The following is a 144,179-nucleotide window of genomic DNA, read 5'->3' on the forward strand; positions in this document are numbered from 1 at the left end:
AGAGCCTGCAATCCTTACCTACTATGGATGAGCTGAAGAAAGTTGTATTTTCTATGAGCCCTACATCAGCTGCTGGACCAAATGGAATGAATGGGAAATTCTTTCATTCATGCTGGGATATCATCTGTGAAGACCTACTGAGATTAGTCCAGTATTTCTTCAATGGACATGGTATTCCCAAGTTTATTTCTCATGCATGCTTGGCTCTACTTCCTAAGAATGAGCATCCTAACAGCCTTTCAGAATACAGGCCTATTTCTCTCAGCAACTTCACTAACAAGATCATTTCTAAGCTGATAAGCCTTAGAATTGCTCCAATACTGCCTCAGCTAATCTCAGATAATCAATCTGGATTTGTTAAAGGTAGGAGTATTTCTGAGAACATAATGTTAGCTCAAGAAATCATCCATAATATTAAGAGACCAAAGGCTGGGGATAATGTGGTGATAAAGCTGGATATGGCCAAGGCCTATGATAGGGTCTCTTGGTCATTCATTTGTATGGTCATGAGGAAAATGGGGTTTGGATAAGTGTTGATTGATATGGTTTGGAGGATTATGTCAAACAATTGGTACTCAGTCATCATTAATGGTGCAAGGCATGTCTTCTTCCACTCTATAAGAGGACTCAAGCAAGGAGACCCCCTATCCCCTACTTTATTCATCATTGGAGCTGAAGTTCTGTCTAGACTTCTCAATAATCTTCAGCACCATTATTTATATACAGGATTCCAGATGGAAAGAAGAGGTCCTCAAGTAAATCACTTGAGCTTTGCAGATGATGTGATCATTTTCACATCTACCAGCAACTTCTCACTTACACTGATTACCAAAACTCTTAAACTGTATGAAGCTATTTCAGGACAACTTATCAATAAAGATAAGAGTCAAACTATGATGCCACTGAATACTCCCTCTGGTGTGGTGGAAAGGGTCAGCATGATCACAGGATACAAATGCACTCATGGCCCAATCACTTACCTAGGCTGTCCCCTATATATAGGAAGACAAAGGATCATATATTTCTCTAGTATGGTTTCTAAGGTTCTAAGCAGGATCAGGGGATGGCAGACTAAAATGTTAAGCTATGGAGGTAGAGTCACCTTGGTGAAATCAGTACTGCAATCCATTCCTATACACCTGTTGTCAGCTATCAGTCCTACCAAGACCACCATGAATCTCATCAAAAGACTAATTGCTGACTTCTTTTAGAGATGGGATACTGAAAGAAGAAAATATCACTGGGCCTCTTGGGATACTCTCAGTTATCCTTATGATGGGGGTGGTATAGGTGTTAAATAATTAGAGGATGTGTGCTTATCCTTTCAATATAAACAGTGGTGGACTTTCAGATCAAAGAAGACACTATGGGGGGAATTCCTTAAAGCAAAATACTGCCAAAGGGCTCATCCAGTCATAAAAAAATGGGCCACAGGACAGTCCCTCATGTGGAAGCACATGATGATCAATAAAAAAGATATTGAGCCTCATATACAATGGAGAATCAAGTCTGGAACAAGCAGCTTGTGGTGGGATGATTGGTTAGGGGTAGGTCCATTAGCTTACCACAATGAAAGTCTCCCTAGATTGAATAACACTACTGTCTCTGAACTAATGGAGAATGGAGGATGGAAGGCAGAGGAAGTAAGGAAACATGCACCCCCTCAGCTGGTGTGCAAAATTCTCAGCACTCCCATTAGCTATATTCCAAATATGCAGGATCAAGCCATCTGGAAGCCTAACTCTCATGGTAATTTCACTTGTTCATCAGCATGGGAGTTGGTAAGGAAGAAAAAGACAAGATCACTCACTAACAGCAACATATGGCACAATAGTATTCCTTTCAAGGCCTCTTTTCTGCTTTGGAGAGCTTTCAGACTTAAACTCCCCACAAATGATAGAATAGTATCCTTTGGACAGGATCCTGCTGCATGCTCTTGTTGTTATAGAGCAGGTCTTGATAATATAGACCATATCTTTGTATCAGGTTACTTTGCATAACACATATGGAAGCACTTCTCAGGATCATGGGGACTTCAACACAGCACCACACCATTAAAAAACCTTTTAATGAGGTGGTGGCTAATCAAAACCAACAGTGATCTGCACAAGCTAGTACTGCAAGCCATACCTATTTTTGTGTGTTGGAATCTATGGAAGAATAGATGTGCATGCAAGTATGGAGGCAAGAAGTCTAATGCAACTAGAGTAATCTTCTCAGTAACCAAAGATCTATATATGTTTATATCTACTGTGTATCCATATATTGATTTGCCAAGTAAGTGGGCAGACTTGGTTACCATGGTTGGAAAAAGCCAGCAGGATTTGAGAGTAACCAAGGTATGCTGGACTAAACCACAACCTACAAATGTCAAGCTAAACACAGATGGGAGTGCTCTTAACAATCTAGGGAAGATAGGGGCAGGGGGCATTCTTAGGGACCATAATGGAGTGCTGATATATGCCTTTGCATCTCCACTAGGCTTTGGTTCTAATAACCAAGCTGAAGTACAAGCAGCTCTTATTGGTATTCAATGGTGTCTACAACATGGCCACAGTAGGGTAGCCCTGGAAGTAGACTCTTAGCTACTGATCAAGTGGCTCAAACAAGAGATGAAACCACCATGGAATATTCACACCTATCTTACTGAACTGCAGAAATTGGTTAGCAAACTGGAAACTTTCTAGTGCAAGCATATCTTTAGGGAAGCTAATTACACTGCAGATTCACTATCAAAGGAAAGCCACATGAAAAGCTATACACAATACTACTACATCTTTCAACAGCTTCCAAGAAAGACCAAGGGACACTACAAAATGGACAAAGCTGGCATGGCTAGCTTCAGGATAACTAAGATGAAGAAGATCAATCAACCAACTTGAAGGAACTTCTTCATACCTTGTAATATTAGCTGATATAAATAATGATAATCAGGATCATTGTAAAAGGGAGAGTCTCCCTAACTTACTGCTTTTATAGAATAATCTCCATACCATTAGATTTAGGGGTTAGAGTAGTTATCTCTTCCTTTCTTTTCCTTTTGCATATGCAGATAGTTGCAGGTCTGGAAAATTTCAGGGTGAGCAGCAGCATGTGGACCTGTACAAATCTTTGCAGGGTTTCAAAAAATACTATATTGACAAGGCCCAAGAAGTTTCAGCCCAAACGGATAATTGGAGACGTTAGGCGAGCGACATTGAAAAATTCAGCTGCCTTAACTTTAGTAATTTGGATCCTCCAACTTGGGAAACAAGCCTTCAAACTTTGCATAGCTAAATAAAAGGATATATATGCAAACCTCATGAAGTTTTAGCCCAAACGGATAATTAGAGACGTTAGGCGAGCGACATTGAAAAATTCAGCTGCCTTAAGCCTAAAGAGAGGGACTTTAGTAATTTGGATCCTCCAACTTGGGAAACAAGCCTTCAAACTTTGTATGGCTAAATAAAAGGATATATATGCAAACCTCATGAAGTTTTAGCTCAAAAGGATAATTGTAGACGTTAGTCGAGCGACTTGGAAAAAGATAACAGTCTCCAAAGCTCTTACTGAGGCTAAGATGTGCAGGGTGTGTTGCAGCATGAGGACATGCACCAAGGCATCCAAACTTTGCAGGATTGTAGCAATTACTATTATGACTAGGCCCAAGAAGTTTTAGCTCAAACGGATAATTAGAGACGTTAGGCGAGCGACCTTGAAACAATCAGCTGTCTTAAGCCTAAAGAGAGAGAAATTTGCTATATGGAGGCTTCAACTTGGGCAAAAAGCCTTCAAATCTTACAAGGCTAAAGAAAAGGCTATATGTTCATACCTCATGAAGTTTCAACTCAAACGGATAAGTGGAGATATTAGTCGAGCGACCTTGAAAATGATAATAGGCACTCTCTTTGAGATCCTTTCCTTTGTGTTAGCTGTTGCTGTTGCAAGTTCTTTCTTGCCTTTGGTTGTTTGTTGTATTGTTGCAGGTTGCTCCAGGGACTCATCAACATGCACTAACAACAACTACATAGAGGACATCAAAGATACAACCACCAAATCAAACATCTCCACTAAGAGGACTTCATAGGGCCCTTTTTGGTTATTTTGCTTGGTTGAATACCTCTACTTTCTTGATGGTCTATGTGCAGGCACAATACCATCTAGGGCACCTTGGCAAATGGAAGGCAATAACATGGAAACATCAGCCTGCCCTACTAAGATTTCACAAACACATCAGCCCTCCAACCAGGCCAATTTCTTTCCTGAAATACCAGCAGCACCAATTCTGCACCATAAAACTCCTGCAGCTCTTTGTTATTTTTGTTTGTCTATCTTGTGCAGGTACCATGCAGCTTTTAACATAGCATTGGAGTTGCAGCAGCTGATAGTGGAATTCTTGGATAAGCATCTTAGCAACATCACCTGCATATCTTACATTATAGCAGCAGCAGTGAATACAACTGAGTTACAGCAGTAGATACATTGCAGAGAAGGCAACAATATGGAACTCCAGCAGAACAAGTTGGAGCTACTCACCAGGAACAATTACTCCAGAAGTCACACCACAACACCAACAGCTACACTGCAGAGATGCAGCAAGTTGTATGCACTGCAAGTAACAACACCATTGGAGACCTTTGCTTGTTTACTTGTTAGTGCAAAACTACACCAACAACATGGGATACCTGGGATGCAGAACTAAAGAAGATTGGAGTCTTACAGGGGAACTACAACAGCTGACCTTGGAACTCCTCCAAAGTGCAACAACAACTACAACAACAACACCTACAGCAAATTAGCTGAGATGCAACAAGTGCAGCCTTGCACTTTCACACCTCAGACCTACAACATACAACAACTCTCAACAACAACTTCCAACAATAACAACTTCAGAAATACAATCCAAACTATAGGGCTGATCTGCATCTTGGCATCTATTGGGCCAACATGTGGAATGGCCTATAGTTATTTCTTTGAGCAGAGTAAAAGAACAACAACAATTGGAGCGGTTTCTTCCAACAATCCATGGAGTCACAACTTGAAACAGAGGCTACAGCAGATGGTTTCATACTTGTCTTTTGGTGCAACTGAATGTATTTGGAGCAGCAACAGTCCAATAGCAGCAATAACTAAACACCCACATATGTTTGTTACTTTGGTTACTTATCTATGCAGACCCACAAAACTTCAAAAGAAGGGAGACAGCAGCCTGGCATGCAGGAAGCTCATCAACACTCCATCCATGCCAATTACCATGCAGCAGCAATCACAACATCAAGCTACACAATCTACCAACAACAACAGCTTCAGAAAGACTTTTGGTGCAGCTGGATGGTTAGCTCAACAACAACTATTGGGCCTTCTCAATTGTTTAAGTCGTGCAGGTTGTATGCAGATCTTCAAATGCCTGATGCAATCAACAAAAATCCAGACCAGTAACACAACACCCAATACTTGGAGCCGCACTCAACGGCTATAAAAAATGAAGCTAGTTTTCAATTTTGGTCACCATTGTGTATCTCCTGGTTTAGTTGTACTGACCTTGAGCCTTGTGTTGGAGTTGTGAGGATGATTCTGGATTTAGGGAAAATCGATCCTCTCTCAGTTATGTTTTTTCTTCTTAGTCGCATTGTACCGAGAGGAGTCCTCTCATAGATTTAACGCTTTTCTAGTACATAGATAGCACCTTTGTACCAGGGATAAGTATGCCGACCTTAAAGCCGGCTTCTCATCCATCTTATTTTTGGAGGTAAGGCTTTTCATGTCCCCCTCCTTGTACTTGTTCTTTCGTTCTGCTTTATATAATGAGGAAAATTTCGATTAAAAAAAAATCAAGTAAACATATGTAAACTTAGAAAAATCATCAATAAAAGGGATAAAACATTTATTTCCTCCATGGGTTAAAACTTCTCCAAGTTCACAAATATCAGTGTGAATTAATTCTAATAAATCAGTTTTTCTTTCAACTTGAAAATAAGGCCTTTTAGTGATTTTTACTTTACTACAAGCTTTACACTTTTTAAAATTCTTTTTAATCATTGGGATTAATCCTAAACTACTCATGATTCCAACATAATGATCATTAATATGACACAAACGAGTATGCCAAAAATTAGTAGAAGAAAACATGTAAATAAAAGTAGAAACTTTATTTATTTTAGCATTTAGTTTAAACATCCCATCACTAGTATACCCCTTTCCCACAAAATATCCTTTTTTCACAATTATATATTGATCAGATTCAATAATTTGTTTAACGTCTACTTTATTAAGAAGAAAACTAGACATCAAGTTTTTTTCTCATGAAAGGAGTATAAAGGACATCTTTCAAAGTTAGCACCATTCCAGAGGTAAAACACAATTCGACATCTTCCGTTTCAAGCACTTGAGTAGTATGAGAATCACCAAGCATGATGGTTTTGGGCTCTCCAAAAGGAGTATATTTTTTAAACCAATCTTTGTCATAACAGACAAGATGATTTGCACCAGAATCAGCCCACCATCCATCAACATTCGCAATCATGTTTATGTCTGTTATTATTGCCACAAAAGGCTCTTCGATAACGTTTACCTGAGGTGTAGGACCAAGATTTTGAAATCTGTAAAATTGAGCAATATGCCCACTCTTGCTACAGACAAAGCACGGTCCCTTATCATAAACTTGTTGATTTATTATTTGGTTATTTTCACCATTATTTTTCTTGGGAGTTCTACAATTATTTTTCTTGAACTTTTTCTTCTTAGGCTTCAAAGAGATATTTTTGTTAGATTCAGGAGTAGTATTATTTGAAGTAACTAAATTTACCTTTGTTGTGATATTGCTCTCTTCTTTTTGTAAAAGTGCATCTTCGCTCATTGCCTCCCCTTCCATGCGGCTTTTCATTATCAAAGTCTCAAGAGAGGTTACCTTTTGTTTGTGGCGCATAATTTTTTGAAACTCCTTCCATGAAGTTGAAAGTTTATCTATTATGCCAAAAAAATAAGGTTATCTCCACTTTTGACTTTCTTGGACCTGAGCTCTCCAATGATCATCATAAAGTCTTGACCTTGGTCTATCACCGATTTGTCATCCACCATTTGGAAACGAAAAATCAACTAGCAGCATATTTGTTTCGCTCCAGCTTCTTCGGTATCATATTTACTTTGCAATGCTTTCCAAATTTTCTTTGCACTAGAGTAAGTTATATCATAATAATCATAAAAATTATAGATAGACAATTAAGAATATAATATCGACACTTGTAGGAATTATCATTATCCATTTTCACTTTCTCTTGATGAGAAATAAGTTTATCATTATTCATGGAGATGATGTCAACTTTATTAGGATTCTTCTCAATTAAGACATATGAAACATTGAGAAGGCTCAAGTAGAAAAGTAATTTATCCTTCCATCTCTTGAAATTATTACCATTGAATCGAAATGGCTTGTTAAGATCTCTCATCTTGATATCCGCAGATTTTTCAATTGTAGCCATATAGAATCTCTTTAAAAATTATTGGTGAAATTACAAGATTACAAATTACAATTGAAAAATAAATTTACTTCTTGGCTGAAGCGCAGATATCTCGCTCTCTTTAAGGAGATTCAAGCCCACTGCAGCAAATTTTTTCACCAGATCAGCAGTAATCCTCTTGACTTGTCCCCTCCAGGATATAACAGTTTTATCACAAAGTGTAGCTCAACAAACTCTGGGCAAGAGTTGAGTTTACAGCTCCACAAAAAAAAACACCTCCCTTCAACTAATAAGAACTCTTTTTTTTGACAAAATTAATGCACTCAATGTTTTCTTAAAGAAGATCTCTCTATTTATAGGAGAGGAAAACATTCAAAAGATGAAAAAATAATGAAATGTCATCATTAACATTTAGTGCACCACTTAATAGTGATAATTTTGTTAAAAGAAATTATCATTTAGTGCACCACTTACTAGTGATTATTATGTTAAAAAACATAATGGATTGAGTAATATATGCACTAATGCAAAATAAAATAAAGATGAGATTAGATGTCATCAATGGACAATTGCTAAGGCAATTACTTCCACTGCCAATGGCTAGAAACAAAAGAAAATGTGGCAATGTAAAATTGTAATTTAATAAAATATTAAAATATCACACTAACACATCTGAATAGAACACACCATTGAATCGTTGTATCGATTATGTGATAGACAAAAAAGTACACTTGACTTACGGTTGTTATTAAGCACAATTGAATATCACCTTGGTGACCAACATTGGTTGCGGTCAGATGGTTTAAGATCCCTTAACCAGATGTCTCGGATTCAACTCATGAGAATGGAAGCAATCTTGTTGGTGTCGTTGCCACCGGCCCCAAATTTAGTCAGGCCCCTATGCAGATACCAAAAATCGGGTGGAAGATCATATATATATATATCACCTTGATGAGGACGTTTCCAGCTGCTCTTTCCTCTTTGCTTAGCACCATATCTCTGTTGGAGAGCCTACGAGAAACATACATAAAAGCAGTGATGGAGGTAAGATTTAAATGAGAGATTAAAAATACATAAGTAAACATACAAAAAAGCCAATAAGATTCAACATTTACTACATATTGTAATTTTTCTACGAAGGGATTTCGGATGAATCTTTATGGCACCCTAAATCCGCACATGCTTGAAAGCACTCCTGACTGCCATCTCAATTTTTGTCTCCAGAGTCTTCCTGAAACTGAAACAATCATCAAATTAAATGATCTGATATAGATTGATGTTCAGATTAAGAATTCAAAGTTTTTGTTATGTTTTTTGAGAAAGAAGAGTTCAGAGAATTGAGTAAAGGTATCCTTTTTCCTCTTCCTTGTTTAGTTTCATTCCAATATCATATCTGCTTCCATAGTCAGAAATTTCTATAATTGCTAATTCACAACTTGCAACAAACATACGTATATCAGTTTTCATTGGATACAATAGCAAGAGAGCAAAGGTGCTTCCCATAAAGACAGAGACGATTTTACATATTAACTAGGAAAGGAATCACACAGTTACATGTTAGTGGTAAATCAATATCGTCCTCATTATCATAAAGGTATACATTATCAAAAAAAAAAAAAACATGTATATACTTTAGACTTCATATTGGCATTGGATTTTGAATGTACACCATAGCCATAGATATAAACACATATGATGGGCGAATTTCTAATTTTACTTTTTACAAGCATACTAAACGCGTTGATTAATGATGCTAAAAGCCATCGCGTTGCTTCAAACGATGACACACAAAATAATCACAAGAAGAAAAAACCACTGCTTTTAACTAAAAACACTCAAAATTCAAATTAATAGCATAGAAAAAAAATGAAAATAATAAATAAAATATATCGTGTTTCTATGATACAATACTATCATAAATCTGAACAAATAATTTTACCTCTTGTGCGACCAAGAGTACGAACTAGTAGTCAATAAATCTATTAAATCCTAGCAAAGACAAAATAAATTTAGGGAAACTTACATAAATATATAATATTAAGAAAATATTTACCATCTATAGCAATAAAAAAATAATTCACTGAACACTTATAATACATTTATAATACAGTTTTAATACATATTGCAGAGAACTATTTATAAAACATATATAATACAAGTTTTATAGATGGATAATACATTTATCACATACTTTAATAGACTTATAATACATTATGTCAGTTTCTTACTATACAAACATAATATATATTTTAAAACATTTATAATACATTTATATTATATGCATAATTCACTTTTAATACAAGTGTAGATTTATCATAATATTGCTATGTATTGCTATAAACGGTAATAAATAAAAAATATCGCTAAAATCAGTAATTAATTTTTAAAAAGCACTCAATCAAATATTTTTTTCCCATAAATTTATTTCCATCTATTTGACTTAGTGGACAAAGTGACCTTATACTTGTTGCCATCTGCAGGTGGGAGGTGACAAGTATGTTAGGATAAATATTATTAACCATGGAATATATACTATAACCATGAGTTTGGATATAGTATTTATTATAGAATAATTGTTTATTCAATTTTAATAAAAATTTTAATAGATCATATATTCGTTTATGTGTCCATTTACTTACATAGTAGATGATTTAGTGTATAGAGTTTTAGCTTATACACAGAGGATTAAATCATCGGTTCTTATAAGTATAAAATATTTTTGTTCACAATCTAAAATGGAAATTGAACAAGTCATCGGTATGATTGTAGCACAAGATTATATATAATTTATCTTGATTATGGGAGCGGTGTAGTTTCAACTTCTTTTGCTAGTGCATTTCGTGCGTATTGAATGGGACTAAGTAGAGATAGTTGTTTTAGACTAACTGACAAAAACATATTCTCTAAACTGTTAAATGTAGTTATATTCTTAATCTTAATCATTTTGATTTATTAAAAGATGAGAATCTGAGATGGGTCAATATGCTTGATAGATTGGAATTTAATAATATATATTGGTGAAATAATAAGTTAGTTGATGGAATTCATGTGTCGATATAGAGATTGATGATATGTTTTTTTGAGAAGCTTATAAGTTTTCATCGTGTCAAACCTTGCAAGTGGATTTATGAATCCGACACATGAAATAAGTTAAGTAGTGCTCTAAAGAAAATTAATCTTTAAGTTAAATTTGTCAGTAATTTAATTTATTAGTTAGTATCTGTAATCTTAACATGGAGAATTACATAAGTGTTTAATGGGAAATTTTAAAATATAAATGGAGTGCAATTACGAATTTCTAGTGGAATGATTTATAATTTATTATGGTAAGAATAATTCAAATTAATTATTTTGAATTATTTCCACAATAAGGAGTCTCATTAATTAATTTTGTGGTCCGTACAGTGTCCATATTTAACTAGAACTCAGAATTCTATTTTTTTCTCCTTTTTGGACCGGGAAAAGGTTCGGTTGTGAACTTGGGATCACTGTAGAAGACCGCAGAACTGCAGTCTAACTTGTGGATTCGCTTGAAGGTATTTGTTCATGTTTCAAGAGGTATTTATCGAATTAAATTTCTAAAAATTTATGTGTTCTAGCATGATCGTATGTGTTAATTGTGATTTATTTGTGAACAATGAAAAGATGAAATAAATAAATACATGAATAAGAAGTCCTCCAAAAGTTACATTTTTCAGCTATTTTGGTCGTTTAAATAGCAAGATGATAGTGTTGTGACTTTTTAGTTTAAGAAACAAAATAAAAATTATAATCTTAAGATTAACAATGTGTTTAACTTAAACTCAAATTCATTACCTACCAACTTGATTTTTAATAAATGAAATCAACAATGTATGCTATAACTATAACTAAAGACGAATTCAATATATAGTATTAGTAAATTCGTTATTGTGATAATTTTTATCATACATACTAAATATAAGAGTTCCTGTCAGCACAAGCCTATATGGTACTTCCTCTGTTTCATTTATATGACACAAATGAAATTTTGAGAGTCAATCAGTTATTTTTATTTTTTGGAATATTTGAAGTTGTTAATTAGTGTAATTTATAGTATTTTTACATTATTTTTAAATAGTATGTGTAACTTCCCGTGTTTCAATTTATGTGGCACGGATGAAATTTAAATAGTCAAACAAAATGTTTATATGATTTATATATATGTGTAATTATTTATTATCGTAATTTATAGCATTTTTTATGTAATTTCTAAATAATATATGTTATTCTTCATGTCCATGTGATACTAATAGAATTTTCATAATCAATCAAATTTTTATATGTTTTAAAATATTTTAAATTGTTAATTATTAAAATTTATAATATATTCAATATAAATTTCAAATATATAACAGATTAAAAATGAAAGTGACACGAGTAATTTGAAACGGATAGAATACTAATTTTTTCAAAAATAACATGAACTAGAAGAATGCATATCACCACACAACTATCTGTTTCTAGCTGAAGTTGGCCACACATTTCGAACAAATCACCTTTGACACACATCGTTCAAAAAGCTATGTGTTTGTAGACTCTTACTAGATAAATAGATATAGAAGCCGTTTGGTTGGGCTTAAAAAAGTAATTTTTATGTATGAAGTGTTTTTAGAACTTTGAAGTGCTGAAAGTTATTTTTATAAATAAGCAGTTGAGTGTTTGGATAAAAGTGTTTAAATGAGGAAAATGATGTGAATTTTACGGTTAAAAGAATAAAAAGGATAGTTTGGAAATTTAGTTAAAATATAAGGGATATAAAAGTAATTTCTATGGTCAAAGAAAATGACTTTAAGCATTTAGAAAAAAAGAGTTAGGAATCCTAACTTTTCATTTTTGACTGACTTTAAGAACTTTATATCTTAAAGTTAGCATTAGGCAAACACGTCCAAAAACCAAAAAGAAGATTTAAATTGGTTCCAAACGGGCTCATAGACATATTATTGCTCGAATTGAAAGTAATTTTAAATGTTTTAGTTGAACTTATAAAATTCGATCTAAATTGACCTTTGATATTAAATAACGGCTTTTCGTCATCGTAATGTAACGTATAGTAGTTGTTTTCAATTTCTTCAAGAAATTGTCAGCTTATTTATGCCAATAAACAAATCTGTGTTCAACATTTTATTATAATTAATTATTATAAAATATCAAAGTCCAAATTGTACCTCATGCAGAAAATAATTACTTGTAGGATAAGGATTTGACAAAAATAAAGTTGACTGCCGTTAATTAATCATTTAAAAAAAAAGGAGGAGGAGAGGTTGATTATTTTTGGTTCAATAATTATTAATAAATTTTAATTTAATTAAAACACAGATTGTTTTAATGTAAATATTCATAAATTTTATCATACTTATCGAGTATTGTACTGATAATTATTCACATATTTATTAGATTCGTATTGTCATTCCATATTTAATTTTAACATAATTATAAATAGAATGAATAACGACTCGTCTAATTCACTATATGATGAGATCAAATATATGTTTTTCAAGACCTTGTTTTAAACTTTTTTGAATATTTAAAATTATCAAGTGTCGTAATTTTTTGTAAGCGATATTGACAATATTAACTTTTCGAACAAACAATTTATTCAATCGTGATACTTGATCAAAGATAAAATAGATAATACAAAGTAATAAATACATGTAAGTGTGATATCATTCTTAATTAGAGATTTTTTATTTGAGCTATGAAAAAACGAAGTCATCTTTGATTAAAAAAAAATCACTCTTAAGGTTAGATTTTTCGATGTAGTCCAAATTTATTAAATATCAAAATAGATTTCAAACATTGATTTTTTTATTTTTTACTTTAAAAATAAAAATAAAATTTGAGGTTGGCAAAATGTGTGTGCACTCTTTACCTTGAAATTTTAAGAGCTAGTATAGCAATCCAAAGTTGATCATTTATTTGTTTCTATTAATAATAAAAAAAATGGAAAATAAAATTGAACAAGAAAAGAGAAGACAATGTAATAAAAGGAAACTTGACCATTGATTATCCCATTATATATGTTCTCTATAATTGAGACAACAGTATAATAGTAGTTTGACTTGTGGAATGTAATTAATTGGAGTTTAAGTTTGGTAATATAAAATCTTTTATATATATATTATTAAATTTAAATTTATTTTAGAATAATAAATAAAGTTCGATACTAAATTTGGTATTATCATTTGAAAAATATAACAGTGAGTGGCAACATAATGATATAACTTCTTCTTTTTTTCGATATTTTTCGATGTATAATTTGAATGAAAAAAATTATATTTCGAACGAGGTTAAATTATATACACATTCAATATATAAAAATAAAAATTACACCATGAAGTTATGATACGTACTAAAACCATATATCAGTTGTTCAATATTCTATATTCATATCAAAGAAGTCTGACTTTCTTGCTCCTTTTTTTTAAAAAATAATATTATTATTACAGTGCAAAATCGAAAAAAAAAATATTGCAAAAAAGAAAAAAGTAAGAGAAGATATTGTTTTAAAGAGTTGGCAATGTAGGTGTGCCCATGCTCGTGTATTTATGCCGATTTTTTTTATTTTACAATCACTATTTATTCATAGAGGCGATAAAATTAGCTTATAAAAATATGACATATTTAATATGTTTAATTATTAAGTTGTCCATTATTAATCTTGTTTATTTTGATGTTAGCTCGTTTAAAAGTTTGAAATAATTTGAGTTAAATATGTAATCCAAATTGATTAATAAAAATCTTGTCAAATTATTTAAATAACAAAATGTCTTTTTCATCAGATATATTATATAAAGCTATAATAAAAAATAATTTTCTTTAGCTTTTCGCTAAGGAAACAAATTATAAAAAAAAATAAACTAAGAAAACAAATTAAGATTTGGGATATAATTCATATATTCAGTCCATTTTCAATACGATTTGGACGATAATCATTTTGATTCAATTCATTTTAATCTGTTTAAATTCAGCTCACATCACAAGGATTTTCTTTATTAGAAAAGATTGGAATCTGTGACATTTTTGCTAGAACGGTGCCCACTTTATCTTTGAAGTTTGAACAGCTAATTAATATAGTATGGCAGTCCAAATTTGACCATTTATTTCCAAAGTGAGAAAGTGAAGCTTGTTTAAACTCTTTTTGGCTTGTATTTAAAGGATGTTGCTCTATGTATATAACATATATAATAACAAAAGACTAAGAAGAAAAAATCAATTAGTGGGAAATTTTGATTTTGCATGCAAAAATTAAAGATGTCTGGTTTTTCAAGATTGATATCAACAATCTCCAAGAAAGTTGTGAAACCTTTTTCTCCCACCCTACCAACTCAAAGAATTCACAAACTTTCACTTCTTGATCAATGCATGGGTAATTTTTATATGCCCCTTGTCTTATTTTACCCAAAACACAAACTAGAACAAGGTCCAAAACAACTATCTAAGCTTCTTGAAAACTCATTTTCAAAAGCAATGACTTATCATCAACCATGGGTTGGAAGTCTAAGAGACAATGCCACCATTCAATGTGATGATATTGGGGCTGAGTTTATTGAAGTTGAAGTTAATTGTCCGATGAATCAAGTTGTTCATCGTCCTGACTTAGCATTTCCTCCAGGGTTATCCTGGAGAAATGTTCCTCCTAGTGGCCGACTTAGCGTAGCTCAACTTAGCCACTTTGATTGTGGAGGAATGGCAATCAGTGTATGTCTCTCACATAAGGTGGGTGACGCACGAAGTGCCTTCTCTTTTTTGAAGGATTGGGCTGCATTAACTAGACAATATCCAAATGGGGAATTAACATGTCCTTCGTATTATGTCCAAGATTCATTAATGCCATCACTACCCGATGGTCCTCTAGAGTATTCAGTTGTGGTTGAGCCAAATGCACAAGAAAGTATCGAATTTGAAAAGAGGTTTTTCTTATCTGAATCCAATATAAAAGCCCTCAAAGCATTGATCGTTAATGATCCATCATCGATTGTGCAAAACCCAACGACGACTGAGGTTGTTAGTGCAATTGTTTACAAATCTGCAGCAATTGCTAGTGCAAACTTATCAAGTCGTAATGATTCTTCGTCTCAAATGGTCTTGGTATCTGATTTACGAAAAACAATTCCACCTCCAATACCATCAACCTCCACAATTGGGAATATTCTCACCGCCTTCTCCACACCAATATATAACCTCGGAGACCTTAGGTTATCAAAATTAGTAGCCGATATAAGAAAGTCCAAACACGAGCTTTCCACCAGAGACAATTTCAAAGAAAACATATGGGTCTCAGAGATGTTAGAATACGCAAATAAAATTAATACAGGAATAGAGGATGACCAGTCGTATCGCCAAAAGAGTTCATGTCACGATGTGTACCGATGTAGTAGCATATGTAACATTCCATTCCAAGATTTGGATTTTGGATGGGGAAGACCTACAAGAGCAAGCATGGCAAGTACACCATTTAGCAATATGATTTACTTGATGAACACACAAGATCAAAATAGAGGAATTGAAGTGTTTATTAACTTGAATCAACAACAAATGTCCATTTTTGAACAAGACAAGGACTTTCTCCAATTTGCTAGTCCTGTTGATGATCATGTTCATGAGGACAAAGAGAAATTTTATTGCATGGAAGCTTTCTAACAATATTATATTGCAAGTTAAGAAATTATTCTTACATTGTATTTGCTATGTGTTTCTAAATTTCTATTTTATTTATGATATGTTGTTTATTTCTTGTAGAACCTCTTTTGAATCTATCTACCATAATATATAAAAAAAAATATTACTTGTAGAGAATAAGTATTATCATTTTTGTTTCACGATTCAATTTTGATAGGTTTTATTTACAAGAATACAAATCAATTATGTTTTCTTTATATTAATTTAACTCAAATCAAATATATTACAAAGATTATCGACTAAAAACTAGGACAATGATAGGCACATAATATATCGATTTCTATTAATTCTTTCTTAGTTTACTCTTCCGAGCATAACTGAAAAATAAACTAAATAATCTCCAAAAATTAATTACAGTGGTTTATCCCTAAACTCAATACATTAAAGCAACTAAGTTTGATTCCTCAAATAGTTGATTAGGTTTGAAAATATTGGTAAATCACCATTTGTCGCGAAATTGGTTTGTTAGATATTATGATGTTCTGAAAAACTTGATGATTGAGTTTGATCTTTCCGATAACTGGAATTTATGTTTTATATGTGAGCTTATCTTGAATAGATTTTGGCGTTAAATTTTGTTGAAACTCAAATTACAAGCTTTTTTTGAAAAAAAAATATTCACATCAACTTCAATCATACGTTTCTTATGCTCCTTAAAAATGCATGAACTTCATCTATTTGTACACAAAGTTCAAGCAAAAAATCTTTTAGTACTTGAAGTTTAGATAAGACTTTACATCTTTAGATCCATATCTAAAAATAGCTAAACTTGCAAATTCTTATACGCTGTTAGTATAATTTAAATGGTGATTCAAAAAATAGTTATATATACACTTTACCCTCTTTAATTACCTTTAAAGTGACGTAATAATGTAAAAACATTTATACTACTACTATATACATAAGTTAAAACGCTTACTCTTGTATCTCCAAAATAAATAAATAATTTTTTTTGCAGAAATAGCCAATTCACCATTTACTTTTCCTAGTCGATATACATAAAATATATATTAATTATACACAATTATTTATACATATGTCATTGAACTTGAAATCATAGATTCATTTTGTGATCCACGCGATTCAGACAAGAATTCTATATCTTACCCACTCAGTGTTTTTCTGATTGAATTTCAAAAATCTCGCTCGCTGTCAGCATTTTGTTAAGTGTTCTCTTGCCCCTGTCACCTGATATAAAATCAACTGAAAATCGTAATCGGAGTCATGATTTAAAGATTCATTCGATAGAAAAGGGTGTCTTGGTTGCTGATACCGAGGTTGAATGAATCATTCCACCTGACAACAACAAATAATATGTTATACATCCCTCAGTTTTTTTTTAAAAAATTATTTAAGTAATTTAGTAAACAACTATTTACCTTAATTTTTCAAGAAAACAAAAGAGAGACTAAAGCGACGTTTGATAATCAAATTTTGAAAAAATCTATAAAAAAAAACTAGTTCATGAAAATTCAAAAATGATTCTAATTTATTTCACGGTCAAACACAACTTCAATTTATAAATATCAATTTTCAATCAAAAAATAAAAACAATTTTTTTTTTCAATTTCTCCAAATAAAACATGGCCAATCACCATCAAATAATAGCATCAAACTCCATATTGAAGTTCACCCACAAAAGAAGCATTAAAAGGCAAAATGGTCCATTACCTTTTAGAAATATCCTCAAACACCCTTTGTCTTTCAACCCTTTTCCCTTTTCTCCTTTCAAAATTCCCCAATCGTCTTCAATTCCCCCAAAATTACTTCAAATTCAGAGCAATTTTTAGTAAAAAATCAAAATCTGGTCTGCGATGAATCGGCGTATGAACCCATTTTTTCCCTTTATCTTATTGTGTTGCATCTGTTTGTTGAGTTCGATATACATCGCTAAAGCTGAAGTTATTACCCTCACAGGCGATACGTTTAATGATAAGGTAAATAAAACTTATTTTTGTTGCTTTTACGGCATTCAAACTCTCTAAAAATACTGTCGCGGCATTCGTGTCGGGTTCTCAAAAAATATATTATTTTTGACATTTTTGAAGAGTTAAAGCAATATAGATTTTAGTTTTTTTTTTTTTTAGATCAGAGACTAGTTTTGCCTTGTAGAAAATTGCTAGGGTTTATACGATCTGTAACATGTGTGTTCCACTTTTGGAGTAATTGTTGCTCTGATTTTGCTGTTTTTTTTTAAAAGAATAAAATTTGAGATGATATTTTGTTAGTAATTGAGTGATGATGTCTGAATTTGATCTGGGTATCCGCTGATTTGATGTGTGTTGGATCGTTCAAAAGTAGTAGATTTTTATGGTTACGACAAGGGGTGGAACGACATTTTTTGTTTGATGACTTTTCAAGTAATTATTGTTCTTGTTTTGGTATTGTTTTTTTTAATTTTTTAAGATGATATTTTGATTAGTTATGGAGTGATGATGTCTAAACACGATCTGGGTGTCTGTTAATTTGATCGTTTGCTCGACTTTTTTTTTGTTGGCCAAAGTAAGAAATGAGTGTTTCCATACTCTATATTGCACGAGCTATTCAAAAATGTCAACGGATGTGTGTCAGATCGTCCGAAAGTAGTATATACGACACACGTGGGGCAACATTTTCTTTTAGTTCGAACTACATGGTCCATAATGGAAACCGTTACCTGTCATTTTAGGCTGGAATTATAGCATGAGATGCAAGTGTCCTTACAATGCTCCTAATTGTTTCACGGATATGTTTTCCTGTGTAATGTGATTAGGAGCTAGCCACAACAACAATCTACGCCTCAATGCCAAGCTAGTTGGGTCAGTTGTATTCAGTTAAAATAAGTGGTTCGTCTGGTCTATAATATTTTTGATACTCGATTTAAGGATTATCTAACACTAGGAGTTCTCTAATATACTATAGTGGTTAAACTCTAATGTACTAATAGTTTTCTGGTAAGCACTAGACCATGTTTGACACAACTGTTTTAAAGTAGTGGATAAGCATTAAGGGCCCGTTTGATGATGTATAAGCATTATAATACCTGCATAAAAACCAAATAAATTGTGGAAGAATTTGACGTCTGCAGGTGGGATTAGATTTGATTTTTGGTGGTTTCTAGAGCATTTAATAGGGCTAAGAACAAAAAAGAAAGTGAATTATTAAACTTTTTGTAAAGAAAGAAAATTTCAGTACGGGCTTTCTTCTGGTTATGGTAGTGGCAATGGTGGCGGGATAGAAGAGGAATGTGGTTGATGGTGGTGGGCGAGAGAATAGGAGGAAATTGAAAAAAAAAAGATGTTCCACTTATGCTAAAAATAAGTGTAATACACGCCCTATGCCACCTCGTCAAATTGTATCTAAGCACATTTTGGCTCGAGTTCAAGTGTTCAGTAGATACTAGTCCCCGTTCAGGTGTCAAAATGAAAGTGTCGAACAAGTTTAGGAGGCCCGCTTATGTATTTGGCCTTAAATTATACACCGTTTGGTTGCTTATCTCTTAATAGTTATACCATATTTGGTTGCTTTATTCTATGTTTCCATTAATAGTACCTGTATAAGTTATGCAGGAATTTTGTTTTATGCGGTAAAACGTGGAATAAGAATACATGGATTGAAACAACTAAAAAGACAAAAAAGCTCTCAAGTTTTCTCTTGTATACCAAAAAAAAACAAGACATTGGCTGATGGCTGATTTTATAACAAACACGATTGTCTAGACATTCAGAAACTACTTCAATTACACATCGCATAGTTTAAAAGTAAATTAACTTTTTTATCTTATTTTAAAATTACACATTGCATATTTGAAACAAATCAAACTTACAACAAAAATAATCTCCACATTACAATCCATATCTTATTAATCCTTGCATTACCATCCCTACATTACTAATCTCTGCAATACCAATGTCTGCCTAATTCGTTTATGAGCCAGACGACCCCCAAGTATTTAGACCAATTTACTATCAGCAGTTGACGTGTTTAGTAAAATGTTTAAGTTCTCTTTATGGTTTTTTATGACTTGTTTTACCATCAATTAGTGGTCAACATTGAACCAGATAATACTTGCAGTATTGAATTCGCTGGTGGTTTTTTTTGCAATTCTTTGAATGGCTTCCATACCATACTCATGTTGTTCTTTTGGGTTTCATTTAGATAAACGAGAAGGACACGGCATGGTTTGTCAAATTTTGTGTTCCGTGGTGCAAGCACTGGTAAGTTTTTTAAAATTAGTCTGCAGCTTAGTGTTTTATATACATGCTAATTACCATTATTAGCATATTGCACACTTTCTTTTGTCCAGACTACAATGTAGAAGATGATCCACATCCTCACCCGCTTCCTTGTATAGGTAACAACAACTAATGCAAACAACTTTACATTTCCTAAGGTTTAGGTTTTCCGCCATCAAAATCACCCCTCCTAGTAGCTGACTATGTGAAAAAAACACCTTCCTTGGCACCATAGGGATCCAAATCATGTTCCAATGGGGAACAATCCTCCTCCCTAAACAAAAGTTTTTCATAAGAGGCCTTCGCAGAGAAAACTTTGTTATTATTATTATTTTTTGATAGGTAAGGTAGATAACTTTGTTATTCCCCAACTCCCAACACAACGCATCAGGTCTACCAGCTGGCTCTCCATGCTTATGAAGTAAAGCAAGCAATCTTTAAAACTCATTCATCTCCCAATCTTGGAAATCCCTCCTGTTACTCAAATATCAAAATGTCCCTCCCCCTAGACTTCCCCTGATTTGCTGCACAGGTAGGTCCCTTTGGCATGAAACCCCATGCATATAGTGAAACTCATCCTTTAACACAAAGTCCCCACACTACTTATGGCTCCAAAAATTTACTCTACTCCCATCTCCAACTATAAAAGAAATGTTACAATAAAAATCTCTCTACCCCTTCATAATATTCCTCCACACTCAAACGTCACAGTGACATCATTTCTTCTCCGCATATGAATTCTATATCCCACTTGATCCAGGCATACTGCCAATAAGTAGATAAAGTCGTTATATCATCAAATGATTGCTATAATAAATGGAGAGTATGATGACTGTTTTACCTCTGATTTCTATTCATGTACATCAGAATTTGAGTCATTTATATGTTCATTGCTATATTTTCCTCGCAAGGATCTTCTGTTTTGCTAATTCTGAAACCTTTTTTCAGCAAGAACCTGGGAACACTTTGGGATGATTTAGGAAAAACAATGGAAGGGGAGGATGAAATAGAGGTGGGACAAGTTGATTGTGGTACAGATAAGCCAGTGTGTAACAAAGTTGATATCCATTCATACCCTACATTCAAACTCTTCTACAATGGAGAAGAAGTCGCAAAGTACCAAGGTAGGAGGTTTTTCTTTGAAATTTATCTTAACTATCTCATAGTCAATTTAAAATATCGTTTTTCTTGTTTCAAAATACAGGGATATGTAATTTGGATTTGGTTTTCTACTCAACCCATCTGTATCTGCTTTTCTGAATTGTCCTGTGATTATATCAGCTTGTGTAGAAGAAAATATTGAAGTTAGTGCGATAGTTTAAGCGTTACATATCATGCTTTAAATTTGTCCTTTTTTAAGTGAAGTGAATTCTTGAACAAGATAATAGTGTAAAACTGTGTCAAACATATTTGGTACATTCATAACTAGAAAGTTTATCACATGAATTTTGTGGAGGCAGATTTTAGCCATTTCTTGCTTAGTGCAAGGGGTATTTAGTTATCAAACATATTTGGACATCTAGTAATGGAGCTTGTGGGCCATGTCAAATTACTTTTAGAACGGTTGTGATGAGTTTATGAAGCTGAATACTTTGCTGTAAAGTCAGCCACATGAAGAATTCTAAAAGAAAGTGGATAAGTAGCTGAAATGTTTGGTTATATAGCAGCCACATTTAGGGATTTATGTGGTTAGAGTGATGTTTTTAAAAGGAAAATTGATCAGATTGTTTGTAGATAATATTTGACGTGTGGTCTAAGTCCGTAATTTCAAAGCATTTTACTCTTGCATTTCTTTCAAACTGTTCTGAATACCGATTTTCTCAAGGCAAGGATCTATCAAAAGCAACCTCTCTACCCCACGAAAGCAGTGGTAAGGTCTGCGTACACCCCACCCTCCCCAGACCCCACTTGTGGGACTTTACTGAGCATGTTGTTGTCTAAGTCCGTAATTGAATATTTAACTTGGTTGTTTAGCTTCTATTCATGCTAAAATTCAAGGTACCATGTGTCGTCTTTCACTATTTTTATTTGGGTGTTAGCTCACGGCTCCCCATTTATGTGCTTGCTTCACCAAGTGTTGAAAATTTATAGGAAGCTGGTCTCACCACTCCATTAACTTTTATTTGACTGGGAATCCTGTATTTTACATCTGTTGCCGTAGGACCGAGGGATATTGAATCTCTGAAAGCTTTTGCACTAGAAGAAGCAGAGAAAGCAGCAACAAAAGCTGAAGCAGGTGATGATAAAGAGTTATAACTTACTGTCAGGTAAACACTAAATGCCTCGGAGTTTTGCATTTCGATCTAAAATCATTTCATACAAAGTTGAAAACCACTGCATTAAACCCCCTTTTTTTCGTCCAAATTCTCAAGTGTCCCACTGAAATGTGGTTTGACGATGACAGGTAACAGATGCATTTTTGCTATGTTTCAGGGGAGGGAGTGTTTCCTAAGCAAAATACTGAGAAAATTAGAACGAACGGATGAAGACTGCCCCCGAGTCTTCTTTTACAGTGACACTGTACCGGTGATGGCTTCTTTTCTCTTTCTTGTCTAGGATTTTGTTAAATCCGAGTAGGCTGACATTGGCAAACGATGAAGGGAAAGGTGATAACACAGAGATGTTAGACATGAAATTTGTTACTATTCTTTTTGGCTAAGAGTAAAGATGCCATATTTAGCTAATGCAGCTGTATTGACAAGACCAAAATATAATGCTTGAAAATATGATCAGAACGTACTTCTTTTTTCATCAATTTGGTAATTTTTTCAAAAGGAAGAAAAATGATGAAGTGAGTATTTTTGAGAAATTCTTTTTGAAAATTTCATAGTAACTTCTATTTTTGTATATGTCACGACCCAATTCCTTAGGTCATGATGACACCTACTATAACCCTCTAGTAGGTAAGTCAACCCGTTAATCCGGAACTTCAAGTAATGGGTTTGAGGGCAGAAACTAAATAAGAGTATCGAATTATAAAAGTAACCAGAATGAATAAGCGAAAGTAAGCTAAAACATGTTTTAAACAACTAAAGATCCCTCCCAGAATCTGGAAGTCACAAATACAGAGCTGCTACAAAATAAAATACGAGTACAAGTTTCGAAAGTGGGCCGAAAATATATATAACAACTGGCTAGTCTCAGAAGGCAAAAGACGGGTCATCCATGCTGAAGGAGACAGGAATGATCTAAAAACACCAAGTACTCACCCTAGTCTCCGAAGTTGACTGCAACAGGCTCGATTTATTCATGGCGATAGCTGGTGCTTGGTCCTGCATCACGAAAGTAGATGCAGAGTGTAGTGTATGAGTACCAAGACAACAGGTACCCAGTAGGCATCATAGGCCGACTGAGCAGAAAAGGTAAAAACAATATGAAAAAGAAGAATAGCCTAAATATGAGTTAACATAAGCATCAAAAGGAAAAAGAGTACTACCTATGAGAACTACAGCTAACTATACCCAACTGGGCCCCCATAAGCCCAACCGGGACACTCGTGCGCAAGTTAAATAAAAACTCGGACGAACCCCCATAAGCCCGCCGAGTACACAGAATAGCTACAACTACCAAGGCTAGGAACCAAGAATCTGCGATGTTAAGAGACGAAGTACTATATCATTTTCAAACTCATAATCTCTAAGAGTCAATCGATCTATTGGTGACTTAGGGGTCGAGGCCGGGACTGGGACCCAGATGCTCACCCGAATGTTCAATGTGCCCAAGGCAGGGACTGGGCACTCGGATGCTTACCATAATATATAATTGCGGTCGAGGTCGGGACTGGGTACCCGGATGCTCGCCGTAATACATAAGTATGATCGAGGCCGAGACTGGGTACCCGAATGTTCGTCATACTAGCAAGTCGGTAGAGGCCGGGGCTGAGTACCCGGATGCTCCAAGATAATTCAGAACGGAGGCCGGGACTTGATACCTGGATGCTCACAAATAATTTATCCCATGATACCAAATATTCTACTTCCCAACTAGAATACAACAGTACCAAAAATCTTTTCCCAAATGAGTCAACCGATATGCTGCCAAAAATGGAATAGGAGCCAAATTCAACGATTATGAAATCTAATATTGCCGACGCATCACGAAAGTCACGATTGTATCGATTTATGGATGAAGATATTTTTAAGAGCAAGGATAACGCCTAACTAAGGCCAAACTACCAAGCACTAGCCCGCTACACAATTTTATAAGGATCTAAGTCCATCGGAACGACGCCGAAATATCTAAAGCAAGTTTATATCCTATATTAAGGCCAACATACCCCACAGTATCAACAACATGCTCATTTAACTCTCCTTATAATACTAACAAATAACGACAAGATACACATGCTTCTAAATATCTGAAAACTCAATAATAAGCCTAAAGCATGATTTCTACCACCTAAGATATACAATCAAAATACCCAACCCAAATTCCAACTATTTCAACATGCTTTCACACATTCCAGCTCAATCTAAAGATAAGGTAAACCGTAGCCTACTTGTAGGCTAAACACGCGGGCTCCAAATCACTGTGCCGAAGCTTTTTCCTTCTGAACTACCTCGAAATGTTTTCAAGCTGTCAAAAATAAAACCACGACGTCAATACGGTCGTTTAGACACTAATTTCATAATTTTTGGAGACGGACCAATTTTGGAGTCTAAAACGGAAAATATGGGACCCATATACGAAATTTCGGATTTGACCCCCAAAACAGGTTCTAAACGTCACCCCAAGCTCACAAATCAGATTTATAACACAATTCGGGGTGGAAAATTACGTAAGACGATCAAACAATCAATTCCCACATTTTCAAACTAAGAAAACAATATAAGGCAGCCTCTTTACACGTCGATTTCTCAAAAAGTAAAATCTTTCAATCAAAACAAATTACGCCACAACGTTCCTTGCGAAAAACCCCACAATCTAGCCTCAAGAATCACTCAAAACGGAGTTATATTGACCAAGATACACTCTTCCAAAATTCCACAAAATTTCATTCCGAAAATGACTAAATCAGTAACTAAAAATGTATTTTTACCTCAAACGAAGCTTCTCCTCGCGTTTCTGAGATTACCAAAAGATTCCTCACGAAATGCTCTTGAATTTAGGCCCTTGAATCACCAAAATCGGGTTTATATAGGTCAAGAAACAATTACTCAAAGTTCTTCAAAAACTCAATCCGAAAATGGACACAGCTGCACTTAAAATCGCGATTTTTACCTGAATCGAATGCTCCAAATCAGTTCTCAATCTCTCCAATGCGTTCTCCACGAAAAACCTCACAATTTTTCCTTTTGAATCACCCAATTTGGAGCCCTAATGCTCAAGTTATGGGGCTTTAAAGTTGGAGGAAATATCCCAAAACAAGGGGGGCTGCTGCTGTCTTTTTGCAGATTTTGGAAAATTCCAAAATCTCCGACGGGGTGCTCGGGATTCGTTCGGATTCCGATAAAAATAAAACTAATATGCTACCCCACTAAATTCAACGTTCCGGACTCAATGGCGAATTCATAATTCCCATACGAGATCATTTTAATAAAAAGTAGGGCCCACATCCAAGAGCCCTTTTAAGCCATATTCCACAACGGGCCTCAATATTAGTCCGGAAGCCTTGAAAAGCGAACGAAGGGTCTTTCTAGATCAAAATCAACATTTCGAAACTAACCGCGCTGTCAGAATTTTCATTCGAGCGTGTTTTCCAAGAATGCTGACCAAAGTCAACCATAGTCTAACTTTCAAAGTCAAAAGCGCCAAATGGCCCCAAACTCGTATTGATTGCCTCGATAGTCATTCCGATAGAGCTACTAGGCTAATTTGTTCATTCCGGAGCTGATGAAACCATCAGAATTTGAATTCGAGATCTCGTTGACCCAAAACTCGAAAAGTCACAACAAAACCAACTTAGGCCTTCAAAATACCAAAACGGACTCGGGACCTCTAAAAATTCAACCAACACTTCTTATAGACCAAAAACCATCTCCCGAATCCAACGGAGTAGTCGTAATTCCATTCCGAGCATCGGAACTCCAAAAGTTGACCAAAGTCAAACCTTGGCTTAAAGTTCCTCAAATTCTCAACTCAAGGCCTCAAATCTTCGTTACAACTCCAAAACTGATTCCGTAAAGTCTCATAAGCCTATTTCGACATTTCGGAGCTGCTCGAATCGACGGAATTCCATTCCGAGACCCATAGCTCCAATTGACCTCAAATACCACTTTTTAATACTTAAAGCTTATGAAAACTCAAAATTTCCAAGGACTTAATTTTTCATGGTAACAATTAAAAACGACTCGGGGGCATCTAAAGGGAGAGGTAAAATAGTTATTTTACAAAAATTCCAAAAAAATGACCTTTAGGTCATAACAACAAAGGTGAGAGGTAGTGTTTATTTTCATCAGGCCTTTTCTCATGGATGGTGCCCTAATTGTTACACTTTTTGTGCGGGTAGAAACTTATCCAACAAGAAATTTTGCTAGCTTAGGACGTTATAGTTACGATTGACCTTCATCGCAACTTTGGTCATCGATTTTGTTTGTCATTAAATCACCAACTTCTTTGACCTTTTGCCACGAAGCAGGAGTCATATTGTTTTCTAAATTGCACACAAAATATTACTAGGAAATACCTGTTAAAATGCCAAAAATGTTTTGGTTTTTGATTGCTTAACTTTTACGTTTGATTAATTATAACATTAACAAGTGTCAAAAGACTAGGGAAACAAGCAGAGCAAAAAAAAGATGTACAAATTATTCAACGATAACAAAGCTCAAGATTTTACGTAAGATAATTTAATCTAATGCAAATATTGGTGGATTTGATTATTATGCAATTATATAAGTTACTTTGATGGGAGACATGTTGCCTTCCACTTAAGATTCCAGGTCCTCCATTTCATAAATAAAAAAAATTGATATTTGATGATAATGTAAAGCACTCTTCAAAGACCAATCTTTTAGTTACACATATCATTTTTTTTATGTTTATATTCGTAGGATCATACGATAACTAAATTTCAATATATATGCTTAAGAATGCTTCTTTTTATTATTTGCAATGTTTTCTCTTTTTACGTCTACTTTGATATGTACAGGAGCGGTTTAATACTATTGATGGCTTAAAGCAAAATTTTAAAATGAGGCCTTAATTTAAAATACGTTTTTTGAACTTTTTGAAATGCAAATGAATAATTAGTTTATAATTGAGTTCTCCTAATGATTCCTTTTCAATTGATAGTATATCAAGTCAATTCAATTTCTCTTGATACATTGTTAAAAAAAGAAATGACAAGATAAATTAGATATCTATAAAAAAACTAACGATGTAAAGGACGACTGAAAAGAAGCCTTGACCCTTTAGTGGCTTCACATTGAAGCCGGCCCTAGATATGTGTTATCGAAGGTCTTTTAAAAATAGTATTATCTACTTTCACGAAATAGTGATAAGATGTACGTACACTCTATCTTTTTTAAATTTCACATGTAAGACTGGTATGTTGTTATTGTTGTTATATTATACTTTTATAATACTAATAAAAAATTTATTAAAAAAATATTATTTATGAGATTACATTAAATCTGTTATTATTATTAATATTATAATAATGATCTTTTAAAAAGTGTGTTGGAATATGTCAACATCATAATGGCATAAAAAGAAAAAATGTGGACAGATAATGTAATGCATAGACTTGGAGGCCAAGTAAATTTGATCAATTGTATTTATTTATTTTTTTAAAAAAAAAAAAACGTAAACCGACTTAAGCTCGTTCATTCCCCTCTATATATAGACCCAATAACGTTGTAAAAACCTCAATTCTCCTTCATTTTTCACTTATTAGTATCTGTGCTGTTCTTCTCAAGGTTAGATATATATGATATTCCATCACACATTTCTGCTTAGTTTATACTTTTCATGCAAATTTGGTCTATGTTTCCTTAGTTTTTTTTATATATATATGATACTAGCTTAGTGTAAATTGATGTAAATTTGGTTATAATTTTTCGATTCAGTTTGATTATTTTTGCGGTTTATTTGTAGTAAAATCAAAACCAAACCAAATAGTATCGGTTTTCAAATTTTAAAATCAAATCTAACCAAATCAAATCATATATTGTTTTTCTTTTATCAATTTGGTTTGGAGTGCGGTTCTGTTTGGTTTTTTAACCATAATCATAACCATGAACAACCCTTAATTGTCATATTGTTGTGGACATAGACTACAAATTTTCTGGATGCTTTTGACATATGTTAGACCTGTTTTCTTGTTTGTTGGTATGTTAACTAGGAGAGTTTTTGTTTCTATTGTTGACAGTCTTTTAGTTGATCAACATGGGTAAAGAGAAGGTTCATATCAACATTGTGGTTATTGGCCATGTTGATTCTGGAAAATCGACCACCACTGGTCACTTGATCTACAAGCTAGGTGGTATCGATAAGCGTGTCATTGAGAGGTTTGAGAAAGAAGCTGCTGAGATGAACAAGAGGTCATTTAAGTATGCCTGGGTGCTTGACAAGCTCAAGGCTGAGCGTGAACGTGGTATCACAATCGATATTGCCTTGTGGAAGTTTGAGACCACAAAGTACTACTGTACTGTTATTGATGCTCCTGGTCATAGGGATTTCATCAAGAACATGATTACTGGTACCTCTCAAGCTGATTGTGCTGTCCTGATTATCGACTCCACCACTGGTGGTTTTGAAGCTGGTATCTCTAAGGATGGACAGACTCGTGAGCATGCGTTGCTTGCTTTCACCCTTGGTGTTAAGCAAATGATTTGCTGCTGCAACAAGGTTTGCTCTTTTTTCTAGTGTAAAGATATGGCACGTGAACTTAACTCAATCTCAAAAATTAGCTCATGAGGGAGGATTGTCCAAGTCTATATTAGACTACCACCTGTCTATTTTCAAACTAATGTGGACCCACTCTAACACCCCTTCACGCCCAGATGCCCAACTGGAGCGCGGACTGAGAGCTTAAACGGGGATGGATGGCATTTAGACCTTGAGGGAGGATTGTCCAAGTTCATATTAGCAGACCACCAGTTCATTGTCCAACCAATTTGGGACTTTAACCCGCTCTTAACAAATGTTAACTGAAGAATGGTGTTTCATGTTTTGCTAATATGTTTTATTCCTTGTGCAGATGGATGCTACCACACCTAAGTACTCCAAGTCTAGGTACGATGAAATCGTGAAGGAAGTGTCTTCCTACCTCAAGAAGGTTGGTTACAACCCTGAGAAGATACCCTTCGTCCCCATTTCTGGTTTCGAGGGGGATAATATGATTGAGAGATCGACTAACCTGGACTGGTACAAGGGTCCAACCCTTCTTGAGGCTCTTGACCAGATTAATGAGCCTAAGAGGCCCTCGGACAAACCCCTGCGTCTCCCACTTCAGGATGTCTATAAGATTGGTGGTATTGGAACTGTCCCTGTTGGTCGTGTTGAAACTGGTGTCATCAAGCCTGGTATGGTTGTGACTTTTGGTCCTACTGGTCTGACTACTGAAGTTAAGTCTGTTGAGATGCATCATGAAGCTCTTCAGGAGGCACTTCCTGGTGACAATGTTGGTTTCAACGTCAAGAATGTTGCGGTCAAGGATCTTAAGCGTGGATATGTTGCTTCCAACTCCAAGGATGACCCAGCTAAGGGGGCTGCCAGCTTTACCTCCCAGGTTATAATCATGAACCATCCAGGACAGATTGGGAATGGATATGCCCCAGTGCTGGACTGTCACACCTCCCACATTGCTGTCAAGTTTGCTGAGATTTTGACTAAGATTGACAGGCGTTCTGGTAAGGAACTCGAGAAGGAGCCTAAGTTCTTGAAGAACGGTGACGCTGGTATGGTTAAGATGATTCCTACCAAGCCCATGGTTGTTGAGACATTCTCTGAGTACCCACCATTGGGACGTTTTGCTGTGAGGGACATGCGTCAAACTGTCGCTGTTGGCGTTATAAAGAGTGTTGACAAGAAGGACCCATCTGGGGCCAAGGTCACCAAGGCTGCTCAGAAGAAAAAATGAATGGTGCAGTTCAACTCTGGAGTTCCCAGAGGTATCTACTACAATAAAGTGTGTTGTGAAAACTTGTCATGTTTTACTCTTGCTGTTCGAGTTAGGTTTTTAATGTTGTTGCTGGGTTCTTTCTTTCTGCCTTGTATGTCAGGTATCCTTTCCCAGAACTGGGTGCTTGACAGACGGTGGCAGAAGGCATAGTTGAGTCGGTTGGTTTTTCTTTAGAGGTGCCTTGGTTCATCCAAGACGTCTCTGAAGATTTGTATTTGTGTTATAATATGCGTGAATCATACTTCTCTGTTTTTATGCTGATTATCTTCTCTTGCATTATCCATCCTGCTTTTCCCTTGACATAGGATAACTTGTTTGAAGTCTCTGGATTAGGTTGTGGGCAACTCAACTATTTCATTGAATACTTGCTATCTCACGTCAATATCAATACTAATTTAACTCCGCTCACAAAAGCTTAGACAAATGAGAAAAGATTACCTAGTATTATGATCATTCACTAATTATCAAGGTCACTTAGAACACATCTCTGTGATAAATATTTAGAAGCTGACTTTGAGGTTTCCCATTGTATCAGGCAACAACCTAGTAGGTAGCTGCAAAAACACAATTTTTGAGTTCTGGGGACAGCTATCTATGAAAATTCTTAATGACAGTGTAGACAAATTAGTGTTATTGTCCCCTATGTTGCTCGGACTCTCCAAATATGCTGCTGGGTGCATGTCGTGTACTCCAAAAGTAATACATTTTTAGAGACCCGACATGGGTGAGAGCAACATCGAATGTACTCCCATTGTTCCACATTGTATAAGCTATGAAACAAGAAATCGAACCAAAAGTTGCTGTAAGTATAGTATTTATCTTCAATTCTTTGTATTTTGGTTACATAGAATTAATTTAGGGACAGAGAGGTTTTTCCTGACATAAAACTTGAGCAAAACAAAAACAAGAACTCTGTATGCAACAGCCATAAGAAACAATACTAACAAATTTTTCCACTTAGAGTTGCTATCAGCAGATATGTCGTATACATTTTGCAAAGCCTGATTACCAGATATGGTCCTCACCTGACCAACTGCAAAAGAGGTCTCGATGTACTCGTTCTCCAAGAGCCCCTGAGATAAGGATGCGGATTTTAAGATAGATAAGAGAGGACAACCTAGTGATCAAGTACATGCATTTGAAAGAATTAATAGCCAATTGTTTTAACCATTTTCGAACTTGCCTGGATAGAGTAAGTATGAAAAGCTATATAAGAAATGGGGTACATCCATATTGGTCCTGGCAAAGTACTTCTGATTCTTAAAAAGCCAGCGGAAAGCATCATTATCACCTGAAATATAGAAGACCACAGCCGTTGAATGGAAGAAGAAAGATGACAAATCAAATAAATCGTAGACAAGGAAAGAACTCAAGTGTAACAACCCTATACATCAGTAAAATTGCCAAGCAACAAATATCTGAGATCCAATTCTCCCGGTTGCTTTGTCAGGACATTGGACCATCACATTAGAAACTCACATAACCTCTATCATTGAAATATGTGAACTTCGTTCTTGGTAAATAATATCTTCAATATTTAAGATTTAACACGAAACTCACTTGTATGGAGAACAAAATTAAGATGCTCCAAAAGATGTCTTGCCAAATGGAAGTAACGGTGAGCACCAATCCTTCATTTACCAATAGACATGCAAAGAAATTCAGCACGAAATACATCAGCATGCTGAACTCATCCCGCAGCCCAACAAGAAAATAGAAGACGAGACTTGACGAAATGGAGATGAGAAACAAGAAAGGTATGCTGGCAAAGAGTTGCCCTAGTAGGAAAATAAATGCCCCAGAATGCTGGTTTGATTCTTCACAGGCGTGTATCTGCATGTAATAGAAACAGCCTGATTAGTCTTTGTTTTTTTCCCTTTTTTTTTTCTTTTGAGCTGGATGACCAAAGAACAAACTGGCCTACATCGCGTTCAATAATGAAAATCTAACTTTTGCAAAAGAAAGTAAAAGATGAATAATAATCAGTGACAGATTATATAGTTACCTTATCTACATTGAAGGAAAGGTTGGATACATACTATACTAATTTTCCTATTTCCTGGGAGAACAGTCTTTTAAGACCTTAAGGATCGTTTGGTTGGAATACAAGTTATGATGTGATAAATTATGCTAGAATAAATTATGATGGAATTAGTTATCCTGAGAATAGTTTTTATTGCTTGTTTGGTTTGTCATATTCAAAATTATATTCATTGCATAAATCTACGAATAAGTTGTTTGTTTACAAAAATGCCCTTCACCTTTCTTTTTTTTCATTTACTTAGCAAGCTTTTAATTATTCATTCTTAAAAATAAAATTTTCATCTTATTTAACTAAATTTGGTATATGCATTTCCATGATTGTGTCGTGTGTTTTTAAAATTAAACTTTCATCTTATTTAGCTTAAAAATAAAACTTCTATCTTAATTTTCATCTTATTTAACTAAAAAATAAAACTTTCATCTTATTTAGCTTAAAAATAAAACTTCCGTCTTATTTAGTTTAAAAATAAAACTTTCATTTTAAATTTATTAAAGTAAAATAAATTTTACTATTAAAATTATCGACATTTCAAAGTTATTTACATTTTAATTGATATGTAAAATATAGTTTTTAAGTGAGTAATAAACTATTTAATTAAAATATTTAATTTAGTAGTGAAGTGAAATTTTACGAGAACTCAAATATAAATAAACATAAGAATTAGACGAATAAATTCAACTTATAATATATTCATAAATAGAATTTTATTTATAAAATGTAATTTTTTAATAGAAAAATATATTATCATAAAAACAACGATTAATTAAGTTTGTGAATATTATTATAGATGTTAAAAGTTAATGTTAATATACATGAATATAAAAAGTGGTGTATAAAAGAAAGTTTAAGGGGGTATTTTAGTTATTTATTATACTTTATCCCAAGATAAGTTATCCTGGAATTACTATTCCATCCCCAGGTTAGGATAACTTATCCCAGTACTAATTGTTAATCCTGGATAAGTTGTCTCATCCTTTGCAACCAAAGGAAGAATTAAAGGGCACTTAAAAATTATACTGAGATTAACCCCTTTTATCCATTACACCAAACGACCCCTTAATGTCACAAGGCCTTGGGCCTTACTAATTGAGGTTAGTTTCATTAGTACAAGATTAAAGGAAAAATTACTAGGAAAAACACTTTTAAATAAATAATTACTGATTTTAGTGATATTTTTTATTTATTATCATTTATAGCAATATTATGATATATCTACTATGTATTAAAAGTGAATTATGCATGCAATATAAATGTATTATAAGTGTTTTAAAATATACTATACTTGTTTGGTAAGAAATTGACACAATATATTATAAATGTATTATAAAATATGTGATAAATATATTATTCATGAATAAAACTTGTATTATATGAGTTTTATAAATTATTCTTGCTAATATGTATTAAAATTATATTATAAGTGTTCAGTGAAAAAAAAATATTATTGCTATAAATGGTAAATATTTTCTTAATGTAGTACATTTATGTAAATTTCCCGATTAAATTATTAATCCACACAACATATTTCTGTAATACAACTCACATAAAAGCAATATTTCCATATAAAAGCTGCTTTCAAGATGCAAGTTCAAAAACATTCTTGTTTGGCTTGACGAATTTGAGCCAGGAATTTGACTTAAAATGCAACATGCTGGGAAGGTTTATACTTTGTAGTTGAGTATAAGATGAATGTGAAAACATTCAACTACACATTCTGGATACTATAAACCCCAAAATTGCAATACAAGTATCACATCTAGGTCTCATAACTTCACAATTTAAGCGATCATTTAGTTTGCATAGAGATGATAGAAAGGGTGGAAAATAACCTCTAGTGATTCTGATACAGAGATTGAAACACGGGGATAACAAAAAACTATAGAATAGGTTCTCTAATACTGAGCTTGATATTCCAGGGAATTGAAGATGGAACTGGACTAAAGATTACACTAAACAACCATAAGAGTGAGTACTGTCTATAGTTTCCCTATCATGTGGGCTCTTATGTTCGAAAACACGCATCTCTTGCATTCATTTCCAACATGAAATCACTATATAAGCAATAAGTTCTATAAAATCATTCGTGTATGTTATCCAAAAGAATCACAAAAAAGCTATAGGGATCACCTTAATTTCTTTCATCTGTGCAGGTACACCGGCAATGCTCAATAGAGAGGTGAATGAAACAAATACAAAAATTGCTGCGACTCGTGTCTGCATCACAATAAAGAGGTCAATGTTTAAATCAGAAAAATAAGGAAGATTGATAGCAAAAAGTTATCATGAGCAAAACATATAACATATAGTGGAGAAACTCGGTTCATATGGAGAATACATGCATTTCTGCTATACTTAATATCCTCTTTTCAACATATAACACAAATAAAATCAAAAGTTGCCTTGGCAAACAAAATATCCCATTTTAGGTAAATAACCAAACTGCTCAGAAGATGGCATGTCCGCACATCATATAGCACACTACTTAAGTAAGAAAAATCAAAGGAGAAAATAGACATATCTAATGTCTTGATGGTTATCAGCTTACCACAACAGATGATAAGGTATGCCCCAATCCAGAAAATACAGTACCAATGCAAAGTGCGAGAAGCATATATAGAATCAACCTAAGCCAATAGTATTTCCACTCCCTTGACATAATCAATAAGGATCTCCAAGTCAACACTGCAACTCGTGTTAAGTTGCCTACCATTCCCTTGCTTTTGAGAGATGGACCTTCCTGAAAAACAATAGCAATAAATCAGGGAGTATATTGGAGTTCAGGTGCTAGCAATAATGGTTGTTTAATAAAGCTAAAATCTTACTAAGTTCAGGCACTAGCAATAATGGTTGTTTGATAAAGCTTAAATCTTACTACTAATTTAGGAAGACAAAACTTTAGTTATTTAAAACTTTGAAGAGTTCTGAAGGAAATAACAAAATTTTGAAGTGACTAGGATGAATGACCAAAGAGTGTATAACAATTGCATCCTTCAAGGGTTTTGGTCATATCTCTGGACGACCATTATTTCTTAATCATCAAACAGCAAACTACATCTTAAAGAAGTACTCCTTCTGTTCCAACCTATATAGCATAGTTGACTTGGCACGGAGTTTAAGAAAGAAAGAAAGACTTTTAAAACTTGTAGTCTTAAACTTGCATGACATTATGTGGCTAGAAAAACATGTCATCAAGCGTAAAATGAAACTATTTAAGCTAAATTATTTCCAAATACACAAAAGTGTCATTCTTTTTGGATCGGACTATAAGGAAATAGTTCCATATAAATGGAACGAAGGGACTAACCGTTTGACACAATAATTTCATCATCAACTGAATGAGTTAAGTATGTTAGATCCCAAGATATGTATTTATACTCCACAGGTAGGAGTATTCAAATTCTGTATGAAGTTAATAGTGGCAGATATCTCCTGTAAAAACAAACCTTCTCAGTGAGCTTCACTATCATAGTCTCAAGAGCAACAGCATCTGCCGACGATTTATAGGTTGCTTCAAGGGTACGTATAGCAACAGCAGTATCCATGTTCACTGCTGACAAGTCTCCGTGGTCATCCTGTCCAGAAAACAAGTTCCACAAACTTAGAGGAGAACCATAAATTCTTTTTCTTTTTCTTGGAGGGAGAGGGTTGTGAGGGAACTGTTGGACACCCTTATGATAGCTTGCCTAAACTATGACATATTCCTCTTTAGAAGAATTGACTCTAAACAATAGAACAGCAGCATGAGTGAGTCATGCAGATTGAAGTAAAATCCACAAAAGTAGACCGTAAATGTTCTATTCATATTATTAGCTAATAAACCAGCAAGAATCAGTATGATTGAGTTGCTAAGGCCACAAATTAAGGAGTTCAAATAGTTTCAGGAAAATACCTGCCAACTTTTGCACATCGCGATAATCCTGTCAAACTCTGTGTTTATGGCACGCAAGAAATGATCCGAAGGACTTTGCATGATTGGGCAAGGAAAACCAGCATTTGAAAAGTGCTTCACCATTACCAAAAAATGATATGTCAATGTCTAACAGTTATTCTTATCAAGAACAGAATACTGTATAAGAAAACACAGCTTCTAACCCACCCCCACCCCCAAATAAAAAGAATTAAATCATTTCCTTCCTTCCCCCATAACTCTGTCATTCTAAAATATTAGTCCTTGGGAAGAAGTCTTGCCCCAATAATTCAAATATATGATTTCCTCTTAGCTAAAAACTAGCAAAGTAAATGTTATGATTTCCTCCTATTGATAATGCAACTATATACTGAGATATAGAAAGCTTTAACCGGAAGAGGCTTGTACATAACCCACTTTTGAGTACTAAATCCAGAAACTCAATGTTACAAAATAAGTTTCCACAGGGACAACCTTGCATCCACATCCCAATTCTAAGAGAAGCAGGCAACAAAAAAGTAATAATCCTAACGGAGTGTAACTATGTAATTCAAAATAATTACCACCCTTAAATGAATGGTAATACATTGTTAAATTAGGTCTTAGGCCTAACTCATACCCCAAAAGCTAGCTCAAAGGGAGGAGGATTGTCCAAGCCTTATAAGGAGTCCACCCATCTCATTAACTACCAATGTGGGACTTTTGTCATCCTTCAACATACATAAACCATTTAAGCCTCAACTACAGGGGCCACTATTATCCTATAGTAGAGAGTGTCGTTTGAACTATACATTTGGCTTCTTAGTTTTCAAATAAGCCACATCCCTCAATTATCTATGAACATTACATACAAGAAAAGAGCAACCAAAGCCTTATTGCAACACCAATTTGTATCATTCAGTATATAGTTCTTCTATTTGATGCACTCCTGATTGCTGAAAAGAGACTGTACAAGAATCAAGAAGGGTATAGTGTGTGGAAGCATACTCAGATATATTACCTGCAAGCAAGCCAAAGTTTCCCCAAAAAACAACGTATTTCCATTTGAGAGGAGGCAAATGCGGTCAAAAAGGCCAAAAACTTCAGTACTGCTTTGGTAAATGGTGAATATCAGAGTGCAGCCAGTACTTGCGAGTTTCTTCAGTGTAACCATCATCAGAAGTGCAGAAACACTGAATGTGACAATTGATTAAACATCAGGTAACTAAGAGTAATGCATCAAAAAACATATATAACAGAGTGAAGAACCCAAAACAGGAAGTCTCAACCGCAATGAATCACAAGATCTTCTCTTTTTGTTGGGTGAACCACAAGTAAGATTATACTGGCGTAATAAATCTCCTTTCCCATCTAATCCATGACATATTGAGGAGGCATTTACCAACAATGAATGGCTTAGTATAAAGTTAACAGTGTTCAGTGACAATCCTTTTGATATTTAAACTTGGTGAAAGAAGTAAACCTGTCAAGTCGATAAAGGGGTTCATCCATAAATAAAATGTGTGGTCTCATAACAAGTTCCCTGGCAATACTGACACGCCTTCTCTCTCCACTTCGAAGACCTTTCATGTAGCAGTGTCCACCTATAAGTTTATTAGCGTAATCTCCCAGTGACATAGAATCAATAGCATCCTCCACCACACTCCTTTTCTGACAAAGAAAACCAGGAAGCTGAAGCAATGCTGAGTAGTAGAGGAATTCACGCACTGTCAACGTTCCAATAAGAGTAGTTTCTCTGTCAACAAATCCCTGCAGGGAAAAAAATTCCATATCAAAAGGCAGAGCTCATGATAAAGAATAGCCAAGTTCACCATCTCTTAAAATCAAATTGAATAAAGTAATATTATCCTCTCTTTCCTTAATAATACTGCAATAAATTTTCATTAAGCCACCAACTGTCACATTTACACGTAATTTTCATTAAGTTCTTGTATTTCCCCACCTTTGCTCCTCGTGGAATAATAATAATATTGATCTTCATTTTTGAGGTACAATAAAGGAATAAAGCACCCTTTTATATAGTAAGTAAAAAAAGGAGTTGGTCAAAAACAAAACTAAATAGGAATGGTATCCCTATGGCATAGAAGATGCTCACACTTTGTTCAATGCACTCAACATAAAATTAAACAAGTCTAAAGATAGATTCTGGAGACCAGGTTTAAAAAACACAAGTTTTCAGCTGTTGCACTTGCTCCTTTTCAGGGCAGATTCGGGCCCCATTCCACTTCCTCTTGGAGGTCAATTTTGACCTCTAAATAATTGTAAGACTTGGTCAAAAGATCTTCCTTGGGATGGAGATTTTTCCATCATAAGACGATTTTTTATCACTAATTGAAGTCCATTAAGCTTGTCTTAAAACTTCTTTGTTTGAGATCTTGTCCTGGTCTTCTTGGAGCTTTCAAAACTTCATCCTTGTATTTTAATGATGTTGAGTTGCCATGGATGGGGATCTTAGAGTCCCACATTAGTTGAAAGTTGGTTGTAGCCTCTTTATATGGTTTGGACAATCCCCACTTGATGAGCTAGTTTTTGAGCTCAAGTTCAGGCTTGGATCAATTTTTTCAACAAATCCAAATTGAACATGGTAGTCAGAACACCATAAAGTTGCTTAAGGGATTAGCTTCGTTGGTGATGGCTACTCTTACTGTGTGACAAGTTGCAGGATGCTAATTTTAATCACTAAATGTTTGTGGCTCCAATAGCCTCAATTGAGGTCAGATAAATATAGTATATGGGCTTGACAGGTCCCATAGAGTGAAATTAAAGACTGAATATCCCTGTTTCTCTCAATACTAATAAAATCCTGATTTTTGAGTGAAACTAAAGATTGAATATCCCTGTTTCTCTCAATGCTAATAAACTCCTGAGATCCTCTCCTTCTTTCCACCTCTTTTTCAGACGGACTCGGTAGGTTTGAGATCAATACTAGAATACGAAATATGCACCTTAACAAAACTGAGGGAGCTGAAAAATGCACCTTAAATATTTAATTTCTCAGTTTTGGATAGAGTTGCTACAAGTACAAATTTTTCTACTAGAAGTAAATAGTAATTCTACATTTTTTTCCAGTAATACCTTCTTCATTTAAGAGGTCTCATTCATGGGAGGTGAATCAAAATGGTAACTCTATAATGATATTTAGAACATGTTGTAAACCATTAAAATAATTACATTTTATTTTTTTTCCTTGAACTTCCATTTCTTGATATTTTATTATCTTCCATGCATGTTCACACTCTTAACTTTTGCACAGCAAAACAAGTAAACCGCACAAATACAATGTAAAAGTTCATGTCAGGCAGTTAGGATATTAAAGAAAAATAGCCAAGGACAACCTTTAGCCTACTGTGAACAGCAACTCAACTACAAGAGTTAAAAAGCATAGACTTACATAGGAACCATAAGGCATGCACATTTTCGTCCCATTTACAAAAACCTCACCATACATTCTGGCTGAATCAGGCAACCTTCCTAAGGAAGAGAAACAAAAATGGGTTATGAATGATTCATACAGCTTGATACAGACTGTCCAATAGATGTTTCCCAATATAACACAAACCTGCAAGGGCTCTCAAGAGCGTTGATTTCCCTGACTTGGCAGGTCCCATAATTACAGTCATTGTACCAGGTAATGCATAACCATTTGAACTCTTGACGACCTTATCAGAATATTTCCGTTTCCCCTTTATTGTGACTGTCAAATCTTTCCAGGCAATAGATGCCCCAGCAATTTTCCTTTTAATAACTGCCCCATCTGGTAAAGGTGGAGAAGGCAACGAACCACTATTAAGCTTTGACAGGGAAGGGGAGGCTGGTGTAGTTGCAGCATTGATGGAATCACCTCCTTCGTCCACTCTGACTTCGATATCCGTGTCATCCCAATCAGGTGAATCTTCAAATGAAATTGGTTGTCTAAGTGAACCAGGTTTCCTCAAGTAGAGGAAATTACTTGATGGTACCCTACTCGCCGGACTACTTGCTGAAGAAGACGAAGACCTGTAATGATCCGATTGGGACTGTATTTCTTCCATTTCTTTTCGGTTCTCTAATTCTGCTCAACTACTCTGACATGACACTCTAAACTGCAAGTTGATATGTAGGGGAGAAAAGCTACAAGTATTTTTCTGACGAGTTCTTCCAAACTTCTTTCGACCTCCTCGACAGAGCAGCAAGCAACTACTCTATAAATATCCAGTTACAAATCACTGAAAAAATGAAAAATAAAGAAGAAATTACAGCACTATTAGAAGAAGAACAACAACATACACAGTGTAGTCTCACAAAGTGGAGTTTGGGGAGGTAGAGTGTACGCAAGCCTTACCCCTACCTCTCAGAGATAGAGAGGTTGTTTCCGTTAGACACTCGGCTCAAGAAAAAACAGTCCAAAGTAATCCACAAAAAGAGTAATGGAAGTACAAGAAAGCACTAGTAGAAAACCACATTCAAACAACTTTAAGTATCAAAAGGGCCTTCATACAGACTCTTATGCATCAAATGGCACCAATAGCTGGTTGCGAAAACAAGAGCAATTTCAAATTTATATCAATCAATCCATCACCAGGAGATCCCCAATTAGCTGTCTAAGCTATTAGCTATGTGAATCCTCTATATTCATTCGGCTATATTCGGACCAATTTCATTTCAATACTTCAATTTGTTTTTTAAAGGTCAAAAGGTGTTCTTTAAACCTAGAGGTTCTCTAAATATCACATTTATCATACACTAACATACAAGTCTCTAACCCCATTATAAGAAAACTTTCAGCAAACACAAGACCTAGTGTAAGTTTAAGAAAAATATGAATCAACCTTTAATCATGAAGCATCACTTTTTTGCGAGTTTCATACCTGGGCTATCAAATGTTTGTGATTCATACCTGAACCACCACCAACTATTTATCAAACGACACCTCAAAGCTGACTAGACAAAGAGTTTCGTGACAACTTAATTTGCTCATAAAAGTTCGTCTACATGGTAGCTGACTCATTAATTTGGATGTGTGTTTTAATAAATAGTTAGTGATAGTTCATATAGGAAATTCGCAAAAAAAAGTAAAACTTTCAAGTTTATTTTTTATACATAATCTCTAAATGTTATTTAATTTTCCAATTAATTCCTTTAATTATCCGTGGGAGTGTCATTTGGCATCATATTTAAACAAAAAAAAAGTGTACACCATGAACCAATAGATACTACTGGGGGCGTGTTTTGATAAATGATGGGTTAGGTAGAAAACACAAACACATGATAGTTAAGTAGACACTCGCAAAAAAAAAGTGATATTTTATGTAAATTTTAAAAAAAAAATAATCAGGAATAGTAACTGGGTGTAGTGAATCAGATGAGCTAGAAAATGCCTATAAATCTTTTCTAGAGAAATGCTATAAACTTAATTTCATCTATTTGAATCTAACAGAAAGCACAAAACTTTTCAGCTCTAACCATTCTTGGCAAACAAAAAACTCCAACTCACATATTCCCACAAACTAACCCACAAAAATACAGCAGAAACTGAAACAAAAAATGGGGCAGGGGATTACAAAGATGAGAATCGAAACGTCACCAAAGACATCAAAATTCAGATAGCCAACCAACTAAGCCGTTAAAAGAGAAGCTACCATTAGTAAACGATAGAAAGAACACAAACCTGGATCTGAATTCTGAAACAATGAAGAGAAGAGAGAGAGAAGTGAAGAATACTTTAGAGAGAGAGAGAGAGAGAGTATAAAGGCTTGCTGCTCACTGAAACACTGAAATAGAGCAAGTGTTGTCTTTACTTGACATTGAATCATTTTAGCCCCTTTTTTCAGGGTTCAAACTTAGCATCATCTTTGTTTTTTTTCCTATTTCATATTCGATATTTTTATTGAGATTTGATTAAATTTGAATTTGTGAAGAATTTCATACTCAATTTGAACTTCAAATCTTTAATTAAAAATAGAGTAGAGTTACTACTATTATTAACAAGTGATGAATTTATTGTATTGCATTGATTACAAAGGGTAATATTGAAATAATGATACTCTTCTCTATTCCTTTTTATTCGTATTTTTTCTTTTTAAGAGTCAAACAAAATGAATTTTGATTAAAATTTTAATATATATATTTTTTATCATATTGATATGGAAAAACTTTTTGTAATTTATAGTATTTTTTCGTATAGTTTTTGAATTTCTAAATTTTTATTTTTAAAATATTAAATTAATGTAATTTAATTTAATTTTTAAAAATTAATCAAATTGACTCTCAAAAATCACAACATAACAGCTAAAAAAGAACTAAGAGAAGACTTTGATTTATATCTTTAAAGGAATAGGTAGTACTAGAATAATAACAATCCTTAACAAAATGTGTTAGAATAAGAATAACCCTATATTGTTAATATCATTAAATAAGATAATAGTTATACATAGATTGAACATTATACCAAATAAGAAACTAAATGATTTGAATTTGATTCCAAATTATTGCATTTTGCTTGACCTGTATTGGAAATGTTGATGATATAATTCTGATAATTGTGTTACGCAACTTATTTATGTAATTTCTAAAAGTATGAGTGCCAATTAAAATGGAAAATTGTTAGTTTTCTAATTAAATTGTTAATTAAAGTGTTACATTGATTAGGGGGGGAAAGAAAGTCAAGGAAAAGAGAGGAACCTTGACCTTTTTCTTTTTATTTTACCTCTGAAAAGAAAAAGATACCTCTTGAATTTGAATTAGGTTGAGTGGAATCTAAGTGTCTTTATTCATAAGATTAATGATAATTATAATTACAATCCTTAGTATATCATAATTAAAGAAATACTTAGTGGTCTATTGTCGCTACACTTTTTATTTTTCTTTGTTTTTCCAGCTTTTTTTTTTGTGTGTGTGTGTTTTTCCAGCTTGCACCATTCATTATTAGGACATGTTTAGACAAATGCCACCTTAGCATTTATAAAAGGACAATATATTATAATACTTTATTCGAGAGTTATTAATATTTATTAAATTTATTTCTATTTAACAAACTGTTATTGAATCGAAAAAAAAGATATTATTATGCAAAAATATATGTTTTTTGAGATTGAAATGAAAATTGGAACCTCCACCGCACCCACCTCTCTACCCCTACCACCCTTTCATCATTTTATTTGTGTTTTTCTTGTATTCTTTTTTTTGAATATTATGTTCGGATCAACTTACACATATTATAATTAATTTGTTGATTTTACTCTCTCCATCTTAATATGCATTTCTATATTTGAGTACGATAGTTAAGAAAAAAGAATATATTTTTGAAATTTACGATTTAAAATAAATTTTAGATATTGTACAACTATAACTTACTTCTCTTGATCAATTTTGCTTATCATGTTTCTTTTTGCAAGTCTTTGATAAAACATTAATTGAAATAATAATTTGACGAAATTATCTTCTTCTTTTTTTAATTCACTTTAATGATACTCGTCCTTTCACCCCATTAATCTCTATTCACACATTTATAAGAGTAAGTGTAAATATAAAAAATAATTAATTTTACCTTGATTTTTAAAATAATAATATTCATAACAAGTAAAATAAATTGGAGAGAGTATCTTGATAAGGTAAAACTAAAACTTTTGATAGATAAGACGAAATTAAATACTGATATTTTTATATTGGTTGAAACTTGAACTCTAACATATTGTAATTTATTTATTTCATATTTTTCACCTAATATTTGATATTCATATTAAAATTTTGACTAATTTAATTCGTACAACATAAAATTTATTTAAAAGAGAAATACTCTCTAACATGATTTTTTTCATATCCGACTTAAAATCTCATAATTTTCACTCTCTATTGGGTAAACATGATCATACCGTTCTTTATGAGCCCGTTTGGATTGGCTTTAAGTTGGTCAAAACCAACTTAAAGTCCCTTTTCAGTTTTTGGACGTGTTTGCCTAATGCTAACTTTAAGCCAGAAAGTTCTTAAAGTCAGTCAAAAATGAAAAGTTAGGATTCTTAACTTTTTTTTTTCTAAGTGCTTAAAGTCATTTTCTTTGACCATGCAAATTACTTTTATATCCCTTATATTTTAACTAAATTTCCAAACTACCCTTTTTATTCTTTTAACCTTAAAATTCACATAATTTTCCTCATTTAATCACTTTTATCCAAACACTCAACTGCTTATTTATAAAAATAACTTTCAGCACTTTAAAGTTCTAAAAGCACTTCATACATAAAAGTTACTTTTTTTAAGCCCATCCAAACGGGCTCTATATATCCTTATCTTACACATTGTAATTCCTTTTGTTTTGTACTTTTTTTTCTTTTCCTCTTTTCAGGATGTCTGGAATATATTTCCACAAAGATTTATGTCCCAAAGAGGTAAAAATGAAACTTAAAGGGAAATAGGCTGATGAATGTTAATTCCTTTTTAAAAATATATAATAGGTATATTTTGGTCTTACTTTAGAAGTTCAAAATGTCTTTAATTGGACATGAATTAAAGTGAATAAAAACCTTTATTGCAACTTATTTAGCAATATAATTAGTTCTAGAATAATAAATGTCCATCTTGCTATAAATAAACTTTATTATATCTTTTTCGAATTATATTTTAAAATATAATTTGAACATATACTGAAATTCAACTTGCAGTTGAAAAATTCGAAAAGGTTGTTTTCATAATTTTCAAGCCAAATCACTTATAAAATTTAAAAATAATTTTAATTTGTATTCATATTAGAACACAACTTCAATTTTGAAATACTATTTTCAATTTAAAAATAAATATTTTTTTTCCTTCTTTCAAATTTCACAATTTTATATCCAAATGCCTGCTTATACCTTTTGTTCCCACTCCTAGCCATTATAATTTATAGTTTATCAAAAATTAATAGTCACACTTTTTTTTTTTTGCTTTATAGGATAACATTTCTATAGTTTATTCTCCCAAAAATTGAACACTTGAAGTTAGATCCACATGAAATTTTCTCTTTTTAATTATTACTGCTTTTTCTTTTCATTTTCCTATCATGGTTAGCTTGAGTTTGAAGTTACCTTAGCTTTTACTGGTAGGGCTGTTCACGGTTTTGATTAAAACCAAAACCAAACCGAAAATTTAACCAAACCGAATAAAAAACCGACATTCAGTTTGGTTTGGTTTGGTTTGGTTTTAAATTTGAATAACCGATAATATTTGGTTTGGTTATGGTTATAGTAAAAAATAACCGAATAAATAACCGAACCAAACCGATAATTATATACATAAAAATTATAATTATTTATATGTATAATATTAGCTTTTCATAAATAATTAAAAATATTTTATACCTTTTAATTATTAATTTAATTTTAATATACTTATTATGTCCAACAATCCAAGCCCAATCCAAGCCCAACTCTCTCAACTCTCAACTCTGAAGCCCAACTATGTGAATAGCCCTAGAAAGTAAAAACCCTACTCTTTCTTTTCCTTTTACATTTTCACTTCCAACTATGTGAATAGCCCTAGAAAGTAAAAACCCTACTGTTTTGAGCATTGATTAGTTTGGAGCTTAAGCTAAGGAAGATGTACTTTTGATTATATTATGGTCTATGGATTCTCTAATATCTAGTTAGTTTAGTTTAAATATGTAATTTTTTTATTTATGGACAAAGTTGTTTGTATTTTGGAACCCCTATTTGACTTGCTCTTGTAAATATAAACTACGTTGCAAGTTTGGTGGACCTAATTTGCCATCAACATGTCTTTCCGACAATAAATCGAAAAATCGAACCAAACCGAACCAAACCGACAATAACCAAACCGTGGTTATTATTTTACTTGGTTTGGTTATGGTTTTAGACATTTAAAAACCGACTAAGTTGGTTTGATTATGGTTTTAATCAATAACCGACCCAAACCGAACCATGAACACCCCTATTTACTGGTAAAATGTAAGAAAATGATGAACCCATATGTCAATGTCAGTGAGGGATTTTATATAGGAAAAGTTTAATCCAAAAAATTATTTTAAAAAGTTTTATGTTATATATTATTGGTGTGTATATTATAAATTACAGTAAATAATAGTAGTGAGAAATAAAATTAAAAAATAAATATTCAGATTTAAGTGCGAAAATTTCGTTATTTTAAAGGAGATTGAAGTTCACTGCGATATAATCAATACTAATTTAGCAATATAATTCTTAACTTGTTTCATTCAGGATACAATAGTCATACAATGTCACATAACCCAAACAACTACGAAATAATTAAACAGTACAAAGCTCCATCATTAAAACGTCTCCCTTCAATATAAAATTTCCTTCCTCTGACGAATACATTGGAAATTTAATTTGAAGTGCTTTTAATCTAAAATTGCTTTTAAGTATTTTTGGAGTGTTTGGATAAGTTAAAAAGTACTTATAAACACTTAATTTTTAGCTAAAATGATAAAAATAAGTCAAAAATCTTAAGTTAAAATTTCTAACTTGTAAATTACTGTGACTTTTGACTTATAAGTTAAAACTGAAAAGTCAATCCAAACATGCTTTAAAAGCCGTAATTTGACTACACCAAACTTTTAGCTCTTATTTTTGTACTTTTTAGCCTAAAAATAAATATTTAAAAATACGTTTTATCTTTTTCAAACACCATAGAAAAATAGAAAAAAAAACTTAAAAGTCAAAAGTACTGAAAAATAAATCAATTCGAACATCATCTTAGAATATTTTTCTCGGCGAAATGACCCGTGAGACTTTTATATTTGGTTCGGATTGTCAATTAGACTCTTTTACTCACGACTTTGTCAACTGAACACTTAAACTCAAAAAAATACAATATTTTAAACCCCTCCGACCGTTGACCATGCCTATGTGGCAACTTATTAGCCGAGTTAGAAGAGATGCGTGTTTTCACACGTTAAAAGGAGCGTAAACAAAAATATTTAGACTAAAACTAATTAAAAGAAAAAGAAAAACAAATAAAAAGACAAATAAATAAATATAAAATTTGTCATCTCTATCTTCTTTTTCCCAATTTCTTTTCTCTTTCAACACCGCTATCGTTCTTCCCCCACCCAATTTTCATTTCTCTCTCTTTCTCCCTTTTCCCATTTTCATAATCTTTAGTATGTTAGTAAAAAAAAAATCATTTTATAGAGGCAACTGCTTCCGTCTTTGTGAGATAAAAATGTATGGAGAAAAGCTATTGAGTAATGGAGAGGGGTAAATTACAGGCAGTGAAGTGACACAAATCTGATTGTTTTAGAGAGTGAAGAATGATTGTTGTATGTCTTTGTGAAATTAGGTGGAATGTGTGCATATATTAGAACATATAAAGATATTTTAGTGTGGTTCGTTGGCATTAATGGAGGAAATGAGTTCATAGTGGTTCAAGAGGTGGATGAAGACCTTGGCAAAAAAAAATATGGCATAAAATTGTGAACGATGAAAAATTGGAGAATAATGATAATTTTTAGTTATTTAAAGTAGTGGTTATTGGTATGGATGTAAGATTGCAATGGTGTCTATGGTATAAAAAACGGAGGGATAAACATAGTGAAAAAGAAAAAAGATTGAAAAATTAAAATAAAGTAAAAAATAAGTGACGTGTCACTAAAAATTTGATGTGGATCACGACATGTCATTTTTATTGTGTGTTTGAAGTGCACACGGAGTCAAAAGGGATTAAAAGATTGTGTTTCATTGAGTTTAAATGTTTAGTTGACAAAGTCATGAGTAGAAGGATCCGGTTGACAATTTAAGTCAAATATAAAGGCCTCCCAGGTGATTTCCCCTATTTTTCTTTGTCTCAACTCTGACTTTCACTGCTCTAAATTCACTACACATTATAATATTTTCCACAATTTTAATTTTTATCATACTTTTAACATAAAGAAAAAAATCATTATTATCGATCTAGAATTTTTTTCATAAATTAAATAATAAAGTAATGTGATAGTAATATTGTAGAATATGAAATTGATGGATAGTAAGTGATACATCATGATATTAATAATTACACGAGTTAAATCAAAAAATAATGACAGTCTCGTATTAATTTATAGCCAATAACATATACATTTAATATTTTTAATTTAATATTGAAATACACGAACACCAACATATACCCCATGATTAAACCCTCTGAAAATTGCACCAAAGGGAACATAAAACACTGTTTTTTATGGGATGGGGGTTTAATTAACAAACATATTTAGATAAGAAAAAATAAACTTGTGTGTTTGCAAACATATTTTCCTCCAAGCCAAACAATAGGAGGATTTATAATTTAAAATTTATGAATTTTAAAATAATTTTAGTATAATAATATATAATTATTCATACTTAAGTATTTATATTTATTTAACAATTTTCTTAAAAATATATACAAAATTTACATAAAAATTACGAATTTCAATAAACTCATATATATTATATACTAGCTTCACCTCTAATTCGAATTACATGAAAGCTGTAGTTGCTACTTGCTAGTCCTTATAATTAGTTTTATAAATGTAATCACCCTAGTGGTATAATTTGGCTCTTGTTCTTATTTGCTCAAAAAAGTGTGTTATTGTGGTATTTAAGTACTTGCTAGATTTTGTTGGTATATCCATTATTTGATTGATTTATCTGTAAATATGCTTAACCTTCATGTTGTGCAGAGTTGTCATTAACGATTTTCAATCGAAATATTGTGTGATGTATTGTATTCCCTTTAAATAATTTAATAATAACCTTTTTATTACATCAATTTCTATTTATATGTCACTATTTTAGATTTCACATACATTAAAAAATTAAGTAAGTTTACTGTTCTATCCTTATTTATTATTTTTTTGAGGTCAAGTTTTCAATCAATGAGTATGGATTAATTTATTTTGATTAATTAATTTGATCAATAGACCTGGATTATTTACTTTAGTTTTTTTAATGTTGGTTAAATATATATTTTCAAGGCTAATAACTCATAAAATTAAAATAGAAGAATAATGTCATTTATGCATTGATTTTGTGAAAATGACAAATATTATTTTTAGTAAGGACGACAAATAAATAAGAACGGAGAGTATATAAAAAATTTCTCCTCACCAAATAGGACATTAATAAGGATAATTTACATAAATCACATAGTGTTAAAATCTAATTACATTATTTTTTTTCAAATTTACAAAAATTCCTTAAAATTTATGGGTTTCGAATGTATCACTGGACTTCCAGATACATCAGCAAACATCCGAATACATAGGGAGGAATGTATCTAAGAGAGAAGGGATGTATTAGAGAGGGGATATGACATTTGTATGCATAGGGGATGGATGTATCCGAAAAAAAAGAGAACTATCAGAGAAGAGAGGAATGTATTAGAGAGGAATTGAATGTATCCGAGAGAGGGATCAAGATGTATCATCGAGTGAAGAGTGTGTATTTGAGAGGGGATTTTTGAGTTTTTTTAAAAATGATAGGAATATTTTTGAAATTAAAATAAAATAAGATGCGTCTTTAGGTGCACCCTCCGTCCCTATTAACTTGTCAAATATTTTCTAATTTGATTTTTCTTTTTACTTGTCAATTTTGACAAATCAAGGAAGAACATTTACTTGTCATTATTAATGGAGTTAATGTTTTTAAAAAGTGCAGTGAGTAAATATGTTTAAAACTCTATCAATTAATAGGACAATAAGGGTAAAATGAAAAATGATAAACTCATATGCCAATTTTTTTTTTAATAGGTGTGTTAAGTTAAAATTTGACAATTAAAAAAAAAACTAGAAGGAATTTTTTCCATTAATAATTCAAATTCTAATCAAAATATTCCTAATCTTTAGACTAATCGAAAAATAGTCCAAATTTAAGAATATTTTGTATTCCCTTTTCCCAATCCACATAGTAAACAAATAAAGAAAAGGAAGGAAAAAACTCTCGCTTATATAAAGTCGGAAAAATAATTCTCAATAGAAAAAAATATCTACAATTTCCCAGTTCCTCTTCTCCATCTCTCTCTCTGTGCAAACATAACTTTCTAGATCGCGAACGATTCGAAAAAATGGCTCACCAGGCCGAGTCATCTGACTCGTGAGTTCTCTTCTTCTTCATCCTCTCCAGTTTTGAAATTCAGTATCGATTTGGTAAGATTGACAATTCGATTCACAATTATTTTTTTTGCAGAAAAAATGCTAAGAAGGACTTTTCTACGGCGATTTTGGAGCGGAAGAAAGCTGCGAATAGGCTTATTGTAGATGAAACGGTTAACGATGATAACTCCGTTGTCGCTTTACATCCTGCTACTATGGAGAAACTTCAGCTTTTCCGCGGAGATACAATTCTCATCAAGGTTTTTGAACTTTAGTTTTCTAGCTGATACTTACTGTTGTAGTTATTGCAGGTGTTTTGGTGAATTTATGCAGAATTTATGATGATTATTTAGTTATTTTTGGATTGATGATGATTTTCTAGGGTTTGGATTTTGAACTATCTAATCGCATAGCGTTTGAACTGTCTAATGACTTATGTGTTGCTTGTTTATGTTCTCGGTGAATGTTTTGTGTTTTTTCGGTGATTAGGAGAGTTTGGAAACCTTATTTTAGATTTGAAAGTATGACAGTAATAGTGTTTATAGATTTTGTGCTTGTTGAGGTCGTGGTATAAGGTCTGTATTCTGTATCTTTGATGGAAAAACATTGAGTAAATAAATAGTTCATGCAGTGGGAACTGTTTTGCTATTTCTCGGTGATTAGGATGGTATAGAAACCTTCTTTTAGATTCGAAAGTATGACAGTGTTGGTGTTTATATATTTTGTGCTGATGAGGTCGTGATATAAGGTCTGTATTCTATATCTTTGATGGCAACACATTGAGCATATTTATAGTTCATGCAGTGGAAACTTTTTGTTTGAAATCCTCTGTTAGACTAAATCATTAGATTCTTCTCCTTTTGACTCCAACTTCGTTTTGATGTTTTACATTGTTCATTTGGTTTTGTTGCTCATTCAGAGTTTGACAACTTAACTTGTCCCAGACAGAATTTGGATTGAGTTCTTTATAGTGTATCACGAGTCATTGATTTTCTAGTTTGTTTCTCCAACAGCCAGATAACTCTAAGCTGTTGACGACACTGTGACTTAATTACATGATTGACTCTTTACATTGGACTTCTGAATCATGGTAGATATGTATTATGTTGGAAATATTGTGATGTTTGAAGTACAGGAAACGAAGATGTATAAATATGCTTATGATTTTCTGCCTGCTTACTTTTTTCCTGCTACTTGAGTAGTTGTTGCGATTACATATATCTAAAAACGAACTTGGAATGAACGTCGGCATTTTGGATTTCTGTGAGTGTTCCTCTGCCTGCTCAAATTTTGTGTTCTGCTGTATCTTTTATCCAGGGAAAGAAGAGAAAGGATACAGTTGTCATTGCCCTTGCTGATGAAACATGTGATGAGCCAAAGATTAGGATGAACAAGGTAGTCCGTTCAAATTTGAGGGTTCGTCTCGGAGATGTTGTATCCGTGCACCAGTGTCCAGATGTCAAGTATGGGAAGCGTGTCCACATACTTCCTATTGATGATACAATAGAAGGTCTCACAGGGGATCTGTTTGATGCATTCCTGAAACGTAAGTGAACAATCTGATTGATACATTCAGTTAGTTGGAAGTTATGGTTTGCTGCAGCACAGCTTACTGTTTGACAATTGCCATTTCTTTGTTCTCCCTCAACTGTGTGCTGCAGGATCTACAATTTTGTTAAGCTTGTCTGTTGTCTCTGACCCTAGATATATTTAGAATGAAATTCATTTGTATCTTGAAAGCCAAGTTCAACAATCCCTTCACAGATTGTATATAGTGTATTTTAGGCATTTTCTCATCCACTCTCCCCTGTGAGTGTTTGAAGAGATTTGGTACATAAAGAAGAGGGTCAAATTGGGGTGGGTTCTTCCCGGAAAATGCAACCTTAATTGGTTTACAGTCTTCAACATTTACTCACTAATTTCATTAATATTATTTGTCTGTAAGATCTATTTGTGTCAGCTTTTAAAAATTTAATGCCTTTCTTGCAGCTTACTTTTTGGAGGCATATCGTCCATTGAGGAAGGGGGACAATTTTCTTGTTAGAGGAGGGATGAGAAGTGTGGAATTCAAGGTCATAGAAACTGACCCTGGGGAGTATTGTGTTGTTGCTCCAGACACTGAAATCTTTTGTGAGGGTGAGCCTGTGAAAAGGGAGGATGAGGAGAGACTTGATGAAGTTGGCTATGATGATGTGGGTGGTGTGAGAAAACAGATGGCTCAGATTCGTGAACTGGTGGAACTACCATTGAGGCATCCTCAACTTTTCAAATCTATTGGTGTGAAACCACCCAAGGGAATTTTACTTTATGGACCCCCTGGTTCTGGAAAGACACTGATAGCCAGAGCTGTTGCTAATGAAACAGGTGCATTTTTCTTTTGCATTAATGGACCTGAAATCATGTCCAAATTGGCTGGAGAGAGTGAAAGTAATCTCAGAAAGGCATTTGAAGAGGCTGAAAAGAATGCTCCTTCTATCATATTTATTGATGAAATTGATTCAATTGCTCCCAAGCGAGAGAAGACACATGGTGAAGTTGAAAGGAGAATTGTCTCACAACTCTTGACTCTGATGGATGGACTGAAATCTCGCGCTCATGTAATAGTGATGGGAGCTACCAACCGTCCAAACAGCATTGATCCAGCTCTGAGAAGGTTTGGTAGATTTGATAGAGAAATAGACATTGGTGTTCCAGACGAAGTTGGGCGTCTTGAAGTTCTTCGCATTCATACCAAGAATATGAAGCTTGCGGAAGAAGTAAGGCCCACTTGCCAAACTTGGATTCTTTGGGAGCAACTTTATATGGTAACATAATGATGATTACTCTATTTTGCAGGTTGATTTGGAAAGAATTGCGAAAGATACACATGGTTATGTTGGTGCAGATCTTGCCGCTCTTTGCACTGAAGCTGCACTTCAGTGCATTAGGGAGAAGATGGATGTCATTGATCTGGAAGATGACACTATTGATGCTGAGGTGTTGAACTCAATGGCTGTTACAAATGAACACTTCCAAACTGCTCTTGGTACAAGCAATCCGTCTGCATTGCGTGAAACAGTAAGTACCCCATCACAAGCAAGTTTGAGAGTGTCAGGATACCTTTTTAGAGTGGCAATTTCGATCGCAATTTATGGTCTCTTGTCTCATCTATGTGATTCCTGACGTAAGATGTGCATTACTATTTTTGGGGCACAAACTTATCGTCTTGTTCTGTGAAATGTTTTGCAGGTGGTTGAAGTGCCTAATGTCTCATGGCAAGACATTGGAGGCCTTGAAAATGTCAAACGAGAGCTTCAAGAGGTACGGTCATTCAATATAATGGTCTTTGATGTATACTTATGTCCTACATAAGTTACTTGTCCTGAGAGATCTTGATTATTGTTCTTGTTTCATTTTATTAGACTGTTCAATATCCAGTGGAACACCCAGAGAAGTTTGAGAAGTTCGGTATGTCACCTTCGAAAGGTGTACTTTTCTATGGTCCCCCAGGATGTGGGAAAACTTTACTTGCCAAGGCAATTGCAAATGAATGTCAAGCCAATTTCATCAGTGTCAAAGGACCTGAACTGCTCACCATGTGGTTTGGAGAGAGTGAGGCGAATGTTCGGGAAATTTTCGATAAAGCTAGACAATCTGCACCCTGCGTCCTCTTCTTTGACGAGCTTGACTCTATTGCCACTCAGGTAAGATGACTAGTTGAAAGATTTCAGTTGTACGAGAACATGCAAACATTCTAATTAGCTTACCGGATTAGAGGTCATTCACATCTTGATCTATTAATCAGATAGAGTTAAAAGTATAAAAGTATAATAGTATGTAAACAGGGTGACAAGAATAAAGTTTACCTCATACGATTACTTACAAGAAATGGTGCTCTATATCATTGCAGAGGGGAAGCAGCAGTGGAGATGCTGGAGGAGCAGCTGATCGTGTTCTGAACCAACTTCTGACTGAAATGGATGGCATGAATGCAAAGAAGACTGTTTTTATAATTGGGGCCACAAACAGGCCTGATATAATTGACCCTGCACTTCTGCGACCTGGCCGTCTTGACCAGTTAATTTATATTCCTCTGCCGGATGAAGATTCTCGCCATCAGATTTTCAAGGCATGTCTCAGAAAGTCTCCCTTATCAAAGGATATTGATTTGAGAGCACTCGCCAAACATACTCAGGGATTTAGTGGGGCTGATATCACTGAGATTTGTCAACGAGCCTGCAAATATGCCATAAGGGAGAACATAGAGAAAGTACACACTTCATCCTCTTTTTACTGCTTTAAATTTTTCTTTTTATACGTTTGAACCTCAGAAGCATATTAAGATGAACTTGTTTTACAACCGCCCGTCTGCATGCTTTTGTTTACATGGTAATTGATTGTCAAGGTCTGGTTAATTTCTGTTGTCATGCTAAGAGTTAGCGGAGATGCTATTCTGTGTGACTCTTAATTTTTCCATGGCTGTTGTTATGTTTGATTCCCTTGAGTGTCTATTGGAAACATCCTCTCTACCTCCGCTGTTGTTATGTTTGATTTCCTTGAGCAGAGGGTCTATTGGAAACATCCTCTCTACCTCTGATGGTAGGGGTAGGTCTGTGTATACTCTATCCTCCCCATACCCCATTTTGTGGGTTTATACTGGGTATGTTGTTGTTATGTTTGATTCATTAATTTTTCATGATGGCACTGCCGGCCATTGTTGTCTTCATAGTCTAGCTATCTATAAACTAAGTAGCTGAATTTCAACGAGAATTTCCTTGGGTCTTGTTGACATGAAATTTGAACAAGATTTTCTTCTGGGAATGTGACAAACTGATTGGTAGAACAAGGTTTCGAACTTTGTAGTTTAAGAAATTGTATATCTTGCTTTAAACTTCAATTTGGGTGTTTGTTATGGTCTTTAAACTCCATGTTTGCAATTGTTGCCAATCTCTGTCACCTGAATTTCGAGTTATTGGTATTCTTCATCCTAAATCCTTGTCATTTTTTCTTATTGCAGGATATAGAAAGGGAGAAGAGAAGGCAGGAGAATCCTGATTCGATGGATGAGGATGTTGATGAAGTACCAGAGATCAAGGCCGCTCATTTTGAGGAGTCTATGAAGTATGCACGCCGAAGTGTCAGTGATGCTGATATACGCAAATACCAGGCATTTGCTCAGACATTACAGCAGTCTAGAGGTTTTGGAACAGAATTTCGGTTTGCAGAGGCTAGTGGTGGCGGGACTGCTGCAGCTGATCCATTTGCAACTTCTAATGCTGCAGCTGATGAAGATGACCTATATAGCTGAAGTTCTAGATTTTCCTTGTTATTTTGCTGCAAGTCTCCTGCTTCTCGGGTTAAACTCGAATATCCAGAACTAGTACTTGATTCTGGATCTTGGGGCTAGTTTGTTTAACTTCTGGTTTCATCTGTTAACCTATAAACAATTTACCCCTAAAATGTCTGGAGTTGCTACAGGTTATTACTTTTTAGAACCTTGAGATAATTTAATTTTACAGTTTACACTTTATTTATATCCTGGTGAATAATTTTTTGAATTCGATGCGTAGATTTAAATAGCCTAGTTGGATGGTTTCATATTCTTCCTTGTGTGTACATTTAGTGCGTCCAAAAATCGAGGCATTTCTTGTTAACATGCATGAATTGCAGCTTTCTCTGAGAAGGTAAAAAGAATTTCCAAAGCAATAAATGAGTTCAATGTAAATTTTCTTTCAGAGCAAATTTGGTATTGCTATAAATCCTTTAAATAAGGGCTTTAGAGGAACAAAGCTAAGAGTTGCCTCATCAAAAACAAAAACGAAGCTAGAATATTTTGATGTGCAAATATGATGGTACGTCTTTAATTTGGATTATAGTATAAACTTGACATGGTTAATAAAACAACTTTACCGTTGTGAGAAAACATAGGCAATATATAGATAAACATTTTAATTTGGCATTTACTAGTAGTTGAACATCCAATTTTGTAGACACTTTAACTTGACATAAGTGTATCTCACGAACACCTTAACTTTAAAAATGCACATTTAGACATCTTTAAGGGGGTGCATTCGATCTTGATGTGCATTCTAAAAGTTGGAGTATTTACGTGGTCAACTTAAACCAAGTTAAGATATGTAGATGGACAGTTTCAAACTGAGTGTTTAGTTATGAGTTGATGTCAAGTTAAAATATCATACCAAAAATATTAAGTAGTTCAACTATGGGTCAATTTCAGAATAGTTAAAATAAACTATAATGAATCTTTTGATCTAGGAAAAACTTCTCTAACACAAGTCACTCTATACATATTATCCAACTAACTTGTCTGCATTAATTTCCTTTATTTGTCACCAAACTACTATTAACTTTTTTTATTTCTTACCATCCAACAGAATTAGATATGTGATTTATGGTGCCAACTTTTCCTTTGACAGTTAAAATTTCCTCTTATTTATGAGTATAATAAAGAACGACAATAAAATAGAAATTGAATAGTCTTTGTCTCCACTGGTAAATCAGTAACTCTATGGTGGTCCAATTCCATTTGTCTCGTGATTATTCATAGTAAAAAAAGAGCATTTTAAAAAAATTTATTTTCCACCCGGTGTGCTGTATTCTCCAGTGAGGATATGACTAATTTTGAATTCGCGCTGGAAGGTCTACATTGAATTTGAAGCATTCCATAATAAAGACGACTTCATATCAGGGAGAGCTCGACCCGTAGCGAGACCTCGAGATCTTCCCCTGATCCATGGTGACTATGTGAGTAACATATTAATTGTAGTGATTCTTACCATAACATTGAGAAATATTATTCTGGTTCTTAGAATTATTTTAAGTAGTTAACTTTATCTAGGTAGTCGATATTTGAGAACATGCACAAAAAAATAATAATTAAAATATGAATTGAAAATGTCTAATACGAACACTTTATCATGTATTCAGGTGCTCAATTAGAACAAATTATAGTTTGGATATATTACTGAATTCTATCAAACTCGCAACGTAAACGTTACCTCGTCCATGCATATACATCCACACTTCTCTAAAGACGAGAAGGGCAAAGGAAGAAAAGAAGCAGCAAAAAAGTGGATAATTTCATATATAATGAAATCTTCTTCTTCATCTTTATTCTTGAGAATTACAAAATATCTTGTAGTAATAAAAAACAAACTAACAACAATCATAATACTATAATATCTCTCCATTGATCAAACCAACAACAAAAAATAAAGATCTAGAGATTCAATCTTGCATGTACACACCAAATATTGATAATAATATCATCAAACGTACAAACATTTTCATATACTTTCAGACATGCTGAGCACCACATATTCTCGTATCATTCAAAAAGGATCGATTCAATGATAGATGAGATCGATAAATGACAATTCAATATCATCTCATATATTATTTCACTTTTGGACTAAGGTAATTTCTTGAAAATTTTGCCTTGTGAACATCCAATTGAACCCAAAATATGATAATTAACATACCTACTTGGTGCAGAAGCATGCCTAAATCCTTTAGGCAAACAATCCCTCACTTCTTTCCCATGAAAAATAGGACCTTTATTATGATTCCTCTGAGGTTTCATCATCACATATGACGTTCCGTCAACCGTTGATGTACTACTCGATGGCTCGATGCTGGCACTGGTACTAGATAACTCGCGAATACTCGTTACATTATTCAAATAAGATAGAAAAATAAGGTAAAAAAAAACAAGTTTTTTAAGGAATAAAATCGTAGTAATACTAGTAGTCATTTTGAGAGGTATATGTGGGAAGGGAAAAAAAGAGTTTATATTGTATTGTTTTGGACAGAGAGAGCAAATAAAATAAAATGAAGTATAAATAGGCTCGTGAGTTGTTAACAAAGGTGGCAAATTTAAGTGTTTGCACAGCTCATTTCAAAGAAGAAAAGTACTCCCTCCATCCGTCGCAATTTATATGATGATATTTGATTGAGAACGAACAATAATAACAATAACATATTCAGTATAATTTCACAAAAAAATCTAAAGAGCGTAGAATATATACCAACCTTATTCCTATCTTTGTTAGACCCTTGGCTCAAAATTGATCAGGAACAAAATTTAAGAAAATAAAAAAAGTTTTTTCAAATTGTGACTTTTTTAAAAATAAACTATTATATAATTATACACCATCTCATTATGAGTATAAAATAATTATTTTAAAATTAAATAAAGTATTACTTTTTGAGATCAACTTGAAAAGAATGTCACATAAATTGAGACGATCGAAAAGTGCAGTCCTCTTTTGAGTTCATGAGGTGGTTGTTCTTTTTGAGTGTACCATATAATATTATCAGAAATGAAGTGAAATAGTCCGTGAGTTTCTGCCATTGCTTTTAATTAAGTCAGCACCTTATTCTCTTTATCATTCAAATTCACACCTTTGCTTCATTTTTTTTTTTTTTTACTTTTTAACTAGTGGAGTACTAATATTGTATTTGGTGTGGTGGAATGAATATGAGTTTTTAAGTTTTGATAGAGTTTTTAAGTTTTGATAATGAAAAAAAACTCTTTTATACAAAACATTCTTTTCTTTAATGTGTATTACATATTGCGAATCTGAATCATTCGAAGGTAATTTACAAAAATGGCTAGAAAAATAAATAATTTTAAACTTTTAACATTGCTTGCTTCGATAGAGAAAATTTTAAGTTATACAACTTTTGACTTTTGATTTTGAAGATTTACCCTTAAGACAAGAGGAGGGGTGGGGTGGGAGTCAAAAGTTCTAAACCACCCCCTTTAAAGATCATTTGAAGTATTTCTTGCTGAAACAGATAATCGAATATCGAATAACAAAAAAGAAAAGAAACTTTTTATGATTCACTTGATTATAATGTTTGATAGATGGACTTAGTTGTATTTCATGCATACTTTGAGGTATTTTATGTTTTTATTGTAAAAAAAAAATTAGAGCTCGTTTAACTTAACTGATTGAAGTAATCAAAATAAAAAGGTAAATTCAAAATTCAAACTCAATATAAATTTAATTTTTAAATAATTTTTAATATTAAACTCATTGTATATATGAAATCATGAGTGCAAAAGTTAATATTTACTCCCTATGTTCTAATTTATAATCACACTTTTGCATGTGACTTTTATTATATATATATGTTTTTTTTTAAATTTTCTATCGGTGTACAATATCTATATTGGAGTCCGACTAAATTCGGATTTGCACCGAAAAATTCCACATTGAAGGGTAAAACGTTCCTTAACAAACGCGATTCCGCACTCAGGAAGATTCGAACTCGAGACCTATGATTAAAGATAAAAAAATATTTACGACTTCACCACAACCTTTTTTGGTTTGACTTATACAAAAAAAAGGGCAGTCCGGTGCACTAAAGCTCCCGCTATGCGCAGGATTCGGGGAAGGGCCCGACCACAAGGGTTTATTGTACGCAGTCTTATCTTGCATTTCTGCCAGAGACTATTTTCAAGGCTTGAACCCGTGACCTCCTGGTTTGACTTATATATATATATATATATATAATATAGCAAGAGATTATATAATAATTGACCCCTACCAACTTTCCTAGATTATATATATCATATCTAGTGATCTGTCGTATATTTAATTTTTCTTTCTTTAGTCATGTGTTTTTCTTCATTATACAGCTACAATCTACCCCTCTTCATTTGGCATTGCCACATATGCCATTGTGTGCGCGAGACATATTCAAGATTTAAATTTTTTGAATTTTAAGATTTTTAGCATTGATTTTTTTTTATATTTTTTTTGTTTATAGGTATGATTCATATCTAATATTTCTTTCAATATTAATAAATTCACATTTATAAATTTATACTTTGAGTCAAAAATATTGAGTTTGGATAAATTTGATATCGTCATGTTTGGATCTTCATCAATCAACTCCCCCCTTTCTAAGAAGTTTTATAAGTCGATTAAGGATTTAAGGGAAGTGAAGATCTAAGACAGAATACAAGTTCAGATAGAATACATACTTTTAAGCTCATTATGACATAGTCTAAAAAATAAATTTGTGAGACCTATTGGATCGAAATAGACAATACATGTCATGATCTTGGATGTAACAAATAAAACTCTACACTTTTTTCTCTTGTTATGCCAAATTACACCCAAATTCAATTACAAAATTACATTTCAAAAAACCTATTAATTTACTTCTTGATGTTTTCAATATATTGAATTGGTCTTGATTTGCTTAAAGTGAACATTATTATCCACCATATATCTAGTGGTTAGGATTCTATGGCTGTACCAGCAAAAACATTTAATTCATATTATTATTATTAGACATTAGTAATATCCATAAAAGATTAATGCAAGGAAAAGTGGTTGTTTAGGTTGGAATTAGTGGCGGAATCAAGATTTTCACTAAAAGAATTCAAAATACGAAAAAAAATAATCACATGAAAAAATCAAAGAGAGTTAAACACCTACTATATATACATAAAAAATAATTTTAACTATATATTAACGAATTTTAATTTTCACTAAAGTAGATTCGAATGAACCCCTCGACTCTACCCGGCTCCACCCTGGTTGTAAATGTGGTAGTTTTTGGGTACTATTAGAAGTCATTAAATTTATTAAATGATTTAGCTCCCAATTATTTAATAGGATTTGTCTATATCATATTGATTATCAATTGAAGTTTATTGTGCAATCAATGGGTTGATATTTTATAGTGAAACTACCATGCATGGAAAAGTAGTTGTAAAATTGTACCACTAAAACTAAATAAATAAAAGAATAACTTACTTATCGATTTAATTTTAGGAGATCATAGGTTTTAGCTAATAATGGTATAATCTCGTTTTCTTATAATACCTTCACTTATTATAGTGCCGATGTAAGGATCGATGGAGGTCTAAATATATGCTTTGCATACAAAGTTCTTAGTACTTTTTACGTAGAATATAAATTTATTAAAATTTTTAACAAACGATAAGTTTGAACTCAAACATATAATAAATTCAATACTAAAACTTTTAAAAATCGATTTTATAAAGTTTAAATCTTGACTCTGCCTGAATATACGATCGAGGAAGATTGACACAAGTCAGCGGTCATTAAGGGGAGGAGTTATAAGGTTAATTACTATTGTATGGTGGGGGACTGATAATAATGTTGACCCTTTTTAAAAGTGAAATAATGAGTGTTTTAATGGTCAATGAATGTTTAGGACAAAGTTGTTAATCCCTAAGCTTCATATTATTTGTCTATTTTTTTTACAGATTCTTAAAAAACTATAATTAAGAAGTATATTTTTACTTATTTATCATTCAACTCTTTTTAATATAATACGAATGCATTATGTCCGATTTAATCGGTTACATTATGTTTTATCTATGAATATCAAAATTAGTAATGGAGTAACTTTTTTGAAACTTTATACTCTCGTAATTCTTTTTTAGTTGTCATAGTTTCTTTTTGGAGAGTTAAAAATATGAACTTGACTAATATTTTATGATGTATTTTTTCATCATATTGATATGAAAATTTTTTGTAATTTATAGTACTTTTCATATAGTTTTTGAATATCAAAAATTTAATTTTTAAAATATGAAACAAATGTAATCTAATTTAACTTTGAAAGTTAGTCAAATTGACTATCGAAAAACGCAACATGACAACTAAAAAAGGAATGAAGTAATATTTATACTTTCAAAAAGAATTAATTTAATGGCAAAATGAATTTTTTTAAATGAATTCTATTTTAATTTTGTGAATCAACAAGTAACTAGTGTTAGTAATGTGGACAAGATATGAAATGATGGAAGTATCTCTTAGTACGCTTATAAATACATTTTCCATTACTTTTTCTATGCGTATTAAGAAAAATAATAAATAAAAGTATAGTTTACTAAGTTATCTTTATTTCTTAGATGCATTTTGAGAATTGAGTAATATTAAAATGAACTATTTCTTTAATATTTATGGTATATCTAAAAGTAATTGTCAATCTTGATCTTGAATTTCTAAAGTAACAATTATTTTGGAATAATTTTCTTGAGCTAAGTCAATCGTTAAAATAGGAGAAAAAAAGTATCAACTAGAGCCAGTTGGATATTATTTTTATTTTTAATTCTTTTTTTGGGAGGGGAGGGGCGGGGGGGGGGGGGGGGGGGGGGAGTTGTTGTTGTCACGAACTAGGAAACATGGAAAAAAAGGAAGCAAATTATTATGGCATTAATGAAGCATTAAAAATAACTCAGAAAATGCTCTAAGAGTAATAATGTTCGAGTCAGAATTTCCGCTAAAGAAAATTAAAATATTAGAAGTAAGCATATAAAAAAGAATCAAAGAAAACTAATATATATACCTTTTTTTCCCGTTATCTATAAGATATTTTTTTTCTTCTTTTTTTGCAAAGATGTGTCAACAGAGTACAGGAGGAGATAGCCATAGCCTATATTAGATGAGTCTTTGGATGTGAGTAGGATGTCAAATGAAAGAGTTGAATAATATTTGTGCCGATTAAAATAGGTCGAATTAATAAACAAATTATGTTATAATCGAATCAATAATTATTTGGATAAAAATGAACAAATTAATTTGAGCTAAATAATTAGTCAATAATTTAACCAGCCCAACTAAAAATTTGCTCATAATTTAATTTTTTATTCTTTTATAATCCGTTTAATTACCAAATCCAACTAATATATTTATAATTTTACCACGATTCACGACTATGTCAAACAAATCAAACAAAAAAAACTTACTTTCTATATTTTGTTACGTTCATTTACGAGTGGATTTGGGCTACATATGAAATTAGTTGGCTCAAACTTATAGATGAGTTAACTTGGCCCGTGCCCTAAATAACTTTGATGGGCTATCCAGTTATTGTAACACTAATTGCACCCGATGACCAGTTTTTATCCTACTATTTAAATTATGTTCAACTGTTTTAAAAGTTATTTAACATATAACCAGTATTGATATATTTATAGCCATTTCGTACTATATATGTTGTATTAATATGATACTTGTTGGGTTAAATACAAATATTGACGATCTGTCAAAATTTATGAATAATTCATATTAAAGTTATAATATAAGTTGACATCATCTTTATATATGTCGATTTAAGTGCATTTTATTGACTACAGGTATGGAATACATATTGCTTGAAGAGAGCACAATATAACGTACATATTAATTATTGCACACTTTATTATAAACATACAAACATCAAAATGTATCAGATCTACCGTAGCTATATTCATATTTCATTAGGGCTATGATGACATCTATTTGTAATAACATGATGGAACCTCCTTTTTATCGATCGGTATAATATTTAGATTACTATACGCTATTTCTTAAAAGAAAAATCACAACAAAACTTCTGATCATTTAATTCACGCTGGAGGGTAACTGAAAATGCTAACGATCCAAGATTCCTGGATTAGGTGGGAAAACATTATAAATACATTCATTAATAATTTTGTTACTTCAAAATAAGTCTATCCCCTTTAATTATACGCATAAGCAGAAGATATCTGGGATAGTATGATTTATTGAGACAAATGCATATAATTAATAAAACTAAATGACATATTTTATGTAGTTAACATAATAGACGAATGAGAAAAAATGAAAAACGTTGGAAAATGCTGAATTAGATTTTAAAACTAAAATTGATATATTCGAAAGCTATACACATAGTATTATAAGTTGTAATTTTTCTCATATTGTATATCAATGTGATGAACATTTATATATTTTAGAAAGTTAGTATAAGTTCATATAATTTGACTCTCGAAAACAAAACCTAATAAATATTTTGGGAAGGAAAAAATAAATAACTTGAACGAGTTTGAGATTTGGAGGTGGAAGTTTTTTCAATTTTACGATTAATATAATTAAGCAAAAAAAAATCATGAAAATGATAAAAATTTGAAAACAAAATTGGTCGAGAGAAAAAAGGAAAAATCTAACTAATCTATTAAAGATTTTTGCCTATAAATATGCTACCAATAAGGAAAGAATAAAACGCATTCATCAAATGCTAAGTACAATTTCTCTGTATTCGGATATCATCTTTGAAATTTAAGACAAAATTAGTATGTGTTTTCAACTATATCCTTATATTCTATTTACTTAGTAGTGTTTGATATTTATTAAATATGGGTAGTTTAGTAAAATATATATTGTATTTATTAATTTCTTAATAAACGTGATTTTTACTAAGGTAATACTTATTTTGGAATAGAAAATATTAAAATCCATTGCTTTACTACCGGAAGACAATTAATGGAAGACTTTTCACTATTCAAACTCATATATATAATGCATATACTATAATAATATACTCGATACAATTTAATAAGTGAGATTTGATGAGGGTAATGTATATATAGCTTTATCTTTATCTTGTGAAGATAATGAGACTGTTTTTGATAGATCTTCGGCTCAAATAACACATTGTAAAATCTATGAAAATGAAATACAATAATAAAGCAACCATCCTGATCATAATGAAAAAGAGAATAATATATAACAATAATAATAATAAGATAACCGAAGCAAAAAATACCAAATAATAATAAAAATCGAAGAATAAAATAACATAAAATACAACAACAACAACAAACTCAGTATAATCCCACAATGTGGGGTCTGGGGAGGGTAGAGTGTACGCAGACCTAACCCCTACCTTGAAAGGTAGGGCGGCTGTTTCCGAAAGACCCTCGACTTTAAGAGAGGAAAAGAAGATAAAAAATCAGATAATAAAATAACATAAAATGAAAGTGATAATAACAATATTGATAATGCAATATCTAATACTAATATAAATAATGATGATGTTAGCAAAATGCAAAACATGTCTTAAGAGAAGTAGTATCAGTAAATTTTATCTTTCCAGGAATCGAATATAAATATCAAACATAAGACGATAATAAAATATAAATAATTAAATTAATAGACGTGTTTCCAAAACTCTAAATCATCCCACTTGCTGGTGGAAGTACTTTAAACTTGTAAATAGCTGTATTCACATCTTAATTGCCAATCACTTTCTGAACACTTTGATAAATACTGTTCGTTTCTCCGTTTTCATTTGTTTGTCTTAATTACTATTTAAAAAATTATAATATATTTTCTTTGATCAGAATTCTTAAATACTTTTTAAATATTTTAAATTCTTAACTATAAAGGATGACTTATATCATTTTTTTATATAGTTCCTACGTAAATTTTATTTTAAAAAATAGAATATTTTATATTCTAATTCACACTAAATATTAGTTAATTTGACTCTCATATCTGTATGCATACTTTATCTTTATATTTGTAAGGTAGAAATGTTGTTTTCAATATATCCTCAACTCAAAATATACTAATTTTCGATAATATTTGGCTATCTAATTATAAGGAGGAGAGGGGATGAGACTACCCCCTTGCATAAAATGTGCGATAATATTTGGCTATCTACTAGCCTTCTACCCTAATTTTCGATCTTCTATCCTCGATAAGCTGAAGCCGCATCAATCTATCATATATCGATTATAATTATAATTCAAATAATAGAGCTCTTAGATTTATTTTTCCTGGTTAATAGACTCTTGGATACATTTAAAGGTTAAGTTCTCATTGTATGCTAGCAGCATCAAACGTCATCACGACGACTGAAAATTATAAAAGACTTTTCAAAAATTAAAATATATTTTAATGAGAATAATTGATCCTGTTGAGGATTTAAATTATATTTTGGTTCATTAAGTTATACATACCCCAAATTAATTATATTACTTGTAACAACAAAAATGAGTTGTATTCCCCTGAGAAATTGTTAGGAAAATAGAAACAAAACTAAAGAAAGGTTTTGTCGTGACAAATTACTGTCTTTAAAAAGATATTGTCGTCTGTTCTTTAGTCGAAATACAAGTTATTTTCTTTAAAATTCAATAAAGCTCTAATATACTGCCAAAGTGCCAATTAACTTGCCATACTTCCAGAGATGTTCTTATATTAATAGAACTTTATTCGAAAAGTTATTTTTTGAGACAAATACATATATATATATCCCAGATATTATCTTCCAAGGTCAAAGGTATGTGTACTTGCAAATTGCCGTACGTTGATTTTGTCCTTGTAGAGTAGGTAGAAAAAGACTTGCTATTAGGACCTTTAATTATTTTTTGTAATTATACCTTATATTAAACTGAAGAATATGACACTTAATCCTAATAATCATATATTGCATAAATTAAATAAAGGCAGAGTCAGAATTTCAACTTTATGAGTTTGAAATTTTTAAATAATGACTTTAAGTGGTAATGATCGGGTTCTAAATTTAATATTTATATATGTTTTTTTAATTTTATTAATACAAATATATTAATTGAGCAAAAACGATCGAATTCAGTATCTGGACATCTAGCTCTGCACTTGTCAGCATAAATCAGTTAACAAGGTCAACTCATGATCTGTAAACTTTATCATGTTTAATCATGGATCATTAATTGGTAATTAGTTGAACCAATCTGATAAGTCACTCATCATAACCATTAACAATTAAACAATTATGTTATAGCGGCAAGTAATGCTTTATTTTTAATTAGAGGTCTCGGATTTGAGTCCTGGATATGGAAAAGATCCTGATGGGAGCGCCACCCCTAATGGGCCCTGCAGTGCGCGATTCGAATTTAATCGAAATTCTATGAGCTCCGGACATCAAGTGGAAAAATAAAAAAATATTGTTTTGGACAAAATTACTATTTTATACCTATAACCTCTTCATAACTTTGTCAAGTGTTGATGATTAAGGAAAAAGGAAGGGGTAAAAAAAGAAAAGAAAAGAAGAAGAAAATATTGTTGTATGGAATAAAGTGTTGATTAGTCAATAACGTCCACGTTCACAAGACGAATGTAGTGGAGATGATGATGGTCAGATGAATGTATAGGCATATACTAGGAGAAATATGATTTGAAACAAAGTTATATGAGATAAGGTGGGAGTGACCTCCATGACGGACAATATGAAAGAAGCGAGTTGAAATAGTTCGGACTTCGGACATGTGAAGAAGAAGTGCGCGGATGTGTCAGTAAGGAGGAGTGAGAGGTTGGTTATAACAGAAGTTACGAGAGGTAGATGTAAGAGCAGGAGTTACAAGAGGTAGAGGTAAGCCGAAAAAGAATTGGAGGAAGGTGATTAGACAATACATGACACAACTTAAGCTTACTGAGGACAAGATCTCAGATAAGAACGTATATATGGAGTTTGAGAATCAACATAGAAGGCTAGTAGGTAGTTGAGTGTTGTCACACTTTATAAAGGAGAAGCAGGGGGTAGTCCCCTCTCCTCTTCCCCTCATAAAACCATTATTTAATAATCATGTACGCCGTTGCTTATTCTTCGATGCATATTATTGTCTGTTGCTTCATTTAATTTGCTTTGTAACTTGCTATTTTGCTGTCATTTTTTCTTTCAACTCTGCCTTGAAGACTTTTCCTTTGAGCCGAGAGTCGGTCTGTCCGAAACAACCTTTCTACTTCACAAGGATAAAAATAAAATCTGCATGCATCCTATTCTTTTCAGATTCCAACGAAGATTAATTACACTGAATATGCTATTGTTATTGTCGTAACAAGAAGAGAACAAAAAACCAGTTCAAAAGGTCTATTTATCAATTAGGATTAAACAAAACTGTCTCCAATTAGTTAGTGGACATTCTTTAAGATTCCTTAAAATTAGCATCCTTTGGGATATACTAAAAGGTTAACCATTTGGAATCTCCATTGGTTAACTTAAGCCTCTAAATTGTCAACTCTTTTTTACCTATATAAACACAGCCTAAATCAATGTCTCAAAATTAAAACGCCACCCTTAATCACCTTTCTTGTTTAATTAGCATTTTAACCAATCTTCCTAAAATGAGTAATATTGAAGGATCACCAGGTAGTTCTATGCACGGTGTTACTGGTAGAGAGCCGGTTCTTGCATTTTCAGTAGCTTCCCCAATTGTACCAACTGATACTTCTGCCAATTTTAAAATTCCTGTTGATTCTGAACATAAGGCTAAAGTTTTTAAATTTTATTCGTTTTCGAAACCTCATGGCCTAACGTTTCAACTCTCATGGATTTCATTTTTCACTTGTTTCGTTTCGACTTTTGCTGCTGCCCCTTTAGTCCCTGTTATTAGGGACAATCTTAATTTAACTAAAATGGATGTTGGTAATGCTGGAGTTGCCTCTGTTTCGGGTAGTATCCTGTCTAGGCTCGCGATGGGCGTGATTTGTGACATGTTAGGTCCTAGATATGGTTGCGCGTTTCTTATAATGTTATCAGCCCCTGCTGTTTTTTGTATGTCTTTTGTGTCATCGGCTGGGGGTTACGTTGCTGTGAGGTTTATGATTGGATTCTCACTCGCGACATTTGTGTCATGTCAGTATTGGATGAGTACGATGTTTAATAGTCAGATTATTGGACTTGTTAATGGGACAGCTGCAGGATGGGGGAATATGGGTGGCGGTGCTACTCAACTTATTATGCCTTTGCTCTACGATATAATACGTAGAGCGGGGGCCACTCCATTTACTGCTTGGAGAATTGCATTTTTTATTCCTGGATGGCTTCATGTTATTATGGGGATTTTGGTGTTAACTCTTGGCCAAGATTTACCTGATGGTAACCTTGCTTCTTTACAAAAGAAAGGTGACGTTTCTAAAGATAAATTCTCAAAGGTGAGTAAAATCGTTGTATTTGAGATTGGATCTAGTACATATCAACTATATATCGCTAATAGTTACGTTTATCTGTCTTTTCATAGATATTATGGTATGCTGTAACAAATTACAGGACATGGATCTTTGTCCTGCTCTACGGATACTCCATGGGAGTTGAATTGACTACAGATAACGTGATTGCTGAGTACTTCTTCGATAGGTTTGATTTTCTTCGCTAAGCTTTACGTTACGAACATCAATATTAAAGAAATTAAATCTCAATTTTTTTTTTTGTGTAGATTTGATTTGAAGCTTCACACGGCTGGAATCATCGCTGCAACGTTTGGTATGGCTAACCTATTAGCGCGACCATTTGGAGGATGGTCATCGGATGTTGCAGCCAAACATTTCGGGATGAGAGGCAGACTATGGAACCTATGGATTTTACAAACAGTTGGAGGAGTATTCTGCTTACTTCTTGGAAGGGCTAACACACTTCCCCTGGCTATTACTTGGATGATCATATTCTCAATAGGTGCACAAGCAGCATGTGGTGCAACATTTGGTGTTATTCCCTTCATTTCGCGACGATCATTAGGTATACTCTCGGGTATGACTGGAGCTGGAGGCAATTTTGGTTCGGGATTGACACAATTACTATTTTTCACGAGCACAAAGTACTCGACAGGAACAGGGCTAACGTACATGGGGATCATGATCATCGCGTGTACGCTTCCAGTATCTTTAGTTCATTTTCCACAATGGGGTAGTATGTTTTTGCCTCCATCTAAAGACCCTGTTAAAGGTACTGAAGAACATTATTTCACTTCTGAGTACACTGAGGATGAGAAGAAAAAGGGGATGCACCAAAACAGTATCAAGTTCGCCGAAAATAGCCGGTCGGAGCGTGGCAAGCGTGTGGGTTCAGCATCTACTCCGCCTAATGTAACGCCAAATCGCGTGTGATGGGGAAAAAAATTTACTCGCACTTCATGTTTGTACAACATAATAACGTGTGTGATATATGCCTTTTAATTTGAATGAGCTTTCATTACCTAAGTGTGATGTCTTTCTTTTCGAGGAATTTGAACTTTCGCATTGTTGATAAAGATTCGATTCCCACCTTGTAATCCCTTTCCCATCCCCGAATTTCAAAAAAAAAAGTATGGTTTCTTATAATATGTGCTTTTATTTTATTTTATTTTGGGAGACTCTTTAAGATTAATAGTTGATCTTGTGTAAAGATCCATCATTTATTGTTCAATTCTAGAAGGCTATTCCAATGGGCTAATACAAACGAAAAATGAGAAAGTCTTCTAATTTCACTTGTACGATTCCTAAATACTACGAATATGCCAAGGATAATGTTGAGGCTACACCTACCGCTCCCCGAGTACATAGGAGGGTCCCATAAAGGTTTCTGAAATTTTTTGACTAAAAGTCATATCACCAAATTATTCATAGCCTAACACACACGAAAAATGAGAGAATCCCCTAATTCCGCTTTTGCGGTCCAAAATGGTATGAATATGCCATGGATCGTGCTGAAGCTACACGTACTGCTCCCTCGGATACTTACGGAGGGATCCATAAAAGTTTCAAGAAAAAATTAACCAAAAGTCATGCTGAGGTTACACGTACTTCTCTCCCGGGTACTTAAGGAGAGTCCCATAAAGGTTTTGGAAAAACTTTGATCGAAAGCCATATCACTAAAATATTAATGGATAATACATGTGAAAAATGAGAAAATCGCTTAATTCTGCTTGTGCGACCCAATAATGCTATAAATATGAAGTTGATCATGCTGAGGCTACACACACTGATTCCATGAGTACTTACAGAGGGTCCCATAAATATTTTGAAAAAAATTTGAACGAAAGCATATCACCAAAATGTTCATGTGCTAACACACACGAAAAATGAGAAAATGTCATGAATATGCAATTAATCGTGTCGAGGCGACACCTAATGCTCCTCCGGGTACTTACAGAGGGCCCCATAAATAATTCGTAAAAAAATTGTCTAAAACCGTATCACCAAAATATTAATAGGCTAACACACAAGAAAAATGAGAAAATCGCCTAATTCCGCTTTTGCGATCCTTAAATGATATGAATATGCCTTAGATCGTGCCATCGTTACACCTACTGCACCCCCATATACTTACGTAGGGTCCCAAAAAGGTTTCAAAAAATTGACTGAAAGTCATATCATCAAAATATTTATGGGCTAACATGGAGGGTTCCATAAATATTTTGAAAAACATTTGACTGAAATTCATTTTACAAAAATATTTTTGGGCTAAAATGCACAAAAAATAAGAATCGCTAATTTCGTTTGTGCCGTCCCTAAATGCTATGAATGTATCGTGGATCATGCCGAAGCTATACGTATTGCTCCCCTGGTTACTTACGAAGGGTTCCATAAATGTTTTAATTTTTTTTTATCGAAAGACATATCACCAAAATATTAATGGGCTAACACACACGCGATAAATGAGTAAATCTCCTTATTCCGCTTGTGCAACGCCTAAATGCTATGAATATGCCGTTGATCGTACCGAGAATACACCTACTGCTCCCCGAGATACTTACGGAGGTTCCAAATGTCCAATATAGATTTCAAAAACAAAATCGACCAAAAATCATATCTCCAAAATATTTATGAGATAACATACACGAAAAATGAGATGTCATGAATTGTACCGAGGCTATACTTACTTCTCCCCCGGGTAATTACCGAGGATGCCATAAAAGTTTCAAAAAAAAATTGATCCAAAATCATATCACCAAAATATTAATGGTCTAACAAACACGAAAAATGAGAAAACTGCCTAATTCTACTCGTGCACCCCTAACTACTATGAATATACTGTGGATCTTTCCGAGGAAACACCTGCTGCTCCCCCGGGTTGTTACGGAGGCTCCCATAAAGGTTTTAGAAAAAAATTGACCAAAAGTAATAACACCAAAATATTAATGGGTAGCACACAAGAAAAATGAGAAATTACCTGATTTCGATTGTGCGACTCCTAAATGCTATGAATATGTCATAGATCGTACCAAGACTACACGTATTACTCTCCTGGGTACTTACGAAGGATTCTATAAATGTTTCAAAAAAAATTTGATCGAAAGTCATATCACCAAAATATTTATAGGCTAACACACACGAAAAAATGAGAAAAATCGTCTAATCCCACTTGTGCGGCCCCTAAATATTATGAATATACCATGGATAATATCGAGACTACACTTATTGCTCCTCGGATACTTATGGAGTGTGCCATAAATGTTTTGAATTTTTTTTGACCGAAAGCCATATCACCAAAATAATCATGGGCCAACACACATGAAAAATGAGAAAATCACCTTATTCTGATTGTATGGCCCCTAAATGCTATGAATATGCCGTGGATCGTGTCGAAGCTAGACGTACTGCTCCCCTGAGTACTTACAGATGGTCCCATAAAGATTTCAGAGAAAAATTAACCGTAAATCATATCATTAAAATATCATGAGCTAACACACACGAAAATTGAATATGCGGAATCATCTATAATTAAGCTTGAATATCTATATAGAAATGTGTCATTCTCTTTAAAACTGTCTGGAAAAAATGTCACATAAATTAGGACGAAAGAAGTATAAGATACGTATAAAAATTAAATTTTGAATCCATTCCAAATTCATAAAATTCAATTGGCATAAAACAAAAACATACCTTTAACTTGGCCTCAACTGACATCTGTACCCTCTAACTTTGGGAGTATACAAGTAGACATTTAAATTTGTATAAAATTAAACATATAGACACATTGATCCTACGTGGCATCCTACATGATAATTTTTTGTCTGTACTGCATGTATTATGCCATGTAAGATGTGTGTGTCTACTTATTCAATTTTATATAAGTTTAAGTGTCTACTTGTGCACACAAAAAATTAGAGGGTATAGATGCCAGCTAAAGCCAAGTTAAATGATATATTTATGTGTAATGCCAATTCAAATCTTATATTACAATGGATTCGTGGTTGTATACATTACAAATACATTTATTAATAATTGAAAAAAGACATAAATTTCCTCCTGAAGTTGTACTGAAAAGTCAGTTACACACTTAAATTATCATGGCAACCTACTATACACTTGAACTACCTAAAAGTGAATTTATTACCCCCTACAACTGACATGGCAAAAACAATAAAAAAATAAAAATAGAGCGCGTCAGAAATCCATTAAAGTAAAAAATTAAAAAAACAAAATCACCTCACCTCACATCCTTTCTTCTTCACACCCACCTACCTCTTCTTCTTCACACCACCTTCATTTACTCTTATTTTGAATATTGATTTTTTTTCTTTCAAAGTGAATTTATTACCCCCTACAACTGACATGGCAAAAACAATAAAAAAATAAAAATAGAGCGCGTCAGAAACCCATTAAAGTAAAAAATTAAAAAAACAAAATCACCTCACCTCACATCCTTTCTTCTTCACACCCACCTACCTCTTCTTCTTCACACCACCTTCATTTACTCTTATTTTGAATTTTGATTTTTTTTCTTTCAAAACCCATTAAAGTAAAAATAAAATAAAAATTAAAATCACCCCACCCCACGTCCTTTCTTTTTCACCCTCTTCTTCTACACACCCACCTCCATTTACTCCCCATTTTGAATCTTGATTTTTTTCTTTCAAAACCATTAAGAAGAAGAAGAATTCTTCTCCCCATTTTGGTGGTGAAGACGATTGGTGTTTGAGGGGGGAGGGTCGGATGAGTGGTTAATAATTAATTAGGTGTTAATTAGTATAAATATAGTTAATAAAAGAAAAGTTAATTAATAAAGAAAAGAAAAGAAAAAAAATATAAAAAATCGAATGGAATAATTAATTAGGAGTTATTAGTATAAAATATAGTCAATAAAAAAAGTTAATTAATAAAGAAAAGAAAAGAAAAAAATATAAAAAATTTATTTCTGACATGACGCTGACATAGAGCTAACGTGGTAGCGAGTGTAATACACCACATACTATGAGAGTGGTGTTGTACGTTTCAGGGGGTAATAAATTCACGTTTAGGTTGTTTAGGTGTGTAAGAGGTCGTCATTATAGTTTAAATGTGTAACTGACTTTTCAATACAATTTTGGAGAGAAATTTATGCCTTTTTCCCTTAATAATTTTGTTACTTTTCAAACATGTTCTGGAATAGTAGAGCAAGATGAGTGGTTATGGATGTAACAATCTGTTTTTGTCCACGTTCAGAGTAGCTATTTTCTGCAAACTTAACACTTGCAAGATGTAGCCCTTTTTGTTTTTCATTTTCTGTCCATTCTGATTCATACTTTATTTGCTAGCACACACAAAAAATGAGCTAGCACACACGAAATTTTTTATTTACATCCAATATCTAGACAAATCTAATAAAAAATATGACAGGTGGCTTAGCGTACACTGTTATGACTAAATGATAATCAATTTAATATGTACGTTGTATATATTCCCACCTTAATTTATAAATTTAACCATAATAAATTAGTATAGTTTGATATAAACATCGAATGTGTGAATAGCCTGTTACCAAAAAAAAGAACTTTGTTTGATTTAAGACTAAGGTTTCAAGCACTTATATAAGACTATCCCATTATTTAGTACAACATACTGTTTTGTACGTTAATGGCAATGCAAGTTGTTCTGATTAATTAGGTCTGAAACGAATTGGATTATTCATGAAGTAATTAATCTAATTAAGAAATTAATAAGGTACAGAACCTATAAGCTAATTAAGCAAAAGAACATTGTTGATACATTGACCCATGAATTCTTTATTTATAACTCAACTGCCCAGAAAAATATCATTATTATATATGTCGCGCCATCCCCATCTATATTGCGTTTTTATGAATAATGATAAAATAAATATTTTCTTGATTATATATAAAAAAGTATATTTATTTTAAACTATATAAAAATGTGATATAATATGATTCGGAGGGATTACTGTATAAATCAATCAAATAGAGAATGACTATAGTTCATGGATCGACATCCCATTTGGTGTAACAATTAAATGGTTAATTTCATGAATAGTCACTCAATTTTTATTCTTTTTATATTTAATTATTTTTTATAGCGAAAATTACTCAACTTTATTAGAGGACCATGAAAATCTATAAATTATATGATACTTTAAACGTATAGACCCAATGCATATTCAGTAAAAAATTATGATACATGTATAGGATGTATTCAATGTGTCCCAGTGCGATGAATTTATAGAAGAGAATAAAGTAGCGTGTATAGCATTTATGTCACCATTAAAATTAAAATCATTATTTTCTTATTGAAAAATGTTCAGTGGCTATACCCACTAATATTTTGATTGAATCATTTTAAAAAAAAAAGTTTCATATGAAAAAAATTAGAAAACTTTTCACTATTTCAATGAAAATCAATTTCTCACCATGTATTTTTTAGTCAGCTGATTTGGTGGAAAGTGAGTAGAAAAATCATATTTTATAACACAAATTCTCCACTGATTCATAATGAGATTTTTTTTTATTTCTCATATCGTGTCTCATGGATCGAGGCAAACCTTCATAATCAAAAGTCAAACCAATTGTTAACTTGACCCGGCGATGGGGTGACTAGCTAGTTCATCTTTGTGTTGTAATGAAGGTAATGCAACTCTAGTCCCCTTCTGTTTTGTATCTCATAAATACAACACGATTCAAATATTAACGAGAGTTGTTATAGAGAAATTCGATAGTACAACATTTGATGTAATTTGAGCAAAGGGTCGTAGCTACATTAATTTTAGGGTGGTCATTCAAACACTTTTAATATAAAAATTATATAGTAATAATATAGAACAAAAATAACTTTTTAAAAATATATACTAAAATTTTGAAGACCCTTAGCAATTAAAATTCTTAACTTCGCCATTGTTTGAGCCGAATAAAGGGGGAATTTGGCATATTCTATGGATTAAAGCATCAAAAGATATATAATAAAAAAATAGTATATTATTTGGACATTCACTTTAATTTAGGTACGAAAGATATACGGTTCCGTACCATTAGGTGCAGATTACTCTTTGATTATACGTCTACTTGGGTGTGCAATTTTGACTCATTAAAATTATTGTTTGTTATGATATTTTTAAATTGTTATAGTGAAATACTATTATAACGAACATATAATATATAGGATATAACATGAAAATTACTTTTAAAACTTGATTATAATAATAAAATATTATATCATTATAAAGTAATATATCATGTAATATTTAATTTGATTTTAACTAATATTTATGTTCTTTAATTTATGAATATGCACAAGTAAATATTTGAACATGCATAAAGTTGAACAAATAGACAAACATATCGTACGTATATGTCGATTCGCGTGAGATACACTCGAACTGATTTAGTATTACGTCATGTAAGATATGTGTACCTATTTCTACAATTTTATATATATTTACTAAAATTAAAAAACATATATAGATATTAAATAAGACTAAATTGAAAGACACATTTATATATTATGAATGACTGTTATAAAAATATTTAATTATAGTAAATGACCTACAAAATAAAAAATAAAAAAGCATTCTATTCTTCTGGATTTACCAAATACTTGCATCTAGTAGCCTAATATGACAACCAAATAAATATTTTTGTATTATATAAGCCTCCTGGTTTCTTGCTAGTTTGCATGTGAGTTCCATAATTAGTTACAAGATGCTAAGTCAAAGAAAACTGCTACTAGGTTTAAAATAGTGCATTAATTATCTAAAATAAAGTATGAAATTAATGGTGGCAAGTATTTTTGGAGAAAATATTAAAGTAGTATAAGTACGGATGATAACTCTACAAGGCTATCGCAGTTCTTACGTGTATTACAATTTTTATATGCTATTATTAATAAACAAATGAAATTGTATTCCACTTGCATATTTCTTTTAAGTTGAAAAAGTAACAGTAGCAAGTGGTGGAGTTAGAATTTTAATTAAGAGAATTTAAAATTTGAAGAAGTAGATAAACGAATTAATTAAATGAGATTCGACATATATTCTAGCTATATATAAATAAAAATTTATTTTAACTATATATAAATAAAATAATTTTATGCAGATTTACTCTGAACACAAAGTGGCTCCCCCAATAGTAGTTGCTTTCTTGAACTAGACGTGTAGGTTGACTTAAATTTAGGCGCGTAAGTGATTTACAAAAATGACCTTAGAGATGGGTATGCAATCTTAAACATGACTTCACTTGCTCCATAGGCTCGTGTTTTACTTTTTTTAAAATAAAGTTACCCAATGTATCTGGATCGTATTGTATTTATGAGATACAAAAAAGAAGGGGGACTAGAGCCTTATTACCTCCATCACAACACAAACGTAAACTAGCTAGTCACCCTTAAGTAGAAATGGCAATGGGATGGTGCGGGACGGGTATGGGGCAGGATTAGAGTTAGGTGGGGGCGGGGAAGATTTAGAGTTATGCGGGGTGGGGTGAATGCGGGGCGAATTGAAGTAATTATTATCAAAATTAATGCGGAGTGGGATGAGTTGCTGGTTTATGCGGGTTTAAGGTATCAAATAGGAACTCGAAGAAAATTAGATCTTTGTAATTAGTAGAAATCAAAGATATAAACTTTTTATATTAAACTTTGACTTTAATTTTAACTTTTTTTTTTTTAAAAAAAATTAAACTAGACAAATGTTAATTAGTTAATTAGCAATTAAGAAACAATTATTGAAATGTTAACTAGAAATAATTAATTAGTTGTTGAGATGTTAATTAGAGAAAAATGAAAAAAAATATGAATTTTATTTTTCATATTAAACTCAATCAAAAAAGAAAAAAAACATAAAAATTTATGTGGGGTGGGGCAAATTGAAAATGAAAAAAAAGTTATGCGAGGCAGGGCGGGGCGGTTTAAAAGATTTACGGGTTGAGCACAACCCGCCCCGCCCTATCGCCATCCCTACCCTTAAGGTCAAGTTAACAATTGCTTTAATAGATGACTCAGTGAGAAGGTGTGAGAGGTTGGGTATGAGGAGATGTATAGGTACACCGAAGAAATTTTGAGGAGAGGTGATTAGTCACTGAGGACACGATCCTAAATAGGAAGATATGAAAATCGTTGATTAGGATACACAGAAGGTTAGTAGATAGTCGAGCGTTTTGTAGTTCTCTCATTAGTATTGTTATTATTACTCTCCTACTATATATCTTATTCTTCAATATTTATAGTATTACCCTGTTATTTCCTTTGCATCGCTTATCATATTATTTTTTATTGCTATTGTTCTCTTCTTTAAAATTGTTTTTCAGCAAGACTTTTTCACTATCGTGTTTGCTTTACATACTTGATTTTTGATGTGTTTTACTTGAGTCGAGAGTTTATTAAAAATAGTCTCTCAACATCCACAAAATAAGAATAAAATTGTGTACATATCATCCTCCTCATACCCTTCTTGAGGAATTACATCGGATATATTATTGTTATTGTTCAGCTTGTGACTATAGAATAATTCACATGTGCACTCTTGTATATTGAGTTTTTTTTATCTAGTTTATAAAAATATCAGCTAGTAAACGCATTGAGATCTGCATTAATTTTAAACAGCCAAGCAAACCTAAGAAATTTAATTAAAAATAATAATCTTAGCTTTGTCCTATTAGACTACAAAATGGAGTACCAAGTATAATTTAAATAGCAAAAGTCCAATTTCATTGTCCCACACAAACATTTTAGTGACTTATCAATTGGTCAATTTCTCACGTCTATCCTCTTATATATCCACCATCAATTTGATGGTTAAAACGTTTGAATTTTGAAACATAGTTGGGGTTCCACATTTTAAAAAAATAATATTTTTCTTTAATTGTATTAATTTATGCACATTTCGAATATATGTTTCCTCTTATCGATAGGGTTATAGTATAACTTTATTCACTAAAGGGTTGTTTGGTTGCTGATTAGAATTGTGCCAATTGATATTATAGTAATACAAATATTAAGTATGCATTTTAAATATTCATATATTAGTTATTTCATCTTCTACTTTTCAAAAATAATAAGACATAAGTTGACTTATAATTTATATAAGTCTTAGTTATGCGATAATGTAAACTGGATAAGCAAATATCGTGCATGATATGTAAAATTTTTAGTCATAATAACTAAAATGTTATTGAACATGATACTTATTAGTTATATAATTTAATTTGATACATGACTATCCCTAAAGTTTGATAGAAGGAAAGAAGTTACATAAGTTGTCTATTATTTACTTTTTTGCTTTCTTTTGGGGCAAAGATATAAGGTATCAAAAGAAATAAAAAAGGCACCAAAGCACATGGTTGATAAGTTGACTAAATATAAAGGAGAACTTTAAAATTTAGATGTTAATAAAATGAATAAAAAAAGAAGAAGAGATGACACAGAAATCCTAGCCACCCCCACTCCACGTTCCTACTTTAAATTTTAAGTTTTTAACTCAACAATAGAGTGTCATCCTGACATAATCATCAGCTCAAATGATAGATTATATGCGTCCACCACACGAGTCAGGGGAGCAGGTCCCTTGACACAGTCAATTAACAAAATGCTTAAGAAACGAATAGCTAATGCAAGTAATGAACAAGACAAGAGTTTTATGTGGAAAAACTCCTTTCTCAAGGAAGAAATATTCACGACCTGCCCAACAGGATTTTCAGTCAATCTTCACTAGATGCAAGAGCAAAGTGATCTATTACAACCTATGTAACTAGATACAAATCCTCTTCACCCCTATACTTGCAACATCCTATCACAAGACTTCGAGACGCCCACTACCCCAACTCACTCTAGTTGATGTAGACTTCAACACTCTGATCAAGGCTAGCTCTAGCAATGACTCGGAAACTAAGCAATAAGACTATTGACCACTACACAACCACCCCTAGGTTAATGTAGACTTTTCCAACTACTTCAATGCTAACTCTAGCAAAGAAGTCACAATGACATAATACAAAGAGAAGTAATCAATATTCCTTTATATGATAAGAACCGATTTTACAATGTTTAGCACACTAGACTCAACATTACAACAAAGCAATAACCTAAAACTATTCTTCAATAGTAGTTCGATCAGGTCCCTGCTGCCTTGAGGAAGTGTTCTTTCTTTTGAGCACACACACCACTTTTCTTTTGCCTTGAAAAAATGATGTATGAAAACTGAGTTGTTTTATGTCCCAAAGATAATATTTAGCATATGGACGAAACAACCTGGTACCTTCTGATTGGCTGGACATCTCTGTCGTCCAGCTGCTGCCCACCAACAACAAGAGATGGTGGCAGCTTTTACAGCTGGACCAGGTCCCCCGATCAGGTCCCAATATGGTTTGTAGTCTCTTCTGATTTGTCCTGATCAGGTCCCATGGTTTCTTTTACAGCTGTCTCCCATTTGGTATGTGACACACACCGATCATAGGATCAGGTCCACCAATCAGGCCTCATAGTTTGTTGATGCATTAAAACTTGAAGTATAACATCAAACCTAAATATCCTTATGCGATCAAAATATGATTTTTCTAGTTGGATTTACACCTTGTTGTCGTTCAATGTGATGGGGACAAGAAACTCATGAAATTGACGTGAGTGACTAGGAATGCCTATATTCTTAGGAGCGAACTCCGGACAATAGGTGCGGGTGTATTAGAGATTGCTTCTTTTAATTTAGATGTATGATGTTCAAAATTACCATTGGTTTGACTAATATTCAAATTTTCATCGTAGAAAATTTACTAATGGGGATTTCGTATACTCTCTATCAAAAGATGAGAATGTTATTCCCTGAAATCAAATCCGATACATCTGATTAATAATGCATGAATTTTTACCATTCCATCGATCGTAACACTAGGTGGATTTATAAGCCGAATAGATAAGCTATGTTTTCCTTGATCCGTAGTTGGGCATGAGTAAAGCTTACATTGGATTCCTAAATATTATAAGTACACAGCTCTTATATTAATTAGCAGTACGTTCTTTATTTTCTTTTATTTTACCAAAAAAAAAAAACATACCATGTGATGCCAATGTGTACAATACGTGTGATTATACAATGTCAACTCATAAAAAAAAATATAAAAAAATTCCCTAAAACTCCTATAAATACCACACACTTTCTCATTTCCAAATAATCACAACACACTATCAACCTTTGTGCTTATTATATCCTCTTTAAGCCTTCAATTTTGTTTTTTGACCAAAAATGGCTAGTTTTGAAAGCCCTCTAGGCAGAGAACAAACATTTGCATTTTCAGTCACTTCCCAAAATGTTGACAATAATAGCCAATCCAACAAATTTGATTTGCCAGTTGACTCAGAGCACAAGGCAAAATCAATCAAAATCTTTTCATTTGCACAACCCCACATGAGATCTTTTCACTTAGCTTGGATTTCATTTTTCACTTGTTTTATTTCCACTTTTGCTGCTGCTCCTTTAGTTCCAATTATTAGGGACACCCTTAATTTAACGCGTGCAGATATTGGTAATGCAGGGGTTGCGTCTGTTTCCGGTAGCATTTTCTCTAGACTAGTCATGGGGGTACTATGTGACTTAATTGGTCCAAGATATGGTTGTGCATTTCTCAATCTTTTAACTGCCCCTATTGTTTTCTCTGTTGCTTTTATCTCAAATGCAGAGGGATACATAGCTATGAGATTCTTAGTTGGATTTTCGTTAGCCACATTTGTGTCGTGTCAATACTGGACAAGCGTTATGTTCAATAGCAAGATTATTGGACTCGTTAACGGTGTGGCAGGGGGGTGGGGTGACATGGGGGGTGGTGTTACTCAACTCCTCATGCCTTTTCTTTTTCATGTAATTAAATTAACTGGGGCTACTCCGTTCATTGCTTGGCGTATCGCGTTTTTTATTCCGGGATGGTTACATATTATTATTGGACTTATGGTCCTAATTCTTGGTCAAGATTTACCTGATGGAAACCTTAGTACTCTCCAAAAAAAGGGTGATGTTGCTAAAGATCAATTTTCAAAGGTTAGATTACGCCCTGTATATATACACGTACAAATAAATGTACTCGTTAGGAACATATATGGACTGATTTTCGTTTATTTTTCTCTAGGTTCTTCGAAATGCAGTGACAAATTATAGGACATGGGTATTTTTCCTCCTCTATGGGTTTTCCATGGGAGTTGAACTTTGCATCAACAATGTCATAGCAGAGTATTTTTACGACAAGTAAGCTCTTTAAATGTAACGCATCATTTCAACTTATTGCCGTAGAATTGAACTTATATACACTATTGGTATACAATGTTATTTTTATAAGTGATCTGATAGTTTGAAGTACGTTGACAGGTTCAATTTGAAGCTACACACGGCGGGAATGATAGCTGCAACATTTGGGATGGCGAATTTTGTGGCTCGTCCTTTTGGGGGATATGCATCGGATGTAGCAGCCCGAAAATTCGGGATGAGAGGAAGGTTATGGGTCCTATGGATAGTCCAGACAACAGGAGGAGCCTTCTGTATCTGGTTGGGCCAGGCTGAATCACTTCCCATCGCGATAGTTTCAATGATCCTCTTTTCAATCGGTGCCCAAGCCGCGTGTGGTGCAACCTATGGTATCATTCCTTTTGTATCGCGAAGATCATTGGGCCTGATTTCTGGGCTCACGGGTGCTGGAGGCAATTTTGGGGGCGGGTTAACACAATTATTATTTTTTTCAACTACGCAATTTTCTACAGGTATGGGGCTAACATGGATGGGGTTAATGGCGATAGTGTGTACCATACCTGTGGCATTTATACATTTTCCACAATGGGGGAGTATGTTTTTTCCAGCATCGAATGATGGAAACTATAATGAAGAGAATTATTATGAATCAGAATGGACACAAAATGAAAAACAAAAAGGGCTACATCTTGCAAGTGTTAAGTTTGCAGAAAATAGCCGATCTGAACGTGGGAAAAAACAGATTGTTACATCTGTAGCCACTTCAACTTACTCTAGTAGTCCAGAACATGTTTAACTATTAGAATAAAATTAATGAATGTATTTTGTAATGTTTAATTAGTGGAGTATGATTGGTTGTTTTAATTCACAAATACAACCATGAATCCATATATATATATATATATATATATTTTTTGTTTTGCGTTTTCTTTCATGTACTGATGTATTTTTTTTTATGTAATTAATATAATTGATGAGCAATAACATTTCTCTTTTAATTAGTATATGACTCATTTGATTGACGAACTCCAATTGACCTATATTACTTAGAAGATTTTCCTTTGGTGAACTTCCCCACAAAGTTTTGGAAAGTGCTTTTTGAAAAAATTAAGTATTTTTAGAGAGCAGAGTGTAGTTTGTGTTTGACTAATCAATTTAAAATATAGGTTCTCAATACTAGAGAAGAATTTGAGTTTGGCTAAGATCCCAAAAATGCTTCTACGAAAAAAACTATTTTTTTTAGTTTTTGAAAACCAGATTCTTTTATTTATAATTTTATATTTATGCAAGATATATAAAACGTAGAATAAAATACATGTATTTTTTACAAAACACACATAAGAGTAAGTAAAGACAAAAGGAGCCCATAAATTAAGCAACCCCACATAGTAATATTTAAACAAATTTTATTCACTACATCGCGATCGATCCCCACTTTATTTTTCACCGATTAAACAATTTCTCCATTATAATCCTACATAACTTTGTACTCGAGGGATATAACAACAATAATAATAACATATTTAATTTAATCTCACAAATAAGATTTGGGGACTTACGTTCACCTTGTGTAATGTAGAGAGACTATTTCCAAGGAATATATATACGCTAGAAAGGATAGCTTCTAGTCTTAGGAGAATCTGCAATTTTGAGAGTTTTTTCATTGAGTTTTTGAGCCTTCTTGCTCCTTATCTCCACTCTCATACTTTCACTCTTCTCAATTTTGTCATAAGGTTCCTTCTTGATCTTCATGGATGATCCTTTTAATTTCATCTTCAACCTTATCATCAACCTCTCTAACCCCATCATCCTGTAAAACACTATAGAAAAAAAAATAGGAATTAGCGACTACAGAAAAATTTTGTAGCTAAATAGCAAAAGTCTTCATAAAAAAATTGTTATCTATGATTGAATCATCGACGAAATACGAAATTCGTAGCTTATTAAATTCCTTCTTTTTTTGTGGTGAAATAAATTCAACTACAAGTTTATACAAAGAAAGGAGAAGCTAAGATATATACGTTTGTTAGATGATATATAACGAAGGAGAAACTAATTCCATATAATTATATATGCTTTGTAGCACTAGAAGATTTAATAATGTATGGACTTTGACAATTGCAAAGTAAACAAGATAGAGATAGAGCAACCTATAAGATAATAGGAATATAAATGTTTGGCTGAATATAAATCATAGTTTAAGAAGATTTTTTTTAACACTTATGGTCTAAAATAAGTCCTAAAAGTTCCTGTAACTATAAATTATCTTATTAAAAATAAAAAAGAGTGTTTAAAATTAAATTATTACTAAATATTTTAAAAGACATCATTCTTTATATAATTGTGTAAAAAGAGAAAGATTTCACATAATTGAGACAAATAACCTATATTTTTTTTTAATCTTTTAGCGAGCATCAAAATTATATAAGTTTATTTAAGTTGTCAATGAAAGTATAATATAATTAATCTATAATTGCGCAATAGGGAATTGTAAATGTTATAATAAACAAATACAGTTTAGACTTTAGAGGATATGGATATAAACAAACACGAGCGTTTGATGTCATCATCAAACGTAATATTGTGGTGGAATGATAAGTATGCTACTTAATTTTTAATCATATGTCTTAGATTTGAGTTCTAAAAATAGAATCATCTTTGAAGGATGAGCGATTTATTTTCCAAAAAAAAAAATTAATACAAATCTAAATTAATCAGACCTCAAAAAAATATCGGACACCAAATAAGAAATCGAAAATTTCTGACGTCATTTGAGCAATAAGATAAGTCAAAAGAAATTTAATTAATAAAAACATATTTAAAGTCAACTAAGGTACGGCAAATACGGTGCCGTACCCCTTCATTTTCGATAATTTAATTTAATTTAATTTAATTATAAAGAGAGACAAAAGTAGCTTTCATGACAACAAATTATTTGATTATCGTCCAATAATTAACTTTTTAAATATTCTAGGTCGTAGACCAAATGAATTAATCATACTTGTGTATATGCAATAATATGACCAACATCGCTTATTTCATTGTTTTGAGATCATAAAATACGAATTCATGAATTTGATTATTTTCATATAAATTAGTATATGTTAATTTTTTTGAATTTGATTGACGAATTTCATTTAATTGAAATTTGATGTATTCTTCAAAAATGTCTTGATGACTAATATACTCACCATATTTGCTATGACTAACATAATTTATTTTGATATTTCGTGATCATAAAATCTGAATTTATTTGATTTTTTTTGTGTGCATTATTAAAATATGTTGGTTTTCCTTACTTTGATTGACGAACTGCATATAAATAGATGCTAAAAAGGCACATAACAATTTTTGTCATTGAATTAGTGAACCTTATTACAAATTTGATCCTCAATAGTATTTGACTAAGCACTTTAATTTAAAATTAAATCGTGATGGCAAAAAATTTGACAAATATAGACCATACTTTGTAAATTAAAATCCAAAGAGTAAATACAAAAAAAGAGGGGGGAGGGGGGGTTTACATATAACCTTACTTTCACCAAAAATAAACAAATAAATAAATAAAAATAAAACACTAGGATTGCTTCAGCTTCGTTATTACTTTAATTTCCAAAAGAAAGTGTATACGTAGTTATTAAGATATCTTGGTAAATCAGAAATCATTAATTTTTATAAAAATAAATTATCGTATTGCTAAAAAATTTATTAAGTCCCTTGAAAATAACTAAATTATTTGACAATTCATATGACTTTCTCAAAGCAGCTACGTATATAATTTAATTATATGTATCTTTTCTTCTTTTATTAAAGAGTAAATAATTTAATAGTGTTATGTTGGAGTATAGTTTATCCAATATGTGCTTATAATTAGATGATCTTATATATATAATAAAGAATAATGATCGTTTAACAGAAATAACTAACAATCGATAAATATTGACAAGATGAAAAGCCAACTTACTTGGTTTGATTTAGTTCCAATAACTTAATTAGGGCGTTCACGGTTTAGGTAAAAATCGATTCAAACCAAAAAACTAAATCAAATCAATCAAATAAATCGATTTTTTAATTTGGTTTGGTTTGGTTTAACATTTTTAAAAATTGATAATATTTAGTTTGATTTTGGTTTAGTTCAAAATAAATCGAAGAAATAACCTAACCGAACCAACAACATATATCTATCTATCTATATATCTATATCTATATCTATATCTATCTATCTATATATCTATATCTATATCTATATATAAACATTCTTTATGCAAAAAAATGCAGCACACTAATTTAAAATAGTAAGGTATGATGAGTCTTTTATTTGTATAATTATATCATTAGCTTATGCATTATTCAGTAAGTTTATGTTGTTTGGTACAATGGATTAGCTAATAATATAAGTAGGAAGTTGAACATAATTAAAGTTCTGGTATAAGAATTATAAGATCCAAAATGACACGAAAATAATTTATTTTTTTTGAATGAATTATTGTCTTTTTTCCTCTTTTGAATGAATCATTTCTTTTATTATTGTGTATGGTCTATGGTTAATAACCAAACGAAACCAAACCAAACCGAAATCGATAACAACCAAACCGATGAATGTATATTTTATTTGGTTTAGTTTGATTTTAATAATTTTAAAACTAATTAAATTGATTTGATTTTGATTTTAATTTTGACCAATGACCAATCCAAACCGACCCGTGAACACCCGTCCTTAACCTTTTTATAAACACCCTTCATGAACATTATTGAAACTTTTCTAATTAATTGTTTTCGAAATCTTCAAGGTCCAAGAGTGTTTTGGTCTTATTCCTTTTCTGGGAACAGGATAGAAAAAAAATATTATATGGCAACTGTATAATATAATTTTCCAAAGTGTTATTTGGTAGAATTGACTCTCATGATTTTTTTTAGAATCCAACAAACCATGAGCTCTTGGAATATTCAAATAAAGTGTACAAACATAACCAAGAAACCACTATGTACATTTTTATTCGCTCCACCCCGATCTTTACATCAAATTAAGTTATTTCATAATTGAAGTGAGAATGCATACTAATAATTAACCATACTTACATAATGAAAGCTCATCTACAAGACATATCTTAAACGTTTGTTATATTTGTGCAAACATCGAGTATAAGTAGGTTCTTTTTTTCTTCCATCACACGCGATTTGGCGTTACGTTAGGCGGAGTAGGTGCTGAACCCACGCGCTTTCCGCGCTCCGACCGGCTATTCTCGGCGAACTTGATACTGTTTTGGTGCATCCCCTTTTTCTTCTCATCCTCAGTATACTCAGAAGTGAAATAATGTTCTTCAGTACCTTTAACAGGATCTTTAGATGGAGGCAAAAACATACTACCCCATTGTGGAAAATGAACTAAAGATACTGGAAGCGTACACGCGATGATCATGATCCCCATGTACGTTAGCCCTGTTCCTGTCGAGTACCTTGTGCTCGTGAAGAATAATAATTGTGTCAATCCCGAACCAAAATTGCCTCCAGCTCCAGTCATACCCGAGATTATACCTAATGATCTTCGCGAAATAAAAGGAATGATACCAAATGTTGCACCACATGCTGCTTGTGCACCTATTGAGAATATGATCATCCAAGTAATAGCCAAAGGTAGTGTGTTAGCCCTTCCAAGAAGAAAACAGAATACACCACCAAGTGTTTGTAAAATCCATAAGGTCCATAGTCTGCCTCTCATCCCGAAACGTTTGGCTGCAACATCTGATGACCATCCTCCAAATGGTCGCGCTAATAGGTTAGCCATACCAAACGTTGCAGCGATGATTCCAGCCGTGTGAAGCTTCAGATCAAATCTACACAAAAAAAAAATGAAAAAAATCGATTCAATTTCTTTAATATTGATGTTCATAACGTAAAGGTTAGGGAAAAAAAAATCAAACCTATCGAAGAAGTACTCAGCAATAACATTATCTGTAGTCAATTCAACTCCCATTGAGTATCCGTAAAGCAGGACAAAGATCCATGTCCTGTAATTTGTTGCAGCATACCATAATATCTATGAAAAGACAGATAAAGTAACTATTAGCGATATATAGTTGATATGTACTAGATCCAATCTCAAATACAACGATCTTACTCACCTTTGAGAATTTATCTTTAGAAACGTCACCTTTCTTTTGTAAAGAAGCAAGGTTACCATCAGGCAAATCTTGGCCAAGAGTTAACACCAAAATTCCCATAATAACATGAAGCCATCCAGGAATAAAAAATGCAATTCTCCAAGCAGTAAATGGAGTGGCCCCCGCTCTACGTATTATATCGTAGAGCAAAGGCATAATAAGTTGAGTAGCACCGCCACCCATATTCCCCCATCCTGCAGCTGTCCCATTAACAAGTCCAATAATCTGACTATTAAACATCGTACTCATCCAATACTGACATGACACAAATGTCGCGAGTGAGAATCCAATCATAAACCTCACAGCAACGTACCCCCCAGCCGATGACACAAAAGACATACAAAAAACAGCAGGGGCGGATAACATTATAAGAAACGCGCAACCATATCTAGGACCTAACATGTCGCAAATCACGCCCATCGCGAGCCTAGACAGGATACTACCCGAAACAGAGGCAACTCCAGCATTACCAACATCCATTTTAGTTAAATTAAGATTGTCCCTAATAACAGGGACTAAAGGGGCAGCAGCAAAAGTCGAAACGAAACAAGTGAAAAATGAAATCCATGAGAGTTGAAACGTTAGGCCATGAGGTTTCGAAAACGAATAAAATTTAAAAACTTTAGCCTTATGTTCAGAATCAACAGGAATTTTAAAATTGGCAGAAGTATCAGTTGGTACAATTGGGGAAGCTACTGAAAATGCAAGAACTGGTTCTCTACCAGTTACACCATGCATAGAACTTCCTGGTGATCCTTCAATATCACCCATTTTAGGCAAAAAAAGAAACAGAGTGATTAAAATGGTAATTAAGCAAGGTTGGTAATTAATTACGGATTTGCTTGATGTATTTAATATGTTGTGACAATTTTACGTGTGTTTATATAGGTCTTAAAAGTAACCAATGGAGATTCTGAATGGTCACAATTAATTTAATTAATTAATTGGAATCCATTTTGCCGCATCTAATTATGAATAGTGTTTGTACTTATCGTATATCCCAAAGGTTCATCATCATTTTAGTAGGAATTAACTTATTAGCTATTAACTTAACTAATAGTTATTGTTCCAGATTTAGGTGTGTTCGTATGGAGAAAAACATTTTCTCCAATTTTACACAAATAAATTATGGTTTGTGTCATTTAGGTTGACTCAGTTGATTTAGAGGTTGGTTATCCAAACAGATGACCCGAAATCAATCCCCCCTTAATACCTTTTGAGTCGAGTTTGTCGCATAGCCCGCATAGGACTTGCTTAGTGCAGTTTATATCCCCTATATGGTTTGCAGGTTATTACACAATAGGGGGTTTACCCGCTGCGCACAAAGTGCTCACCCGAATGACAGAGGCTATGGCAGAAGTTGTAGCGACTGCGAATTATCGTGGGGTTCCAAAAAAAAAATCCTGATTTGGGTTAAAATTATTTGAACCCACGCTTCTAGTACTAGATCCGCCCTTGCAATAAAACTCAGTAGTTTCGATTAAAGACGTTTTATATTGAAAACACACTAGATAGGTATAAATAATATCGTACTTCTGAACTGAGGAAATCAAATGAACTATGCGTTCAGAAAATACTGAACCCACAAAGTTAAAATCATGGATCCGGCTTCTTCAAACTTTTTTTTCGATTTATTTCATGCTAATGAATAGCAAATACAACAAAATTATTAGATAACTTTTTTCCATCTGTCATAGTTTTGGTAAACAGAGTTAGTTAATATTTATTGCTGGTGAAAGGTGACAGATATTTTATGAAATTAATTGAGGTGCACGAAAACTGGCTTGAACAACATTATTATAAAAAAAAATAAAAAATTATATAGTATTCAAAGCAAGAGTTAGATGCATGGTAACATTATGAAGATGGTACACAATTCTGGTGAGTGGTTATCATTAGTCTAACCTATTAGTTTTTTTTTTGTTTAAATAATTTTTCCAATAATAATCCATGATAAACTTTAGTTAGTTGTTGTTTACCTGGTCAATATTGAGCTCTGGCAAATTTCAATCATTAAAATTAAGGTCATTTTATTAATTTGGTTTAAGATAAGGTACAATTATATATAAGTTCAATGTATAGGGCAACTTACAAGTCTATCAAGAGCCAAGATAAGCACAACACTCATTCCTTAGACTATATATAGATAACGCATTTGAATCATGAAAACAACAGTAAAATTATCTCGTTTAATTTATAGATCGCGGATTCGTTTTGCGAAAATAACCACTCATATTTGCACTTTGATAAACTTTTACATACACATCCTTTAGAGTGATGTCCTTCCCTGAACCCTATAAAAATACAATATATTTTGTGCTCCGGCCTGCATTAGTCATTCATTTGACCTTGGCTTCATCTTTGGATATTATCATTCTAGGATGTGTTTGGTGGTAGAAAATATTTTTCACGGAAATAGTTTTCTTATTTATTTTATAGGGTTTAGCAAATTAAATATGCAAAATATATTATTTTAAAAATATTTTTTTATAATTTAAATAAATATTATGAGATAATCGAGATGAAGCGTGGTGATCAGGGTTAAGGGAGGTAGGGGTATGGAGTGGGTGTAGGGATGAGGGTAGAAGACAATCAATTATTTTCTTATTTGTTGTTTCTTAAAGAAAATATTTTAAAATATGATCAAATCATTTATTAATAATTGAAAAATATTTTCTTCCGCACCAAACACATCTTGAATAGTGAATGATTATAATGTGTCTGACTAATCAGATGGGTACATAGAATTAATTCCCAAATTAATTTCTAATTAATAATCCATGATTGAACTTTAATTTATTTAATTGAGTTGACAATTAGGAAAAGCTCAATATACGGAACCAAACAAAGTACATTCGACATTACTAATTAATAATCCATATTTTAAATTATATATTGAGTTATTTTCAGATAATCACTCAATTAATAATTAATTGTTAAAAAAAATTACTTTATGAGATAATAATTATTAATTAAGAACGAGATTAATAAAATAGAAATTCTAGTTTTAAGAATATTTATCTTGGAAAAGTCATTAACAAAATTATATTTAAGTGTTTTTATTAAAATAGAGTTTATTTAAAGGAGCTAAACCCCTAATATATATATATATAAAAGTTATGACTTATAAAAAGATAACTATCCGTATAGATGCCGTACTTCATTTTATATTTTTATTATTATTTCTGAGCCTCGGCGGCGGACATATTTGATATTTTTATTAACGTCCAATTAAATCTATATTCACAGATTATAGACCTTTTTTTTAGGCGATGCTCTCAATAATATTTTTTCAATTTTCAGGAATTTAAACTCAAGACCTCATATCAAAAATGAAGAAATTTCATGTATTTCATTGTAATCCATTTTATGGAGCGAAAATTTATGTTAATCGAGGCTCTAAAATAAATATTAAATGTCGAATAATAATAAAAAAGTTAGGTCTGGCACATATAACTTACGTTGAATGTCACAATAACATAGGATATAATGTCATAATCTTAATACTAATAAATTTACTATTAGATGGGTCACAAAATAGGAAGTTAGAATTATTTTGATTTTTGTGTGTGTATTATTAGTTCATGAATTTTTAAGAGTGTGCGTGATTATGTTTGAGCTCAAATTTTATGGGTCTATTTGTGACGGTCTAATAAATGATACTCATACGGCCTAATAAATGATACTCATGGTTTCAAGGGCAGATGTTTTTTTTTTTTGGAGTTTATAGGTTACAAAATATGAATTCAAGATTTTTCGTATATGTTAGTTCATAAATTTTCTGAAATATGTGTGAGCGGCTCTGTTTGAGCTCAAAATTATCTATTCATTCGAGACAGTCTAGTAAATGATACTCATAATTTTCTTGGGGCAAACCATCGCATTTTTTGGTGTTTATGTGTCAAAGATAGAAATTCAAAATTATCTCAATTTTTCGTGTGTATTAGTCCATAAATTTTTGAATATGTGTGACCACTCTGTTTGATCTCAAATTTTATGGGCCCATTCATGCCGACTTAGTAAATGATGCTCATAACCTCTTAGGTGCAGTCGTGCAGTCGCCGCTTTTTTGTTGTTTATGGGTTAGAAGACAAGAATTCAAGATTATTTCATTTTTGTGTGTGTATTAGTCCATGAATTTTCAAAGTATATGTGACTGACTCTGTTTGAACTCAATTGTTGTAGGTCTATTCGTGACAACCGAGTAAACGATACTCATAAATTTTCAAGAGAAAACATCGTTTTTTTGGAGTTTATGGATCACAAAACAAGAATTAAGAATTATTTCGACTTTTTGGGTGTTTATAGAAATTCATGAAGTTCTTGAAATTTGTGACCGATTATGTTTGAGCTTAAATTTTGTGGATCCATTCGTGACTACCTAATAAGTGATACTCATAGTTTTCAGGGACAGACATCGCTTTTTTTGATATTCATGAATCACAAAATAGAAATTCAGGATCATCTCAATTTTTCGTGTGTAAAATATGTGTGATCGACTGTGTCGAATTCATTTTTTGTGGATCCATTTATGACGACCTACTAAATGATACTTATAGTTTTTTAGCAGTCAAACAAAGTCGGTGTGTCATATTTCAAAAGTTTCATGGACTAATGCACACAAAAGACTGAGATAATCCAAAATCCTTGCAACTCAAGCCACCCTATCTCTGAGCTCCAATATGAATAAAACCTCTTTATGAGTCACCATTAAAGGATGTGGTGCAGCGGATGAGACTCCTCTTTCCTTAACCAGAGGCGAGCCTCAGTTATGGAAAAATTCTTGGTAGAAAACACTTCCCCAAATGGGGTCCTACACGACACTAATCCAAATTAGTCGGACTCCAATGCAAATACCGAACACTTAACGAAAAAAAAAACTCTTTATGAGCCTTTCCTCATCCAATACAAGTAGTATAGCATCTTTCAAACTTCTCAATTATCTAATATACATAATACATAAGTTTTCGAATCTCTTTGACACACAGATAAAACTTTTTGTTTAACAGAACAGTTTGCTCGAAATTGTTTTAAATGTAAATTCAAAGTGTAGCATTCTTGTTTTTTCTTTTAAGAAAAATTAATCCAAATAGCCGCTCACTCAACCGCTTGAACTATAGATAACCATCAAATGTATAGTATATGTACAATTCATGTATAAATTGTATATAACCATATATAATTAGTGCATAAACTATATATACCGATTAGAAAAAGGAAACGGTGAATCTGGAAGACTATTTGTATAAAGATCCCTTTTCAGAATGAAGAGTATATAATTGTAAAGGTCATCACACATGATGAATATAAGGTAATCAAACATATGCCAGAGTCTAATGCACAACAATGAAACTTTGCTAAAGTCATACTAACAGCAGACATGACTACTTTTTTAACCATACTGCAAAAGTAAAAAATTTCGAAACTAACCGCGATCTAATTTTGATTGTTTCAAGTCCAAGGGCGATCGCGATCCTAATTTTATCTACTTTCACAACCAAGTGTGAAGAAATAAACGTTTTCCTGCAGATCAATTGCTGTGTATTTACCTCTCTATCTATTGTTTCCATCAAAACGAACAATCAGGCGTTGCTGCTACTTCCTCCTCTCCTTTCAACTGGTTTGTAAAGCACGACAGTAACATACTTTGAGCGAAAACGAGATGTTACACCGACTGCCACGACTGGTCCCGGAGCTGGTCTGTTCTCGAGGTAGAGATGGTTTAGAACCACGTGTTGTGGTGATGGCAAATCTGCAGATTGCTCTCTAGTCACACTGTGGTGGTTCAATACGGTATTGTGCAGATGTGTTGGAACCATTGGTGGTTCACGCTCATCATCTTCGTTTCCAGGATGTACGTTGTTGTAACTCGCATCGGGTGATCTTGGTACTTCGAAACCTGTCACGATGGCTTCATCCTGTGTGCATAATTTGGATTAAGGCATAGTTTAATGAAACAATGGTACAGTCACTATGTATGAAATGTGCAACTTACTTGAGCTTCGCCATACTGATGTGGTTGATTCATGTTTCTTCAACGACGAGTCGCACAAACTGAAATAGAGAGATGGAATCCTTTAATTGACATGATTCAAAGCCTTAAATTAGTTCAGGTAAACATTGAACGTATACTTAAAAGATATGTATCATAAATGGAAACCAAGAAAAAGCATAATTACGCAATTCAAATGAACAAAGACAGTGGTACAATTAAAATTACGTTTCCGGGATATACAAGGCACCTGCAGTGGAAGAGAATGACCTAGTTCAATGATGGTTTTTAATTCAAGAAGACCAAATTCAAGGTTTCAAGCATTTCTTTTCTACTGTAGAATCTTCTCATAAATATGTGCAACAAGATCCTAATCCTATACGTAGAATCCGAAGAATTACTTACCTAAGGTTAAACGTTTATTCAAGATTTACAGAGCTATTCTCCGAGAACATGTCAAGTCAAAGTGAGCAACACACGATTGCAGCTATGAACTTACACAGATGCCTCCTCAATGTGTATCCAAGAGAGAGATAAATAGAGTTTCACAGGACATTAGACAAGATTAAATCTTGTTACTAATTCCAATGAAAATAAGAAATAATGATTTGTCCTTTTAGCACTAGAACGAGTTCCTTCAAGCTGATACGCGCTTATCCACAAAATTTGCTGCACCGGACTCGCACTCTCCTAGCTTAAACTCCAATTTAGGAAATTCCACACAAACATAATCAAACTCAATCTTCCCAACTAGATACCTCAACCTATCCAAAAATCAGAGTAACATCGATCGAAGAACTTCTAATTCCACCTTCACAAATAACTCTTCCAAATATTAGTCAACAAACTAAACACCACCGACCAATATTCAAAACTTAAATATCTAAACTTTAACTTTATTCTGAAAATGGAAACACATGAGCTTCAATAGCATTCTCCATGTTCTAGAAGTAGAAAAAGGAAGAGAAATCCATGTGAAAAAGGTAAGCACCGCCTTCAAGCTACAATCCACATAAGAAATTCTCTCCCAGCTCCCAAAATACTAGCAGTAACAGTTTTCCAAGGAAAAGGGGATGAAAATTTGTATGTGTCCTCACTAGGCATCACAAAGCATGATTGGATAAGAGACCAACATTACCCATTTCCACCTTAACTGCTTTCACAATTAAGCAAGGCCCTTAGCAAGGTTGATATAGGAGAAGATATTTGTCGTTGATGGTGGGTGGCATTGTCGGCAAGTATAGTGGGAAACGAAGATGCTTGTAAAAGAATGCTAGGCACCGTTAGGGAGTACCAATTAAGCATAATAAACCAGATTGAGTTTTTCTCTTGCTATTGGTTTCATTAGAATTCTCAAACTACCAAAAATAATTTGGAAACATAAATGAGAAATTTAGACCTTAAAACATGAGAATAGTGAATCCCTGGCCATTTAAAATGGAAAACTTCCTTGCCCGTCACTTTGTTCCCCGGGGTGCAATAGCTCTTAACAAAATCTGGAAAGCTAATCAACCTAATCAAGGTAGATCAGGCATAGTAGACTTCTAAACCCCCAGTGTCCCCTTGCGAAAGCTGTTGCGCCTCAGTGATGAGTCATATTTATATGTGTATTTATGTCTTTTCTCATGTTTGAATTATTGAGTGTTAAGTATTATATGATGTTATCCTCCCAGATTTGTTGTTTTGGTGATAGATATGCAAGGAGATAAGGAGGAAATACACAAGATTCAAGAATTGAAAAAATTGTTTGAAGTATTGTTGTGCACTAAACAGCCCCGATAGTTGCAGCGGTCAAGTTTTGGACGCTGCAATGTTCCTTCAAAACTTCTTAAACAGCCCCGAACGTCGCAGCAGTGGAGTTTTGGTCGCTGCGACGGCACAACCTTAATGCAATTTTTTCAGAATTTTAATTATTAGGGTTGGGCGAGGCCCGAGGGATATAAATAGAAGTTGGAGAGTTACAGACGGGAGGCCGCACACTGCCAGATGCAGTTTTTCGGGAGAAATAGAGAGAAAAGAAGACTGAATTCAAGATTTTCAAGGAGGATTCAAAAGATTGTGTTTCTCCTAAACCTTCTTCCCTTAATCTTGTGTGATGAACATGATGACTCTTAACTTTTCCATGATAGTTTTTACTCCATAGCTTTCTCGTAATTGAGTTTTGATGAAACCTATGATTTCGGTTATAAAACCACAAAGGGCCCCAATTCCGTGCGTACAAAAAAATAGATGTCCACTTTTACTTGTCTTGTTTAGAAAATCAATAGATAATTTTTCACTTAGATCCTAATTTACCCCTATTATTATCTATATTCATTTTCCAAATCATAGAATTTATTATATTCGAAGGGTGATATAGTAAATTGTCATTCTATGTATTCCTCCTTGAGGGGTGTGCCAAGTCAATACTGAACAAGTAAAAATGAAAAGAGAGAGTAAATTGTCCACCAAAAGTTTCAATTATGAAATGACCACAACCACAAGTACCTAATTTATTTGACTCTATCTGGCCTCTAATATTCTCAAAATAAAATAATGACCCGCATGAAAACAAAGTTGAAAACATGACCTACTCCATCTTGACTTAATGATCAGCTGATGACCGCATAATGGCTTAACCAAGCACAAAAAATGAGACGCTAAATAGGGTTAAATACATATAATTTAAACAAGAAGCTATTGGAATAACAAGACCTATATATAGATGGAACACATACACATTTACATAATCCTACCCCTACTTCCATATATGTTGCACTCGATACCACATTCCAACTGGTTACCATAAAAAAAGTCCCAAATAGGCAGCAATTCAAGCATCGATAATATCCCATACATTCACAAACCATTAAAAAATAAATGTGAAAGAAACTAGTTGTGATTGAGTCGTAGTTGTTATATTTTTTAAACTATCCCAAGAATTCTGCCAAAGATAAGAGCATGTCTTCGATCGTGACAACTCAACCAACTGTTTTTAATAACTGATGTCAAAAAGTTAGAATTATCCATCCGCAAGTTTGTCCTAACAAATTCAAAAGCCTTAGCTATTGGTTTAACCTTTCCACTCCACCAAACAGCCTTGTCTCTCTTCCAACTCATTTCCATAAGCCAAAAACAACTACGCTTCAATCCCAAACAAATTGGGGTCAGCTATATGAATCTTCACTGACCATGTTGCACCATTTAAGCTCGTCTTAGATCATATTAAACCCCGCTTATGTCAGCTTACTCAAATTGCTGGTCACAAATCACGATAAAGGACGAGTGTTGTGGAAGGTTGACCACCATCTCAAAACTAGTTAATTTATGATGAAACAAAAAGCTAAACTATTCCACAAATTCTCCGTTTTGTTAATGTCGTTCGTAGAGCAAGGTTACACAGAAGACTTACTGAAAGTTAATTGATAATGGCTCTCCCCAGGAAGGTGCTTGCACACCAACACACACACATATATGATTAGATTTAACTAAAATGACTAATCTAATTTCAGAAACTTCCTCGAGGACCAACTATGTTTATCATAAATTCTTTTAAACCTTGATGACAGCAGTGCGTACCATAATCACCATCAAATCTCCTCCCCCAACTAACATTTGTAATCTATTATGCAAATTTTAGCTCCTTTCAACCCATTTCTTTTGGTTTTCATCTTTAAGCGTCCACACTTCTAAGCAAGCATCCACTATTGCACTCTTTTAAATACTTTTATTTTTCTTTCCTGATTAGTAGTGCATTCTTCACTATCATACAGAGCAATTGTACTCGTAGCTCATTAGAACGTATAACTAATTTTACATGTAATTTAGGGGGAGAACACCTACACATGGAAACAATGCTCAAATGCAGATGCTACAGAAACTCTTGCCTTCTCCATTAAGTGCTAATAACTTATCTACCAAGCTAAACACCATGTGCTTTCCATGCTAAAGTGCAGATGCTACATGAACTCTTTCCTTCCCCATGATTAAGTGCTAATAACTTATATGCCATGTAAAACACCATGTGCTTACCATGCTCAAGTGCAGATGCTACGTTGACTCTTTCCTTCCTCCATGATTAAGTGCTAATAACTTATCTACCATGTAAAACACCATGTGCTTTTCATGCTCAAGTGCAGATACTACGTGAACTCTTTCCTTTCCCATGATTAAATGCTAATAACTTATCTACCATGTAAAACACCATGTGCTTTCCATGCTCAAGGGAAGATGATACTTAAACTCTTTCCTTCTCCATGATTAAGTGCTTATAACTTATCTACCATGCAAAACATCTCGTGGCTGCACAATTCAATCACACTTCTTTTAAGCCTAATAGCTAATTGAGACACATTTATCGTTCCTAAAAGATCTTCAAACAGGTGCTTGACAAAGAAACAAAATTCCTACTTCCTCCAAGTGCAGGATAACTCCAGTAACACAAAGCCTATCAAAAGTGGATAAAAGTTGCTTACCGGCAACTACACATTGAAAACTTGAAATATTAATAGACTTAAACAAAGATTTCTTTCTAAAATAAGAATGAACTACTTAGCCAACCTCCAAAAAGAAGATATAGAGGGAAAAATCAAAAGTCTCAAGAAGAGAACCAAATGATCTTTTAGCATTGAGTTCTAGTTCTCTATGGAATGATTAAAAACAGGAAGGTCAATAAATTAATAGCCCAAAAAGCTCATAATTTACCGTGTTGTTAATGCAGCTTCACCCAGGGGCAGAGCCCAGCATTGTAGTTACGGGTTCGGCAAAACCAGTAACTTAGGCTCAAACCCTATATTTGCATTAAGATTTTATTTAACATTTACAAACAATCTATACAGAACCACCACCACCAACAACAACATCAACATCAACAAGTGGGGTTTGGGGAGGGTAGTGTGTATGCAGACGTTACCCCTACCTAGGGAGGTAGCGAGGTTGCTTCCGATAAACCCTCAATAAGCAAAAAGAATTGTGATTTAGAACCCATAAATTACAAATCCTGCCTCTGTACCACCCCCCACCTCCCCTCACCCCAAAAAAGATCCAGTAAAAGAAGATATCATAGATAACATAAAACTTTAAGAAAGCTCTACTTAACACAATCATTCACATAGGGTATCTACACACATTGATTGTAAATGTCATCTTGATTCTACAACAAAGAACTACAAAGACAAACATTCATGAACTAATCTAACTTCCACATGCTACACTAACCTGATTCAACTTTCCTTTGGCTCTTCAATCATACATCAAAGAATTCAGCAGAACCAAAAACCCATCTGCACAAAAATCAATGGAAACCCAACAAAACTTTAATCCACCAAAAAACAAAAATTCACAAGAAGAACTACTAAACTAAAAAATCCAAGTTGATCCACAAGACACAAAGCAGAAAAAAAGATCAAGAATTTAGTAAAAATGATTTCTTTCAACACAAACTCTACAGAAACAGGAAAAGAAGCATATAAAAATCAAAACTTTAAGTTCACATGGAGCATAAAAGTAACCCCAAGAGCAAAAAACAAAGAATTTCACCTGAAAATGCCAGAAAAATCAAAACTTTAATCCACCAAAAAAAAAAAGCAGAAAACCCCAACAAGAACTACTAAACTAAAAAAACCAAATTGATCCATAAAACACAGAACAGCGAAAAGATCAAGAATTAAGTTTAAATGGTTTCTTTCAACATAAAATCTACAGAAACAAGCCTGAAAGTATATAAAAATCAAAACTTTAAGTTTACATAGAGCAAAAAACAAAGAATTTCACCTGAAAATGCCAGAAAAACAAAAGGGGTTCTGAAACTCTAAAACAAAGAAAACTAAAACAATCTTTATATAGAGTATCTCACCTAGAAGATTCCGCCTTAGAATCTAAAGAATCAAATTTACAAAATCACAAGAATTGTATTTTAGGGGAAAAAATAATTCTCCAAAGAAATAAAACTTCTTCCAAAAAAGGAAAAAAAGGAAAAAAAGAAAAATAGGAACACACAAAAGAAAAACAATTGAGCTTAAGCAAAAAGAGCAGATGGCCCAAGTTATAAAATATCTTAATTAAGAACTTGTCAAATTAAGAAAATAATTGAAATACTACATGAGATCTGATTATCTTGTTTAATTAACTTAATTTTACTTAATCTGTACAATGGGATTAGTGTTGGGAAAATGAGTCCATATGGGCAGGTTGAAATCTAATTCGTTTTTATACAAATATTTTTCAACTTGTCCATAACCAGAACTTTTAACAAAAGATTTCAAAATTTAAAAAAGTACACACGAACTAGCCGAAAAGAATTCGATATTTATTATTTATACATAAAAAAAATTAATCACGTATAAATAATTTTTCGTCATGTGGGTCCGCCACTGAGCTCAACCCGTCCTGTTTTTAAAATTAAAAAAAAATAATCAAACTGTCCATTTACCATCACTAGTTATGATATTAAATTATGAATTAACTTTGGACCATATATGTTTATTAACCAAACAAAAAAAATATAAAAATTTATTTGAATATCATATTGAACTTGAAACTAATATTTTTTTAAATACCCACTTACTTTGTAATAACTTTAGACATGTATCACATCTGAAGCTAGTTTTAACAAAGTCTAATTTCAGATAAATATATTTGAATGTTTTAAGAAAATGTAATTTCAGACATATATGTCTGATGTTTAAACCTAACTTCAAACATTGCTTGTTTTAAGTTTTTCGAATTGACAGGAGATGTAGAGGCATCAAGAAAGGCAATGGAACAATTATACAGTCCTAAAACTGCAAGGGGACTCTTTACTAGATGTTCAGACATGGAACAAGGCTGCAGTAAATAAGTTGATGTGGAGTTTTGAGTACTAAAAATGATAAACTATGGGTGAAATGGGTACACATGTACTATAGAAATAGAGAAACTTATGGGATGTGCTAGCACCTCAAGCTTCTTGGATGGTGAGAAAAATACTCCAAGTGCACAAATAGCTTGAGACTATTGGCGGAAAAGTTGGATAAGTTCTCTATCAAATAACTATATAAAGCTCTTAAAGGAGATTACCAGAAGATGGAGGGAAGAAGACTGACTTGCAACAATATAGTTTGCCCTAAGTGGATTTTCACATTATACTTACCACTGCAAAATAGGCTCCTCACAAGGGATAGATTAGTTGCATGGGGATATGTAGAAGATATATATTCTGTTTTTCTGCGATGTTGAAGCTGAGAGCTATAATCATCTATTTTTTCATAGTATGTTTTCATCTTAGGTGTGGCAAAAAGTCCTGAATTGAAAAAATACACATAGTGAGGCTCGAGGATGGGAAGAGGGAACACTTTGGGTAAATACCCACTGCAAAGGCAAGCAAACAAGAGTTGAGGTGTATAGGATGGTAATGGCTGCAAATGTATATCTCATTTGGAATGAGAGGAACCAACAAATTTATCAAAAGACAACCAAAATTCCTACAATGTTGGTGAAGCAGGTTGTTCAAGAGGTGCATGTGAGAGGAAGATCACGATCAAGACCAAATCATGTATTACAAATTCTGAATTCTTATCCTGTGTAAATGATAGTTACTTAGCTGGTTTTGATATTGCAATCCTTAATTAGATAGGAAATTGGTAGTTAATACTGTAACGACCTGCTCCCGTCGGTAGGGGGGAAGAATTTCGGGCCAGGAAACTTCGGGTAGTAACTTCAGAAAATTTGAGCCTAGGCCAGACTTGGACGAATTCTGAGTCAGGAGAAGTTTAGGGTGATCATGTGAATGATGAGAGCTCAAAATTATAATTTGATTAGACAGGCTAATAGCCAAGGCGATACGGAGCATTTACGGCTTCACGGAATCGCATTCGAGGAGGTAAAACTCCCGAAATCAAAGTTTGCGTGAGGGGTATATTTTAATACGTCTTAGAAAAAGAGTGTGTTGTGAAATGGGGCTTGGACCATAAACTCCAAGCTCACTGTTCCCGCATATCCCGCCAGAGCGGGAGAGTGGAGCCGCCAGATCGGGATCTATCCCGCTAGAGCGGGACAGTCGCGACTTAAATCGTGAAAAAGACCAGAAACAGTCTTTTCTGCAAGAAACAGTTTCTAAAACCCCAAGAGACGACCTAGAGTGATTTTCATTAATTTTTCACGGAATTACACTCTTAAGGTAAGGGTTTTAGATTCATACTTTGATTCTTGGAAACTAGAAGTATGGGTGATAATCATTGGGGGACGGTTTGAATTGAAAACCTATGGTGGGAAATAGCCCTAGGGTAAGGTTAGGATTATAGGTTTGGCCTAGGGAATGAAATTGTGTTGTATTCTTGGTAGTTAGGCCATTGTATTGATCCTTGATATATATTTAATGTTTCTAGACTAAGAACGAACTCGAAAAGGGAAGGCTATTGCGTTGTAAGGTTCTGAAAGCTTGAATTTGAGGTAGGTAATGGTTTAGTTTCCCGTATATGTTTCATATACTTGTTAAATTGCTTCATGATATGCATGTGTGTATATGAATAGGAAACATGCTAGATTATGTGTGAAATAATCACTTGCTGGCCTATTATTATGATGAACCTGTTCTTGGTGGTATAAATGTTGTAACATTGAATGTCGTTGTGATAGTGATATTTTGGGATCGAATGTCGCGTTTCGACACATAATTTAGATTGGATGTCACGTTCCGACACGTATTTGGATCGGGTGTCACGTAGGTCCCTTGAGAGGACCCTTGTGTGAATTTGTAGCATGTGGAAGACATTGAGCTGTGATATTGAGATGTGGTTGACTTATTCTGTATATGTATATGCCTATTGCGTTGAAATTTACTTGTCTATGATTCGCTTACCGGCTAACTGCGTGATCCTACCAATACACCATTATTTTGTGTAGTGATACTACTTTTGCTCTGCCTTTTGTTGAGTACAGGGCATATTCAGCCCGTTGCAGAGAGACCTCGGTTGGAAGATTAACAGGTTGTTCAAAGTCCAAGGGTGAGCTATTCTGTCATGCTATCAAGGACTTTTCTACTTATCTCAGTCCCTCTTTCGGGACTCAGATGTTCAGACAATGTCCCTGTTTAATTATTTGTTTCTATTTGGAGTTGTACTCATGTTCTAGACTTGTTAGTTAGAGTTTTGGTACGATGACTTTTAGTTCCTAGAAGGTGTTTACTTCCACACTTCATTGTTATTAACATGGTTGGCTGAGTTTATGGGAACTCAGCATTATTTCTGGTTTATTCTTGTTTTCGCAAGTCTTTAACTGCTATCTCCTAAAGTTTGATAAGCTAGTCTGTAAAAATGGTTCTCCCACTGAAATAAGTATTGTGGGTGTCAGTCACAGCGGGTTGGGCTGATGACAAATAGAGAGAAGATAGAAATCTACTGCAAACTGGAGGACTGTCCAGTTTGACTTTTTCTTGGCTTGTATTTCTTACTTGGTAGTAAAATCATTTCATTTACCCAAAAAAACTTTTTTTGAAGTGAATAGACTTGGCAATTTTTACGTGTTGTTAATATGATTCAAACAATGATTTAAAAATCAAATATACGTGCATTTCGTCCATTAGAAAACTAAATCTATGAGAGCCTATTATTAAGGATCTAAAAAGGATATCGGTTATTTATATTAAAGAAAATTTCATAAAGGCTAGAGTATAAGTCTATATTATGCAGTTCAGTGAGACTTTTGCGATTTATATAACATCGCTATTTTAATTTCATTTTTATATCGATGTTCTGGCGCAATTCTATTGTTGATACAATTCAGATTGTTGCCATTAAATTCACAACTCCTTAATTGATGTGAATAATTAACGCAATAATGTGATCAATTATATTAATTTACGAAATTTACGTTATTAATATGTTATGGGATTATAAACGATATAACAGAACAATTTATCTCAAAATAAATTCAAAGACAAAATTTGACGATTTTTATTTACCCTATGAATTTCGTTTTCTTTTTGTTTATTAAGGGCTTGTGGATTGAAGTATCAAATTAGTTAGTCTATTGTTGTAGTGTATCAATTATGTCAATCATTCAAGTTTTGATAAGACACTCCAAGATATGAAACGCAAAAAACAATTACATAGATTATATAATTGATGGTATCATGATACCTTTCAGATATATGATGTATCATGATACCTTTTCGATACATTAAATCATGATACCTTTTCGATATATGATGTATCATGATACCTTTTTTGATATATGATATACCATGATATAATGGATCCGTTAAAGAAATCACATGCCTCTTTTGATACTTTATGTTTGGCGACTTTCCTTCAGCAACAGTCTTGACATTACAAGAAGAAATACATAGATACACTTATCGTTAATTAAAATTTTTACCTAATACGAATAATCACACAAGCGTAAATTTAGGAAAATCTATGGTTTAAACTTGAAGAAATTAAAAGCAAATCGTGCTAACTTGGTGGAGTCACAGCGTGAGAGAGAAATACGAATAAAATATGTTTGTGAGAGAGAAAATTAGTCAAATACAATCTCTAATTATACGTGAAATAGGGGATTTGGTATAATCGTGTAAATTTAAAATTAAATTTTTAAGTAGATTTTTAAGGAGTAAATACAAGGATTATGTTTGCCTAGTTGTATAAATTTTCTTTTATTTTAGCATCCTTATATAATTGAGGGTGAATAGATTTTTTAATCCTTTCTTGGTATGTTTAAAGAGAAAATCTATTATTGAAATAATTAACGAGTAAAAGTGGACAGACGGAGTATGCCTTTATTTATAGATTTTAAGTATTTTATGTTGAATAATTAATGTATACCCTTGCCTCATTACAATAATAATAATATACTTAATATAATTTTATAAGTGAATCTATGAAAGATAAGATGTGTGCAAATTTTACATTTATGTTTGCGGGGTATAGAGGTTAGTTTCGATAAATCATTTGCTCAAACGAAAAGTTATTTGAAGTAGTGTTAAAAGAAAAATATGATCAAGATACAAAGCAAATAAAGCAATATATAGTAAAAACATTCAAGAATAAGAAACTATGTGGTTACTAAATACTACCAATAATAAAGAAAAATATAGCACCCCACTTTTCTTTACTATCCAGGACTCGATGGGGCTAGTCCTGCACTCTCACCTCATTAAATCACCCATTTGTACATTCTGTGGTCCATTTTAGTTATCATGCTTGCTTATTAAAAAATATTTTATAAAATAATTGTTATTTTAGAAAATTAAAATTTAATCAATTATTAGTTTTCCCCTTTAGTCTTACTTAGGGGTGGTAAATGTACAGTTTGGATCGAATTTGGACGGATTAAAGGGATTGAGATAAAATAGGCTGAATTGTAATCTATCCAAATAAATATGAATAAAAATGAATTTGGTCAAATATGAATTGGGTGAGATGGTTGTGACCCATTTTTATCTTTATTCATTCTTTTATTCATTTCTTCCCTTCTTTGGTTTTTTTTTCTTTCTATTTTACCTTTTCTACATATTTCTTTTTCTGGGTCTTTAAAATATATTTTAAAAGTATATTTATGAACTATCTATATCTATTTATATTTATATTACTTTAAAAGAATTAAAGTTCTTAAAAATATTGGTTGAATTTTTTGTTCTTCACTCTACAATAACAGACAAAATTGTCATTTATTATTTTTTAAAAATTATTATTTAATTATATTTATAATATGATAAATTAAGGAGTTCTAAAATATATGGTAAGAGAAAGAGGAAAATATATGGTAAGAAGTATTAGTAAAATTAATAGTTAAGGGGTCCCAAAATATATAATAAGAAATATTATGAGAATTAATAATTAAGAAATCAGGTAGTCCTAAAATGTATGCTAATAGGAATAGAAAAATATATGGTAAGAAGTATTAGGAAAATTAATAATTAAGGAATCACAAAATATATGCTAAGAAATATTAAGAGAATTAATAATAAGGAATCAAGTAATCCTAAAATATATTGTAAGAGAAAGAGGGAAAAATGTATGTTAATAAATATTAAGAGAATTAATTATTAATTATGTCAAGTAGGCCTAAAATATTTGGCAATAGGAATAGGAAAATATATGATAAGAAGTAGTATTACTAAAATTAATAATTAAGGATTCCTAAAATATATGGTACGAAATATTAAGAGAATTAATAATAAGGAATCAAGTAATCCTAAAATATATGGTAAGAGAAAGAGGAAAATATATGGTAAGAAGTATAAGGAAAATTAATAATTAAGGAGTTCCAAAATATATGATAATAAATATTAGAAAAATTAATAATTAAGGAATCAAGGAGTCCTAAAATATATGGTAAGAGAAATGAGAAAATATATGGTAAGAAGTTTTACAAAATTTAATAATCAATTAGTCCTAAAATATATGATAAAAAGTATTAGGAGGATTAATAATTAAGAAATCAAAGAGTTCTAGAATATATAATAAGACTATAAGAGGAAGATGAAAATATATAGTAAGAAGTATTAGGAAACTTATTAATTAATGAGTCATAAAATATGTAGTAACAAATATTAAGAGAATTAATAATTAAGCAATCAAGGAGTCCTAAAATATATAATAGAAGTTTAGAAAATTTAATAATTAAGTATTCATATAATATATGTTAAGAAGTATTAGGAAAATTAATAATTAAGGAATCAAAGTGTCCTAAAATATATGGTAAGAAAAAGATGAAAATATATGGTAATAAGTATTAGAAAAATTAATAATTAAGAAGTCCCAAATTATATGGTAATAAATATTAAGAAAATTAATAATTAAGGAATCAAGTATTCCTAAAATATATGGTAACAGAAGTAGAAAAAAATTTGGTAAGAAGTACTAGCATTATTAAGTAGTCCTAAAATATACTGTAAGAAGTATTAGGAGAATTAATAATTAAAGAATCAACGAGTTCTAAATATATGGTAGAGGTATTAGGAAAACTATTAATTAAGGATTTATAAAATATATGGTAATAAGTATTAAGAGAATCTATATATATTATAAAGGTCGATATTAAAAAAGTGATGCGGCACCTCTCTTTGGCCAAGATCCTATTTATCTTTTTTCTCCTTTTTTGACATTTTTTCCTATTTTTCTTAAATAATCTATTTTTAAAAATCATTTTATAACTCATATCTTTATGACTACTTTTAATTAGTAATTAATAATATTTATGATTATCAAACCTTTCATCTTTAAAACCTCGTATATAATCCACCAAGTTGTACAATATCTAACAAGTTCCTATTTTACCAAATGATCTTTGTCATTCATTTTGATACAGGTAAGTTTTTTTGTATTTCTTTTCTTTTACAACTTAGTTTTGTACTTTTGTTGTTGCTGTTTTTTTTAGCTTAGTTAGAAAATTGGTACTTTAATGCAATTTATTTATCATATTTTTTTATGTAATTCATTGATGTGTTTTTTGCTTGAGGATATGTTATTTTTTGCTTAAAATTTTTCTAATCCGATAGATATAATTGTATTAATCATTTTTGGTGATTTATGGATGTGTTGTTTTTGAAAGATGATTATAATTTTTAAATAATGTAATTTTTTTAATTGCTTCATCTGTTTTGGAACTTATAAGAAAAAATTTATGTTTTGATTTATAATGAAGTAAAAAGTTATTTATGTAAAGTATTTACATCAAATCTCGCTATATATATTAAAGCTATATTAGGAGAGTTGATGCAACATGCCTCATAGATTAAGGAAGGTATTATATTTTTTCTCTTTTTTTTTTACCTTTTTCTATTAATTTGTTTTTAAATAAATAAATCTCTTTTTCTTATTCATTCATTTATGTGCAAAATTATTTACCCATTAATACTCTTCCACAACGTTTCTAAGAAGTTGAAAACTCATGTCTTTCTCTTAATTAAACCATGGTTTCTTTGTTGTGTGTTTTAAAAGTAGTTTTTACCCATTTTGTTTAATTATATTAAAAAATCTATATATAATATAAAGTTAGGCATAAACAATGTGATGCAATATTTTTTTATGGCCTAGAGTAATATTTATCTTCTTCTTTTCATTTTTTTCCGAAAATTTCTTAGTTATCTCATTTATATTATATTCTATGTAAAAAAACTCATTTAACTCTCTTAATTATGTTAAATATGCTTAAATGAAATGTTGAAACAATTAAATAAAATAATTGTGAAAAAAATGCATTATTTTTCATTTACTACATTTTGTCTTATTGATCTCATAAATTACACTTCTCAAGTCTCATTTTGTTTGATATATAATTGCATTTGTTTTAGAGAAGGTATGAAAGAATTGTGTATTATTTTTCTTCTAAATAAGTCTCTAAAAATGTTTTTTTTTATATATATATATATAACGATCCGTTAGGTAATTTCAAAAACGAGCCCTTTCTTTTTCATAAAAGACCCTTTTCGTATATTTGAATAGAGAATTTTGGACTATTCGGTAACTTCGGTTAATTAGTTGAGGGATAATTTTAGAGAATTAATTTAATTGATGGGCTAAAGTGTTAACTTATTTAATACCCTATACCACTTTTCTTATATTTATTAAAATGGGTTAGTAGGGTTTGTAAATTTTAATACATAATTAGTTTGGAAAAGGAAAAAAATAAAATAAAATAAATAATAAAAGAAAAGAAAAGAAAAGAAAAGAATTATATATATATATATATATATATATATATATATATATAAAATCTGATGGCCTAATGCCATCAGATGTAACGAGAAGAAAAACAAGAACGCCGACGAAAAGAAAAAAAAACTGGAAAAAAAATACGGAGGAAAAAAGAAAAGAAAGGGGAAAAGAAAAATAAAGGAGAAGAGAAAAATAGGGATTTTTATTCCAAAGCATCAAGGTAATTATTCTCATCCTTTCCATTAAATTTTTATGCAATTATTAATATATTTTTAGGGTATATTGGTGGAAGAATAATGCTAAGATAAGAAAATATGACCCTAGGGTTCTTCACATAAAATCTTGATTTGGGGGTCGAATAACGATCCGTTTTAGTTGAAATTTGACATGTGAGTTTATTTTATCATGAGCGAACATAATCGGAAAGAAAATTTCAGATTTGACTTCAATGACATAGAATGAGTTAGTTTCTGAATTTTGATATATTGAGATAGATAATTAAATATTAGGTATATTATATTTTATGAATTCTATTAAATTTATGATATTGGGGAAATTAGAACCTAACCCTAGGCTTAAAATTTGGAAATATGAGAGTTGACATGTTATTTGACATCAACATTAGGAACTTGATTATAGATTTGGGTAAGTTTTGGGTCTAGGCTAGACATATAATAATATGGGTGTTGTTAGTTTCGAAATCTTATTGTGGTTATTTATTTGATTAGATTATACTTATTTGGAGGCCCAACGAAAAGGAAAGGCTCAAGTACCGGAGTAATTGCTTGATTAATTGAGACAAGTGAATTTCTAAACCTCAGTTTAAGCTTGTAGATGCTTGTATTTCCGTGTTATGTGTACTAGGGAGTAATGAGAATTAGACTGGTTATTGACTATATGATTAGCCTTAAAAATGAAGATGAGGGGTGTAATATGGTGATCTAATGACATATATTGGTGGAATTGATATGTTGTGATTGTGGATTTATTTTGGACATGTGAAATGACTATGTCGATGTGAGATAGGAAAAATTATTGTTGTTGTCATATTATTATCGTGAATTATATAAACATGAATTGATTGCATTGGTTCTGACATATTATGTTGAGACTGAAAATGATATGAAATAAAAGGGGTCGGGCCACACGCTCCGTGGCAGGATATATATATTGAGGGGACGGGTCACACGCTCCGTGGCAGGTTACATGGACAAAAATGTCCCCCATAGGTTCCGGACTGTGATTCAGCGGATGTGTACCGATAGGACAGGCATGCATCATTTCATTGCACTGCATTGCACCTTTCTGATATTTGTGAATTTGTGTTTACCCCCATATTGCTCTGTGTGTGCTGAACTTGACTCGGTATGATTCATTGACGAGACTATTGATGAGTATTTGTGGACTGTATTACTGTTGTTATTGTACAAGTGTAGAGTTGGACTGATTTTATGCAGATTGTAGTTAAGGAGGTTCGGTTGGGAGGACAGGAGTACTTGTATCTATTAAGCTTTGCTTAGTTTTAGCTATCCACTTGCTGAGTACCGTGTTGTTTGGTACTCAACCCTTGCTTCCACACTTGTGTAGGTTGTGAGCCCGGACCTGCTTGATCTTCTACTATTTTCCACTACAATCGAGGTTATCAATTCCAAGTGTTGAAGTAGCTGTTACATCCATCTAGCGGACACCTCTTACTCTTTTATTATGTTTTAGTCTTATTCTAGAGACGAAGACATTGTGACTGTATTTCTTTTCGTACTTCGATAATACATTAGTGGCTTGTATACGTGACAACAAGTCTTGGGGGATTTTGAGATTATTTATTTATTTTTGACTAAGTTAAACCTTGTTTTATCTCAATTACTTTCACATTTACTTTCCGTTGGTTATTAGGCTGACTTATCTCGGTGGGTTGAGATGAGTGTCATCACACCCGGATTCGGGTCGTAACAATATATATATTTGTAATTGACAAATTTTGATTTTAGAAGATAGACTAAACCACAAGCAAATAATAAGTAAATTTTTTAATTTTTAAAATTTGCCTAATTTATAATTTTGATGGTGATCCAATAAAGCAATAGAGTGTGTATATATAAGAGTGTGTGTATATATAATAAGTATGAAATAAGTTTAATTACTTAAATACCTTGCATCTAATAAAGTCTACCAAAATACTCATTTTCAAAGATGAACTATAAGGAAAAATGTAATTTACATTTTTAATCACTTTAAATTTCAAAGATGAATTATTGAGGTGAAAGCATCCTACATTACAAAACTAAATTGTAAAAGAAAAGAAATGCAAAAAAACATACCTGCATCAAAATGAATGACAGATCATTTGGTAAAATAGGAACTTGTTAGAAATTGTACCACTTGGTGGAGTATATATACAATGTATATACAATCCGATATACAGTGTATATATAACTGCGATATACAGTGGAATTGGGCTTAAGACCCAAAATGCAGATGGTCCAACAAATTAGTCCAGACGTACAGAAACTAAGTGTCGGGTCATATTTTCATGTGTTATTAATTGTTTATTTATATTGATTTATTTACTTATTTTATTAATGTTTGCTTAGATAGTAATTTTAATTTGTTTTAACTTAATTAGATTTCCCTAAAGATAAACCAATTCATGTTAATTTACTCTTTAAATGATTTTCTGCCTTTACTTAGTCATTTGATAAACTTTTACTTTTTTTTATATACATGTATATTATTTTCAATGTTTAAGTTTCATCATTTTTTTAAAAAAATAATTTTAAAGTCTTCATTTCCTTTTAAATTAATATTTTCAAAAGTTAGTCAAATAATTTTTTCAAATCGTCGGATAACCGCGCGTTAGCGCACACTTTGAATGCTTAACATCTTCTCAAAGTGGAAATAAGAACCTCATACTTTTTTCTCTGAATTTTTAATAATTAATTCTGTTAGGGTCTTTTAAATTAAGTTTTCTTAATTTATTTTAAAAATTAAGTGGCGACTCTTCTTTTCTAAAATTGATTTTTTCTCTATAAAGTTGAAATTAATTTTAAACCGTTTTTTTCCGACATAACAGCCATAATAAAGAAAAAAATAATTTTATTAGATACTAAAATAGTTTAAAAGAACAAATAAAACAATTAAGCTTAGTAAAAATTGGGTTGGATTGGGTTGGGTCTTGACCCATTATATAACCCTTTACCTAACTCATTTTGACCTAAACTAATTTGGGTTGAGTTGGATCTTGACTCAATTATTGTCTTAACCGATTATGATCAGTTCATACTTGACCCCCCCCCCCCCCAATTACCATCCCTACCTACATATAAGCAGGATGAGAGGCCAATTTTTCTTATTTATGATCAATTCATTCCCTTCATATGTTAATAATGATTTTTCATCATTGAAGGTTAGAGTTTAAAATATATGATAACTTTAACTAATACGTAACAAGTAAAAATTCATAAAGTGTACTTCCAAAGTTTTATTTTGTTTGATATATAGTTTCATTTGTTTGAATACTTTTCATTTTCAAAGATGACTATTAGAAAAAATATATTTCAATATTCAATCCCTTTAAATTTCATCCCCAAATTTTATATATATATATATATATATATATTGAGGGATTAATCATATTCTGGCTTATTTATTATATTTATTATAAATTAATGACAATTCTTAAATTCATAAGTTACAAAAAGTCCTTTGATTTTTGTAAGTTTTCTATCTAAGTCTAATCCATTTATATTTTTTATCTACAATATTTGCATGTGGGCGGAAAAAAGAAGAATATATGTCAAGTGAATTTTGGAAATGAAGTTTGAAATTATTAGAATTGAAATATGAAGAGAGAGAAAAAATTGAGGTGTGCCAAGAAAAAGAAAAAAAACCTACAATACTAAATATTAATCAAGGAATTTAATGCTCCATCAGTATCAAACGGTGCAGTTAATTGAGCTTTTTCATATTTAATCTATTTTTAAGTTCACAAATACTCATTTCTTCGATGAGTATTTTCATATTTAGTCTATATTCTTTTATAGATCCTCTTTTGAGAATTTCATAAACATATGTTGGATTAATCAAAAATAATTTTTTTAATAAAAACAATGACATAGTATTCAACTTTATTTTAATTCTTCTTACAATTGTGCGAAGCGCGGACGAGTATACTAGTTAATAATTAAGAATCAAGAAGTCCTAAAATATATGTTAAGAAAAAGAAAAAATATATGGTAAGAAGTATTACGAAATTTAATAATTAAGTAAACCTTAAATATATATTAAGAAGTATTAGGAGAATTAATACTTAAGAAATCAAGTTGTCCTAAAATATATGGTAAGACAGAGAGGAAAATATATGGTAGAAAGTATTAGAAAATTTAATAATTATGTAGTCCTAAAATATATGGTAAGAAATTTTAGGAGAATTAATAATTAAAGAGTTCTAAATTTATGGTAACAGAAAAATATATTTTAAGAAATAAAAAATCTTTAAAAATATGGTAAGAGAAAACTATATGATAACAATTCTAAGATATTGTTGTTCATATCTAATTGTTTTTGTTTCAACATTATGATACATTACATTTGACTTGTATTTTCGAGATGGATAGATTTATCATGATACATTACTATTTATGTACCTTGTTTGAATGGTTAAGTACATTATTTCTACTAGATACATTAAATAGGTAATTGTTGTCCATAAGATGTTATAATTGAGATAAATACATTACTGGTAGTCGTTAAATATCAAATACATTTATTATAAATTCAAACTTATGTATCATGTCCAAAACTCATATGTATCAAAAAAAGATTAATAAGAAAATATCAAAAAAAAAATTAACCAGTTGTTCTATCAATGTTGTGTCATATACATAACTATGAATATGATACAAACTGATATTGTTATAAAAACATTACTGTTTACACATCAACATTTATATTTGATAATGTCTACGGATACATAACCTTCTAGTTGAATAAGTTAAGGCGTATGTATCTGATAGTAAAAAATAACGAAATTTGTAATATTTATGTATCAAACAAATAACTATGAAAATGATAAATACTAATTTGTGTTTTAATAAATTAAGATTATGTATCAAAACTAATATTTGAACACAATATATTGTGCATGATAAAAATGTAATATATCATAATATTGAAACGAAGGCATGATACATTAATTTAAGAAAGAAAAACAAATAGATATATTAAAAATCTGAACCTATATGTATCACAAAAAGATAAACAACAAAAATAGAAAAATAAATCAATAATCTGATTTGTTGAAAATGAAAAAACGTGATGAAAAAATCCTTCAACACATTCTTCTTTGCTCTGTACCATCTCCCATAACTTTTTTTCACTTTCAACAATGGCGTCATCAATGGATCTCAACTCAAAGCCCTTACCGGAGCCACCACCAACTCCCGTATTTTGGCCAACGATAATTTCATCACTTTTGTATCGTTCATACCTCACCTCACTTTTTCAGATTTCGAAATATTTCAACAAGATCAAACAGGTTCATGTTGTATCAGTACAATTTGTAGATAATTTTGATTCAAAAATTGAGAGTTTTTTTTGGAAGAATGGAAAAAAGGATTTTGAATTTTAAATTGTACTAGCATTTTTCCAATTTGTCAGGGTTTGAATGATGAAACAATTAGAATGTATGAAATTTTCTTCTTGTATTTTCTGTTGTGTATCTTTACAATTTACTCTAATATTTATATAAATTTGTATGGAATCTAATCTGTAACAGAATGGACAGGTGTGCCATTTATGTTGTAACAACTTCCTAACAACTTCAAAATAAATACTAATTTGCAAATAAAATAAAACACTAATGTATGTACATATTGTATAAGTATTGGGCCTTTAATCTACTGTCCATGAAATATTATTTGTCAGCTCAACACAAATTCAAATCCAAATGTAGTCCAAATGCTGGAAGCCCAAATGTAAGAAGCCCAAATCCTCCTTTTCCTAATGTACAAAATATCTAAAGTCTCTGGAAACTTCTATTTGTACGAAGTTGTCTTCTTCATCCTCATCTCACAAACATATCTCCTCTTTCGACAGATCAGAGAGAAATAAATCACCAACACCCCCCTCAAGTTGGAGGGGAGGATGAAACACCCAACTTGTCCAATAATCTATGATGATTCGGGCCAGTGAGGGATTTTGTAAATAGATCGGCAAGCTGCGAGGTCGATCTTACATAAAAGAGGAAAATCAGACCAGCAAGGTATTGTTGACGGACGAAGTGACAATCAAGTTCAACATGCTTCGTCCGTTCATGAAAAACTGGGTTCTGTGCGATGTGAATGGCAGCGAGACTATCGAAATGTAAAGGAATGGGCAACGAGATCGGAACGGACAGATCCTCAAATAATCATACTAACCAGGTAAGCTCAGCTACAACCCTCCGCATGGAACGATACTCAGCTTTAGCTGAGCTAAGAGAAATAGAAGCTTGCTTTTTAGATTTTCATGAAATAGGTGAAGAACCAAGTGAAATATAAAAGCCACTAATAGATCTGCGTGAATCTGGACAGGTTCCCCAATCAGAGTCATAAAAAGCGAGTAATTTGAAGCAGGAAGAAGAAGTCATGAACAATCCAAGTCCTGGATCCTTCAAAAGATAGCGCAAGACCCGAAAGGCAGCAGCAAGATGTGGTTCACGAGGATCTTGCATAAATTGGCTCAAATGCTGGACAGTGAAAGACAAATCTGGTCTGGTGTGAGTAAGGTAATTTAGCTTACCCAATAAATGTCTATAGAGAGTGGGATCTGTGATGGGACTTCCCGTTTGAGCTTGTAACTTTATGCTGGAATCCAAAGGAGAAGAAACAGGTTGAAGATTTAATGAATCAAACTCATGTAGGAGATCAAATGTAAACTTCCTTTGAGACAGAACAAGACCATGAGATTCTCGAACAACTTCCATACCAAGAAAAAATGCAAATTTCTCAAATCTTTTATGCAAAATTTCTTATCCAGAAACATCTTAAGGGAATGTAATTCTGCTTGATTGTTCCCAGTCATGATAATGTCATCCACATAAACTGCAACAATAGAAATGAAATCACCTTCCTTCTTTACAAATAGAGAATAGTCATTTAAGGAGTGGTTGAATCCTTTGAAACTGAGAGCAGATGTAAGCTTTGAATACCATTGTCGGGATGCTTGTTTAAGGCCATAAATAGACTTTTTCAGCAAACAGACATGATTAGGTGAGGGAGGTGAGATACCTGGTGGAAACTTCATGTAGACTTCCTCATCCAAATCCCCATGTAAAAAGGCATTGTTAACATCTAGTTGAAAAAGACCCCATCCTTTCTTAACTACCAAAGCCAAAATACACCTTATGATTGTCATTTTTACCACAGGTGAAAAAGTCTCATTATAATCCACACCTTCTCTTTGAATATCTCCTCTAATCACCAACCTAGCTTTAAGTCTTTTAATACTCCCATCTGAATGTTGTTTAACCTTGTAAACCCATTTACAAGGTAAGGCTGTCTTTTCGATAGGCAGAACAACTACATCCCAAGTATTATTTAACTCTAAAGCTTCAATTTCCTTATTCATAGCTTCTTGCCAACCAGGGTGATAAGTAGCTTGGGCATAGCTAATAGGTTCTTGAATAGTAGATATAGATTTAAGCATGTCTTGATTAACAAAAGATAATTTACTAAAAGAAAAGCATTCACCATTAACTGGACTAAAAAATCTGTTGGCAGTCATATCTGTGTGTGTGATAGCATTGCAGATATAATCCTTGAGATAGAAAAGAGTTTTTGGAATTCTAGAGGAATGTCTAACTATGGTTTCAACAAGAGCTTCAGGAGAAATATGAAGAGGGGAATGAGAGATAGCAGAAGAGGTAGGACTATTAATAGGACTAGTAGAAGGGGATATAAGATCTTTAGTGGCATTACAATCACCAGGAGTAGTATCAAGACCTGAAGACAAAAAATTATCAGTTGGAATGGTGGTTGGGTCCTCATGAGTTGATGGAAATTTAGATTGTTGAAAATAGGGAATAGAAAATAGATTTGGAGGATTGCGGGGAGTAGGAGAAGAGAAATGATAAAATTCCTCATAAAAAATAATATTTCTAAATACTGAAATTTGCATAGTCCTAAGATTTAAAACCTTGTATCCTTTCTTATTGAAGGGGTATCCTATAAAGACACATGGCAGATCCCTTGGATCAAATTTGGATCTGTGACTTGGTAGAGTGGACACAAAACACAAACAACAAAGCACTTTAAATGAGAATATAAAGGCTTTGTTTTAAACAAAAGTTCATATGGCGTTTTATAGTGTAAAACTTTAGATGGAAGTCTGTTTATAAGATACGTGAGTGTTAGAAGACATTCTCCCCAGTAGGTGATAGGTAAGTGAGATTGAAATAACAAAGCCCTTGAGGTTTCAAGAAGATGCTTATGTTTCCTTTCTACTACTCCATTTTGTTGTGGGGAGGATACACATGTGGTTTGGTGTATAATACCTTTAGATAATAGAAAATCTGAATGGACTTTGCCACTTCCTAATTCAAAAGCATTGTCTGATCTTATTATCTTTACTTTAGAATTGAACTGCATTTCCACCATGCTTAAGAAGGATTGCAGGATTGAAAAAGCATTTGATTTTGTGCTTAGCAAATGAGTTCAAGTAGATCTTGTAAAATCATCCACAATAGTGATAAAATATTTAAAACCATCATGAGTAGGAGTTTCGTATGGTCCCCAAGTGTCTATGTGTATCAGGTTAAAAGCAGATTTGGATGTGATAGTACTTAAAGAAAAAGGTTGCCTGATTTTTCTTGCCATAGGATAGATAATACAAGGTGAAGTAAATTTAGAACAAGGAGAAATTGAAACAATATTTTTCATATTACTCAAAGGAATGTGACCCAACCTGTAATGCCACAGTTTTTCTTTTACACTTGGATCAAAAATACTAGAAAACACAGAAAACACAGACACTAAATTGGAAATACAAATGGACTGATCCTTAGATAATTTAAAAGTAGAGCTAGACAAATAACTAGATGCAGCCTTAGGAAAACCACTAGAACTTGTTGGCTGATTGGGCTTTAAGATGTAGAGTCCTCCTTGTTCTTTACCAAACTCCTGAGGGTTCTTCAGTGAAAGGTCCTGCAAAAGAAAATAGGCACTAGGTGTGAAGAGAAGAAACTTTCTGAGTTGTTTGCACAGTTTATGTGCAGACAACAGATTGAACCTAAAAGAGGGTATATAGAGGACATCATGTAGAATCAACTTAGAGGAAATGTAGACAGATCCTGAATAGGTTACTTTGACTTGTTGAGAATTTGGAAGATTGACCACAATAGGCTTAGAAAATGCTTTCAAATTAGTGAACAAACTTATGTTAAAAGTCATATGCTCAGTTGCTCCACTATCTATTATCCAATATCTACTATTAACATTTATTATGCAAGCATTGGAGTTAAAAAATTTAGACATACCCGCACATGTCAGATTTGCAGTAGTTTCAGTGGAACCTGCAGTTTGCTGGTTTATTTTGACTTATTCCAAAAGTTGCAATAGCTGAAAAATATTATCTTGACTCAAAGACTATGCCTTATTATTCCCTCCTGATTGTTGTTGATCATCAGCTGAACTGAATGCATTGTTAGATTGAATACCATTATGAAACTTTCTTGGCTTTGTAAACTTGAAATCAGCTGGAAAACCATGTATCTTGTAATATTTGTCAATAGTGTGTCCTGATTTTTTACAGTAGTTGCAGTAAACTGTATTTTTCTTAGTGTCATAGGCAATTCTTTGATTCTTATAATCATTAAACTTTCTGGGTTGTTGGTTAGCTACCATAAAAGAGGATGATTCCCCTGGGTAATTAGGGGTTGCATGAATTTCTCTATGTTTTTCATCTTGAATAACTAAAGAGTAAGCTTGTCCAATACTAGGAAGGGGTTAAGCTTGCCCAATACTAGGAAGGGGTGAAGACAACAAAATATTACTCATTACACCTATGAAAGTCTCATTCAAACTCATTAAAAATTGCAAGAGTCTCTCATCCTGATGTGCCTTCACAGTCTTCTCTTTTACACCACACTTACACTCACATACACAGGCTGAAAAAGTATTCATTGCATCTAGTTCATCCCAAAGACTTTTTATTTTTGTGAAATAAGTAGAAATGCTAAGGTTTTCTTATGTTACTGCATTTAATTCCTTTTGAAGTTGAAATAATTTTGCCCCATTTGACTGACCAAATCTATCTTCCAGGTCAGACCAGAGTACTTGTGCACTGTGAGAGTACAGCACACTTTCAGCAATTTCTTTTGATAAAGAGTTCAACAACCAAGAGAGTACCATATTGTTGCATCTTTCCCAAGCTTCTATTTATACGAAGTTGTCTTCTTCATCCTCATCTCACAAACATATCTCCTCCTTCAACAGATCAGAGAGAAATAAATCACCAACAGAATTCCATTGGCAATAAAGTTCTCCCATAATTTATGCTTTCTTTATTTACTTTTTTCCTTTTTAAACGTAACAAAATATTCAATTAACAGATTTTTCATTAATTTTTTTTACCACAACAACATTAAAGGCATCACTATGTATCAAAGAAGATGACTTATGTATCCGAGTTTTTCAAAAAATAAGGAATTTTTGTAATTTGAAAAAGAATAGGGATAAAATGTAATTGACTCTTAACACTATGGAATTTATGTAAGTTATACTTTTAATTATCATGCTTACTTGGTAAACACAAATATTTCATAAAATAGTTGTTGTTTTAGAAAATTAATATTTAATCAATTATTAGTATTCCCCTTTAGGTTTACTCAACATAAAATCGGCTAATGTGCTGAAAAAGAATAGTATTTAATTAGGGATAAAATAACAAATAAAGATAATTTAGTCAAATTATTTTTTTAGTTAATATTTTCTCAAGGAGCATTCAGGAAAGAAAAATGACAAATAAAATAAATCGAAAAGAGTAGAAATATTTATAAAATTTGATATGAACACCTAATATAGATAAGTATTTATCCCTTACAAGTTTCATCTTTAGCTATGTGGTAAAATAGTGGATGCGATTATATAATATTCCACTCCTAATTCATCTCCTCCCTTTGTCCAAATTTATGTTTAAATAAATAAATTAAAATACGAGAATCAAAATATTTAATTTTAAATATAAAAATATATATTTTTAAAAATAAAAATAAAAATAAATAAATAAATAAATATATATATATATATATATATAAATATATATATATATATATATATATATATATATATATATATATATATATATATATATATATATATATATATATATAAATTACACGAATAATGCCATAAATTATCATAGCTAACAATTCAAATTATTTTTAAAATGTTATAATAAAAATTATCTAACTATTCAAATAATAATACCTTCACATAAAATAAAATAGAAGGAGGAATATTTTAAAAAATAAAAACCATGTCCTCACTCTTATAGGAGTAAGTAGGGGGTTGGGTTGATGAGCAATCCAAATGCTTAACTTGACTTTAGCCCACATATATTATTCCCTTAATTTCAATTTATTTGTCGTATTTGGCTTGACACGAAGTTTTAAAAAAAAAAAATTAAATTTTGTGATTTTAAATTAAAAATATGTCAAATGAATTAAACTGTTATTTCATCTTGTAATCTTAAACATGTCATATGAAAAATTAAAATTAAAAAATTATTAAAATACCAAAGAACCATTTTTTAAAACAAACTAAAATGAGAAAATATGTCAAATAAATTGAAACAAAGTATATTATATCGTATTATATATATAGAGTTGCAAATAATTCTCCCAACAAGTCCACGTGCTTCCCACGTGAAGGTTTCCCATAACTTTGAACAAGCAAATATCATGAAAATACAAAAAATAAAACAAATTAAAAAAATGGTGTATTTAATGATCTTTTAGTACCTTATACTTCACTTTTAACCCCATTAGGACCTTACCTACTAAAATTCCATGCAACCCAATGCTGACTTTTTGGCATCCCCTACAACCTTGAGGACCATAAAATCAAAAATATTTATTTATATTCGATATTTATATTAAATTATAAAATAAGGTGTCACGATTCAATTTCTTAGGTCATGATGACACCTACTATAACCCTCTAGTAGGTAAGCCAACCCGTCAACCCGGAACTTCAAGTAATGGGTTTGAGGGCAGAAACTAAATAAGAGCATCGAATTATAAAAATAAACAGAATAAATAAGCGGAAGTAAACTAAAACATATTTTAAACAACTAAAGATCCCTCCAGAACCTGGAAGTCACAAGTACAGAGTTGCTACAAAATAAAATACGAGTACAAGTCCCGAAAGTGGATCAAAAATATATATAACAATTGGCTAGTCTCAAAAGGCAAAAATGGGCCATCCATGCTAAAGGAGACAGGAATGATCCAAAAACGCCAAGTACTCACCATAGTCTCCGAAGTTGACTGCAATAGGGTCGATTTATTCATGGCAATAGCTGGTGCTCGGTCCTGCATCACGAAAGTAGCTGCAGAGTGTAGTATAAGTACCAAGACAATAGGTACCCAGTAGGCATCATAGGTCGACTGAGCAGAAAAGGTAAAAATAATTTTAAAAAAAAGAATAGCCTAAATAGGAGTCAACATAAGCATCAAAAGGGAAAAGAGTACTACCTATGAGAACTATAGCTAACTATACCCAACTAAGCCCCCATAAGCCCAGCTGGGACACTCGTGCGCAAGTTAAATAAAAACTCGGAAGAACCCCCATAAGCCCGCTGAGTACACAGAATAGCTACAACTACCAAGGCTAGGAACCAAGAATCTATGATGTTAGGAGCTGAAGTACTATATCATTTCCAAACCCAGAATATCTAAGAGTCAATCGATCTAGTGGTGACTTAGGGGTTGAGGCCGGGACTGGGACCCAGATGCTCACCTGAATGTTCAAAATGGCCAAGGCCGGGACTGGGTACCCGGATGCTTGCCATAATACATAAGTGCGGTCGAGGCCGGGACTGGTACCCAGATGCTCACCGTAATACATCGGTATGATCGAGGTCGAGACTAGGTACCCGGATGCTCGTCATACTAGCAAGTCGGTAGAGGCCGGGGCTGAGTACCCGGATGCTCCCCGATAATTCAGAACGGAGGCCGGGACTTGATACCCAGATGCTCACAAATAATTTATCCCATGATGCCAAACATTTTACTTCCCAACTAGAATACAACAGTACCAAAAATCTTTTTCCAAATGAGTCAACTGATATGCCGCCAAAAATAGAACCGGAGCCAAAGTCAACGATCATGAAATCTAATATTGCCGATGCATCACGAAAGTCACGATTGTATCAATTTATGGATGAAGATATTTTTAAGAGCAAGGGTAACACCTAACTAAGGAAAAACTACCAGGCACTAGCCCGCTATACCATTCTACAAGGATCTAAGTCCACCGGAACGACACCGAAACATCTAAACCAAGTTTACATCCTATACTAAGGCCAACATACCCCACAGTATCAATAACATGCTCATTCAACTCTCCCTATAATACTAACAAATAACGACAAGATAGACATGCTTCTAAATATTCGAAAACCCAATAATAAGCCTAAAGCATGATTTCTACCACCTAAGATATACAATCAAACTATCCAACCCAAAATGCAGTTTTACCTCAAACGAAGCTTCTCCTCACATTTTTGAGATTACCACGAGATTCCTCACAAAATTCTCTTGAATTTAGACCCTTGAATCACCAAATTCGGGTTTATATAGGTCAAGATACAATTAGTCAAAGTTCTTCAAAAACTCAATCCGAAAATGGACACAGCTGCAATTAAAATCGCGATTTTTACTTGACTCGAATGCTCCAAATCAGTTTTCAATCTCTCCAATGCGTTCTCCACGAAACACCTCACAATTTTGCTTTTTGAATCACCCAATTTGGAGCTCTAATGCTCAAGTTATGGGTTTTAAAGTTGGAGAAAAATCCCAAAAAATGGGACTTCTGTCCTGCTGTGATTTTCAGATCTTGGAGAATCCAAAATCTCCGATGGGGTACTCGAAATTCGTTCGGAATCCGATAAAAATAAACCAAATATGCTACCCCACTAAATTTAATGTTTTGGACTTAATGGCGCATTCAGAATTCTCATACGAGATCATTTTAATAAAAATTGGGTCCACATTCAAGAGCCATTTTAAGCCATATTCCACAACGGGCTTCGATATTAGTCCGGAAGCCTTGAAAAGAGAACGAAGAGTCGTTCTAGACCAAAATCAATATTCTGGAACTAACCGCGCTGTCAAAATTTTCATTCGAGCGCATTTTCCAAGAATGTTGACCAAAGTCAACTATAGACTAAGTTTCAAAGTCAAAAGCGACAAATGGCCCCAAACTCGTATCGATTGCCTCGATAGTCATTCCAACAGTGCTAGTAGCCTAATTTGGTCATTCCGGAGCTGATGGAACCATAAGAATTCTAATTCGAGATTTCGTTGACCCAAAACTCGAAAAGTCGCAACTAAACCAACTTAGGCCTTCAAAATACCAAAACGGACTCAGGACCTCTAAATATTCAACCAACACTTCCTCTAGACCCAAAAACCATCTCTCGAATCCAACGGAGTCGTCGGAATTCCATTCCGAGCATCGAAACTCCAACAGTTGATCAAAGTCAAACATTGGCTTAAAGTTCCTCAAATTCTCAACTCAAGGTCTCAAATCTTCGTTACAACTTCAAAACCGATTCCGTAAAGTCTCTTAAGCCTATTTCGACATTTTGGAGCTGCTGGAATCGACGGAATTCCATTCCGAGACCCGTAGCTTCAATTGACCCCAAATACCACTTTTTAATACTTAAAGCTTATGAAACTCAAAATTTCCAAGGACTTAACTTTTCATGGGATTTTCTAAAAATCAACACCCGGTAACAATTAGAAACGACTCGGAGCATCTAAAGGGAGAGGTAAAATGGTCATTTTACAAAAATTCCAAAAAATGACCATCAGGGTCATTATAACATCCATTACTAAAAGAGTTTTCGTCCGCGAAAGTAAGGACAAGAGTATACCTGGAGGGTCAAATAAGCTGGGGAACTGCTCCCGCATCTCCTGCTCGGTCTCCCATGTAGCCTCCTCGATCGGATGATGGCGCCACTGGACCTTAATCACAAGGATGGACTTAGAACGAAGCTGGCGAATATCTCTGGCTAGAATAGCAACTGGCTCCTCAACAAAAGTCAGGCGATTATCCAACTCAACAGAGTCATACTAAAGCACGTGAGACTTATCAGGAATGTATCGGCGCAGCATAGAAACATGAAAAACAGGGTGTATAGCTGAAAATGCTGGTGGCAAAGCCAACTCATAAGCAACCTCTCCAACTCTCCTCAGAATCTCAAACGGCCCGATATACCTGGGGCTAAGCTTACCCCGCCTGTCGAATCTCATCACGCCCTTCAAGGGCGATACCCGTAAGAACACCCGATCTCCCTCTTCGAAGCGCAGGGGCCGACGCCTACGATCAGCATAACTCTGGTGCCTACTCTTAGTTGTCCTCAACCTCTCTTGAATATCCCGAACTCTAGCTATGGCATCCCAAAGTAAATCGGTACTGTGTGGCCCAGGTTCTTAAGACTTAAACCAACCAACTGGAGTACGACAATGCCTACCATATAAGGCTTCAAACGAGGCCATCTGAATACTAGAGTGGTAGCTGTTGTTGTACGCAAACTCTGCCAAAGCTAAGTACTGCTCCCAATGACCCTTGAACTCTAATACACAAGCTCGCAACATATCCTCCAGAACCTGACTAGTACGCTCTGACTGACATCAGTTTATGGATGACATGCCGTACTAAGATCAACTCGGATGCCCAACTCTCTCTAAAAGGCCCTCCGGAAACTAGAAGTAAATGAAGATCCCCTATCTGATATAATGGATATCGGTACCCCGTGCAGACGGACCACCTCCTGAATATAGATTCGAGCTAGACGATCTACAGTAAAATTGGACCACATTGGCAAGAAATGTGCTGACTTGGTCAACCGATCAACGATGACCCAAATACCATCATTACCTCTAGATGATCGAGGCAATCCCATCACGAAGTCCATGGTAATTCGTTCCCATTTCCACTTGGGAATAGGTAATCTCTAAAAGATTCCACCAGGCCTCTGATGCTCTGCCTTAACCTGCTAGCAACTTAAACAATGGGATACATACTTAACTATATCTCTGTTCATACCACTCCACCAGTAATACTATCTCAAATCCCAATACATCTTCGCGGTGCTCGAATGGATAGAATATTTGGAATCGTGGGCCCCGTGAAGGATCAACTGAATGAAGTCTTCAACTCTAGAAACACAAAGGCGACCATTGAACCGTATTATGCCATCCAAATCTATAGAAGCCTGGCCACCCTCACCTCGCAATACTAATTCTCGAAGCTCTACCAATGCTCCATCCTTAAACTGCCGGCCACGAATCTAGTCCAGTAGAGATGATTGAGCTCCCACAAAAGCCAAAATCAGTCCGGAATCTGAGATTTCCAACCTGACCATCCGATTAGACAAATACTGGATGTCCAAGGCTAGGGGCCACTTCGCAGCAGACAAGTAAGCTAAACTACCCATACTCTTCATCTTCCGGCTCAAGGCATCCGCTACTATATTCGCCTTGCCCGGGTGGTAAAAAATAGAGATGTCATAATCGGCCAGTAGGTCAATCCAATGCCGCTGTCTAGAATTAATATCTTTTTGACTCATAATGTACTGTAAGCTGCGGTGATCTATACATATCTCACAATGGACTCCGTATAAGTAGTGCCTCCACATCTTAAGCACGAAAACTACTGCCGCCAGTTCCAAGTCATGGGTGGGGTAGTTGCGCTTGTGCACTCTCAACTGTCTGAAAGCATAAGCAATAACTCGGCCACGCTGCATCAGTACACACCCAAGACCTACACCATAAGCGTCACAATATACGGAAAAGATCTCTCCCTCAACTAGTAGAGTCTGAACAGGAGCGGTGGTAAGCAACTCCTTAAGCTTTTGAAAGCTCGACTTACACTCCTCAGACTACACAAAGGGAACATCTTGGCTGTTCAAACGGGTCAATGGGGCTGCAATGGTAAAGAAACCCTCAATGAATCATCTATAATACCTAGTCAATCCAATGAAACTTCAAATCTCCGTAACAGATGTGGGCCTAGCCCAACCACAAATAGCCTCAATCTTCGTCGGATCCACTCTGATACCCTCTCTGGATACCACATGTCCCAGAAATGCCACAGACTCCAACCAAAACTATCATTTTGAGAATTCAGCATAAAGCTGCTGATCTCTCAAAGTCTGGAGCATAACCCTCAAGTGCTGCTCGTGTTCCTTCCTACTCCGCGAGTATACCAGTATGTCATCGATGAATACAATCACGAAGGAGTCAAGATAAGGTCTGAATACACAAGTCATAAGGTCCATAAAAGTTGCGGGGCATTGGTAAGCCCAAAAGACATCACAAGAAACTCATAGTGGCCATAGTGAGTTTGAAAAGCAGTCTTAGAAATATCGGCTTCTCTAATCCGCAACTGATGGTAGCCAAACCTCAAGTCAATCTTAGAAAACACGATTGCACCCTGAAGCTGATCGATTAGATCATCGATACGAGGCATGGGGTAATAATTTTTCACCGTCACCTTGTTCAGCTGCCTGTAATCAACACACATCCGCATAGTCCCATCCTTTTTCTTAACAAATAAGACGGACGCACCCTACGGTGACACACTAGGGCGAATAAATCCCTTACCTAGAAGATCCTCAAGCTGCACGCTGAGCTCCTTGAGCTTTGTAGGGGCCATACGATAAGGTGGTATAGAAATAGGCTTAGTTCCCGGCTCCAAATCTATGGCAAAGTCAATATCTCTCTCTAGGGGTTGACCAGGTAGGTTAGTAGGGAAGACACCAGTATACTCCCTAACCACAGAAACTGAATCAATAGTAGGGGCCTTACTAGACACATCACGGACATAAGCTAAGTATGCCAAGCAATCGGATGCAACTAGCCATCGGGCCTGTATAAAGGATATGATCCCAGTCGATGAGTGACTATAAATACCCTGCCATAAGACCGGGGGAATACCAGGCATGGCTAATGTAACGGTCTTGGCATAACAGTCCAAAACTGCATGATGAGGGGATAGCCAATCCATGCCCAGAATAACATCGAAGTCCAGCATATCAAGTAAAATAAGATCTGCCCGAGTCTCATGCCCCTGAATAGTCACCGCACAGGATCTACAAATCTGATCCACTGCTAAAAAATCCCTTATCGGGGTCAAAACATGTAATGGGACCTCAAGTGACTCATAAGGAATACCCAAATATGGAGCAAAATATATAGACACATAGGAATACGTGGAACCTGGATCAAATAAAGCTGAACCAGTTTGCTGACAAACAAAGATAGTACCTATGATAACATCATCTGATGCCTCAGCCTCTGCCCTCGCTGGAGTAGCACAGAAGTGGCCCTGTCGGCCTCTCCCACGAACATTCACCCTACCACCTAACCTGCCTCCCTGGGAACCTCCGCGAATACCCTGCTGACCATCGCCGCGGCCGTAACCCCGATCTATACCTCTTGGTGGAGGTGGTGCTACTACCAACGGTCTAGACCAGCCAAGACACTCCCTAGCCTAGTGCTCCAGTGAGCCACAATTGAAACATCCTGAAGCTGAGCGACCTGTGATAACTCATCCACGGTAGAAAAAAAGCGAACCTGATCCCCTCGAGCTCTGCCCTGCAGTGGAACCCCTCGAACGGGGCTGACTACCCTTAACTACTGGCAGGGCGGACTGAATCGGTCGGCTGGACTGACTCTGCTGGTACCTATCCTGCTGGAATCGCTAGCAGGGCCTGTCATAACTATCATGGCCTCTAGAATGGGACCCACTGAAGCTACCCTGATGTTTGGGTTTCTTATCGCTTCCCCCTTGGGCTTTGCGATGAATAATTTCGATCGTGCGGGTATGATCCACCATATTTAGAAAAGAGTGGCCCACAGAAACAAGATGCTTAGTCCCCAACCTCAGGTAAGGTCTCAAACTGCGCACAAAACATCGTACCCGCTCCTCCTCAGTGGGTAGAATCATAGTGGCATGTCGGAAAAGCTGATGAAATCTAGCCTCATACTTTGCAATCATCATGTGGCCCTGCTCCAACCGAGTAAACTGATCCCATGTCGGTCCTGGACACTCCTAGAGATGTATCGAGCCAAGTAAGCCTCTGAAAACTGGGCCCATGTCAATAGTGGTGACCCAACTGGTCTGGAATGCAAATAAGAGCGCCACCACTATTTGGTTGCCCCTCTGAACTGGTGAGCAGTGAAGTCGGCGTCTCTGGACTCCACAAGACCCAAGGAATGGAGCTGCTCTTCACAGGTAGTCAAGAACTCCATGGCATCCTCGCCAGTGGCTCCAGAAAATATCGAGGGCGACAGCCTCTGATATACCCCTAACATCTTCTGATCCTATAATGATATCATCCTCCTGGAACTGTTGGCGGGGGTGCAACAAGTGGTGGAGGCAGTTGAACCTCAGGTGTTGGCTGAACAAGCGGATCCCGCGGTGCTAGTATGCTCGATACTGGGGTTGGGGCCTGTGGTATAACTCCAATAGTCATGAGGAGCTGCACAATCACTGCTTGTAGTGTTGGGGTCATAACTGGTGCAGCTAGAGGTTGTGATGGTGGTGGTGGTCCCTCTGGCTGAGTAGGAATCGGAGCATCCTGATGCTCCTCTACCAGCTCCAGCTCTATCTCTGGGTCGGGAGCTGGTGCTGCTCCCTTACTTGTCCCACGAGGACAACCTCTAGGCATGCCAGGCCTTGGTGCATTATCACGACTGATGGTACCGTGCGTACGAACCATTCCTGCGAAAGACTGGAACAAATGAGATTTCATAAAATCAATAAGACACAACACTGCACGAAATGATACAACATAGAGAATTTTCCTAATGACATCATGTAGCCTCCCGAAGATAAGTTACGAACGTCTCCGCACCCATCTGCGAGACTCTACTAGACGTTAGCTCTGTACAAGTGAAACCAATGAACCTGGGGCTCTGATACCAACTTGTCATGACCCAATTCTTTAGGTTATGATGGCACCTACTATAACCCTTTAGTAGGTAAGCCAACCCGTCAACCCGGAACTTCAAGTAATGGGTTTGAGGGCAGAAACTAAATAAGAGTACTAAATAAGAGCATCGAATTATAAAAATAAACAGAATAAATAAGCGGAAGTAAACTAAAACATATTTTAAACAACTAAAGATCCCTCCAGAACCTGGAAGTCACAAGTACAGAGTTGCTACAAAATAAAATACGAGTACAAGTCCCGAAAGTGGATCAAAAATATATATAACAATTGGCTAGTCTCAAAAGGCAAAAATGGGCCATCCATGCTAAAGGAGACAGGAATGATCCAAAAACGCCAAGTACTCACCATAGTCTCCGAAGTTGACTGCAATAGGGTCGATTTATCCATGGCAATAGCTGGTGCTCGGTCCTGCATCACGAAAGTAGCTGCAGAGTGTAGTATAAGTACCAAGACAATAGGTACCCAGTAGGCATCATAGGTCGACTGAGCAGAAAAGGTAAAAATAATTTTAAAAAAAAGAATAGCCTAAATAGGAGTCAACATAAGCATCAAAAGGGAAAAGAGTACTACCTATGAGAACTATAGCTAACTATACCCAACTAAGCCCCCATAAGCCCAGCTGGGACACTCGTGCGCAAGTTAAATAAAAACTCGGACGAACCCCTATAAGCCCGCCGAGTACACAGAATAGCTACAACTACCAAGGCTAGGAACCAAGAATCTATGATGTTAGGAGCTGAAGTACTATATCATTTCCAAACCCAGAATATCTAAGAGTCAATCGATCTAGTGGTGACTTAGGGGTTGAGGCCGGGACTGGGACCCAGATGCTCACCTGAATGTTCAAAATGGCCAAGGCCGGGACTGGGTACCCGGATGCTTGCCATAATACATAAGTGCGGTCGAGGCCGGGACTGGTACCCGGATGCTCACCATAATACATCGGTATGATCGAGGTCGAGACTAGGTACCCGGATGCTCGTCATACTAGCAAGTCGGTAGAGGCCGGGGCTGAGTACCCGGATGCTCCCCGATAATTCAGAATGGAGGCCGGGACTTAATACCCAGATGCTCACAAATCAGATTTATAACACAATTCGGGTTGGGAAATTACGTAAGACGATCAAACAATCAATTTCCACATTTTCAAACTAAAAAAATAATATAAGGCAGCCTCTTTACACGTCGATTTCTCAAAAACAGAAATCTGTCAATCCAAATAAATTATACCATGACGTTCTTTGCGAAACCCCCCATAATTTAGCCTCAAGAATTACTCAAAATGGAGTTATATTAACCAAGATACACTCTTCCAAAATTCCACAAAATTTCATTCCACAAATGACTAAATCAATAACTAAAAATGCAGTTTTACCTCAAATGAAGCTTCTCCTCACATTTATGAGATTACCACGAGATTCTTCACAAAATTCTCTTAAATTTAGACCCTTGAATCACCAAAATTGGGTTTATATAGGTCAAGAAACAATTAGTCAAAGTTCTTCAAAAACTCAATCCGAAAATGGACACAGCTGCAATTAAAATTGCAATATTTACTTGAATCGAATGCTCCAAATCAGTTTTCAATCTCTGCAATGCGTTCTCCACGAAACACCTCACAATTTTGCTTTTTGAATCACCCAATTTGGAGCTCTAATGCTCAAGTTATGGGGTTTTAAAGTTGGAGAAAAATCCCAAAAAATGGGACTGCTGTCTTGGTGTGATTTTCAGATCTTGGAGAATCCAAAATCTCCGATGGGGTACTCGAAATTCGTTCGGAATCCGATAAAAATAAACCAAATATGTTACCCCACTAAATTTGACGGTTTGGACTTAATGGCGCATTCAGAATTCTCATACGAGATCATTTTAATAAAAATTGGGTCCACATTCAAGAGCCATTTTAAGCCATATTCCACAACGGGCTTCGATATTAGTCCGGAAGCCTTGAAAAGAGAACGAAGAGTCGTTCTAGACCAAAATCAATATTCTGGAACTAACCGCGCTGTCAAAATTTTCATTCGAGCGCATTTTCCAAGAATGTTGACCAAAGTCAACTATAGACTAAGTTTCAAAGTCAAAAGCGACAAATGGCCCCAAACTCGTATCGATTGCCTCGATAGTCATTCCAACAGTGCTAGTAGCCTAATTTGGTCATTCCGGAGCTGATGGAACCATAAGAATTCTAATTCGAGATTTCGTTGACCCAAAACTCGAAAAGTCGCAACTAAACCAACTTAGGCCTTCAAAATACCAAAACGGACTCGGGACCTCTAAATATTCAACCAACACTTCCTCTAGACCCAAAAACCATCTCTCGAATCCAACGGAGTCGTCGGAATTCCATTCCGAGCATCGAAACTCCAACAGTTGATCAAAGTCAAACATTGGCTTAAAGTTCCTCAAATTCTCAACTCAAGGTCTCAAATCTTCGTTACAACTTCAAAACCGATTCCGTAAAGTCTCTTAAGCCTATTTCGACATTTTGGAGCTGCTGGAATCGACGGAATTCCATTCCGAGACCCGTAGCTTCAATTGACCCCAAATACCACTTTTTAATACTTAAAGCTTATGAAACTCAAAATTTCCAAGGACTTAACTTTTCATGGGATTTTCTAAAAATCAACACCCGGTAACAATTAGAAACGACTCGGAGCATCTAAAGGGAGAGGTAAAATGGTCATTTTACAAAAATTCCAAAAAATGACCTTCAGGATCATTACATAAGGTGAGGGTTTCAGAATTCATATAGTTTAAACTCCAAATCATCTATAATTCAGAATTCATATAGTTTAAAATTCTGATTACACCTTAAAGAATGTGTATATATAATTATTATAGTTGAGAGATTACAATCAAAAGTGTATCTACCTCATAAATAATGAGTTCATAGGAGATTACCCACTTTCTCCATTTAATAGTCTATGATAAATAATACAAATTATTGTTAATTAATATTAATTTGGTCCTCCTATATGCTAGGTTATATATGATTTAGATCTCTTAGACTATATATACAATCCAACTATATTAAAGGTGAGAATATGAAAGAGTAGAGCTAGAAGTTCTGAAATAGGCTTGAGTTCGCGTAGTTTTTATTCAGATAATATATTTTTATAAATTTAAAATTTAATTATTATGATTTAAATTTATCACTTTAAAATTTAAAATGCATAAAGTTAAAATTTATTTTCGCTTCTAAAAATATGTATAATTATTATAATTGAGCGATTACTATCAAAGGAGTATCTACCTCATAAATAATAAGTTCATAAGGGATGACCACTTTATCCATTTAATAATCATGATAAATAATACAAATTATGTTAGTTATAATTTATTAAATTGTTCCTCCTATATATATGCTAGGTTACATTAGGTTTGGATCTCTTGGACTTATATAATACACACCAACTATGTAAAAATAAATAATTACATAATATAACCTATAGTTATATTTATCAATTTTTCATGGAAGTCATCTTTAAACAGAAATTTCGAATTTGAATCTTGATTATAAAAGTATCTTTGATAAAAAATATTTTATTCCTTATTTCTTATGCAAATTCAAATCAAACGATTTACGCTATAAAATAAGTATCGAAAATCGGGTGCGAAAAAATAATAATAATTTTTTATTATGTATAATAAAGTTCAACTAATTTTACACAATAAAATTAGGTTGAACATATCAATAACCACTTAAACTCACCAATAAATTTTATAAGTCACTTATACTATGATTTATTTTAACTGAGTATTTAAATATATGTTAAAGTGCTTTTATTAAACCCTTTCGATTCAAATTTTTAAGGAGTTTTTGTCCATATTATTCTCAAACGTTCTATATAATATATATATATATATATATATATATATATATAAGTAAATCATATAAAATACCTCTTTTTATCACACATGTATAAATTTTACGACTTATTGAAGTCAATATATATATAATTAAAAGTAATATATTTTAAATAATTAACAGTCACTTAAAAACATGCATATAAACTTTTTAAAAATATTTAATAAAAATATTTTATTATATATTCAAATGGTCACTCGTAAATCGTAGCCCACCGTAATTCGAGTGTACATTACGTATAACTGCATACAATAATTACAGGTTAGTGACTTTTTAAAAAGAAGGCAGATAATCTTTTTTTATCACATAAATAAAAAGTGGAGGTTTTGATGGCAGAGAGAATCTAAAATAAATCTAACAACTTACACAAAAATATATTTAATTCATTCAGGTTTTTTTTTCTGGTGTGACACCATGAAAACAAAATCTTTTGTCTCCACTTTTATATTATTTTATTTTTAATTGAAGACTTCACATTTTTTTTCCTATATCAGATTCATAATTTAGACATTGTGATTATGAATTACAAATTGTGAGTATCTTTTTGACGAACATAGATTGTGATGTGATTAGTTGAGATTTCATCATTCTTAGAAATTTTGAGTTTGAATTTCTAAAAAAAAATATATATATTCGATGCGCTAATTGGATCCATAAATAATTTATTCGATATGTTAATTTAAATTTAATCGAATTTTAATATACAAAAAACTAAAAAAAAAAAAGGAACTTTGTGAGTGGGTAACACATAGGATAGTTTATTGGTGTTCAAAAAGATTATAAGACAAATAAAAGTACCTTATTAAGTGAGTGGTTCAACTTCATTTGTTTATCAAAATATTCTGACTAATTATTGAAAAATATCTTGCCTTAGATTTGATCCCTTTTTTTTTAATATCTTTTTTATTATTTTTTTTTTATTCCCATGTTTCGGGTTCTCCGAAAAATTGCTTTGTTTAATCTTTCTTTTTGATGTTGGAGTCGTTGATGGCTGATTAGGAAGTGAATTATATTTAGTATGGTATCAACCCACACTACTAAGCATGGGCCCATCCAAAAATTTCACAAGAAAATAATTATAAATCAAAAAATAATAATTCAAAGTTTAGATGAACCCGATAACAAAATGGGGGTTGATACATCATTATTGCATCAGATTTATTTGAATCCAATACTTTCGACATAAAATATAAATTTAAACATAAAATTAATTAAAAAAATTGCAATAATAATAGATATAACAAGTTCACTATAAAAAATCTTAAAAGTTAAACTTATAGAATTTAAATTTAGAATCTGCTTCTGAAAAATCACGCATCTTCCTCTTTGAATGAGAGTGCCCTTCTAAGAAAAAACATAATTAGGGTTTGGTGTAACTACTGTAGTCATACTAAGGTATCAAGTATGGGCCAATCCAAAAGTTTTCACAACAAAAGTAATATTTAAAATTAATATTAGAAAACAAACCTAAAAATAAAATAAAATAATTGAAAAAACCCCACAAAGAAATAGCATCATTTTATGTATGTATATATATATATATATATATATATATATATATATATATATATATATTCTCTTTTCTCACCGTTAGTATCCCTATGAGCTTCCTAACCCCTTTTTTCCAATCTTCATCTTCTCTTACTCTTTCACAAAATAAAAAAATAAAATAAAAACTACAAATCTTTTGGATCTATGCAGTATGGTTAATTTCCTTTATATTGCATATTATTTTCTGGTTTTTTAGCTATTTTTTCTATATGTATTGCTTGTGATCTTGAAATATATGTTTTTATGAGTTTTTGTTTTTGTTAATGTTTTTATTTATGTTTTATTAGTCAATTTCTTAGTGTATTGATTTAGCTTGTTTCTTCAATAGTTATTTCATATTTTTTAGCTATATTTTTCTATATTTATTTGCTAATAATCGTGGAAAATATATGTTTCTATGAGTTTTTATTATTTATTTATATATATATATATATGACAATTTCTTATTGATTTAGCTTGTTTCTTCAATAGAAAGATTGTGGTCAACTTATGATGGAATTTGTGAACAAATCCAATCTACAAAGGAAGATTTTTATTTTTATTTTTTTGTTTTGCAGTCTTTAATAGTGTAGATTCTTCTTAATTTAGATCTTTACTATTGTTACTAAGAATATGTATGTACTTGGATTTTGCTCCCTATAAATAGATCTATCCTATGTGAAATTGTGAAGCATTTATTTAGGGTTTTATGGTCCGTTTTGTAGACGTTCAATAAAATTGAAATGATATAGAGAAAATAGGGTTTCTGGATTTGAATCGGGCTTATCGATCGATCAAACAATCAACAAACAGTTGTTGTTTGCAGATGTAGCATCATCAAGATTCATACATGAAAATTAAGAGGCAAGGTTATGTAGCTTTGATTGAAATGAAAAAATAGACTATATCATGGCCATGTCTATTTTTTTTTTAAGGTAAGAATCTTGATGATGCTGCATCAGCAATAAACAACTATCAATGACATTAGAATTTTTAAAATTTCTAACATCCAATAGTGTTTTGTATATGGAAGGGTTCCAATGAATCTACCTCCTCTAGCTCCGCTCAAACCAATTACGAGCTGTGGAGGCAGAATTTTCAAGGAATTCAATATCTACTATATATATAACGATATTTGTTGAGTATAGATGCTTAGTTCTTTGTACCTGGAGAAACATGATGAAATGGATTTAATTTTCATTTATTTTATTTTACTGTATTTTTCAGTACTTTATCAATATTCTTGTCAGTTATATATCTATTTTTATATGTACTGGTTTTAATTTTATTTACCATCTATTATTTTTTAAAAAAATAAAATAAATCTAACAGGTGAAAAATAGATTCTTTCGTATATTTTGAGACTGCAGATCTGTGGCCAGTACTGAAGTTCTGATAGATCAGAAGTTGTAATTTCTCTATCTCACACAGATTCGGTACGAAAAATATATTTACATAATCAGATCGATTATAAGGTATGTAATTATACTAAATTTTGCTGCAAGCGCTCATCAATTGATTACCTAGCTATTATTTGGAGTTTATATGTATAAAATTGAAGATTTTGTGTCTGAATTCACGAACAACTAGTTTGGTCGTTATACTTCAAATCAAGCCAATATAAATTAAACAAGGCGTGTAACATGTTAAAATACATTAATCATAGTATGTATAATCAATGGTTTATACTGTCAGTATATATAACTTATATCCATATAACTATGTATTACCATCAAAATGTCCTTTTTGAACCTAAGGAACTAGAAGAAGAGTGTGAAGAAGAGGTTAGTTTGAGTTGCCAAGTTTCTTTGTTTTTTTTCAAAGGCAATATGAAAAGAAACAAAAAAAAAAAGATTCAAAATATAATTTTAAGTATTTCATGGGAAAATGAAAAATCATCCAAGTGATGTTTTTGTTTGTTGAATCAATGAAACATTTTATATGGGAACTTGCTGCTTCATGGACTTTTGTGACTTTGAGTGTGTGCAAAATCATGAGTTTAGTGCATGTCAATTGTTATTATTAGGTTGGATTTTGCCTCAAGAGTTTTTATCAACGATAAGAGCGGAGTCTTGGAGGAACTGAAAAAATTATTTCAATATAGCTTATAAGTCACGACTTCTAGCTGGGAATTCAGCAACAAATACTTGGGTCAGGGTAGGATCAATGTCTACATTACACTCTTACGCTCTTTAATTTCTCAATTCTGTGTGAATACAAAATGATTTGTGCACTGAATTGCTATTTTGTATATGTATGGATGAATAGAGCAAATGCAATACATGATCCAGGCAACTTGCTAGAAAATGACCAAGCATGTTGCTACTATACGAGATGAGTATGGAGATGTCAGAGTGATGGTATGAGGCTTGATTTAATTTACTACCTTCACCATTACTAAAGGTAGTATCGACGTATGCACACATGTGCACGAGAAGAAGCTAACTCGGGGCTTTGGTGTCCATATATACTCGATCGTGTGAGCGATACACAATGAATATCAAAAATTGATATATCAGTACATGGTAATAGGTCCCGTGGAATTTAATTCAAAAGGGAGACCCGTTGATCGTGGTGAAGGGTCATGTGGATTAACTTAATGTGATAGATTATTGAGTGCGTGAACAAAGTTCACAATAGTAGTTGAAAAGATTGAGATGTTATATAAGTATGAAGTATAATAATACTCCTACATGTAATTCGCTCACTTTGGGAAGAGCAGACGAAAAGAGAAGGCATTTGTCCTATCTGATTCTTCCTCTTTTCAAGAATGAAGAATTTTCGATGATGTGAGATTTTTTGAAAAAAGATATACGAACTCATCTCAAAGCAGACAATATCACGCAATGACAAGTCATGTTCTATTAGATTTTCAATCAAATCTTTTAATCATGTCATTTGTGCATGATATTTTTGCATATTAATTTTCTCTCTATCGTTCTAATTTTATTGGATGTTCCAAAGGGACCTCATGTCACTTGTTGACTGATGTGTAATTGTCACCTTTCAATTAAATCACCCCAAATGCATGAAACTTATTCACTGATTTTATAATTGCTTTCCCACTTTCTACTTGTCTTTTTTCTTTTGACATTATGCAAAATTCCCTCCTATCACATTTAGTACTTCTACTACTTTGTCTAATTTCTATTTCCATAAAAATTACAATTTTTATCAACACAAAAATCTGATTCATCAATCCATTAGGCACTACTCACTAGCTAGGTTGAATTTGTATTGTAATAAAGATCTAGCCTAGCAAGCCCATAACTTTCTTTTCTTGTCATGGACTTTTATGGCAATTCCACACTGATATTGTGTACAAAGTGTTTTTTTTTTTTAATAATCATGATATTCAGACATGTTCGCATGCATCTTAATAAATTTTACGAGATATATGTTTATCTTCCACAATAGTAAAAGATAGCAGATAACTTTGTTTACCAAAACTAGAACATATAAAAAGATCGAAATCACCTAGTATACATGTTTAAATTGAAGAAAATTAAATGGAGCCTTAGAAGTTAAGTTTGTAATGGTTACTGGTGAAATGTACGCTAAACTTTACTGTAAAGTGGAGAATGAGATTGCGCGAATTTAAGATTTAAGTTTTATGAATTCAATATTTAAAATGTCGTATTGTTAAAGTAATTATCAGCTTGGACATACTATTCATTGCAATTTTAGTGGATTTATACACATAAATTTATATTTTGCGTCAATAATATCAGGTCCAAGCTAATGGAGGTAAAACAATTAAGAAACATGTAGCACTACTTTCCTTCTTTCTTTTTCTTTATGGGTGTGTTTGGTACGGGGGGAAACTTTTTTTGAGAAATATTTTTTAATTTTTTCATATTTGATCGATCAAAATTCTTGAAAATATTTTATTTAAGAACACAAATTCCTCAAAAATTAAAAAAAAAACTTTTTCAGTGAAAGTAAGGACAATAAATTCTACCAGCGATATTCCATATTGTGCCATTCTCATCTTGCAAAGGTACACCTCATCTTCACCCTACCATCCCATACCTTTACCTCCACATGTCTGACCAGCACCTCCAATAATATTTATCTAGATTATATACAAATATGTCCGATCGACTTATTCTTTTTCTTATTTTTTCTTCCCTTACACCCACATGTATATAAAGTGAAAGGAAGCAGAAGCAACAGTGGTAGTACTAACTGGTCCATTTAGATTGAGGAGGGGTGTGGTCCATTGATTTGAAGAAGAGATGACAATACCAATAAGGTCATTTTAGGAGATTTTGTAGTACATATTTAAATTTGTTATGTCTAAATTAAAGGCATTTGATATTGATATTGATATATAGGAGCTACTTTTTCCATCCATACAATTATTGAGGTACATTATATATATATATACACACAAACTCATACAAGTAAGAGGGGTGGGGGTAGAGTCAGTGACGGAGTCAGAAGTTTTACTAAGATGATTCAAAATCTGAAAAATTTAGACACATGGACTAGCCAAAAAGGATTCGACATCTATGATACATACATAAAAAATTACATAAATAATATAGTTTTTCAACGAAGGGAAACCTGACTGTAAGGTGGCTCCACCCGTGGTTAGAGTTTACCTTACTAATTATTATGATGTAACAATAGATTTTTTGTTTATATATAAATGGATGTAGGTACATGTACTTAAAATGAGATTATTTGTACTTCAAGTTATTTGACATGATTTTATTTGTGTTAATTCAAATTCTTTTTTTTACTATTGTACATTTAACACTTAGAATATCAATTTTAATGTTAATGAATGACAAATAACTACATACTAAATAAAAGACATGTATTATTTATGTTAGTTAAATTGGGTATAGACACACTATAACTATTTATCATAGTACATGATTCAAAATCAATAAACACAACAAGCAACCAAATAAAAAAAAATGCAAATTAGACTACCAATATTTGGGAGAATATGCACTAAACTTTTTCAAGGAAATGAAGATCAATTACGTCATTTAACTTTGTGAATATTTTTCTCTTTTAATATTCTCAAGTGTTAAAAGAAAAGTATTTCACCAGAATTTTCATGTTTGCACACATATTTTGCCAAAATCTAATGTAAAAGGAAAAAAAGAAAAAAATTAATAAAATTGTATGTAGTTTTTAATTTAAAGAGAAATATTTTGAGAGCAAATACAACATTTTTTATATAATGTGTGGGGACCGTTGGTGGGGAATGGAATAAAGCTTTTGAGAATTGTTAGCTTGCATGGGAAATGGAATAGTTACTTTGTTGTAAGGATTGCGACAAAATCTCATAATATTAAGAGTTAAATCCAATAAATTCGCTCATTTTATAAGAAATTTCTACATGATTTATAATTGGAAAAGATTAAACCCAAGCAAAATCCACAGTAAATCTCAAGGGAATGTTACTAATGTAAATTCAAATTATTGGTTACTTAATGGGACTCCTAGCTTAATTTAGATTGAGTCGACTTCTAACATTAAGTCCATTGTTCCTCAGTAGCTCAGTGATAGAGCGGTAGGTTGTTAACCGATTGGTTGTAGGTTTGAATCCTACTTGGAGAGATTTATGAGTTATCGCTTTTCTGACCTAGCGCTTGCCTCCGGTTTGTGTCCTTCTCATTTCTTTCTAAACTAGCAGAATTGTGGGACATCAAAAGCGGTAAGTTGATTGTTGGTTTATATTCCTCACTCTATTTTGTTTTTATTTTTTTCAAATTACAATTTTTTAAAAAATTTGGTGAAATACGGATACATCCCAAAACGTCTTAATACATCGCGTCTCGATTTTGGATACATTCCTCAATATCCTGATACATCGTATCTCGATTTCAAATACAGTTCTCAACGTCTCGATACATCACGTACGTCTCGATATGTCACGTAAAGTGATGATGTATTAGAGAATAGAAGAGAGTAGAACTTTTTGTAATTTTTTCAAATAATAAAAAAAAATTATAATAAAATAAATGGTGTATTTAAGTAATATTTCCGATTTTATTTCCTTATTATATTATGGAAACAAATAATATGGGCTCATATTATTACTTTCCTTAGATTCACATTTTTTATATTATATTACTTACCTTACTTCTTAGATTCATGGGAAATGGAATAGTTATATTGTTTCCTTATTATATTATGGAAACAAATAATATGGGCTCATATATTACTTACCTTACTTCTTAGATTCACTTCTTTTATATTATATTACTTGCCTTACTTCTTAGATTCACCTTCCTTATATTATTACTAACCTTACTCCTTAGATTTGCCTTTTGTCTCATTATTGATTTTTTTCTATAAATTCTAGTGCTAAGTTATTGTTGTTTACGAGTTACAAAATAACTATTATATTGAAGGAGTGCAACATTATTTTGATATCAGTGCTTATTAAGTTCTTGAGTCAGATTTAATATTTTACCTTTTTTAAAAAAAAATTTACTTTTGTTGATATTTTTATCTCATAAGTATATATTCTTGTTTTAGTTATTATTAGAATTTATTTAATTTAAATATAACAACTGAAAAAATGAATTTGATTTTGCAAAAAGATAAAGAAAGAGCAGACTTGAAGAATTGAATAAATTTCAACAAGGAGCCCTTGATAAATTTTTAACAAATAATAAAAATATTGAATTAAAAATGTGGAAGGATGTTCTTTAAATAAACAAGTCACGAAATAAAGTTGAATTAGATGATGATAACATTCAAGAAGAAAATCTAGAAAAACTTAGTGATAAAATCAAGGACTCCTAAATGATTTAAATAATTGCATTCTTAAAAATATATATGATCCAATTCAATGAAATATTGTAGACACGAAGTTGATAGATCTACCGGTAGAAAAAGGACCAATTAGACTTAATTCTTTTCCAAATACATATATTATTAATAGAATAATGTTAACTGTTTCCTATCTGTTGTCTTAGCCAAAAGAAGTTTTTCAAAACTAAAATTGCTAAACTCTTATCTAATATTAATAATGTCTCAAGAGAAATTGAATGAATTAGATTTATGATATTATCTATTGAAAAGAAATTGTTAAAACAAATCGATTATAAAACAATAATTAATGACTTCACGTCTAAGAAAGCTAGAAACCTAGACTTTAAATTTAAACAACTCTTTGAAACCAAGATGCAAATGGTTGAAAGTTTAGAGATAAAAAAAAAAGGAGGAGGATAACATTCCATTTCCCTTGATAAAATTCTTTGTCTGATTTCGATGCTAGCTATCTAAATTTTGTTAAATTTTATCTTAATATATGTCTTTTATTTGATATGTGGTAATTTTTCATTCATTGACATTAAAATTGATATGTAAGTGTTTAAAGTAGGGGTGTGCCTTCGGTTTTGTGTTATTCGGTTTCGGTTTTCGATTTTAAAAAAGTGTTATTCAATTTAAACCAAAAAAAATTGGTTTGGTTCGATTTTTTCCGGTTCGGTTATGTCAATAATTAATAGCATAATCAAAGTTATATTTTCATGCTAAAAAAAATAAAAATTACATACAAGGAGAAGTAATAATATTAAATCTCTTAAATATACTTTCTAATATAAGTCACGAGTAAAACTTTAAAATACAATAACTTAAATTATACCAACAGATGTCCAAACATAAAATCTAAACTAAATCATAATGAAACTAACTCTAGTTTAATAATATTATAACCTAATACCTATAATTTAGGGAAATAAGAATGGCCAGGTAATTGAGGATAAATTACTAACCCTAATTTAAAGTACAATAGTTATAAGAAAATTTGAATAACACAAACAAAATCTTGTCATATAACTTGAAGTATAAATGATTTAACAAAATAAATTTTGTCACGTATCAGTATCTGCATACGTTTATTAAAAAAATCCTAATGTTTTCTCAAAAAATTTAAACACTTTCGTTTAATTTTTTTAAAAGTATTTTAGTGTGAATACAAGATCGTTTGCAAATTAGTAAAATTTAATCATAGTTTAGTACAAGTGAAAGAATGTCGTAATAGAAAACGCTAAACTTCAACATAATTAAACATGTAAAAACTCTTTTAAAACGTTCTCGTGTACTAATGTGATACATTATAAATTGATACAACACATTTTGTATCTCATTTTTAGTTTAACTACTTGATAATCAAAGTAGATTAACTCTTGAGATTTGAGCAAGAAATTCTGCTAATAAAATACACTAACGAAATTACATCTCTTATTAATAAATATATTTAATTCTTAAATTGTAAAGATATATGCATCCAATAAATATACATTACTTTTTTTATTCTTAGATGTTTGTATATTGAACAATTTATAGAACGTTCACCTAAATGACTTCTACACCTAAAAAAATGTACACAAAAAAGTATATTTCAAAAAATATATAGTTATTACATATTCTCGTTTATCACAGAAAAAGAATAATATAGATATTCAAATTCTGATGTCATAATTCATGGATCACTAATCCCCTCAACTAACATAATCTACATTGCATAGTAAGAATTGGATCACTTTCCAAGATGATGACTTGTGTGTCGTTTATAATGTTTATTTAACTTTTGTGACATTGCATAGTATTCTTGAGAATTTTAAATTCCTTCGAGACTTGCATCACTCAAATCAATACGAAAATAATAATATTTTTATTTACATGGGGAGGAGCGTATTTACTGGTTGTCATCAAATCATTCATGTGCTTTATTGAAATAGGTGAAACTTCCACCTCTGAGAACACTATATTAGACTAGTACAACTCAAGTAAAAATGCTCAATTACTGTTGCAATAAAAATGAAATAGAAAGTTTTAAATTTAATTTTTGTTTCAATACTTATGCGCCCGTTTTACACTGAATTTTTAATAAAACCCAATTGGGTAAAATTGTTAAGAAACAATTCTTAACAGTTGATCCTAGTGTAAGAATTGTTAGGTATACACGGAGCCTAATGTACTAAACTCTGACTATGCATGCAATCTAGAAAAGGATCAAACCACAAGAATTTATGCATGCAATCTAGAAAAGGATCAAACCACATTAGTTCTTATGAGCAATCTCATTAAACATTTTTGTAACAAGTTGATTCCACAACATGAAGATCTCAACAACAATCAATGTAAACCCACACGTGAAATTTGAGGAGGGTAGAGTGTACGCAAACCTTACCCCTACCTCGTAGAGATAAAGGTTGTTTTCAATGGACGCTCGGCTTAAAATAAAGCATATCCAAGCAGTTACGAAAATGAAATGCATAAATGAGAACAGTAGAAAATCATCGAAGGTCTCATATATCAAATAGCGGCTGCAAGGGTTTGGGGTAAAGCATCCATTTCAAGTAAATGAGATGGAATACTCATACTGCTGTTCTTGTTTTGTTGGTTAAGCAGTCATGCATTTGCATTTTCCAACTTGCAAGTGTC

At 32.8% G+C, this 144,179-nt stretch overlaps 9 protein-coding genes and 2 long non-coding RNA genes across 17 annotated transcripts; 7 read left to right on the plus strand and 4 right to left on the minus strand.

The window, feature by feature from the left end:
* The first annotated feature begins 14,665 nt into the window (after positions 1–14,665).
* Positions 14,666–16,097, plus strand: LOC129903795 (acyltransferase Pun1-like). The gene has a single exon (XM_055979315.1). It carries the CDS (start codon positions 14,694–14,696, stop codon positions 16,095–16,097), a length of 1,404 nt encoding a protein of 467 aa, XP_055835290.1. The 5' UTR covers positions 14,666–14,693.
* A 1,729-nt stretch (positions 16,098–17,826) lies between these two features.
* Positions 17,827–23,105, plus strand: LOC129904355 (protein disulfide-isomerase 5-1). Of its 2 annotated transcripts, none has more exons than XM_055979920.1 (5): positions 17,827–18,073; positions 20,274–20,332; positions 21,299–21,474; positions 22,512–22,617; positions 22,755–23,105. In XM_055979920.1, the coding sequence occupies exons 1-4, from the start codon at positions 17,951–17,953 to the stop codon at positions 22,604–22,606; spliced, it is 453 nt and encodes a 150-aa protein (XP_055835895.1). In that variant the 5' UTR covers positions 17,827–17,950; the 3' UTR covers positions 22,607–22,617; positions 22,755–23,105. The 2 variants fall into 2 exon arrangements, with proteins under 2 accessions (XP_055835895.1, XP_055835896.1); XM_055979921.1 differs by having other exon boundaries at positions 22,784–23,105.
* A 293-nt stretch (positions 23,106–23,398) lies between these two features.
* LOC129904496 (uncharacterized) lies at positions 23,399–25,672 on the minus strand. 2 transcript variants are annotated; one of them, XR_008770431.1, is made up of 3 exons: positions 25,571–25,672; positions 25,389–25,461; positions 23,399–23,622 (listed from the first exon to the last, which is right to left on the minus strand). It is a non-coding gene; the product is annotated as an uncharacterized LOC129904496 (long non-coding RNA). The 2 variants fall into 2 exon arrangements; XR_008770432.1 differs by lacking the exon at positions 23,399–23,622 and adding an exon at positions 24,848–24,925.
* Positions 25,673–28,121: 2,449 nt separating this feature from the next.
* Positions 28,122–31,241, plus strand: LOC129903267 (elongation factor 1-alpha-like). 3 transcript variants are annotated; one of them, XM_055978776.1, is made up of 4 exons: positions 28,122–28,209; positions 28,662–29,140; positions 29,493–30,405; positions 30,952–31,241. In XM_055978776.1, exons 2-3 carry the CDS (start codon positions 28,679–28,681, stop codon positions 30,372–30,374), a joined length of 1,344 nt encoding a protein of 447 aa, XP_055834751.1. In that variant the 5' UTR covers positions 28,122–28,209; positions 28,662–28,678; the 3' UTR covers positions 30,375–30,405; positions 30,952–31,241. The 3 variants fall into 3 exon arrangements, with proteins under 3 accessions (XP_055834751.1, XP_055834750.1, XP_055834749.1); XM_055978775.1 differs by lacking the exon at positions 30,952–31,241 and adding an exon at positions 30,517–30,677; XM_055978774.1 differs by lacking the exon at positions 30,952–31,241 and having other exon boundaries at positions 29,493–30,677.
* On the minus strand, positions 31,202–42,131 carry LOC129903266 (ABC transporter G family member 3-like). Its single transcript, XM_055978772.1, has 12 exons — positions 42,015–42,131; positions 39,927–40,572; positions 39,759–39,838; positions 37,830–38,116; positions 37,368–37,539; positions 36,350–36,463; positions 35,904–36,032; positions 35,006–35,197; positions 34,588–34,674; positions 31,977–32,249; positions 31,600–31,707; positions 31,202–31,489 (listed from the first exon to the last, which is right to left on the minus strand). The coding sequence occupies exons 2-12, from the start codon at positions 40,396–40,398 to the stop codon at positions 31,238–31,240; spliced, it is 2,166 nt and encodes a 721-aa protein (XP_055834747.1). The 5' UTR covers positions 40,399–40,572; positions 42,015–42,131; the 3' UTR covers positions 31,202–31,237.
* Positions 42,132–50,258: 8,127 nt separating this feature from the next.
* Positions 50,259–55,921, plus strand: LOC129902365 (cell division cycle protein 48 homolog). The gene is made up of 9 exons (XM_055977594.1): positions 50,259–50,409; positions 50,503–50,668; positions 51,726–51,954; positions 52,398–53,164; positions 53,244–53,465; positions 53,637–53,708; positions 53,810–54,091; positions 54,298–54,657; positions 55,405–55,921. Exons 1-9 carry the CDS (start codon positions 50,381–50,383, stop codon positions 55,693–55,695), a joined length of 2,418 nt encoding a protein of 805 aa, XP_055833569.1. The 5' UTR covers positions 50,259–50,380; the 3' UTR covers positions 55,696–55,921.
* Positions 55,922–68,308: 12,387 nt separating this feature from the next.
* LOC129903395 (high affinity nitrate transporter 2.4-like) lies at positions 68,309–70,140 on the plus strand. The gene is made up of 3 exons (XM_055978943.1): positions 68,309–69,118; positions 69,205–69,320; positions 69,400–70,140. Exons 1-3 carry the CDS (start codon positions 68,309–68,311, stop codon positions 70,064–70,066), a joined length of 1,593 nt encoding a protein of 530 aa, XP_055834918.1. The 3' UTR covers positions 70,067–70,140.
* An 11,207-nt stretch (positions 70,141–81,347) lies between these two features.
* LOC129903132 (high affinity nitrate transporter 2.3-like) lies at positions 81,348–83,163 on the plus strand. Its single transcript, XM_055978632.1, has 3 exons — positions 81,348–82,166; positions 82,255–82,370; positions 82,491–83,163. The coding sequence occupies exons 1-3, from the start codon at positions 81,378–81,380 to the stop codon at positions 83,161–83,163; spliced, it is 1,578 nt and encodes a 525-aa protein (XP_055834607.1). The 5' UTR covers positions 81,348–81,377.
* A 4,358-nt stretch (positions 83,164–87,521) lies between these two features.
* On the minus strand, positions 87,522–89,300 carry LOC129903131 (high affinity nitrate transporter 2.4-like). Its single transcript, XM_055978631.1, has 3 exons — positions 88,490–89,300; positions 88,289–88,404; positions 87,522–88,201 (listed from the first exon to the last, which is right to left on the minus strand). Exons 1-3 carry the CDS (start codon positions 89,297–89,299, stop codon positions 87,535–87,537), a joined length of 1,593 nt encoding a protein of 530 aa, XP_055834606.1. The 5' UTR covers position 89,300; the 3' UTR covers positions 87,522–87,534.
* A 4,458-nt stretch (positions 89,301–93,758) lies between these two features.
* On the minus strand, positions 93,759–100,462 carry LOC129904592 (SNF1-related protein kinase regulatory subunit beta-3-like). 3 transcript variants are annotated; one of them, XM_055980156.1, is made up of 4 exons: positions 100,354–100,462; positions 99,717–99,781; positions 94,524–94,582; positions 93,759–94,446 (listed from the first exon to the last, which is right to left on the minus strand). In XM_055980156.1, exons 3-4 carry the CDS (start codon positions 94,554–94,556, stop codon positions 94,111–94,113), a joined length of 369 nt encoding a protein of 122 aa, XP_055836131.1. In that variant the 5' UTR covers positions 94,557–94,582; positions 99,717–99,781; positions 100,354–100,462; the 3' UTR covers positions 93,759–94,110. The 3 variants fall into 3 exon arrangements, with proteins under 3 accessions (XP_055836131.1, XP_055836129.1, XP_055836130.1); XM_055980154.1 differs by having other exon boundaries at positions 100,272–100,360; XM_055980155.1 differs by lacking the exon at positions 100,354–100,462 and adding an exon at positions 100,038–100,058.
* A 34,358-nt stretch (positions 100,463–134,820) lies between these two features.
* Positions 134,821–137,802, plus strand: LOC129904191 (uncharacterized). Its single transcript, XR_008770398.1, has 2 exons — positions 134,821–136,913; positions 137,025–137,802. It is a non-coding gene; the product is annotated as an uncharacterized LOC129904191 (long non-coding RNA).
* The last annotated feature ends 6,377 nt before the right edge of the window (positions 137,803–144,179 follow it).

Source organism: Solanum dulcamara, chromosome 9 (assembly GCF_947179165.1).
Source record: "Solanum dulcamara chromosome 9, daSolDulc1.2, whole genome shotgun sequence".
Taxonomy (NCBI): domain Eukaryota; kingdom Viridiplantae; phylum Streptophyta; class Magnoliopsida; order Solanales; family Solanaceae; genus Solanum; species Solanum dulcamara.

Coding starts and splice junctions, on each gene's coding strand:
- LOC129902365 (XM_055977594.1), top strand. CDS start 50,381: ATGGCTCACCAGGCCGAGTCATCTGACTC. Junction 53,709..53,809: donor TCAAACGAGAGCTTCAAGAG/GTACGGTCATTC, acceptor TCATTTTATTAG/ACTGTTCAATATCCAGTGGA. Junction 54,658..55,404: donor TAAGGGAGAACATAGAGAAA/GTACACACTTCA, acceptor TTCTTATTGCAG/GATATAGAAAGGGAGAAGAG.
- LOC129903267 (XM_055978776.1), top strand. CDS start 28,679: ATGGGTAAAGAGAAGGTTCATATCAACATTGTGGTTATTGGCCATGTT. Junction 29,141..29,492: donor TGATTTGCTGCTGCAACAAG/GTTTGCTCTTTT, acceptor TTCCTTGTGCAG/ATGGATGCTACCACACCTAA.
- LOC129903266 (XM_055978772.1), bottom strand. CDS start 40,398: ATGGAAGAAATACAGTCCCAATCGGATCATTACAGGTCTTCGTCTTCT. Junction 31,708..31,976: donor TAATTTTGTTCTCCATACAA/GTGAGTTTCGTG, acceptor TCTATATTTCAG/GTGATAATGATGCTTTCCGC. Junction 31,490..31,599: donor TTCATACTTACTCTATCCAG/GCAAGTTCGAAA, acceptor TCCTTATCTCAG/GGGCTCTTGGAGAACGAGTA.
- LOC129903795 (XM_055979315.1), top strand. CDS start 14,694: ATGCAAAAATTAAAGATGTCTGGTTTTTCAAGATTGATATCAACAATC.
- LOC129903395 (XM_055978943.1), top strand. CDS start 68,309: ATGAGTAATATTGAAGGATCACCAGGTAGTTCTATGCACGGTGTTACT. Junction 69,119..69,204: donor CTAAAGATAAATTCTCAAAG/GTGAGTAAAATC, acceptor GTCTTTTCATAG/ATATTATGGTATGCTGTAAC. Junction 69,321..69,399: donor GCTGAGTACTTCTTCGATAG/GTTTGATTTTCT, acceptor TTTTTTGTGTAG/ATTTGATTTGAAGCTTCACA.
- LOC129904592 (XM_055980156.1), bottom strand. CDS start 94,556: ATGAATCAACCACATCAGTATGGCGAAGCTCAA. Junction 94,447..94,523: donor ATCAGTATGGCGAAGCTCAA/GTAAGTTGCACA, acceptor TTATGCACACAG/GATGAAGCCATCGTGACAGG.
- LOC129903132 (XM_055978632.1), top strand. CDS start 81,378: ATGGCTAGTTTTGAAAGCCCTCTAGGCAGAGAACAAACATTTGCATTT. Junction 82,167..82,254: donor CTAAAGATCAATTTTCAAAG/GTTAGATTACGC, acceptor ATTTTTCTCTAG/GTTCTTCGAAATGCAGTGAC. Junction 82,371..82,490: donor GCAGAGTATTTTTACGACAA/GTAAGCTCTTTA, acceptor GTACGTTGACAG/GTTCAATTTGAAGCTACACA.
- LOC129903131 (XM_055978631.1), bottom strand. CDS start 89,299: ATGGGTGATATTGAAGGATCACCAGGAAGTTCTATGCATGGTGTAACT. Junction 88,405..88,489: donor CTAAAGATAAATTCTCAAAG/GTGAGTAAGATC, acceptor GTCTTTTCATAG/ATATTATGGTATGCTGCAAC. Junction 88,202..88,288: donor GCTGAGTACTTCTTCGATAG/GTTTGATTTTTT, acceptor TTTTTTGTGTAG/ATTTGATCTGAAGCTTCACA.
- LOC129904355 (XM_055979920.1), top strand. CDS start 17,951: ATGAATCGGCGTATGAACCCATTTTTTCCCTTTATCTTATTGTGTTGC. Junction 20,333..21,298: donor GTTCCGTGGTGCAAGCACTG/GTAAGTTTTTTA, acceptor ACCTTTTTTCAG/CAAGAACCTGGGAACACTTT. Junction 21,475..22,511: donor AGAAGTCGCAAAGTACCAAG/GTAGGAGGTTTT, acceptor CTGTTGCCGTAG/GACCGAGGGATATTGAATCT.